A 144,179-nucleotide genomic window follows, 5' to 3' on the forward strand; every position below is an offset into this window, starting at 1 on the left:
AAGAGGAAAACAGCGGACCTCTACTCCTTCACCGACAGGTTTACTGATGCTGTACGGAAAAGGCGCCTTAATTTCTATGGCCATATCTACAGAATGAACAGCGACAGACTAACTAAAAGATTATTCAAAGTAATCAACTCAAAGAAGGTCAAAATAAAATGGCTAGAAGAAACTAAGGCGGACCTCCAAGAAATAAATATTACAGACGACATCATGGAAAATCGTGGAGCTTTTAGAACCAAAGTAGCTAATCATAAATTTAGGGAGAAACCAAAAAAGACAACTGGTAGGAAGTGGTCGACAGAACGCAAGATGCAACACAGTGCATTCATGAAGAGATTTTGGGAGGATAAGAAGGCACAAACCATCAAACCAACTATCAAGTTCAAACGCGCTCTATGAATGGGCATAACGAAGGAAGAAGAAGAAGAATAATCTATGTATAAGAGTATTATTCGTAACAGTCATTTGCTGTAGCAGTCTCTTACTCAATATTCAAGCATGCTCATCAAGTGTCCTTATTTCGTTCTGCGCTTTCGTCACTTTATTGTTACTGACCTACACCTAATCAATACTGCAAACAACTCCACTCAGCATTTCAACACTTGCATTCCCACCAACTCTAACACAAACAGAAAGACCTTGCCTTCATGTAATCCCATATCATTACCCAACTCCCCATACTCAACTAAGTACACAACTCCTATCTTCCCTAGCTCATTTGAATCTTATCATACTATCCCCTTCCCTTATATACACACTCTTCCCATATACATACAAAACTATTCCACCCCCCTACTGCCTTGTCCAACCTCTAACTCAGCCTCCTTCATTTTACTCTCGCAGGCCTTTTTTGCCGCGCATAAATACCTGTTCAATTCACCCCCTTTTTCCCACTGCTTAATAATCCATCTCAAGATTGCTTTCTCATCCCCCTTCCCAATATTTTCCGATGCTCTTCACTCAATAATCCATGTCTTATCTCCCTCGTTTCCTCGCAATCTCTTAGCAAATGAAATTCATCATTCACTGCTCCACAAAGTATACATCTTGTCTTATCCCTCCCCTGCATCCAACCTGTATTCCTTGTCAAACCTAACAACCACCACATCATTCCATATCGTTTTGACCTATCAACGTATCTAATATTCAACCCTGCTATCTCCTCTATTTTCGTCAAAACCTTTAACGAATTTCTCAGTCTGCTTTCCCCTAATAATTTCTGCTTATGGATATCTCTAATCCTCCTTTCCAGTATCTTAATCCCTCTAACTTCTGTCTTCGACCATACCTCCCCCCACAGGTGTCCTAATCCTATCCTCTCCACATATCCCTTTATTTTTTCTAGCCAGCCCCCCCTATACATGCTCTTACATTGCTGTTCATACGCTGCCTGCAATATCTTCCCACCTTCCTGTCTTTTTAAATTCATCCAGTATCTCACTATTCTTTTTACCCCCTCTGATTCCAAATCCTCCCCACACATTAGTTCCGCCCCTGCATTTGCTGTGCACCTCGGTAAGCCCATTACTAACTTAGCAAAACTACTAACAATCCTTCTTAGTTCCTCTCTTTTCTCATCCAGCCCCCAAACTTCTGCGCCGTACAATACCCTCCCAAAAATTACCGACCTTAACACTAGCCTCAGGGTTTTATAACTGATACCCGGATATTTGGTTAGCATGTTTCTGACTGAGGCTAGGGCTGCCAATTCCCTGTTTTTCGCCCTTCTGATCTGGTCATTCCACGTTCCTTTGTCATTAAAAATAACTCCTAGATATTCCAACTTCCTTACCTGTTCCAAACTTTCTCCCTGCATTACCCAATTACATTCTATCTTTCTTCTTTTGTCTACCTGGACTACTAATACTTTAGACTTATTTCCATTAATTCTCAATCCCCATTTACTCGCAAATAGCGTCACTGCATTTAACGCTCTATTCATCCCCCCTGAAGTTAGCGTCATCAATAATACATCATCCGCAAATATCAGTCCTGGTACCTCTAAACCATTAATTACCGGCACAGCCCAATTTTCTGCCCCAAACCCCTCTAAAATATCGTTGATAAATAAAATAAACAGTATTGGCGATAATTTACACCCTTGCTTTAAACCCACCCTGGACTCCAAGGGTCTACTCAGTCTCTCTTCTCCCAATTTTACACAAAACCTAACCACCCTATATATTCCTTCCACTGCCCTCAGCATCTTTTCCGAAATCCCTAACCTGCCTAATTTCTCTAATAGGGCCTCTCTATTCACCTTGTCAAAAGCTTTCTCAAAATCTATTGCTGCTACGTAAACCGTACTTCTAGCCATACTTTTATACTTTTCTAGAATAGTCTTTACTATTGTTGTCCACCGTTCTTTTCTTTTTCCTAAATCCTCCTTGATAATCTGTCAATATTTCATTTTCTTCCGCCCACCTACTTATCCTGTTCGCTAGCACTCCAGTGTATATTTTACTTAAGGAATCCAGCAGAGATATGCCCCTGTAATTGTCCACACTACTCCTACTACCCTTCCCTTTGTATATTGGGCATATAATTCCTGTTTCCCATTCCTTCGGGAACTTCCCTCCCTCAAATATCTTATTGAATAGTTTAACTATGCCCTCTATCATTATCTCATTTTTGCCAATTTCTTTCCAAAACTTGTTATTTATACCATTACATCCCCCGGCCGACTTGGCTCTAACTCTGCTTATCACTCCCAGGATTTACTCCCTTGAGATTTCTTTATCCAGATCATATATTGCCACTCTCCTATTCCTCCAAATTACCTCTTTCCCCGTCCCTCTCCACCCTTCTTCCCCCTTTCCCCCTAGTAATTCATCAAAGTGCCTCATCCATTGCTCTTCCTCAATACTCGTTTTCTCTTTATTCCTTCCACCCTTAATAATTTTATTAATCTTGTCCCAAACTCTCTCAAAATTATTTGTCTTGCAATCCTTATTTATGGCTTCAATTTGTTCCTCTAGCCACGCCTTTCTTGTCTCACAAATTTTCTTTTTAAACTCCTTCCTCAATTTACAGAAAATCTCCCTTTCTTGGTCCCCACCTTTCCTTCTATAATCTTCTAAGGCAATCATCACCTTCCTCCGCATTCCTTCACACTCTCTATTAAACCATTCTTCTCCCTCCTTCTTATTTCTCTTACTAGATCTCGTCTTCTGCGCTATTGGATGTAGCAGCAACTCTAAGGCTTTATCAGTATTATTCTCTTCTAAGGCCCCTTCCCACCCATATTTCAGGAATTGTAACTCCTCTTTTACTACTCTATTCCAATCTCGGCCCACTTTCTCTGACCATTTATACTTATTATATCCACTCCCCCGTTTATCACTCGTCCCATTCAACTTCCTTGTGCACTTCTCTTCCCCACTTTTCAACATAACCCCCACCGGGAAATGGTGTGATTCAATCCAGTCTCCTATTTCCATTCTTACAATATCCTCAATCATCCCCTCCGAGCTCAAAACCATATCTATCACACTACCACCCTTCTCAGTAACATATGTCAATTTCCCCATCCTGTCCCCCTCTATCCACCCATTCAGAATATACAAATTTCCCACCGCACACATCTCCAGGAGCTTCTCTCCATAACTATTTATAATTTTGTCCTCACTCCTTCTACTTTTCCGCATACACATTCCATCCTCCCTACTATATACTGGGCTCTGTTCCCCTATTCTTGCGTTCCAATCCCCGAATAACAACATGTCCTCTTCCCCTGGAAACATTCCTCTAATCCTACCAATATCTACCAGTAACTCTTCAAAAAAATATTTATTCGCATATGCTGAATTACTAGGATGGCAGTAAACAAACGCTAGATTTATTTTTCTCCTCCTTCCCTCAACCCCTCCCATATTCAATCTCATCCATATGGTTTCTTTCATATCGGTCTCTATATCCTCCACCATTTCACTAATTTCTTCCCTAATTAGAACTATCATCCCTCCTGGTGCGCGGCCTCTAGTCCTCTCTTTTCTTCTATATTTATATTTTATCACAAACCCCTTCCATGTAATCTCCTTCCCTGTTTCCAGCCACGTCTCCAGTAGTGCCACCAAATCGAAACTTTCAATTTCTTCCCGCACTTTCTTATTTTCTAATTTGTTCATTAATCCCTCTATATTTACACATCCTATTTTCCAATATAGTTACAACTTTCCCTCGCTCCCTTCTGTATCTCCCCCTCTGTTCTTGCTCCTAGTCATTATCGACCTTTCAGTCGTTATCGCCCTCACATCTCTTGTCTCCCTCCCATCTCTTTTAACCGGTCTATTCCCTTCCCCCTCCTCCCTATCCTCCTTGCCATTCCGACCTTTTCCCCATAGATCCTTCAGACTGATACTTCTTTTCTTACTCAAAATTGCTTTACCTTCCTGTTGATTCGTCTTCCCTTGTCCTTTCTCGCTCACTAAAACACTACACTATGCTCTCACGGTTTCTTGCTGTTCTCTCTCGCTGACCACTTCACTATCTTGATCTTCTGTATCCGGACTGCACTGCCCGTTCTCTTCTGAGATGATCTCCTCCCTTTCCACGTCTCTCCTCCTCCCCTTTTCTTCCTTCTTCTTCTTCTTCTCATCTTGCCTTGTCATCTCGCCACCCTCAGCGCTCTCGTTTGCGTCCATCTCCTTTAGCTTCGCCACTGAATGCACTCTAACCCATCGCCCGTTTGTCACCTCCAACCTCAGTCCTCTTATTCAGGCCTTTAGCCCCTGGTTCCTCGCTCTCCATAAGTGCCTATTCAAGATCCTCATATTTTCACTTCCTTCTCTTCCCATGTCTCCTTTCACCCCCATTTTCAGTCCCTGTAAATTTTTACTGTTACCTAACACAATTTCTGCCATTAAGGTTGAGAAAAATGTAACCCTAATTGGCCTCCGACCTTTGGTTTTACCAACTCTCTCTACATCGTCTATGTCTATCTGACTAAAGTTTATCTTCATTGTATCACGTATAACTTCCACCACCTTAGATATCAGTTCAATCTTGCTCTCCCTCGCCCCTTCCTCAACTCCATATATCAATATGGCTTTCTTCAATCTCTCCTGCCTGTACCCCTCCGCTTCTTTCTTCATCTTCATCACCTCCTCTTTCAGATGTTTCACTTCCACTCTCAATAACTCGATTTCTTTCTCATTATTGTCCACTCTCCTGCTCGATTCCTCCGTCTTCGTTTCAAGCCATTTCTTCATGTTCCCTATCTCCTTTCTCTGCTCCTCCATCATGTCCTTTATTTCCTGCACCTTATCCCATTGACACTTTTCCTGCATAACTTCACTTACAACCACCCTGAGTGCGGCCAAATCCTCCGTACTATATTTTCCACTGGTATTTGGGCCTGGGTTTACTTCCACCCCCCCAATAACCAGTAGCACCGCTATCACTGTCACTACCAGCACCGCTTCACTCATTTTTAATCCGTCCGTACTTATCACCAATCCATTCCTGGTCTTCTCCTTCTGCCTTGCCTGCCATTTCCCAATAGCGGCCCGGTACTGTTCAATGCCGACCATGTTTACAGCACGCACTTCACTACGCAACCTCTCTCCTCGACCGCTCGAGCTAGACTGAGAGTAAAGAATGGATTTTGTGCCCTTGCGCACCCCCTGTTCATTGAACACAGACATCGGGAACGGGGCCAACTCATACTTGAAGTCATCCTTTAAATCCTATGGACATGTCATTAACCACTACTGATAGAAAGCAAACTGTCAGTTTTGGGAAATGGGGAGTGGAGAGCAAACCACTTTTTGAGTTTTTCCACATCACTGTTATCGCGGACGATTCTAGAAGGTCTCATGTCTATGTACCTGCTGCTCTCCAGTAGAATATGATATGCTGCAAAACTTTCTAGTTCTTCACATATGTTCAACATAGACACCATTCCTGTTTTCCACCTTGCCAACACACTGTCGGAGATTCCACTTCCTTGGGTCAGCCCACCATAGCTCTTCATGGATCGCATCAGCTTCTGTTCAATTGTTAGTTCTGACCACAACCAGACCAAAACTTGTCAGACCGGCGAATGGTGAATGATCCTTTTGTGAACATGTCGTATTCACTTTTATCCATCAGATCGTGTAGAGCCATCATATCCTAAAGGTAGAGGTGTGCGCCCTTAGCATACAAAAATGTCCAGCTGAGTGGACAAAAGGGAGCATCTTGTGGACAGTTTACAAATGAAGGTTCCAATAAAAAATAAAACCCTAAAAAGACGTGAGAACAGTTTCTTTGCATACCCCCTCTCAAACCCACTTATGACTGTTTTTGGTTATCTGCCGTTTTTGAGAGAACCTCTGAGCCTATGCGTATCACTCTGTTCTCAAATGAAAGTTAATTAAATTTACTACAACTTCATTTCATATAATAGTTGATGTTTGATGCGTATTTTAGAAGACATTTCACAAAATAAGTGACCATTTCGAAAAAAATAACTTTTTTGGAAAAATGCCCACTTTCGAAGAACTGTATCTTGGGAACCAGTGGCTGTATAGAGCTTGCCCTGGTCTCAAATTGTAGCAAGTTTAGTCTGCTTTAAAAGTGTATAGAGTAATTATACCGGTCAGACCCTTCCTTCACTGAGATATTGAGCAAAACCTGAAAAAAGTCCGAAAATTTCATGGTTTTTTGGGTACACCGCCGCTCGCACAGCACTTCGGAAATTGCAAATCCGGTTTTTTAATATTGGTTTAGGTCTTAACAACATATACAAAATTCAGAACGACCCGACCCTTTGCAAGCACGACCCCATTTTCATGTTTAACTCGACTGGACTATAAGCAGTTATAGCAAAAATTCACTACACAATAAGCAAATTATTTTATATAGATTTAATACGGGAAGAATCGGGACTTCAAATTTATGACATGCTAAGTGGGAAAACATGTTAGTGAGGAACGCACTAACGAGGTTTCACTGTAACTGAAATCTCCATGAAGTACACTTTACTGTAAGGTAGGACTGGGCAGACCTGCTGTTCTGAAATATTACAAGCTTGAGGTGGAGTTTTGGTACACTGTGCTGGCACACGACACACGGAACTGTAACTGCGTAGGAGAGAGAAATTTGTGAGGCAACATGGCATGCTCCTCGTCAATGGGGATGAGCCTGTACCGGACATGCTGTGTGTAGTTACGGCCAGCGTAAACCTGCACGGAACTTGAAGGAACAGTCGGAACACTGAAATTCGTGCTCAATAATCATGTTTATTAAAGGTTGTTTTTAGGTTAAGATTTTATCAGTCAATATGAAATACATATATCACGGTTACAGCCACAGTATGGTGCCTAAAAGTAACTTTTCCAAGGACATTTTCATCAACTGAAATGAATCGGCCCGGATTGTGAGTAATAAAAAAAGGATAAAGCTTCACGGCACATAACAAAGCAATCGGAACTTTGAAATACATGCCCCAAAATTTTTCAAAATGTTATTTAAGAATGTTTTCATTCAATCTGAAATACTCCTATTACAATTATACCAAAAGTAGGTATGTTTACGAGGGCGGACCAAATATCAATGGGATTTTTTTTTATATTTATTGCATCAACAAAAAACCCACGCACATAGAGATCGCTTTTTTACATAGTGCCATGCCTCGAAACACATTTTCTCCATTGGATTGGTAAGTTTTGATGCCATCCTGATAGAAAGAAGAAGGATGCGTGCGGATGCGGAGCCAGTTGTGCACGAATCCATCATCTTTGAACCACTGTCCTCCTAGGCCTTGTTTGAGTGGTCCAAACAAACGGACGTTGCAAAGTGATAAATTTAGACTGTACGGGGGTGTTCCAGAGGCGTCCAGTGAATTTCCTCCAGTTTTTTCCGCATTAAAGCCAACCAGCACTATCAATAAACTCAGGTAACCCAAGCGAACGTACAAAAGATCGGGTACACTCACATAACAGTGGACCATTTATTGGAATGTTTTTACTCCACATTTCCACAAACCACGTATAAACGGCTTGGTCCACCTCCTTGTAGTCGGCCGTTCCTGATCTTTTTACGCTGTAGACCTAGGGTATCAGCATCAAGGTTTTCCTCTATCTTACTTTCCTGTTTTAAAAAAAGTCGAAAGTGTTGACGGGCTAATGCCATACTTCTTCGCTACTTCTCCTTTCTTTCCGCCTTACTCTACTTCCTACGTTTTTTACTAAACGAAAACTGCTGTCGCTTCTGCTTATCCATTTGCGATGATATGAACTTATTTAACAAAATACACACGAACTTCGCAGGTTTAATGATATAACCTGAACAGAAACAGGTTGCTTTGCAAATTAAGTATGAAGAAGAAACATGCAATGCATGATGCGACGGAACAGTAGCGTTCATTGGTGGATTACAAACATCGTGATCCTACTCAGCCAATAGTGTGACGTCTTACATTGGTTGATGGGCGAAGCCTACTGGTTACACAAAGCGTAGCGTTCATTGGTGAATTGCAAACTTGGCACTCCTACTCAGCTAATAGAGTGACGTCTTACATTGGATGACGGGTGAAGCATATTGGTTACACAAAAGCGACTGCCTTCTCGATCGCGTATGGTGCACATATGGAAATCGGCGATCATATCGTCTGAATAACGAAATAATGTAACAAGAAAAATTTTGGTCATAAAAAGGATGAATTTTAGTTTTAATTTGAGAAATATGGTCAAATTGGTAAATAAAAGAGCTCAATTTTATTCGTTAAACTGAAACTACCAAATTTACTAAGATGAAATAACACACAACAAATAGGGAAAAAGGAAGGGACCAAAAAAAATTCATTATTCATTATTCTGAAAATTTCGTTATACTGGCGTTCGTTACAGCGGAATTCTACTGTAGTGGTGTTGGTGGTAGATGATGGTAAAACAGATTGCAGATTCCATTACTGACACAGAAAGATAGGTTTCTCCAGTTTTTTTTAACAGATGTGGCAGGCACAGGACTTGAAGCTTCAGTTGCTGCCTTTTCATCTTCTGAGTCATGATGTACTGATATGAACCTACTTTGATAAAATGCCTGATGTGGGATGTTTAGATTTGAAATATCTCATCATTGTGCCGGTTGAAAATCCCTTTACTGACAAAACAGAAGAACATAAGTTGCTTTTAAATCTGACAGATTTTTTTCTAGTAAAAATCCCAAACAGGACACTGGTGTGACATTCTGCAAAGTTTACAATCTTTTGTGTGGTATATGTTACAAGGCTTCAATGAAACACTCTTACAGAACAGATGAGAACAAAACAGAACACACTGAGTTATTTGTATATACCGAAGGCCAAAGGTTGGTATAAAAGAACCACAAAACAAAGAGGATATGATAGAACACACAAGACTCCAGTACATGGTGGCACACTGTTGATATCGAGCGTTAGCTAGTGGGCAAAGAGCAGTGCATAGTGGTGCTTCTTATGGAATAGTGAGCCACTGTCTCGGTCTCGCTTGAGAATGTTTAAAAACAACTGAAACTTGGTGATCCGGAACATAACTGTGCATCAGTACAGTGTGCTGAAACAGGGACATCGTGCCCAATCCTTCTGCAAGGGAGTCAGGATGAAGTGTGTAAGAGCATATATCCCAAGTCCCAGGAGCATAAATAAAAATATGTGATGTTTGGAACATCACAGCATCTACTAAATTATTGAACTATGTAATTAATTGAAAAGATGTATATATTTAATCACTGGTAGGTCATTTTAAAATTATTATGTATGTATATATATACGGTTTTAATCATCCATTCCAGATCATAATTTCATTTCTTTGTATCGCGGCTGTAACATATTCTGAACGAATGACTTATTGAGTAAAGTATTTCAACACCATTCGTATTAATAACTTGCAGTAAATTTTCCAATAGCCGAAGTCAGGTGACCGGAGTCTGCAGGCTAATTTCAGCCCATTACCAGGAAATGTACGCCATCAAGCTTTACGAGAGACCTTACCCTCTCCACACTCTGAAGAGAGAGTTAAAGCCTTGGTAACGCCTACTTTTCGATGTTCGCTACCTGATTGCTTTGATTCCGCGGGAAACTTCAACCTATGTGAATGGACGTAATGAAGCAACATGATGGATTTACAGCAATACTTAGGAGAAGGAATAGTACATCAGATCTTACTGGTACACATGATATGGTTGATGGAGGGAGACTTTGGAACTTATATACTTCGACGACAAGCGCTGGAGAAGACACTCTTGGACACACTTACTCCTGCTTACGACTTGGAAGGACGATTCTAATCTATTATCGGAGGAGGGCTGTATATCTTGACATAGGAGAAGATCTTAACTTAGTTCACTTTGCATCTGAGTAGTGTACTACTCAAAATTTACCTGTTTATCTCAATGACGAGAGTTAAAGTCAACAGGAGACCGGTTTTAACTGGTATAGGGCAGGAGAGATATTATTATGTATTTAGTTACACTACATTTCTGTAATACGTAAGAATACAAGTGTATTTTCTCCATGAACGTAACCCATGGTGGTTTTGCTGCTAAAATTAGGACTCTTTACGACTTTATGTAAGGAGTACTGTAGGAAGTGTTAAATTCAGGAAAGTCGTAGTACAGGTAGTGTATTATGCACGAAGCAGGACTGAAACCCACGACTGATGACGAAGCCTGTACGAGAGGTCTATCAAACATCAGCGGCTACATAAATTGTATCCAGATAAGTCTACAAATGGTGAGCTAATGGCATAAATTACTGCAAGTCTCCGCGTAACAGTTCATTTTCTTAGAGTTTATTTCATTCAATTTTTATTTTGCTTCCGTAAGTTCAGATTTCGTTAAAACGCCGTTACGTCGTGTTTTTCATTGCAATAAATAGTTATTTTAATTTGTATTTTCGGAAATTCTTATTAATGATCCTTAACTTCCAAGTTAATGTACTTAATGTTTAGTGTTCCGTCACCCTACCCCTAAGAGATTTTAGAGTCTCATTACGTATTATTATTATTATTATTATTATTAATTATCATCTATCGTTTTCAAGCCAAAAGCTTGAAGGCTGGCGCCCATGGGATATTGTTTATGGAGAAACAATCAGATATTAGTTATTTATATTAAAATTAAGGTGCCCGCCACGTCTCATTTTGTCACACATCAGTGGGCAAGAGTGGGTACGTCACATATTGGCGCTGCAAGCGTGGAGCTCATAAACGATTAAGTACTTGTATAGAACAGATAGAATCAGTATTTTGGGGGTAACTGTTGTGTATCCACAATATATTTTTCTTGTGTGTTTGATTTTGGGGGTAGCATGGCTGAGCAAGAGGAGAAAGACATGACGCTGCGTAGTGGGCACGTGCTGAAGGGTAGTGCTTTAAGTAATTCTAAAGAAGAGGTAATAAGTGTGTAGAGGAAGAAACAGATAATAGGAGCGAAGATAGCGAAGGAAATAAGAGTAGGAACTACAAAGTTACGCTAGATTCAGACGATAGTACGATGGGGGCGAGGCGAAGGTTAGCCCTAACAATGAAAGTAATAATAATCATTTACTAAAATGATGCAGTTAATGTTAAGCAAAATGAGGATAGTAAATCTGAAATACAAAATGAAATGGAACAAAATAAATCTGAAATAAAAAAGGAAGTAGAACAAACTAAACAAGAATTAAGTAAGGCATTGAATGAACACAATATCGAAGCTAATAAAAGGATGGACGAACACAGCAAAGTTACAAAGATTATTTAAACAAATGAAAGATATAACAAGCAGATAGAGGAACAGAAAGAGACAACTAAGCAAAACAAGCAAGAGGTAGAAAAGAAATTATAGTGCAGAGGAGTTGTTGTGATTAATGAAAAAAGAAAGCAACAACACCAGAAAGGAGTTAGAGACACAGGTAACAGGTATTAACAATAAAGTTGAGACCCAAAAGGAAGAAATAAGAGAATTTAAGGAACAGGTACACACCAAGATCGATACGGTTAAGTGTATAATAGAAGTCAACACTAGGGAACAAAGAGAAAAGTTTGCGATGGTAGAGGGCAATACAGTGGAAATTAAGACGTTGAAAGAAAAACAGAACACTGTAGTGAATGAAATTGAAGAGATAAAAATGTAGTTAACTGCATAGCGATGGCAGAAACACGCATACAACGAGAAGAGAAAGACAAGGTAACACTGAGAGGCAAAGTCATGGAGGGACTTACAGTAAGGAAATAGAATTACCGAAGTTCAATGGGGAACAAACTAACATACCAGAATTTCTTAAGATAGTAGAAAAACGGGTTGGGAAACGGATTGACGAGGGATTTATGGACTGGAAAGAGGCGATCGACATTATTGATCATGCTTTTGTGTGAGAGACGCATTCCTGGTTTTCAGTCTATAAAAGCAACATGGAAAGTCTGAAGGAATTTAAGACGAGGTTCACAGACAAATGTTGGAACGAACACGTTCAAAGCCGTGAAAGAGAAAGGGTAGTATTTGGGAAGTTCAAACATAATGAAGGCGTCTCTATGACTATTTCCTGTCACATGTTATGATTTACCAGAATTTAGACGGAATCACGGCTGATTCAGATGTAGTCAGATTACTGTTACATTTTCCGGATAGGGTACGCGAAGCAACGTGCATTCAAAGTATTAAACCTATCCAGGGAATGGAGCAGTTATTAGGTTTTGACGCATTAGGAAGCATTGGGCATAGAACAGGAAACTCACATAATTTTGTTCCTCATAGTGAGCCAAGGGAAAATAAGAGACAGCAAAACTATGAGAATCGTAACCAGTTTCAACCAAGGAATAACGGTAGGATTGGAGCACCTGAAAATAGAACGGGAAATGCCCAACACGACAGAGGACATGTTACTAATGAACCAAGTGTACGTACGAGAGTGCAACCTCAAAAATAAATGCAGGCTGTAACGAACGGTCAGAATTCCAGCCTTACCGGGAAGTAGTTAGAAATTGTGTTATGAAACTTGCCATATGACCTAGATGTTAAGGAAGATCTTATGTGTGAACCAGATCATAATTATTTAGATTCGGGTGATGAAGTGGTTAATCCTGTGGTTCAATTAGAAGTATGGAGGCGTATGTTAATGCCTTAATTGATACAGGAAGTCAGAAATCATGTATTAGCTCAGAATGGTATGATTCTTTAGTTAAACAGGGTATTAAGATTGAAGAGATGCCTGTTAAGTCAACATTCATTATTACATCTGTTGGTAAAAAGTCGAAACATCTGCAAGAATGTCGCGGTGCCGAATAGTATAGAGGGTTTAATTTCAGTACAGGTATGTTTGGTTATTCTTCACCTGGTATTTGATCTCATCTTGGGATGTGACTGGCTGACTTTGAAATCGGCTCAGTTAGATTACAAAGAAGCAATGGTACATCTTAAGTGGGATAAGAAGTATGTCAAACTCGAACTGAAAAATGGAATTCAGGGGAAAACGAAAGTTTGTGCTATGTGAAGTGTTATTGAGGTTTCTAGAGATAAGGAGAAACCCAGTGAAGGGTTTAATTTATGCCAGTTGTGGTTGAAAGAGGATCAGAAGGATGCCTTATTTGAAGCTGCGAGTAACAGTAAATTAGAGGAAGTCCAGAGGGACGAATTGTTGGCAGTGTTATGTGTACACGCTGAGATTTTTCTGAGAAATCCGGTAGAACACATGTTTATGAATATTCTTTTTCAGTGCTGGATGACAGTCCTTTCAGCAGGCCACGGTATGCTATATCACACAAATATGCCAAGGCAGTTGACGATTGGATCCAAGCGATTAGCCGATGGGGTTATTAAAGTGTCAAAAAGCCAGTATTTAAATTCCTTAATCATTGTGCATAAGAGTGACGGAAGCGTGAGGCTTTGTATTGATGCGAGGGAGATGAATAAACGTATTTGTGCTGACCAGTTAAAATCGCAGGCAATTGAAGAGTTAATTCAGGGTTTTCATGTGTTGATTTAAGTAGTTTTTGGCAGATTCCTTTGAGAGTAGAGGACAGGCCTCTTAAAGCATTTAGTCATAAGTATAGCTTGTATCCGTTTCAGCGCGTTCCCTACGGGACAAAGACAACTTCGGCAGCTTTAATTAGAGCATTAAATATTGCATTAGGTGATGACACAGGGGATTTCGCACGGTTTATATTGACGATCTGGTCATTTCTTCTAGGACCTTTGAAGAGCACTTGTATCACTTAGAGAAGGTTTTTATTAAGTTAGAGCATGCTGGTTTCACTTTGAAGTTACACAAGTGTATTTTTGGTAGACAGGAGGTAACATTTTTGGGACACCGTGTATGTGTGATAGGGGTTACGCTTGAGAGTACAAGGATTGAGAAGATATTGAATACCAGTACACCTAGAAATATCAAGGAATTGAGGTTGTATATAGGGGTATGCAATTTCTTTAGACACTTTGTACTAAGATTTGCAAACTTACTTGAGCCGTTTAGAGACTTGTTAAAAGCCGGCAGTAAGTGGAGATGGACAGAATGTCACCACAAAGCTTTTAATGATTCGAAAGAAAGTTTCAGGCAAGCAGTTGTTCTTAAGTACCCTGTGACAAATAATAAGTATGTGTTACTCACTGACGCATCTCACTATGGGCTGGCTGGAGTTTTATATCAAGGACCTTATCGTATACATAAGAAACTAGGACCTTGTGCTTATAAATTAGCTGACGGCGATAGCATTTTACAGGAATCGTACAAGATTAGGAGTTCACTTAAATACATTACGAGTCCGGTGGATTTTCCGTAGAGATGGGATATAGGCCAGCAGGGCAGGCCACTCTTATCTTTTATATAATGTACCTGTCGAGGCGAGGAGTGACCATTCTTGGGAAGATCGAGTCTCCCAAGTTTTGTTTTGCTGTTCAGACAGTGTGTGTGTGTGTACGATAGACACAGGTTCATGACCAAGGTTACGTCTGTTCTCTTTATGTAATGCCATGTGGGGTAATCAAGTAATTGATTTACTCTAACGAGGATCATTAATATTGCAGATTAAGGTTTGTAGATTCCCTTAGACACTATGAAGTCACCTTAAAGACTTGCAATAATTTTACCCTAGGCTAAAACCACATGAATGTGTTAGCATGTGTGAAAAGATAGTCGTACAGCAAGAACGTATACATCACTTCAAAGAGTAATACGACATATTTTGTTTGTGCTAATTTTGTACAGATGTAAATTGAATTGCCAAGTGTTGCATACAATGGATTCATGAAATCAGCAAGATATGATGAACATTTGAAAAAGTGAGACATCAGAAGCTCGCAAAGTTATATATTGTGTTTTTTAAAGGAAATTTTGAAGGGTTAAATATTATCTGTTGCAATTAAGTTGTATGTGGAATCATCAAGATGACAAACAGTTGGTCGTATAAGAGACCAAGATGTAACTATGTAAAATATTGCTTCATGTGTTTTGTTGTACACGGAGTGAATGTGGAGCTGCTTTGAAAACAAGTGAAACGTAAGTGTGAGCCCTCAATGGAAATGCCACTTGTTTCGGGCTCAGAGGGGCGAATGTGATGTTTGGAACATCACAGCATGTACTAAATTATTGAACTATGTTATTAATTGAAAAGATGTATATATTTAATCACTGGTAGGTCATTTAAAAATTATTATGTATATATATGCGGTTGTAATCATCCATTTCACATCATCATTTCCTTTCTTTGTATCGTGGCTATAACGTACTCTGAACGAACGACTTACTAAGTAAAGTATTTCAACATCATTCGTATTAATAGCTTGCAGTGAATTTTCCAATAGCCGAAGTCAGGTGACCGGAGTCTGCAGGCTAATTTCAGCCCATTACCACGAAATGTACGTCATCAAGCTTTACGAGAGACCTTACCCTCTCCACACTCTGAAGAGACATTTAAAGCCTTGGTAACGCCTACTTTTCGAAGTTCGCTACCTGATGCTTTGATTCCGCGGGAAACTTCAACCTATGTGAATGGACGTAATGAAGCAACATGATGGATTCACAGCAATACATAGAAGGGATAGTGCATCAGATCTTACTGGACCATATGATAGGTTGATGGAGGGAGACTTCGGAACTTATATACTTCGACGACAAGAGCTGGAGAAGACACTCTTAATCTTGCTTAAGACTTGGAAGGACGATTCTAATCTATCATTGGAGGGCTGTACATCTTGACATAGGAGAAGAACTTAACTTAGTTCACTTCGCATATGATTAGTGTACTACTCAAAATTTACTCTCATTGAGACCTGTTTATCTCAATGACGAGAGTTAAAGTCAACGGGAGACTGGTTTTGACTGGTATATGGCAGGAGAGATATTATTATGTATTTAGTTACACTACATTTCTGTAATATCGATGAATATAAAGTGTATTTTTTCCATGAACGTAACCCATGGTGGTTTTGCTACTAAAATTAGGACTCTTTACGACTTTATGTAGGCGTACTGTAGGAAGTGTTAAATTCAGGAAAGTCGTAGTACAGCTAGTGTACTATGCATGAAGCAGAAGTAGGACTGGAACCCACAACAATTGATGACGACGCCTGTACGAGAGGTCTATCAAACATCAGCGGCTAAATAGATTGTATCCAGATAACAGGGTCTACAAATGGTGAGCTAATGGCATAAATTACTACAAGTCTCCATGTAACAGTTCATTTTCTTAGAGTTTATTTCATTCAATTTTTATTTTGCTTCCGTAAGTTCAGATTTCATTAATACACCGTTACGTCACATTTTTCATCATAATAAATAGTTGTTTTCATTTGTATTTTCAGAAATTCTTATTAATGATCCTAACTTCCAAGTTAGTGTACTTAATGGTTAGTGTTCCGTCACCCTACCCCTGGGAGTTTTTAGAGTCTCATTATGTATTATTATTATAATTATTAATTATCAACTATCATTTTCAGCACATAAAATAAGTACAAAATCTTGTTTTTATCCACCTTCTCAATACATATCAATCATGCAATGTTTACAATAACATTACAGTGTTATAAGGTACTAGTTTTGGTCCTATAAGGACCATCATCAGCCTAGCCAAGACAGGTCTGAACTATGTTCCTAAAACAAATTGGTCAGTGAGATGAAAGATGAAATGATGGCCTGAGAATGTGGTGAAATGATATACATATAAAATGGTAATATATGAACAGTTGTATGTGACAAAATTATGTTAAATAGTGACAATAAAATCTTTAAAATTGCATTATTAATCAACTATTGTCTCGGAATAGAATAAATCAGCTCTAGTTGACGAAGTTGCACATTTAAAATTGGTTAGGACGGATTATAAACAAAGTCCAGAGTTTCTGTTGAGTTCTAGAAGACATGAATTGACATTAGCGCAGAGGGAGTTGTTGTTAAAAAAATCCACAGTGAAGGTTAAGTGTTGTCAGAGCTGTAGAATATATCTTGAGGTAAATTGAATCTTGCTGTAATACAAGGGAGCAATCCCAATTCAACAGGAACCAAATTGAACCTTGCGAAATGTGAAACGATCTTGCCAATTTTAAATGTGCAACTTCGTCAACTAGAGCTGATTTATTCTATTCCGAGACAATAGTTGATTAATACTGCAATTTAAAGATTTTATTGTCACTATTTAACATAATTTTGTTACATACAACTGTTCATATATTACCATTTTATATGTATATCATTACACATTCTCAGGCCATCATTTCATCTTTCATCTCACCGCACCACTTTGTTTTAGGAATATAGTTCAGACCTGTCTTGGCTAGGCTGATGATGGTACTTATAGGACCGAAACGAGTACCTTATAACATTGTAATGTTATTGTAAACATTGCATGATTGATATGTATTGAGAAGGTGGATAAAAACAAGATTTTGTACTTATTTTACGTGTAATCTTAACTCAATACGGAACCAACTATGAAGTTTAAAAAAAAAATCTTTTCAAGCCGTAAGCTTGAAGACTGGCGCCCATGGGATATTGTTTATGGAGAAACAATGAGATATTATTTACTTTTTTTAAATTAAGGTGACCGGCCACGTCACATTTTGTCACACATCTGTGAGCAAGAGTGGGCACGTCACATTTAGTACAAAATCAGCAGATCCTTGGCCAAATCCTTTATGAGAATTCCATTGCAATATGCTGATACAGAAAGAAATGTTTATCAATGTTACAGTTCTTCTCTTCAATATAATTCCTAACACTGTTAAGATCCATTTCAATGTTATCAGATCTTTTATAACCAACAGTGTAAACCTCTCTTCGTAACACATGCTAGTTGCAGAAACCAGCTCAATAGAAATATCCAAGAGCAACTTCTGAGGACCAATACTATAAATGAAAAATATTATTCTAATTAGAAAATTATTCTACATATAAAATCAAATTGTATTAACTGGCTACATACATCATAAAGTCTCATCTTAGATTAAATAATGATGCAGTCTTTTCTTCAAATCAATTTTAAGGGTAGTATTTGTACATAATTCACCTGGGTGAATGTATAGGATTTAATAAATATAACTAAAGTGAAGAAGACAACAATATAGTTTTACTATAATATACAGTTCAACATTCACAGTAAATGGAAAAATCATAAGACTCGACTCTACAGCCTCAAAAAATTAAGGAATCACATGAAAATTATTTGAAAATAAATGTTTCAATAGTTAAGGCAGAATCTGAATATTATTTTAATCTTAAAAACAGAAACACCTCTGCAATGTATTCTGAAAGAAATGAATTATAAGTTACCAAGGAAGGGATGAAATGAACATTAAAAGACCCACTAGACAAGAGAATATAAATTTTGATGACAAATGTTGTCCAGCTACATAACATGTTTCAATCTCAAGTATACAAGTTAGGATTTTCTTTCTGACAGTGTATTCCAAATTTTCAATGTCTGGCTCCATGGCTAAATTGTTAGCATGCTGGCTTATGGTTCAAGGGGTCCTGGGTTCAATTCCTGGCCATGCGGGAGATTTTAACTTTCAATGATTAATTCCCCTGGCTGGGGGGGCTGGGTGTGAGTTGTCTTCAGAATTAGAATTCATCTTAGGTTAAAGCCCCATCCTCATAGATGCACAGGTCACCTATTAAGTGTCAACTAGAAAGACCTACCCCAGACCCCTCCAGGGCCACCCATTATTATTATTATTATTATTATTATTATCATTATTTATTCAAAATTCTCAGTGATGAACTTTAACAATACTTTGCCATATACCCAAAGAATTGCAGCAAAAAGAAAATCAAGTATTTTTTAAAACTTTTTATTAATTTTGTTCACCAAACATACACCTCACAAGTACTATTAATTTTTCTGTATTAACAAAGTCTAATGAAATGACTTTGTAACTGCAATGAAATATGGAATGACAATCCAGTAAACATTGAATAGATGTATCAGTTTTAATGCACTTTCTTGAAATTTACCATCCTAAACTGGTATATTTGGGCTAATATTTGTTCTTTCCTTCCCTTACATACATTTCAAAATACTGCAGAATGATGCTGAACACTTTCCTTATAAGATCTATTTCATTTTAAAAGCTACAGTTCATACAGACTGAAAAATCACTGAACATAAATGCCAAGTAACATAAAACAGTGAACCTGTTTAAAAATCATATTGTGCCACAATTATTGAAGATTAGGATATTTACACATATAAATTCAGTGAATGTAGGATAGGGATATTACATCACAACCAGAAAATGCATACAAAAATTATTTTTTGAACAAGATTGCATTTCTTAGTGCCTGTTCCTCTTTCCAATGGTCCCAGGATTTTTTCCTTTTTTAGAATACAAAAATCAGAGTACCTAGAGAGGACTTGAATAACAACGCGTAGCTTCAGAACATTTCACAATCTACTGCATATTTATCTGGAAGTATATGTTTGTGAAGTTTATAAAATAAGACAGTCCTGTTCATTTTGTAAATATTTAGGACATAAACAGAGATAAAATTCACATTTACATGATATACACATGTCTGGAAGCAAATACTAATTTTGACATCTTAGACTTTACATGAGATGAGAACCCTAAACATCCATGAATCAGAAGATACCACATACCATATGAAATAAGACAACAAAAATATATTTCATATAACTTCCCACATATATGAATTAACACTTTAAGAATCAAATTTTATTCATTTAAACTTAAATGAAAAAGCCAAGTAATAAAAATGTTTCAGTAATTATATAATATAAAGCTACAAGACTTCTAGGTAACAAAGCATCATACTGAAAAGCTACTTAATCAGGAATTCCACTTATGTAAGAAATCATATGATTTTGATATTAGTGCAGGAAAAGCATCAATGCTTTTACATTAGTTACTGAAGCACTAAACAAGACAAAATTATGGTGTTCGAAACATGTGCTTACAAAGCGACAAGGTTAACTATAATCTCAACTCAAACCACATACACACTGATCAAATAATGCAAGTACATTTTTACTGCAATTTATAAAAACGCAAAGTGTACGTTATGCGTAGAATATGAAGTAGAACCTCTGTTCTTAACGGTAAGCGCAGACAACACAAAAAAATATTATAATGTTCTGAATATATGAAGTATCAATGAAAGTGTAAATTAGGAAACAGATAACAAAGGAATTGCAACAAAATTGTCTGTATTAGTCCGTATATTCAGTTTCTGGCACTACAAGACGAAGTTCACCAGACACTGCAGCGGAACACATGAGGTATGCGACGAAGATTGGTTTAAGGAGAGCTACCCGTAGCTGAAGTATCTAAACGTGGCCTTTTCCTTGAACCAGACTCTTCAGGAGTTTCTAGATTGACATGATCCCTCTTCTTCTGCAAGTTCTGAAATGAAATGATAAAGAAATGAATATGCATCTTCAGTTAATAAAGCAAGTTATTGGAAGGTTAAGGATTTATTAACTGCAGAATTAAAACTTTAAAAATTCTTAAAAAGAATAATACATACAGAAAATGGAAAGTCTGCTCAGGCATTAACTCAGTGGCTTACCAAACTTATAGTGTTAAGGTTGTGCTTGCATAGTGATCATGTACTATCAATTTGAGTTTCTATCCTTTTAAAAAATCTTAATTACAGTGTAAATGTCAATACCTTAACAAGGCAAATAGAAAAACACTGGGATGGACAAAGATAAATTATTATCATCATGCGAGTTGGTTGCATTGTTTGGGCAGTGTAGCTTGCATTCAGGAGATAGTGGGTTTGAATTCCACTCTCAGCAGCCCTGAAGATGGTTTTCTGAGGTTTCACACCAGGCCAGTGGGAGTATATCTTAATTGAAATCACAGATGCTTCCTTTCCTAGCTCATCATTGCCAAAAGACCTATCTAAGATGAAGAGAAAAACTGCTAGCAAAAGAAAGGAGAGGATAGTCTTTTGCAGAACTGGATAGCTTTAAAGAACATGATTTTGCCTTCATTAAAGACTAACAGTCAGAAATTCTTCTTTTTCTTCTTCTGTTACCCTTGCCCAGGGAGCTCCTGGGTAAGGCAGTGGATCACTGATCTCAATCTCGCCCTCTGTCCTAAAGCGTCCTGAAGCGGCAGTAAATTCTTATACAATCCAGTTTATGTTTCTATCAAACCTATTTTACAGTATGTCAAAACTGAGCTTGTATGTTGAGAAAAGTTGACAGTTCTTGAAGTCGCACTATACTTGCAATTTTATTATGGTGTATATTATAAACTATTTGGGCAATTTCATCCCTTTTCGTAGTCACCTTCTGCGTAATGGAATCTCATGATCATCATTACTATCAACCCACTCTGCATCACTAACTCACTAACATATTTAGCAAACAACATATGAAAAATCTTTACCAGCTACCATTACATTGATAGGCATGCGTCTAAGTATATTGACAAAACATTTCTATAGGTACCACCCTCTAGCGGAGTTCAATAGACTATGTATATCCTACTTTGATTCCTATTGACATCTAATCTGTGCATGAATACATTATTTTTACAGTAGTGTGTCCATACATCAAGAAATAATATGGTTATTACTCATATTAGTAAATGTTAAGCTCCACAGACTTTGCTCACAGTAAAAGCATGTACTAAGGAACTTTATGCATAAAATTCTAGTATTTACTACACATTCTTTATAAAAGTAATTACTATGTTTTTATGCATACTACCAAATACCAGATTCTTGATGGCATAACTGCTAATGAATGCATGTAGCTGTAAGTACATTGTGTAATGATACAATATTCTGTATCTATCAATAATATCTAGGATTGTATTACCCATAATTTTTTATTTAATTTATGGTATATGTAGCATCTACATTTTAATACTGTCAATTGTAAGACAGTGAAGTTCAGTAGCCTGGTGTGCAGCAAAGGACAAGAGCAGTGTAATCCCTTTTGTTAACAGCTTGAATAATAAAATATAAATAATAGAAACAGAGATATTTGTGATTATTACATTTTTCATAAACTTAAAAAAATTTCTACGTAAATTATTGTTTCATCTAAGACCTAACAAAAGATAGAAATACATTTTCCAATCATTTACATTTCGTACATTTTTACTGCATGGGCTGTGATAACTGAGATATCCACAAATTTAGACTCTTAATGCAAAATCCATCAATGCCAAGCACTGCTTACATGGAAGTAACGTTCAACTGTCATGGTAACAAATTAAATGGCAATGACTGTTGTTGCTGCTGCTGTTTTGTTATTGTTGCAGTGATTGTTTTAATATGAAAAACTGTGAGATAATCAGCCCATATTGATTAGGAATGCAATTACGATAACTGTCGAAATGAGAAGGAAAAAATTAAAAAGAAAATATACAAGAAAGCTGAGTCATGAAGGAAAGTGAAAATGAAAGTCTGCCTCCCTTGACCTTGGATGACATAACACTGAACAAGAAGAAAAATAAATGTGTTGGCCTATAATGCCCCAAGCCCAAGAAACTGATCAACAGTAACATTATACTAACTGTTGTTAACTAATATGTGTTCTCTGTCATTGGATGCCATTCATCTCTGCTAGATGGCATTTGGTACATGCAGCTCACCTCCAATGGGGGTGTGCCTGAAAAGAGCTGCACCACCTCGGGATGAGGACACGAGTTTACTTTACTTTACTGCTACATGCATTGCCTGTAGGGAAACCTAGCCCGCGCACTTGTGCGTATCAACATTCAAAACCTCATGGTATCATGTACGATGTTATAAGTTCACAATTTACGTTCGCTAAACAATTTACACACTTCATTGATTATATTCTGATATTCAGTAGAGCTTGTAGATTAATATGAATGCAATAAATAAATACTTATTTTAGGCATTACTGCTTCCCGCCATCTTGCCGATGAACTGCATTTTTTAACTCTTCTTGCTGCTCCCTGGTGGTTAAGCGCTAAATAAAAACAACTGAAGTACATGCTACGTGTCCCACACAAGCACTGCAGTCCAATCTAGTGCCAAGAAAACGTCAAATAAGCTCAGGCATAAATAAAATACGAACCCGCACAATTGTGCGTACACGGTCTGAAAGGGGTAAGACCTATCTGTGTCGGTGCGGCGTAAAGCAAATTGTAGTACAGAAATATTTAAAATGGTTATATTTGAATCAACAGTAAAGCAAATTGTAAAAATTAAAGTTCTTCAATATGAAATTCTTCATTATGCCCTGACATATTCCAAGTTATGGCCCTTCATGTGCTCAGGCTGCTACGACTATCAATCTACTGAACCCATTAGAGATTTTACTGGGACATGTAAGTAGAGTAGCATCCTGCTTCACAGAATTTACCGAGCTCAGAACATATTAAACAAGCCTTGGACCTATGAGATTAATGGAATCCCACTTCCATTTGACAGGAGAGGGACTCCTTGAAAACAACTTGTTGAACAAAATGGAATTTGATGGGGAGCTATCAATATTAATGGGGCTTTAAGAAATTAGAACTGCCTGAGTCAGCAAAGGGGATGCTCTGAATGTGTTAGAAATTACTGATATATGGGTAAGGGGAGATAACACGGAAGAGAAAGGAGATTATAAAATATTCTTAACAGGTGTTAAAAAGAGAAGAGCAGGGCGCGAAATAGGTCTGTTCATCAGGAATACTATTGAATGCAACATACTTTCTGCTAGGCACATAAATGAGCAAATGATGTGGTATAGATTTAACTGTTCGAGGAGTTAGAATGAGAACTGTCTCAGTGTACTGACCATGTGACGGTGCAGATGGGGATGAAATTGACTAGTTTTAAGAAGCAGTAAGTGACAACATAGCCAGGGTCAACAGTGAGGATAAGATAGTGCTAATGGGAGATTTCAATATAAGAGTTGGAAACAGAGTTGAAGGATAATGAGAAGGCGATGACAAAATGTGGAAGCTAACAGGAATAGAAGGTGTTTACTGGACTTCTGTGCTAGTATGGGATTAGCAGTTACAAACACATTCTTAAAGCATAAGGATATTCACCGCTACACATGGGAAGGTAAGGGCACACATCCATAAAAGACTATATCCTAACTGACTTTGAATTCAGGAAATCTGTTAAGAATGTGTAGGCATTATGAGGAATTTTTGATGATATAGACCAATCACTGATTGATCTGTAGTGAAGTATGTATCTCTAGTCCTAGGATAGAGGAAGTGAAATCTGCAGACGAATAAGGATACAAAATCTCCAGGATGGGGAAATTAGAAGTTCATGGATACGATTCGTAAAAAGTTCCAAACAACAGACCATAAAATAGGTTCAAGATATAGAAAGAGAATGAGCAGCATACAGGGAACAACTGTGTGTAAAGATGGGAAAATCCAAACATCTTGGTGGAATGATGAAGTGAGGGCAGCTAGTAAACGTAAAAGGAAGATGTAACATAAATGGCTCCAATAAAGGACTGATGTAGACAGGGAATTGTAAGGATATGAAGTGAAATGGCGTATGGCTTTTAGTGCCGCGAGTGTCCGAGGACTAGTTTGGCTCGCCAGATGCACGACTTTTGATTTGACGCCCGTAGGCGACCTGCGCGTCATGATGAAGATGAAATGATGTTGAAGACGACACATACACCCAGCCCCCGTGCCAGAGAAATTAACCAATTAAAGTTAAAATTCCCAACCCTGCCGGGAATCGAACCCGGGACCCCTGTGGCCAAAGGCCAGCACGCTAACCATTTAGCCATGGAGCCGGACTGTAAGGAGATGAAACAGAGCAAAACAAGTAATTGTTAAATCCATGAATAAATCATGGGAGGATTTTGGTAATAACCTGGAAAGGCTAGGCCATGCAACAGGAAAACCTTTCTTGACAGTAAAGAAAAGAATCTTAAAAATGGAGGAAAAATGTAAATGAATAGAGTTTTGAGTAAATCAGCTGACCTTATAATAGATCTCAGGGAATCACTGGATAGGTGGAAGGAATATTTTTAAAATTATCTCAATGTAAAAAAAGGAAACCTTTCTGGTGACGTCGCGAACAATCTAGCTCATGGGGTGGAGAACACTGAAGTGATGAACTTACGCTTGAGGAAGTGGAAAGGATAGTAAATAAATTTCAATGTCATAAAGCAGCAGGGATAGATGAAATTAGACTTAAAATATAGTGGGAAGGCAGAGATGAAATGGCTTCACAAAGTAATAAGATTAGCATGGAATGTTAGCAAGGTACCTTTTGATTGGACGAAATCTAACTGCACCTATCTATAACCAAGGAAACAGCAAGGACTGTAACAACTATCGAGGTATTTCACTGATCATTATACCAGGCAAGGTGATCACTGTCATTTCGGAAAGGAAGGTATAATCAGTGGTTGAGTTCAGTTGGATGAAAACCAGTGTGGTTTCAGACCACAAAGGGGCTGTCAGAAACAACTTTTCAGTATGGCCAGGTAACTGAAAAATGCTATGAGAGGAATAGACAGTTATGTTTCGTAGATCTAGAAAAAGCAGAGTGCCGAGGGAAAAAATGTTCGTCATACTGGGGGGTACTATGGGAAAGAGAAGATTACTTGAAAAATAGGAAGAGAAGTAGAGAGATCAAATAATATCTTCTACAATTCTGCCTGACAATAGCTGAAGCTAGTCTTGCAACACCAGGCAAGAAGAGCCAGTCTGGATAAAATGAAAAATGTTGATACGCAAGAATCCACTCCTCTTCCAAAAGAAGTGCAAGATCTAGATTCCTTCACCAATACCTGGGTGTGACAAAGGATATGAATTCGATCACTGGCAGGAAATAGATAAGCTCGGTTCCCGAAGAATTTGTCGACTTGAAGGATGCAGAAGTAGAATGAAACTTGGTGTGCAAAGTGTGATATTTACCTTTGCCTCTACAAGGAAAAAAACTGTTTTAAAATGTTCCATACACGTGTGAAATGTTGAGAGAGAAACTGCTTGAAAGGTAGGCAATGGAACATCTGACAGGCCATTTTTTACACAAATGGTTTCAAATGAGATAAAAATATGAGCAGTATATATTTTCATGTCATAATCTGTAGTCATTAGAAACATTTAAATTTTAATATACTTTTGTGTCATCTAATGGGGAACTTGTTCAATAAACACCTAACCAGCATGAATGTGCGGATACCATTCCGGCAAAACTATGGCAGACAGAATTAAGTATTCTTTTTATCTCCTTTAGACTTTATTAGCAAATGTACCCGTGTTTGCTAAGGTATTCTATACGGTATATGGATTTCTACATAAATTACTGCACACACACAGTGACTAAGATTTTACTAAATTGCATTTCTCTTAGCGTTATCTGAGAAACACCATGGGAAGTCCCTATACGTTCTTTTCCAAGTAAGGTGCGAGTCACTGAGTTGTGATGATAATGACAGGCCCCTTTTCACACTGTCATTAACAATAGAGTTCAGAAGTTTCTACTATAACGGCAGGCTCACTTGCCTACTGCCATTCACAATTGAGTTGGGGCGTTTTCATTATAATAGCAGGCCCCCTTGCCCACTGCCATTCACAATAGATTTGTGGAGTTTTCATAACAATGGCAGGCCCCCTTTCCTACTGCCAGTCAAAATTGAGTTGTGGTGTTATTAGGACAGGCCCCTTTTGCTAACGTCAGTCACAATTGAGTTGCAGAGTCGTCATTATAATGGCAGGCCATTTTTCCTACTGCCAGTCACAGTTGAGTTGGGGAGTTTTGATTATATTAGCAAGCCACTTTGCCTACTGCCAGTCCTAATTCAGTTGGGGAAGTTTGCTTATAACGGCGGGCACCCTTGTCTACTGCCAGACACAATTGGATGGGAGAGTTTTGATTGAAACTGAACGCTCCCTTGCGTTCTGCCAGACATACAAATGTATGTGGACATGTGTAAGTGCAGACCTTCATTCCAAGATTAACTGCTCCTAAATGGTACGTTATATCGACAAATGGAGTGCGGCATCAGAGGCTAATTTTAGTAGTCTACAGGGTTTATCCTATGACATTTTCTGGTATCTCCTCTATTTGAGGTGCCTAATATCAAAACAAAGACATGCACCACCTATATCGAAATTGAGTTAAGGATCGATCCTTATAGCCTTTTTAATACTCTCTCTGAATTAGTGGCCTGTGTCTTTCATAGTCGGACACCTCCAAATATTTCTATCAAAACCGGACGTGACCATTCCAGCCAATCAGACTGCTACAAGTGACAAACTGTCATGGCAACCATTTGTTTACATTCTCTTGTCATTGCATGCTTGGAAGTTTAGTGTTCATGTTTTTCTCAGTGTTTTACTTATAAGTATTTGGGATAATGTTTTCATTTAATATGGAACACAATGTTTCAGAGTGTCCACCTGTACGTGCTAGGAAACTAAAATTAATCCTGAATATTGGAAATGAGCTAATAAGAAATGATTGGTGTAAGTACATTATTAAGTTGCCATTGCAACTTTATTAGAATCAATATTTAATTATTTAGTAACTAAATTATAATTATCTCAAAAACTTAATCCCATTAAGCATGAATATTTTGCTAGGGGCTTTACGTCGCACCGACACAGATAGGTCTCATGGCAACGATGGGATAGGAAAGGCCTAGGAGTTGGAAGGAAGCGGCCGTGGCCTTAATTAAGGTACAGCCCCAGCATTTGCCTGGTGTGAAAATGGGAAACCACAGAAAACCATCTTCAGGGTAAGAATGAATATATTGTTTTGAAATCAGTTAATACTGTACCGGGCGGTACATCTCCATGCCACTAATTCAAATATTGCGCCAGTTGAAACCTCTCTACAGGAGAAACTCTGAACTTTAAAATCTGTATTAAATCAAAGGTTTCACGGAAGATGTCTCTACTGTAAATTTTGAACTATGTCTATTTCGATTTGCATTTGTTTGCTCTGTAGCAAGAAGTGTGGACATTCTCTTCTAGATGGCACTACTTAAGAACTATAATTGTGCACCCTAGTGCAAAGTGAAGGAACTGTTTTTTTTTTTTTTTTAAATAAGAAATTAAGTATTCATAAGTTTGTTCTTTCTTAAATTTCTTTCATTCATTTTTTGGGTTGGCAGTATAACCCTTCTCTTTCCGCCAGTTTTGAATTTGACCAATCAGTAATTTCTGTAATTAATTTTCCACCAATCCTAGATGTCTCCTTCAGTTTTGACTCGTAATCTTTAGCCGACCAATAAAAGTTTATGAGCGGGTTGTTATCATTCATGAAAGGTCTCGAATGTTCCACGAGGGCATATAAACTGCTGATTTTCTTGTCTCGGAGCCACTTCAGTAACATCTTTCGCAGTGTGTGAACATATATAGCAGGGGGCGGGAAGCGCCTCTTTCTTCGGGCAGCAGTTCATCCACAAGGTAATGGCTGTTTTATAACTTTATTTCTTGCTAGCTCAGCAGTTTAACCCATGGGGCAGGTTCGAAACTTTTCTCATGTAACCTATCTTTAAAATGTAATAGACATTTGGTAAAATTTCGTCTCTTTAACTACAAATTGGGATAGAGAGTGCTTAACCCTCTCGAGCTCCCACTCATATTGTTTTGAGGTGACTACGTTTTCATAACCGTTTTTCTTCTCTTCGTAATGTAATAAAATTTTCTTATCGTGTCACCTCCATAGTATGGGATTAGCCCCTGTATAACTGGCCGAGTGCCACCTAGGTTTTAAGAAGTTTCGTGTAGGAGTGCAAGCTACGCCTCCAGTCAAGTTGGTTTGTTGGGCCAATTAATTAACCCAGTGTTTGTTTTCTTCATGTGAAGGCCCTGTAGGTTGGGTACAAGATACCCCCGTTTCACTGTATGTGTGCCTTAAGGACAGTTAGGAATGAAGGTTGTTGTAGCCTTTGATAGGCCTGTAAAATTGAGAGCGGGTCTGCTCTTTTCCTCTTAAGTTGGTAATTAGGAGCAAATGTTCCTCGTACTTAGGGGTTTTTCTGCCCTTTAGTTATTGTGGTGGTGAGCTGAGAGCTCAGAAATTAATCTTGGGGCTCTGGAAATTCTTAAATTGTTAACCTGCTACTTGGTACCTGTTACATCTTTGTTATTTGTTGTCATTTGTTGATTTTGAAAAGAAAATATAACCTTTGTTAAAGTTGTAAATTAACTTTAATTTCATAAGTTGAGACCTATTCCCGCCCGCACCTTCTTTCACCTGTAACTACCACAGATAACTCCGTAACAAGTGGTAGCAGAGCGTGGTTGATTGGGTCTCAATTTAGCCCCTTTTGATGACTAAACATTGTTTTCGTTTCGAACCCTAACAATTTTCTAAGTTGCTGGAATTTTTTTTTATTTTTCTAAAAATTTTCTGTCATCATGTCCGGCTCTCGCGACGTCCTCCATCCCGGCTATTTGCGCAAGGAGGAATTGATCTATGAATTAACGATTAGGAATGTTCAATCTGGAGGCACGGTTGCGATAGACACCAATAAGTTAAAAGATTCCCTTGATTTGCCTATTACCATCCCGACTTTGGGAGAAAAAGAGATAGATGACACTCTCTCCACGATCACTGATAATGCTACTGAGCTAGCATCTGTAGTCAGTTTTTTTGAAGTACGTGATCCATCTCCTAATCAACTCAAGAGTACAGGCCAGACTGTACCACTTTTATAATAGGGTATGTGATCTATTGTCCTTGAAGTTAAATGACCTTCAGGGTAAGGAAGCTAGTGCTGTTGCTGAAAACCTGTCTAAAATGTCTAGTAAAGTTAGCCAGTTGTTATCTGGATCAGCTATTCCAAAAAACCAACCAGCCTATGGTTGTAAACATCATAAGTGGGGAGGATTCCTCTAAAGAGGAAGGAGGTAGTACTGGGGAGGGTACCCAACAAACATCTCCCCCATTAGAAACTGTGTCCGATCGTCGCACGTCCATTCCACCCTTCGTGTTAAATAATGCTCCTTCTGAATCTGCTTCTCCGCCACTTAGGCCCCTTCCTACTACGTCCCCGGGTTTCAGCAGTTTGCCCCATCCGTTAGCAATGTTGCTCAGAGGTATTTCTAAGTTTTCTGTTAACTCTACCAGTGACGTAATTTCATTCTTAAGGTTTTTAGTTGAGTTTCAGGATCATGCCCTGGTTTTTTCTCTTTCTCCGTGTCAAATTTTGCAGATCATTTATCCCTATGCAATTGGTGTTCTCTCAGACAAGATAGTTAGGGCAATTGCTGAACAGTCATCCATAGAAGACTTCCACGCCGATCTGTTAGCTAATTTTATTCCAGCTCGAGCTAGGTCATCTCTAATTCAAAAGTACTATTATAGAGTGCAGCGAATTGATGAAAACCTGGCAGACTTCATACAAGACATCAAATTCTACACTAAGGTATTTGCTATATACTTCGCTGAAGATCAAATTGTACAGGCTATTGTGGAAGGAATTTCACCACCTTATAGATCATACTTATGTTTTGCATCGTGTCCGCAAACGTTTGCCGAGTTAGAGGCTATGGCTGTCTCAGCCGAAGGAGTTAGATACGCCGATATCTTGCGTGTCGTGAAAGAACCCCCTCCATATTCTAGTAGTTTTCGGCCTCCATCTCGCCGACCTGTCACACCCCGTAAATGTTACGCTTGCGTGTCGCCAGACCATCTTCGCAATAAATGTCCATTGATCAAATCTAGTAGGACAAATAATGGAGCAGGTTCATCCCAAGGCTGCTTTAAATGCGGTGCGTTTTTACATATTGCCAAGAACTGCCCAAATGCTAGCAGCACTCCCTCCTGCTCAACTTCGGGTGCAACTTCCAACAACAACCAAAAATGACTAGTGGCTCCGGCTGAGTCGGCTAACTCATCTTCCCGAGGCTCAGCCCCAAGTAAACATGTCGACATTTCAGGGAAAACTCAGTCTTCAAATTTATCTTTTGAAGGTCCCAAAGAATGTCTTAGGATTGTGGCGGATACCTCCGCACCTGTTCCATTTCTCAAAATTGAATTCTTGTTTTTCCTGGTTTCGTAAAGCTAAGTTCTTCACCATCTTAGACCTCAATCAGGCTTATAACCGGATTCCGCTAGCAGAGGAATCCAAACACCTGACAGCTTTTGCAACGGATTGGAACTTGTACGAATACAACCGCATGCCTTTTGGGCTCCCCACGGGAGCAGCTGTACTCACTAGACTGCTAGACACGGTCTTCTCCGACATCAAGTTTGAGTACTTGTACCACTATCTTGATGATGCCGTCGTATTTTCGGACACCTTTGAAGAACACCTAGATCATCTGAGAGAAGTTCTCAATCGCCTTCGTAAGGCTGGGTTAACTGTGAAGTTGTCCAAGGTCGCCTTCGCTAAGCCTTCCATGTCATTCCTAGGGCATATTGTGTCGCCCAATGGTGTTGCAGTCGATCACTCTAGAACACAGGCCATCCGTGATTTCAAGCCTCCCAAGGACATCAAAGGCTAGGTTCATTGGTATGGTGAATTTCTTCAGGAAATTTATTCCAAATTTCGCCAATAGAGAAGCGCCCTTGAACTTACTACGTATGAAAGGCGTCAAATTTGAGTGGGGACCTTCTCAACAAGCCGCTTTTGAAGATCTAAAATTAGCTCTGTGTAATGCCCCTGTTCTGGCTATGCCCGATTTCTCCAACAAATTCATCGTCCAAACCGACGCGTCATCGTCGGCGGTAGCTGCAGTCCTTCTTCAAGAGACTGAACTAGGGAGGCGACCCATCGCCTATGCCTCTAGGACTCTATCGACTCAAGAAGCCAACTATTCCATCTATGAGCTCGAAGGTTTGGAAGTCTTATTTGCTTTAGAAAAGTTCCGTCACCATCTGGAACATGTAAAATTCGACTTGGAGACCGATAACCAAGCCTTAAGTTGGGTCTTAGCTAGGCCGCGTCGTACTGGTCGTATAGCCCGGTGGGCCATCCGAATTTCTGCCTTCCAATTTGACGTTAGGCATATCAGAGGTACTGAAAATGTTGTGGCAGACGGACTAAGCCGTATGTTTTCCAATGATGTAGAGACCCATGAACTGGTCGATAGTTCTTCACCTCCCGAGTCCATACAACCCGAGGTTAATGCCATTTTAACTGATGCTCACATGTTGTTTAGGGATCTTGAGAAATATCAACGTGAAGATCCGACGCTGGCTCCGATAATGGAAACCCTTTCTTCTGGGGAACATGTTGTCCCTTATGTTCTGAGGAATGGTGTTTTATGTTGCCCGTCGAGGCATGATAATAAGATGAAGGTTGTGGTTTCAGCTGTTCTCGTGCCCATGATCTTCAAGTACTATCATGAAACCCCATTAGGGGGCATTTAGGTATCTTCAAAACCCGTGAAAAGATCCGGGAGATGTTTATTTGGAAAGGTATACACGGTGAAATTCGTGAACTAGTAAAAGCTTGTAAATCTTGCTTGCTTAGTAAACCCACCATGTCCACCAAGGTAGGCCTACTGTCTTCTCATCAAGCATCACGCCTAATGGAACGTCTGTATATCGACTACGTCGGACCCTTCCCCCAGTCAAAGGGGAATGCCAACAAGTTCATCCTTGTGTGTGTAGATGGCTTCACTAGATTTTCATGGTTATTTCCGACTAAGCTGGCTACCGCTCAGTCCACCATTTCCTGTTTAAAGTCTATCGTTGCTTCTTTTGGTCCTTGTCAATATATTGTGTCCGACAATGCTAAAGCTTTCACTTCCAATCTTTTTCGTAAATTTTGTTTCGATCTATCTATCTCTCATGTAACAACTTCTGCTTACTATCCTCCACCATCTCTGGCTGAATGGGTCAATCGTAATTTGAGGTCGGCGCTGATTGCGTATCATCATGAAGATCATTCTAGGTGGGACACGTCCCTGCGTTGGTTAGCTTTTGCTTTGAATTCGGCGGTTCATGGATCTTATAAGTTTACTCCAGCTTCCTTGATGTTCAAGTTTGTTCCCAACACGCCGCTCTCTAACCTTTGGTCTCTTAGTGATATTTAGAGACGGGAAAATGCCTATTTGCCTATTTTTTTTTCTGTGTTCAGAAACGTAGGCTTTTGAGATATAAATCCGTTTTAGGGCCTTTTAAGCTAGATTTCATTGGTTTTATTGTGCTTATAAATGCCTATTTCAAGGGTTTGTGCCTATTTGGAGTATAATTGCCTATTTGATACCTTTTTAATCTATTTTGAAGAAGCCGATTTTCTTCCAGTGCATTATACAGTATTGTAACTGATGTGCTCGACAGTATTATCTTCTCATTTCTTAAGACCTGTTTACCCCACGAACAAAAATGGGATCTCTTGGAAGTCATCAGAAATAGTTCTTGGGAAATTTCCGTCAGGAGAAACAAGGAACAATTTGACCTCGAAGCCTTCAACCCCTCCAACCTTCTAAGACATATGCGAGAACCAATTAACGTCGAACCCTTATACTTCCTCTTCGATGTGAACTGTTGTACGCGTACGCTTTATCTTCAGAACGTGTTGTGATTTATTGTGAAGAAGTGTCCCTGTGGCAATGCCCAAAGAAAAATCACCGGGCCAGTTGGCTGTGCGCTTAGGGGCGCGCAGCTGTGAGCTTGCATCCAGAAGATAGTGGGTTCGAACCCCACTGTCGGCAGCTCTGAAGATCGTTTTCCGTGGTTTCTCATTTTTACACCAGGCAAATACTGGGGCTGTACCTTAATTAAAACCACGTTCGCTTCCTTCCTACTCCTAGTCTTTTCCTATCCCATCGTCGCCATAACACCTGTCTGTGTCGGCGTGGCGTAAAAAAATTGTAATTGCAAAGAAAAATCGTGGAAGTCTTACTGGTTGCAGCGGTGGATCACAGGTGATCCCAATTTCACTACGGATGGGAAGGTAGTCTTCTGCCAACCTTGCTGTAAGGAGTTAAGTTCGTTTGTTCCTTTTATTTTTTTGTGGCTGAACTACGATCGCATTTCATTGTAGCATTTATAGGCCTATTAATTTACGTATTGTAGAAAGTTGTTTTGTTGCAATGATGCATTAACGTTAACTTTCAATAATTTATACTGCCAAAATGTAAATAATCATTTAATTAATGAATGAGGAGTAGAGAACGCCGGTGGTCTCTTGTCACAGAGTGGATGAAAATTAAAAATCGGTATTTTGAACTCTGATTCCATTCCCGTGAAAATAGAGATTTACAACTGAAATATTTTCTTTCTTTCTTTTTTTTTAAATCTGTTTACCCTTCAGGGTAGGTTTTCCCTTCGGACTCAGCGAAGGATCCCACATCTACTGTCTCAAGGGCAGTACCCTGCAGCGTGACACTTTGGGTCGAGGATACAACTGGAAGGAGGACTAGTACCTTGCCCAGGCAGCCTCACCTTATATGCTGAATAGGGGCCTTGTGAAGCCATGCGAATATTGGAAGGGACAGGCAAAGAAGAGGGAAGGAAGTGGCCGCGTCTTTAAGTTAGGTGGTAATCGAATCCACCTCTACTCAGTTGTTCTCCCAAGGCTGAGTGGACCCCGTTCCAGCCCTCGTGCCACTTTTCAAATTTCGTGTCAGAGCCGGGAATCGAACCTGGGCCTCCGTGGGATCACGCTAACTACTACATCACAGAAGCGGACTACAACTGATATGTAATATTTTTTTAAAAATCATGAGTAACTTTCAGCAGCGCTTGTGCAGGCTCTAGTGAACTCTACAAGATGGCGCGGCTTGGACGATGTCATAGCGTGTTTAACAAGGCTACAAAGACTATTTTTACAAGACCAGGCCAGTGAAAAGACCGTTGGTCTGGATTGGTGATAATAATTTCATGTGGATATTTCTAGCCGAGTGCAGCCGACCCTCCGATGAGGGTGGGCGGCATCTGCCATGTGTAGGTAACTGCGAGTTATTGTGGTGGAGGTTAGTATTATGTGTGGTGTGTGAGTTGCAGGGATGTTGGGGACAGCACAAACACCCAGCCCCCGAGCTACTGGAATTAACCAATGAAGGTTAAAATCCCCTCTGAACCGAAGGCCAGGACGCTGACCATTCAGCCAACGAGTCGGACGTCTGGATTGGTGAGGTCCTGTTATTAACCGTTATGGGGTGGGGGGCAAGCAGACAGAGTCTGGGGTGCGTAAGCTCCAGCATCCCATCTAGAGTCTTGCTAAATTGTGGCAGAAAGTAAGTTTATGGGAGCATGCCACGACAATTTCAAATCGCGCAGTTTTCTAATTTTCTACAAGGGTGGTGGTCTTGTGGGCACACATGATGCAGGATCTATTGCAGGCAACAGAAAATAGTCTTCATGACAGCTGACCCGGCTGACCAAAGGCGGCGAATAGCAACATATAAAATGTTCACAAATCTGAGATTTATAGTGCCTCCGTTTTAATTCTTTGTACGTCAGAATACTGCTAGGGGCAGCTTGGTGAGTTTCTGGCAAGCATACGGATCTTTCCTCCACGCTATTCAGGTATCGTTTCACGTCATTTTTATCATATTTTCACCCGGTGAACTCGACAGGAAACTGCCAGATTATAACTTAACATTTTTGAGGACATATTTCTGTGTAAATTACAAATTCTCTTGTTCCTATTTTAAAGTTTTGTACTTCTAGAAACATCACCTCTAATAGTATTTCTCTTTTTTATGAAACAAATGCACGTTTATACTGTCCGACTCGTTGGCTGAATGGTCAGCATACTGGCCTTCGGTTCACAAGTCGCGGGTTCGATTCCCGGCCGGGTCGGGGATTTTAACCATAATAGGTTCATTCCAATGGCTCTGAGGGTGGGTGTGTGTGGCGTTTTCTGCAGTAGAAATCATTCTAGGTAGGGCCCTCATTTTCACAGATATGTAGGTCGCCTAATAGGCCGTCTACGAGAAAAAGGCCCGCACCAGGCCTCTCCGTAGGTCAAACGCGTTTATTATGTTTATACTAAGCATTACTGCCAATTAGCCCAGCTGTAGAAATATAAGAACATTGAAATTTAAGTCAATTTTATTATTTTTCAGATCAAATGTGGAAAGATACCATATAGATCAACATAGAAATACTGCGATACATTTGACAAGAGTACAGAAAGAGTTGTCATCGCAACTTTTCTACCAGTCCACTGTGAACAGCAACCAACAACAATTTTCTATAAACCTGTGCACTGCAATATCGCCATACATAAACTGGAGCATCAACTTCAACAAGCTGCCGGGAGCAATCACCGAGTTGGAGACGAGTGGTTTTCCCCTGGTGGAGGCATTTAGGGTTGTGAGAGAAGTCAGGAGCAGTTTTGACCAATTCTCCGGGAAGGTAGCTGCTGTCAGCAAAAATATCCATAAGGGTCCTGGAGCAGACTTCATGATGGAAAGTGACAGTAAAAGTAGTCAGGGTGCTACGAGGTGAGGTGGATAAAGCAGTTGAACTAAAACCAGATGAAGTGGCTTCATTGAAGTTTTGTCCAATCACTTCCTGTGATGTTGAGAGATTTCTCTCAGTACAAAACATTCTGCCCGACAGGAGAATGAGATTGTTACCGGAAAACATTGAAACGTTGCTTGTTGTAAATTCCTTTGATAGTAATTGAGCGTGTTATTAAATTATAAGAATTTTTCATGCCTATTTTGTTGCCTATTTTACACGTTAGTGCCTATTTACATGCCTAATTTGGCTAATTTAAGAGCCTATATGCCTGCCTATTTCAACTGTTTTTAGTGCCTATAATTCTCATCTCTAGTGATATTCTACCCGAGACAATAGACCCTGATAACATTAAAGATCTTTGGAAGAAGGCTAAGGCCAATCTTCAAGTGTCTCATGAAAAGGTTAGGGAAAGATATGATCGTGGACGGAGACCCACCAATTTGAAGGTAGGCGACCAAGTAATGGTCAAGAATTTTGTTCCCGCGGGCAGGCTTGCCCCCAGATTTCATGGGCCGTGTACTATTCTCGATTTCCTTACACCCGTTACCTTATTGCTAAGCAATCCAGCCACCGAGAGGATATTTAGGGTTCACCTGTCACAGGTGAAACCGGTGTAATTTCTGTGCTAACTTGCTTCATATAATTTTGAAAGAAATATGAAGGTTATATTTTTGTTTGAGGGGTTTCACTTTTAAGGCCTTCTGCCCTTGGAATCTGTTTCCCTTGTCTGACAAGGCAATGAATTGAAGGTACGTGAAACAATCTGTGACTGCTATCCAAGCGTATTCCAACCGGCCATGTTGCTCGAGGACAAGCAGCATACATCCGACGGTGTTCATTGTTGAATACGCAAGGATAGCTTGGGTGAAGTATCATCTGTCGCAAATTTGCAGCATACGACAGAAGGAGCTGCTGGTCCCTCAGGTGTAAATGTGGAACAACAGATTCAGCCAGCAGGCTAGCTATGGGGCTTGTTTGAAAAGCTCCTGTCACCAAACTAACCCCGCTGTAGTGGATACTGGTCTTGCTGAGCCACATGCTGCACTGCCGTAGTCTAACCTGGATAAAATATGTGCCCTATAGAAGAGTAGGAGCACCGTGCGGTCAGCTCCCCAATTAGTGCTGCTAAGAAACTTCAAGAGATTAAGCCTCTTGGTGCATTGCACTTTTAGCTGCCGCACGTATGGCTCCCATGATACTGTACTATCGAAAACGAGCCCAAGAAATCCGTGTCACCTACAGGAATAGCAACATTCCCTAAATAAAGCTCCGGATGTGGGTGAACAGTACGTTGCCGAAAAAAGTGGACAACAAAGGTCTTTGTGGTGAAAAACCAAAAAGCCATGTTCGAAGGTCCACTGTTCCACTCTTCTAAAAGCTTGCTGTAATTGATGCTCAGCGACTGCGATATTACGCGAGCTATAGTGCAGAACAAAATCGTTTACATATAGCAATGGTATTACTGCTGAACCAGCAGCAGCAACAATTCCGTTTATGGCAATCGTGAACAGAGTGACACTAAGAACCGATCCCTGTGGGACTCCATTTTCCTGAACATTGTTTTGCGAATATCGTTACTTGGACACAGAATAGTCGGAGGGACAAAAAATTCACAATAAATACTGGCAAGTTAACTCGGAATCTCCACTGATGCAGGACTGAAAGGATACCATATCGCCATGTGGTGTCATAGGCCTTTTCTAAGTCAAAGAAAACAGCTACCAAATGCTGCTTGCGGAGAAACGCATCCTGGATAGAGCTCTCCAGGCGTACCAAATGGTCAGTGGTCGAGCAAGTGGCTCGAAAACCACACTGGTACTTGGACAATAGTCCTAGTTTCTCCAGACATCACACAAGTCGGCGATTTACCATCCTCTCAAAGAGCTTACACAGGCAATTTGTGAGACAAATCGGTCTGTAACTTCCTGCACACTTTAGGATCTTTGTCAGGCTTGAGGACAGGAATTACTATGCCCTCTCGGCATTGAGACGGAAACTCACCCTCTATCCAGATTCAATTGAACACGCGAAGGTGATATAATAGACTATCCTCACTAAGGTGTTTCAACATCTGGTTATGGACATTGTCTGGCCCAGGAGAAGTGTCATTGCAAAGCGCCAAGGCGCTGCGGAGTTTCCACTCCGTAAAGGGCACATTATAGTCCTCTGAAGCGTGAGTGGCAAAACTAAGGTGATGATGTTCTGCCTCCCACTTCAGAGCGAGGAAATCATGATGGTAATTCCCGGAGCCAGACACATCCGCGAAATGACTTGCGAAATGGTTAGCAATCGCGAGAGGTTCAGCGACGACACTGCCTGCAATGGAAATTCCTGGTACAGAAGAGGGTCCTTGGATACCCGAAATACGTTGAAGTTTAGTTCACACTTGAGATGATGGAATATCTCTCCCACAAAACTTTCTACTTTGGCGAATAAGAACTTGTGCCTTAGCACGGAGTTTCTTAAATGTTATCAAGTTGGCCACAGTAGGCTGCCTATGATAACGTTTATGGGCTCGACGGCGTTCTTTGATAGCTGCTGCAATTTCTTCGTTCCACCAAGGAACGAGTTTTCGGTGAGGAGGCCCTGAGAAAGAGGGAATGGACTCCTCAGCAGCAGCAAGGATATCTTGTATTACGTAAGTTATTTTGCCGTTAACGGTCCGCATGGTATCGGCGTTAAAGACAGCTAGGGATGTGAACTTTGGCCAACCAGCATGTTTAAGAATCCATCGAGGAGGAGCCTGGACGGATTTTTGTTGTAACAAAGTAAGAATAATGGGAAAAGGGTCACAGTCACAAAGATCGTGTGTATTCCACCGAAACAGTGGAACCAACGTTCAGCTGCATAGACTTAACACTAGCATTACCGCAGCGGTCAAAATGACCGTTTTCAGTTTTGTTTTCTCTATCACTCTCGTTATACGGTTAGAACATACAAACCCTTTGGTAGCTTTTATTGATATTAAGTGTACTTTTCGGCATATAGCTTCAAAAACCAGTAACTCCTTTCTAGTTAGCGCTATGAGGTCATATACCTACTTTTACGGGACGGTCATTTTGACCGGTATTGCAGTAGCTACCCTGTCACACTTTTGTGGCATTCATTTGGAGAGGGGTATCATTCTAACAAGCTGTTACAGTGTACTTTATTACCGTAGTGTCGAATAGAACTTATTGTTGTGCTGCAATGGGAGAACTGTTGACTCTTTTCAAACAATGATACAAGTACACTGACAGGAAAATATAGTCAGTATTTGTTCAGTAATGAAAGGTGTGCAATCGTTTCGAGCAGTCAACCGCCGTGTTCACTCGTTACAAAATTCAAACTCGATTTCCCGATTGTTTGTAAATACCCCGAAGAAACATGTTCTCGCGTAGTCTGCAAATGGATGCCAAAATTCTGAAGCATAAGCATATAATTTCCCCCATCACAATCAAGCGATGAAGCTGGGACTGATTTTCTTTCTTTTTGCTATTTGTTTTACGTCGCACCGACACAGTTAGGTCTTTTGGCGACGATGGGATAGGAAAGGCCTAGGAAGTGGAAGGAAGCAGCCACGGCCTTAATAAGGTACAGCCCCGGCATTTGCCTGGTGTAAAAATGGGAAACCACAGAAAACCATCTTCAGGACTGCCTACAGTGGGGCTCGAACCCACTATCTGCCGATTACTGGATACTGGCCGCACTTAAGCGACTGCAGCTATCGAGCTCGGTGGGACTGATTTAGACCCCAATATTTTCGAAGAGGTATATAACTTAACAAACAGAAATAGTTCGGATAGTGATTCTAGTTGCGTCGAGCCTGCAGAATTTCTACGTGAACATGAAATCACACAGCAGCCTTCGACCTCAAAGGTTAGGGAACTACCCGCCAAATGGCGACGCACGCACACTGGCAAAGAAGCTGATAACAAAAGAAAGCCTATTTGAAGTTAGTAATTTTGTATTTACGTAATTCTGTGTACAGTGTAAGTAAGTTAGGTATTATACTTTGCAGGTGAAGGAAACACTAAGATAAAGAAATTACTAGCAAGGAGCACGATATTAACTACAGAAGGCCGAGTATACGCTGTGGTAACTCAACATATGGGCGTGGTCAGTACATGACGGTCGGCGAGGAAGAAGTCGCTTTGGACGGAACAGTGTGGACTCTTGTTGATCTAATAATAATGTTATTTGCTTTACGTCTTACTAACTACTTTTACGGTTTTCGGAGACGCCAAGGTGCCGGAATTTAGTCCCGCAGGAGTTCTTTTATCTGCCAGTAAATCTACCGACACAAGGCTGACGTATTTGAGCACCTTCAAATACCACCGGACTGAGCCACGATCGAACCTGCCAAGTTGGGATCAAAAGGCCAGCGCCTCAACCATCTGAGCCACTCAGCCCGGCTCTTGTTGATCTACAAAGCCTGCCAGGCCGTCGAGGACAGTAAAATATACTGAGAGAAGTCCGAGGTTCCACAGGACATGCAAAACGCCACATTGAAGGAACTTGTGCCGCTACAGCTTGTCATCTTTTTATTGACGAATCCAAGCTGTGCCACATCGAATGATATACTGAGGTTGGAGCCCACAAAGTTCTGAACAATCCTGAACGGACACTTTGTCTGGAAGAATTGGACGCTGTCATAGGTATTTTATACGCACGCGGAACTTATGAAGCTGATACGGACGTTCTCGATCTGTGGTCGCAGAAGTGCGGTCCTGGACGTTTCTCCCAAACTATGGCACCAAACTGTTTCCCGGATTTCATGATGTTTATTCGATTCGATGAAAAAGCTACCAGCAGCGATCACCTGAAAACATAGATTGGCGCTTGTATCTGTTGTGCTGGACAAGTTTATACCTAATTTCACTATTTGCTTCAGACCAAGTGAGAACATTACCGTGGATGAACAGCTCTTTCCAACGAAAGCTACCCATTTATGCAGTATATCGCCAAGAAACCAGAAAAGTTAGGTATGAGATTTTGGTTGGCTGTCGATGTGGAAGCCAAGTATGTTGTAAACAGTTTTCCCTATCTTGGAAAAGATAAAACGCGACCCACCTATCAGACCCTAAGTGAACACATAGTATTGCGTCTTGCTGAGTTTTTCATCAATCAGGGAAGAAGTGTGCAAAGGGAACAAGACTATTGAAAGGTGTGCAATCTGTAGAAAACTGGTCTGTGATTAAGTTCACTTCAAAGGCGACCAAGCAAAGTGTGTGTGTACAGTGCAACAAATAAGTTGAAAAGCAGAAAGTGACATTCATGCAGATATGTATCTAATGTAAGCTAAAGTGTGTAAGAAGAACATTCTGCCTTACTAGTGTACTTATTTGTTTATTTATTTATTCATAATAGTGTTCACAAGTCATGTATGATAAAAATTAAATTATGGTCTATGATGTTTTTATGCTCAATTCGAACCTTTTCCTGGCACCAATATCCTCAAGAAACGAATACGTACCGCTATCGGTCAAAATAACCGCTTCGGTAAAAGTAGGTAGAAAGAATGTTTGGTAATCCTAGTGTTAAGTCTATGCAAGAGTATGTGCCGTAACGTGTTCAAAATACATAAATCCAGCTCTGTTACTAATGCTTCCAACTCCCCCTGGGGCAAGGCGCATCAGAGCCCCATAAGGGGTGATGGGTGTTAAAATCACCCAATAAGAGGAAGGGACAAGGAAGCTGATCTATAAGATCAATGACATCATTTATGCTAAGAGGCTGGCCTGGTGGAAAATAAACATTACAAACTGTTGCTATGACAGGCAGCGGAACACAAACTGCTACAGCCTCCAGTGGCGTTCTTAGTGCGATCTCTTCGCTGTAGGTATCAGAACGGACAAAAATGCCAACACCACCGAAAGCCCGGTGAGCATAATGTCGTTCTGTTGAGTATAGTCAAAAAATTCTCAAGACCGTATGATGACCTAGTCAGAAATTTATTTCCTGAATACAGACTATACTCGCTGAATACTCGCTAATGAGCTGGCACAGCTCAGCAAGATGCCTATCATAACCGTTACAGTTCCATTGTAACAGTGCCATAGTGTGGGTGTGGACTTCTGGGGATTAGGTTAGGAGCGTGTAATGCTACCTAACCTATACTCACATCCCCATCCGAAGATGGAGATAAATGCTCCATGCCTTGAATTCCTTCGACGTACTCCGGGGGCAGAGTTTCTTCCTGCGAGGGGAGTGCGCAGGTTTTCCAGGAGGAAAACCCGCTGGTGCAGAATCAGACCTTTCGCCGACCTTGTGAGGGAAGGAGACGTTGTATTCTTCCCCTTCTGTGCTGGCGTAGGTTTCTTAGCCGGCACAGGCTTATGGGTGGTCGAAGGCAGGGATGGACCCGCCTTTGAGCTCATTCTCTTTGCAGTGTTGCTCACAGGAGCAACTACCGCCTTGGGCACAGCGATCTTCTCGAAAGGTGTTCCAGATGAAAATGAGGAACCTGGGAGAGACTGTGCTATCATGCTGAAGTCTAGTGTCTTGGCCGGTGCATTCAGAGAATTAAACTTACGGTGCGCTTCCTGGTAGGAAAGACCATCCAGGGTCTTTATCTCCTGGATCTTCCTCTGACTCACATAGGTCGGACAGTTCCAGTCTCGAGGAGAACGAAGACCAGGGCAGTTAGTGCACTTGTGTGGAGGTGTGCACTCCTCTGCACCGTGAGCTACTTTTCCACATGTACCACACACAGACTGATTCGAACAATGAGATACCATGTGTATGAGGCAGGATGTACAACCTCACATCGCAACGACAGGTTGTTACCTTGACTTCCTCTGGCAACACTGACAATTTGAAGGAGACTATGAACGCACCCGTGGCAACGTCTTCACCGTTGACTTTACGCGTAATGCACCGGATGTGTGTCATGCCACAGTGCTTCACGTCTTCCATCAATTCATCGTCAGTGTTCAGAACGAGATCACGCTGGAAAATAACTCCACGAACCAGATTCAAGGTTTTGTGCTCTTCCACTTTGACAGTGATGTCGCCAAAGTGGTCGAACTTAAGCAACCAATCTGCTTGGAGCGCAGTGCTCATCTTCAGAAGCAAACCACCATTGTGCATTTTCTTCAGATCCTCAAGTTCACCGTATACGCCTTTGATGTGTCGACTGAAAAGAATAGATTTAACCAGCTTGAAATCGTGCCCATCGGTTCTGGTAACAACCAGGAACCTAGGGAAGCTGGGACCCAGACTAATACGCTGCGCTTGTTCCCAAGGGGTTGCCCCCCTTAGGGAAAAGTTAAAGGAGGCAGGCGGAAGTTGTTTCGACGCTATGTCCAAAATCATCCTCCCCGAATACCACCTACTCCGATCAGGGGTCTCTGTAGCCAAACCAAGCAGCCAAGGCAGTACCCACCTGGTCATAGCCGGTACTGCCCGGGGTCCGATGTTGGACAATGCCTAATATGGGAGGACTGAGGCAATGAGCACTAGGACTCCCTTCCTCCAGTCACCTGCAATAGCATGTAACCGGCGTGTACAGAGCACTAAATATAGTTAAAAATAAATAAAAATAATTAATAAGAATATGTCCTGGCCTTCGGCTGTGCGGGGACCTGTGTTGTCAGGTGGATACTACTGCAAGGGTACATGACACTCCCACCCGCCGCTTTCTGGGTGGTTACTGACACGGGCTTTCGAGCGTAGTTGCACACATAGGAAGTCCATTTCTGAGCACCACGCACATCAAAAATTTGGAGTAGGTCTAAAATTAACCATCAAAAAAAAAATAAAAAAATAAAGAGGGGACTATGGCCACATGACCCTTTTAGTCGCCTTCTACGACAGGCAGGGATTACCAGTGAATGTATTCAGCCCCTCCCATCCACAGGAGGTCCAACACATGATATCCAACTGCAATCCATGTCCGCGCCTAGGTCGCCCCTTTTAGTCATCTCTTACGAAGGCAGGGGATACCACGGGTGTATTCTACATGTGCGTCCCCCACTCTCAGAGGGTTAGAAACAAGGTGAAGACCAAGAAAAGATCATGGAAAAGAAATTAGAAGCTATGCTAAACTTCATTAAAAAAAAAAACGTTCAGGCTGTCGAATCCCATTACAGTCGCAACAAAACTGCACATAAATATTTACCATCTGAGCTACGTATCAGCAAACTATGACATATGTATAGTGAAGGTAGAGAAGTGAAATTGCAAGTGAAGGAAGCTTACTTTCGGCACATTTTTAATACCAGGTTTAATTTAGGGTTTTCTTTTCCAGGCACAGAGTACAGTACATGCTTGGAACTAAAGCAACCAATTAAGTTTGAAAAAATGAATGGGAATATCAACCTTAATTTTGAAGAGAAACATCCACAAAAAACAAGCATAGAATTTTTATCGACTTTTTGAAATGTCGTTTCAAGCTTAGGATCAACAATCTCATTTATTGGAATTATTTTCCTCATTTTCATTATTTGAGAAAATTCTTGTTTTTGTGTCCTACGATTGCCAAAAGAACCTCATTTTGCCAAAATTATGTGATCAGTCAACTTATTCCAGACAACTCTAGCGTTACAATCTGTCCACTGTAAGAGACATATGTCAAAGCAAACTGCACCCTGACAATGTGTCTGTTTATACGTGGCTGGAGTATGAGGCAAAAGAAATCATCAAAGGAAATAGCATCAGCGGTTTTCAATGAGTTACGATCCAAAGATTTACAAGGATTCACTTAAGTCAAGTTGATTGCTGATGGCTGCGCCAGCCAAAATAAATACATTTATATGTTGGCAATGTGTGCAAAGTGGCTTACAATGTATGCACCATCCTCTTTTTTGACAAATCTGAACTGGTATTTCCAGTTACTGGACACTCATATTTGCCCTCAGTTAGGATTTTTGGACTCACTGAGAAAGACCTCAAGAAGATGATGACCACAATAAGTTCTGCTTATATCATCAGGTGTTCAAAAGATACAGCACAGTGAAAGTAATTGGACAAACCTGCGAAACACTGAATTGAAAAGAACATGCACTGATTTATCTGAAATCTGCTAGTCAACTTCATTTCAAGACTTCACAGTGTAAATGAATTTTACTTAGGTGCACAAAAAGAGGCAATGCAATTAAAGGTAATGTAGGCTACTATTTGGACACAGGTATTGAGCACAGGATCATAAAGGCAGGACAGGCAAGTCTAATGTTAATGAATCCTTTACCTATTGACATTGGCGTGAATGTAAACCCACAGAAACTGCCAGCGGCAGTTGTATAGGAGACCTTGTGAGCAGTGGCTGTGCATGTGACAAGTGTAACATGGAACGTCGTAGTGAGCTGACACCATTCGAACGGGGTATGGTGGTCAGTGCCCGACGAATGGGAAGTGTGATTTCGGAAGTGGTGCGGGAATTCGGCTTCACACGATCAACCTTGTCCCGGGTGTATCGTGAATGATTGAATGCGGGTGTCACCATCCACAACAATCAGATCAAAAATTAGATGTATGGCTTTTCAGGCGTTTGCTCTATTAACCAGCATTTCGTCTTAGGCCTGACACTAGACTCGTCAGAGTGGGATGTGTCAGACCCTACCCACTTATGCTGGGGTGTATGCAGGTGAACTTATCAGAAGCCTCTTATGTGGCACAGTCTGATAACTGCATACGGGAGATAAAACTCCACAATGGAATTAATGCCCGCCTAGCATTTCCAAATGGTAATTCTAAATTCTAAAATTCTAAATTTGGTGGGAAAAATATCTAATTCCCTCCATGGGAATTTAGAATTACCACCATCCACAACAGACAAACGACCGGCTGTCCAGCCACCCTCGATGACTGTGACTGGTGACATCTGAGACGGACTGTCAATAGTGACAGACGAGCAACCCTGCAACAAATCACGGCTTAATTCAACACAGGCCGTGCTAGACACGTCTCCCAGTGGACAATCTGTAGGAACATGGGTTGTATGGGGTATGGGAGCCAGCGCCGCACACGGGTGCCACTGTTAACCCAACATCATAGGGCAGAACGACGCGCATTTGTCTCCAGTCGTCAGGGATGGACAATGGAACAATGGCGTAACGTGATATTGTCGGACGAATCACAATTTCAACTGCACCATGCTGATGGGTGGCACCGTGTATGGCGCAGACTACATGAAGCGATGGATCCCGCCTGCCTTGAAGGTGTGGTCCAGGGCGTTGGTGTCTCTGTTATGGTCTGGGGTGCATTTTCCTGGTATGGAATGGGCCCCCTAGTTGTTCTGGAAGTGACTTTGAATGGTACGCAGTATGTTGAGCTGCTCGGAGACCATCTCCACCCACTTTCGGCCTTCCAGCGCCCAGATGGTTCTGCGGTGTTTCAAGATGATAACGTGCCGCCACATCGCTCCCGCGTCGCCCGATGCAGTGGAGGTCCAACAACTGCCATGGCCACCCAGGAACCCCGATGTGAACCTTATCGAGCATATATGGGATGTCCTTGAACGCAGGCTTCATGCCATGGATCCTGCACCCACGAACAGACCAGCACTGGCGGCCGCTCTGCAAACGATTTGGTGTCAGCTGCGTCCAGAGGACTACCAGGGACTTGTCGACTCACTTCCACGGCGTCTCACTGCAGTTCGCAGGGCCAGAGGAGGCCCCACACGCTATTAGGTGACTATCCCATGACATTTGCTTAGTCAGTGTACAACATGCCGTCAAAGTAAAAGGAAAAATAGTACCAAAACATTAATTTTGCTCCGAAGTGCACTAGTTAACCTTAAACCTTTCTTACACAGAAAGTTTGTGTTAAATATGCTTATTTCGATTCAAGTTTACATGTCCAGGTAAGCAAATGTACAACTCTGACTTGAGATATTATATTTTGTTAAAGAAACACTATTGATGAATAAAGCTAAATATTATCTAATCTTAGAGCTATGTTAACACAGACTACAATGTAGGCTACGCCAAGATCATGATTCTGTCACTGTATCTCTATTCTTCGTATAGGAAAAATAATATTAAGTAATAATATACCGTTCTCACCTTTTTATCCCACTGCTGATGCAAATACCTGAGGAGGATATTAGTTTTCTCTGTCACTATAACTGTAAGAAGAAAAGAAATAGTTAATTATTTTCATATGTCAATCCTATCTAAATCACTATTGTACAGCATTATGAAATGGGGCACAAAACTGCTATACTTTCTTTAGCTTGCACCAGGCATTTCAGTAGTTGTTGGAGCCACCCAGGTTCATTTTGGTCTTGGCTGGGGTTTAAGGCTGGATGTTCTTCGTAATACCACATATGGATTTTTGAGATGAAAATCTCAACCCAGAATTGACTGGGATTCACACGTCAGCCTTCTAGGTGGGAAGTCAGCAGCTAAGCCACCGAGCTAATCATTTCCACCAAACACAAAACCACTGCACCTTTATAAATAGTTAAAGAAAGTTAATATTTTATTATAGTCAAATCTGGACTGATCTCTAACAACAGTTGCTAACCTTTGTCAGCTTTTGTTACACTCAGCTAATTTATATTTCACCTGTACAAGTTATGTATTCCCTAAGCCAACATCCTCCTTGGTATCCTGTTCATCAAGTCATCCAGATGCTCTCAATCCAATCCACCCCTTTCCTGAGTGGTGAACCTGTGATGTTCTGAGGGACTGGGCAGAGTTTCTGCAATGTTGTATAGCCTGTTTTATCCTGTCCTAGGCACGTTCAATCAGATGACATAAAAGTAAATTATGGCAGTTCTATGCAAGTAATCCTAACCTCCTGCAAGTACTACTGATGATGCACACAGGGTGGACTATTACGCTGTTGTTATCCAATAAAAGATAAAATCATCCCTATCATGTTGGTGGAAAGGACTAACAAATAATTTCAAGATGGTATTCTGATACTCAGGGGCATGATTAGGTCAGTGGCTTAACTGCTGGCTTCCCATCTTGTAAGGCTACAATTCGAATTCCAGTTGATCAAGGGATGAGATTTTCATTTCAAAAAATCACGTGGCATCATGGAGGGCATCTAGCCTTGAACCCAGGCCAAAGTCAAAATGATCCTTGGTGGCTCCAGTGACCCTAGAAATACCTGTTTAGGTTTATTCCAATACTCCTCAGTCAATAATGGACAGAGATTAGTAGTGTTCAGAAGTTTATGAGCTGCAGAAGTATGCAAGCAAATATGCCCTAAAAACTAGCTAAATATGACTAAAAAAGTAAAATATGATTTATGGAACTTAGTGACAGGTAGCAAATATGAGAGTATCACTAACATTAAATGGCTTAAGTAGCAAAAAGTGTAGTGATAATGCAGCAAACAGATTAAATCATGCAAGCTGACAGAGCTACAGTATATTAAAACTTTTAACATGCATTCACATTAAATCGTTTTCTGCCGCTACCTTCACTTCGGATGCTTTACCAAAGAGAATTGTTTTGTGAGTAGACCTACTGACAATCTTTTCTCTGAAATATTTCACATGTTTTCTTCATTTTACATCTTCAATGCATTTCTCTTTAGGTATGATAGGACTCACTGTAGTACTAGAGGTGTGACCAATCTGTTGAAATTCGTTGGCGGTGAAAGGGAAAGAGGGTTGAAACTGGACCGGTCAAGGATGAACTGGGCAAGAAAGAACATGGAATTTCCTTGTTTGCTAATTGCTTCCCAGCTAAATATATCTACTGAAGTGACATCTTCCTCAATGAGACATCCTCAGTATCAGATCTTCTGAACCTGCTTCTTGGCTATTCCAGGAAAAGAAAAATATTTCTACTACAGTATTTGGAAATCCTAGGTTCAAAACTCGATGTAAATAACATGTACCTCAATTTAAGCAAGAATGCTCAAAATGTAAGCAAATATGACCATATATGCAGTCGAATCTCCCTTCTGCGGACACCGTCAGTTCCAAGGAAAAATGTCCGTTACGAGAGGTGCCCCCTGAAACAAGTCTGTAAAAATAATCAAACATTTTAACGGCAAAGAACATCCACCTTAAAAACTCTAATCATCCATTGCAAGCTACAAAATTCTCAACTTTCAGATTATTTGCAGTTTCTAGAGCTTTTTCTTGTAACATTGGTCCAGTCACACACAGTTTCTTCACTCGAGCGCACTTGAACCACTCATATACTGTATCGCAACGTTCACTTCTGAAAAAACTGACTCCCGCTTTCTTTTCACTCCTTGATTCCTATTTTCCTCCCACTCCTTTAAAATTTCAGTTCTATTCTTCACAATAGTGTTTACTTGAGTTTTCCCGCAGTTGAATTTTTCGGCAAGCTTTCTAACTGAAAGTCCTTTGTCACTTTCAATAATCACATTTCTTCTTGCCTCAAGATCTAAACAAGATCGTCTCTTGTTACTCATGTGTCGTCTTCATCATCATTTCATCCTCATCACAACATGCAGGTCGCCTATGGGTGTCAAATCAAAGGACCTGCACCTGGCGAGCCGAACATGTCCTCGGACACTCCCGGCACTAAAAGCCATATGCCATTTCATTTCATGTTTAACAGACAACTGAAATGCTACGGTTTTTCTGTCTCGCTAATTAGCGCCTGTACTGTCTTTTCCTTCTCAAGTTGACTACCCAAGCTCGAACTTATCAGCGACAATCCGAGTTATGAATAGAATGATGCAAGAAGGGAAGAAAATCCCCAGGTAATTTGTGAGTCAACAGTCTCTGGCAACATTTCTGGGCAATTAGAATTCTCGGAATAGGCCTATACACAACTAGGTAGAACTGCATTCCGATGTACTTTCTCTCACCTTGCAATCGAAATAGTACAAATATTCAAAAGGTATTTCCTTATGTCTGAAGAATGGTTTTAAAAGAAAGAATGACATGCGGTCCGGCATAATAAATTGTCCTGCAACGTGTAAAGTGTCCATTTAAGTCATGTGGACGGGACAAATGGCGATGTCCGCTGTCCGGAGTTCAAGGTGTCCGCTTAAATGAGGCCAATTTAACACCTGTCCTATGTAAAATAAAATCGGTTCCGATGAAAATTGTTATAGGGAGGTGTCCGTTGAATAAGGGTGTCCGTTAGGGCAGGTTCGACTGTAATTAAAATAAGCAAGATATGACAGAAATAATGAAAATGGCCAATACGCATTTATAAGCAACATAAAATTGCTTTAAACGCGGTCAGAGACTCATTGTTCACATTTATTTTTCAGATTTCCGGTAAAATAGGCTCAGAAAAGAAATATGACTTTTCCTTAACATCTGAACCTTAGTGATTAGCAACCTACTACTTCTCTCTCATGCACAGTTGCCAGACTGTCCCATTACACAGCATCCAAAGAATGTTGGATACAAGACAGATTCCATATTTATCCATGAAACCTGCGTTAATGTTTCATACTCTCTCACCCACTACTACCACTCTGTGGTACAGTACATTCAAAGAACGTTCAGCATAAAACTTCACGCTAAGATCCAGAAGGGCTGATGCTATCACAACTACATTGAGGATTTTGCATATAAGTGTTTGTTTTTAATGAAGAGTCACATTTAGAAAACATGAATATATCTTTGAATTTCAAAATAAATTTAATCAAATTTATTTTGCATATGTTGTAAGTTTTGGAGAAAAATGCACATATTCATTTTATTTTTGCATATAATTGCCTATTTTACCAGTTTTCACAGATTTCATACAATTTAGAAAATTCACTTTTTCATTTCAAGTTCCTGTGGAACTTCTGTGATTGTGCCCTTAATTAATCAACAATATGTGATGCAAGGATATAATTTGAAAAAAATATAAACGAACCCATGGGTAAATAATGCAAGAACGACCTCGAATTATTATTTTTATTATTATTATTCCGGGGTATTTGTGGACCGCAGAGGTGAAAGAAGGTGCCGGGATGAATGGGTCTAACTACAATGTCCAGAAAAGAATTTAAAACTTAAACTGAAGGTTATATTTTCTTAAATTCAACCTTAACAAATTTTCATAACAATTAAACGTCAGGTACAATGACAAATCTTAAACAAGACAAGAAAATCCAAAATTTAGTGACTTTTAAAATATGGGCTTCAAGCCCCTCGCTTTACAATTCTCGAGCTCCTAGCTCAAATTTACAAAAGAACACAAATTTACAAAAGGGCAGAAATCCCCTAATACCTGGAGCACTTGCTCCCAAAATTGCAATATTAAGCCTCCCAGGGGCACTTTTACCACACATGAAAAAGAGCTAGCGTGCTCTCAGTTTTCCAAGCCTACTCAAGGCAACATAGCAAGAAACTCAAATCATCTCTGGCCTTACAAGGCACTATTTACAAATAGGAATCAATTACACAGAGGTATCTAGTACCCAACCTACAGGGCCTTAGTGAAAAAGAACAAGTTAAATAAACGGCCCGAGTACAATTTGAATGGAGTCGAAGCTGAGCTCCAAAAAAGTTTAAAAACCTATAGGGCACTAGGCCGACGAAACAGAGGCTATTCCCAAACTACTGAGGTAGCACGCATGGAAATAACTTTAACACATTGGAGAAACAAAACATGGCACCTCAAACCAAGATGAAGGGGACACCAGAGGGTATATAACTCTCTATCCCCGATTTACAGTTAAAGATTTTATGAAATTATTACATTAGCCGGCAGAAGTTACATTTTTAGAATGAAGGTTACATGGTTAATGATTTCGGGCCTTTCCCTCGGGTTAAACTGCGGAGCTAGCAGGAAAGAAAGATGTGATGTGGCCATTACCTTGTCGAAGAACAGCTGCCTGATGAAAGAGGCCTCCCGCCTCCTGCTTTGACACACACACTTAGTAAGCTGACGATATATTTTTCATCTAAACAGTGTTATGTGGCTGAAGATGTTGATAATATATGAAACATGTACCATTTTTAACCATTAAATTGCCTTAAGCAATCACTGTATTGACTAAGTGGAAAATAAATAAATACTTAATTGTGAATATAATGCAGCAGATATTGGACATCAGGTCAAAACTGGGACAGGTTGACCAGATATATAGCAGAGTAAGCCAGCTGGAAGGGGATATCTTGGCCCTCAAGGAGGGGCTGGAAATACAGGTTTCCGGCATAAAACAACAGGTTGAGGGGAGGATTTCTAACACCCAAAGAAATTTTGAAAGCCGTATATCTGCCGTCAAAGGAAATCTTGGGAGCCATATTTCTGCTGTTGAAGGAAGGATAGAAAACCGGATTTCGAGCATCAAGGGAGATGTGCAGAATATAAGGGAAAGCATCCTTCACGCAGTAGGGAATAGATTGACTCAAACAGGACATACCACACACTTCTAACCCTCTCAAACCTAACGGGTAATACAGGCCACCTAGATCCGGAATTTCATGGGCGACTGGCGGAGAACCCGACTAATTTCGTCGAGGGATCGGTCAACGTATTGGGAAGGACTAATGTACCAGAGGACATATTCATGCAACTCATCACACCGCGATTAAAGGGGCAAGCCGTTACTTGGCGGAACAACTTGAAGGGTTTAAATCTAAACTGGATGGACTTCACAAGGGAATTCCACGCTAGGTTTAATTCCAAAGGGGTGAAGAGATCTATGAAAAGGAAGCTACTGACTGAAACACAATCCACTGGCATGAGACCTAGTGCCTTCATCCTACAGAAGTACCAACTCTTCAAGCGTCTGCACCCGGAAGGAAGCGAAAAAGAGATCTTACCAGATATCACAGAGCTACTCCACGATAAGATTCGACCCCTAGTGAAAGTATCACAACCCAGATTCTTTGATGATCTATGCAGAATCATCGCCCAGCTGAAGGAGGAACACAAGAGCAAAGCCCCTGAAGAGCCCAGCACAGTTAGGAAGTGCTACCAGTGTGGAAGAGCGGGACACCTGAAGAATAAGCGCCCAACCCTGACGTCGGAGAAAGTAGGTCTGGCCCACTTTGGATTGGGGGGGGGGGGGGGGGGGTTGGACCGAGAACAGGAAGGTGCCTCAAGACCTGACAGATGAGTAATCCTGGTCAAATGGGAGAGGGATTGGTGAGATAGTGAGTAGAATAGGCCAATCCCGCCCAGCTATCATCTTAAGGATTGGAAACAAGAATTTTTCAGCCATACTCGACAGCCAAGCAAGCCATTCATTTGTCAATGGGACTGTTACCAGATTACTACCACCCATGAAGTCTCACCATCCAAGGACAGACTAACCTAACTGCTAAATGCATGAACATGCCCATTGTAATTGATTTTGCAGTGATTCATAACCTGACACCTGACATCATATTAGGTCATGACTTTCTGGTGGAATAAAAGGTGATCCTAGACTATGCAGCTCATGAAGTCATTTCGGGAAAAGACAGATGTCTGAGGATTGTTTGGCATGATGGAAATCTCCGGACTCACAAGGATACGGAAGTTGACGTAAACCTAGGAGATATCAAGTTAATAGATCTTTGACCAAGGGAAGAAGAGGAGCTGAGATACACCTTAAAGGACTTTCCAAAAGTCGTCACCAATAAAATATAATGGACTACCACGGTAACGCACACCATTGAATGCAGCGCTTCCTCACCCATCAAACAACGTCGATATCCAATCAACCCAGATAAGCGCAACTTCGTCATCCAGAAAATTCAAGAAATGGAAGGGCAAGGTCTCATCGAACTGTCTACATCCTATTGGGCTTCACATATCGCCCTACCGAAGAAGAATGGGGAACATCGATTACGTGTGGACTTCCGCAGGTTGAACGAGAAGACCATTAGTGATACCTACCCCATGCCTGACGTGAAAGACTCTCTGAAACAAGTAAGTGGGTCTAGGATTTTCAGCACACTGGATCTCAACTCTCGATACTGGGAAGTGGAGGTCGAAGAAAGTTCATGACACTGAGAGGATTGTACCAGTTTGCAGTAATGCCCTTTGGATTGAAGAATGCTCCTGCCACCTTCATGCGACTGATGGATAAGGTATTATCAGGATATGATGAAGATTTCTGCCAAGTGCATCTCAATGACATTTTAATTCACAGCAAAAATTTTCAAGAACACCTTGTACATCTGAGGGATGTGCTAGAACGACTGAAGATTCATGAACTGACTTGCCAACTAGAGAAGTGCCACTTTGTCCAGTCCCGCGTAGAATATCTTGGCCTGTCCTAACATTTGAAGGCTTAGAAAGGCAACTGGAGAAGAATCAAGCTATCAAAGAAGCTGAATGCCCGCGGACCAAGTACGTCAGTTCCTTGGCTTGTGTGGATGGTATAGCAGCTTCGTGCGACACTTTGAACAAAAGGCAATACCACTCACCTAATCCATAACAACCGCCCATTCCAATGGACCAGCAAGAAAGAGGCAGCATTCCAAGGCTTTAAGGCTGCAATATGCAACGCTCCCGGTCTAGCCCATCCCGACCCTCAATGGAAGATGTGCCTGCAGATGGACGCCAGCGACTCCGGCTTAAGAGCAGTATTATTCCAGGAGAGGAGTGACGGTGGAAGGGTCATCGAGCATGCCAGCAGGAAACTATCTCCCACAGAACAACGCTACTGCACTGCCGAGAAGGAAGCCTTATGATGTAGATGTTGATTCCCATAGGGAATGGCCAAGCAGGCATCAATTTTTGATAATGAGACAATGTGTCTCATAGTGCATTGGCACTGCCGGTGGCTACAATTAGCCTATGCAGTGGCCTCCACAGTATGCACTATCCAGCGTCTTGGTAGGTGTGCTAGGTACCAACTGATGAGCCCAGCCTAGCACAAGGGGGCGAAACGCTGGCAACCAGGAATGAGTTAGCTGGAAAATTTATAATGTCCAATAACAGACCATTTATATTGGTATTAAGGAAGCCTTAGCCGTGGTGTGCGCCATGGGCAAATTCAGAGGCTACTTGGAGGGAAGGAAGTTCCAACTCTACACCGATAACTCCGCTCTCAAATGGTTGAACTCGGTCTCTGGCTCAAAATCTATATTGATGCAATGGGCCCTGTTAATCACAGAATTTGATTTTGCTGTGTGTCACGTCCCAGGACCCACAAACATAGGAGCAGACAGCTTATCTAGGCACCCGGCGATGGAACCTGAAGCTAGGAGCACCACTGTCGAGAGGGAGTTCCTACAAAAGCACCAGAGTGAGCCTAAGGAGCCTGCCCTTATAAGGAACTAAATCTGGGAGTGATCAAACAGTGGCAGGAACGAGACAAGCCCTGTAGGAGCATGACGCAGTGGATAGGAGACAGCACACCGATAGTCGACTTGCCCCGAGGGAATTCAAGATGTGCTACAAGAATTTCCGGGTTGACGGAGGACCCTTCATGTACAGGTCGCACCTCTCCAACACGCCTGCAATAGTGGTAATCCCCAGACAGCACACCACGGACATCCGCAAGAATTCCACGACCGCACCGAAGCCGGACATCCAAGAGGAGAAGAGACATATCAGTCTATCCGATGAAGATTCTTCTGGGTCAACATGTGGAAATACATCCTGGACTACACGAAGGGGTGCTACATCTGTGCCTGCATCAAGGCGAGCAGCAGGAAGGCAGATTCCAGTCAACGAGGAAGACTGCCACAACGCCCGTGGGAGGTCATAGCCCTGGACTTGATGGGTCCTTACCCTAGAACACCACGGAAAAGAACAGGACTCCTAGTAATGACTGACCTCTTCACAAGACGGATTCAGGCCTTGCCGATACCTGAAGCCACGACGGGATGCGTCACCAGCCTGCTACAAGACAAGGTATTCAGCCGCTACGGTTATCCACGGTGCAATCTATGTGACAACGGGAGTCAGTTCACGTCAAAGTGGCAGCAAATGATGACGGAATAGGGTGTGGAGCACTGGACCACCCCTATCTAAAACTCAAAGACAAATCAAAAGGAACGGCGGAACCAGGAGTGGAAAAGGATGCAACGAGTCCACCTGATAGACAAAGAATGTCGACTGTGGGACCGTCAGATACCACAGTCACGCTTTGTCCTGCGACGACGCATCAACCGTGTCACTGGCCATTCCCCAGCACAGCTGTTTCTTGGTCGACAGCTGTACGGCACCGGGATTGGGAGATATGTCCCATCACCCACTTCGGGTCAAGACGATACAGCTGTTCCCCTAGCAGAGTGGCAGCAGCAGCAGAACATCAAGGAGAAGTAAGCTTTGGCCGAGAAGAGATCCCTTAACAAGGTCAAGGCTCAAGAAATTGAAGAGACCCAGATCTTCCAACCAGGCCAACAAGTACTGCGAAGTAAATACCCAGTCAGTAAGAAGATTGGAGGGTTTCACGCAGGTCTCGCACCTAAGTAGGTTGGTCTCATCGAGGTGGATAAACAGTTGGGCCATGGGGTCTACATACTGAAGACCAACCCTCCTGTCAAGGTCCATGCATCAGAGTTGCAGCGAGTCACCCAACTGCTGCTCACATAGAGTAAGCGTGGAGGAGAGGCTACTAATGACACAGCACCATCGGGTCATTGTGAGGAGAACACATCGACTATCATCGAGGAAGAGGCTGGCAGCAAGGCAACCCCGACCCCCGACACGGCACATGCTGGTCAAGAGGAGGAGAGCACATCCAGCGACATTGAGGAAGAAAGAAGATACAATTTATGTCCAAAGCAAATTCAACGAGTATGACAAAGTGTGGAAATTGTTTCAAGTTATAGGGGGGCTATTGACGCAAGTGCGATAAACGTACATAACTTGAAAACAAAATTCACTTACCCATGGGTAAATAATTGAAGAATGATCTCGAATTATTATTAATATTATTATTATTATTATTATTATTGTTCCGAGGTATCTGTGGAACAGCAGAGGTGAAAGAAGGTGCGGGCTGGAATAGATCTCAATTACCAAATTAAAGTTAATTTAAAACTTTAACAAAGGTTATATTTTCGTTTCAAAATCAACAAATGACAACAAATAACAAAAGTGTAACAGGTACCAAGTAGCAAATCATCAAATTAAGAAATTATAGATTACAGTCGTTACAAGTTTTGAGGCTTCGAGCCCTGTTTTACATTCCTTGAGCCCTCAGCTCACAACCAAAGGGCAGAAAACCCCTTCATACCAAGGAGCAATTGCCCCTAATTAGAATGTCAAGCCTCCTAGAGGCACACAGAGATCAAATTTGGAAAGAGCAGTCCCGCTCTCAAGTTTACTAGCCTATCAAAGGCCACAACAAACTTCACTCCTAACTGCCCTCAAGGCACACATACAGTGAAACAGGGGTATCTTGTACCCAACCTACAGGGCCTTCACATGAAGAAAACAAAACTTTGGGTTAATTAAATGGCCCAAAAAACCAAACTGACTGGAGGCGTAGCTTGCACTCCTACATGAAACTTCTTAAAACCTAAGTGGCACTCGGCCAGTTATACAGGGGCTAATCCCATACTAGGGAGGTGACTCGTAGAAGAATAATTTATTACATTAAGAAGAGAAGAAAATCGATTATGAAAACGTAGTTACCTCAAAACAACATGAGTGGGAGCTCGAGAGGGTTAAGCATTCTCTATCCCGAATTGCGGTTAATTTACATGAATATAGTAAGGTTTACATTGAAAAGGATTCAAACCTTCCCCCGCGGGTTGAAACTGCTGAGCTATCAAGAAATAAAGCTCTTAAACAGCCATTACCTCGTTGATGAACTGCTGCCCGATGAAAGAGGCGTTTCCCGCCCCCTGCTACATAATCACACACTAAGCAAGTTGTCAAACTGGCGATGAGCCATGAACCTCAGCAGTTTTATATGCTCGGGGAAAGTTCGAGACCTTTCGTGAATAAAACAGTCCGACCCACTACCTTTTATTGGTCGGCTAAAGATTACATGTCAAAACTGAAGAAGAAATCTAGGATTGGTGGAAAATTAATTTAGAAAATTTAGGATTGACTGAATTTAAAACTGGCAGAAACAGAGATCAATATTTCCAACCCAAAAAATGAACGAAAGAAATTTAACAAAGAACAAACTTATGGATACAAAATTTCTTCAAAAACAGTTTGTTCACTTCGCACCAGGGTGCACAGTTATAGTTTTTATGTAGTGACATCTAGAAGAGAATGTCCACACTTCTTGCTACAGAGCAAACAAACACAAATCGAAATAGACACAGTTCAGAACACTTCAAAATTTACAGTAGTGACATCTTCCAAGAAACCTTTGATTTAATACAGATTTTAAAGTTCAGAGTTTCTCCTGTAGGGGATACTTTTTAGGTGCACAATTTAAATTTGCGGGGTCGGGGTGTACCAACCGGTACATGTATTATTATTATTATTATTATATTATTATTATTTCTTGTATGTATGGCTAGGAAGTGTTGCATCCAGTCAGTATTTGTATTATTATTATTATGATACAATCGCATTGATTGTGAGGTTATGTCATGAAACATGCACTGTATGTCGACATTTATATATTTGTATAAGGAGGTGGTCTTGATGGTTATGACGGGTTATTGTTTAGGAGTTTCACCGGTGAACACGTGTTGTGGTTAACTGACATGCCGATTTAGGCAGTCGGTAGTCAACTGTTTCAACTGTTTCATGTGCGTCTCTGTGGATATATTATGTTTTTAATCCAAACAACTGAACAAATTCTGAAGAAGACTAGGGCCAACACCTTGTACTTTGATGCAAATAACACATTTGTATTCAGTTCTCAGTGTACCAGGAGGTACACCTCAACTCCGCACATTCAAAATAAGCGCCTAAATGAACTCCTCTACCGACCCAAATGTGAAATTGCTACTACATAAAGCTGAGACTTTAATCAGAAGATGTGACTACTGAAGTATTAAGTAATTGTGTTATTCTGAAGTTGCCTAAACTGACTGGTTTTATTTGCTGTGTGGTTGTTTACATCAAGAAGTTTGGACTTTTTCCAAAGATGTCACTACCAAAAAACTATAATCATGCACTCTGGTGTAAGGTAAAGGAAGTGTTATTGAAAGAAATTTTGTGTCTATAGGTTTTCTCAACTTTCATTTGCTTTTTATGTAATTCTAGATTTGCAACACTTCTCATTCTGCCAGTTTTGAATCTGGCCAATGAAAATTTTCTCTAATTAATTTTCAGCCTATCACAGGCTTCTTGTTCGGTTTTGAGTGTAACAACCAATAAAAATGAGAGGGTGTGTACGGATTAAACCAGAATCCTCTTGAACCTTCCCTGAGGGTATATAAGTTACGGCTTTTCTAGTTTCCATGCCAATTGTCCGGCAAAACATCCGCCAGGTAATGGCCACATAAATTCAATCTTTCTTATCTGAGGGGGAGGTGCGAATTTCTAACTATGTAACTATTTTAATGTAAACTTCTTATTTTTCCATGTAAAATTTCATAAAGTCTGTAATTGTAAATCGGGGATAGAAAGTGAGTTACCCTCTTGAGCTCCCCTTCATATCGGTTCGAAGTGACTACGATTTTGCAATTTTCCTTTCCTGTAATATATTAAAGTTATTTCCATGCGAGCCACCTCAGTAGTTTGGGACTAGCCCCAGTTTCATTGGCCAAGAGCCCTGTAGGTTTATAATATTTCATTATCTGGGAGCGCAGTGTATGCCTCCATTCTGGTTGTGTTCGGGCCATTTATTTAACCTGTTCTCTTTCCGCAAAGGCCCAGTAGGTTGGGTACTAGATACCCCTGTGTATAACTATTTCCATTTGTAATTCATGCCTTATAAGATCAGAGGGGGTAAAATTGTGATGTGATGTTGCCTTGAGTAGGCTGTAAGAAATCGAGAGCATGTACGCGCTTTTCAAAGTTTTGTAATAGTGAAGGGTGCCTCTGGAAGGCTAGATATTGTAATTTTGGGAGCAAATGCTCTTGTATTAGGGGATTTCTGCCCTTGACTAAATTATTCCTCATTTTGTAAACTTAAGCTTGTAACTCAGAAATTATAAATCGAGGGCTTGAAGCCCAAAATTGTTAAATGCCCTATACTGGGATTCTCTATTTTAATCCACAAATTTGTTATTGTTCACTCAGTGAAGAAAATTGTTAAGTTGGAAATTCTAAAAGAAATATCACCTTTAGTTAAACTTTTAATTCAATTTTGATATTGTAGTTAGACCCATTCAAGCCCACACCTTCTTTCACCTCTCTGCGTTCCAAAGATACCCCGGAACACTCAGTATTACAACAAATATGAAAATTGAAATTTTAAAATTCAACGTAACCTACATTTGAATCTACAAAGAATGAATATCTGGAAAATTGTTTTTTTAAATTGTAAGTTCAATATTAGCAAATTAATACATCCGCAGACTAGAAGATTTTCTTACAGATGATAGGCCTAATATTTATTTCCTAGGTTGTAATGTCCTTCTGTCCAGAATATGCACTTTGTATAAGAAGGAATCAAGAAATGCTCCATAAGCCTAGTCTGGAGGAGAGTTTGGTACTGTACTAATGGCAGTATATTACTCTTTCTAGCCTCATGACATTCAGAGACTAAAAACTACAGGCCTCTCTCTCTCCAGGATTCCACAGCAGTGGTCAAACACATGTGGAAGCCAAGCTAAATACAGCACCCACTGAAAGATTTTGTGTAAAGTTCAAAACACTGTGCCATAAAAATTCAGTGCTGATGTATATGCAGGAAGTGGCATCTGTACTGAAGGGGCAGCAGGACTGAGGTTGAGATCTAGATATTCAGGAACCTTCAAGAATTCTTCTGTTTAAGTTTGCCCCAATTACAAGCATATTACTGAAAAATGGCATTCCTTCACAACTGAAAAACAAGAAGAAGAAGAAGAAGAAGAAGAAGAAGAAGAAGAAGAAGAAGAAATACTTTTGGTTTAATGTCATTTGAATTATGGCTAAACTTTTTAAAAATATTATTGCAAATTTATTCTTTTTCATAGTAAAAGTATGGTTGGAATTATTTGAACATCTCATTCTCCAACTACAGGACCATACTACAATAAAGTTCATTGTTATTGTTTGCAACTACGTTAAGGAGCTTCACAAACAGGTTGCTTAAAATTTTTCACTTAAAGATGTATTAAAAATTAACAGGATTTTAGTACACAGCCAAGGTCATATGATAGCTATTTTATTTATTTATTTATTTATTTATCATATGGCAAGTATACAAAAGAAAGATTTATACTATATAAAAGGACAAGAATGTTGGTAGCGTTCACATTTACAAATCAATGTCCAGTTTCTGTAGCCATTCTAAGAAGGGGGGGTGTAGCACTGATGGTGCGACATGTAGATAACCTCCTTGCGGTGTACCCTGGGCAATGGACTGCTTATGCAGGATGGCTGATAGTCTACACAAATAGACGACCAAACTAGATCCTGGATCTCTCACGGTCAATCAAAGTTACATCAGAAGATTAAACCAAAGATACCATAGCTGCTTGTATATCTTCGATATTTTGACTACATCTAGTCACTGTACATATTGTTACCATTTCAGAATAACTTCAAACTCTGTACAGAGCTATACGTGAGATTTGGATGCAATGGTAGAAAAACATTGGTACTAGTGATAACTTTGTTGAATATAGGTTGGTTTCTACGTTTTAGCAACCATGCTCCAGCATAGCCATGCAATGGTGCCAGGCTCTGACATTCTTACCAAAGGTTGCTGACCTGCGTCCCCTCCTTCAGAGCACATGACCTCACCCTTCCCCTCCATATCCATTCAGAGTGGCCACGTGAAGATGAGCCATTGTGAGCAAACACTCATGAAAGACAATCCCCATGTTTTCCAAGAATGAACAGAGAAGCTGCTTAAAAATCCAGTGTGCTAGATTTGCAAGGCATAATAGTGTCACCAAGGAATGTGAGTGGCATGCAGTGCAGCTGCGCTACCTTACAGAATGGTAGTAATGTGGGTTACAGCCTTTTGACAAGGACACGAACATATGTTGGACATGCATGGATCTGGTCACCCATCAGTAAGTGATAAAACATGTATGGACTATGCCCGCTTTAGTGGAGACGGATCAGAAGGTAACGATTCATGAATTAGCGCAAGATACAGGACTGGCACATTCGACTGTGCTTCACATCCTGAAGGACAGCCTGAATATATAGAAAATTGCATCAAATGGGTTCCGCATGAGTTAACGGACATACAGAAATGGCTGCAATATGATGCACGAAGGAGACTACTTCTTACGGCGTATCACTGACACTGATGAGACGTGGACCACAGCTAAAATGCCAATCGGAGTGGCATCATCGCGGGTCACCACAAAAACAAAAAATCAGCAGACCCCCACCAATGTGAAGGCACTGTTGATTCTTGCCTATGACTGGGATGGTGTGATCTTAATGCATACCGTACCCCCATGGCAGCCTGTTAAGGCGGCATACTACTGTTCATTTTTGCAAAACAATCTGAGCAGCTCTGAGAAGAAAATGGCGACACTTCATGGATAACTCATCCAGTGTTCTGCATGACAATGCTAGGGCACAACACAGCATAAGGTGTGTCTGAAATGTTCAATCGCTGGGGCTGGGAAGTGCTCTATCACCCCCATACTCTCTGGATTTAAGTCCCTCCGACTTCGATCTTATCCCTAAGATGAAGGAGCCACTACGCGGGAAGCGATTCTGTACAATTGAAGACGTTTTACAGGTCATCAATCGTTCTCTCTTTGCACCATCGACAGACTGGGCAATGCCAATGGGATCCAGTGACTTCCGCATTGCTGGGAACATGTTTTACGCAATGGTGGTGGCTATACTGAAGGCCTATGAAACTTAGAATCATGTATTGAACCAGGAAAGCCTAGGTCCTGGCCCGTATCAATCGAAAGAAACGTTATTCCAGCATAAAATATCCGTCCGACGTATGAACAACTGAGTAAAGGAATGTTCTGGCATGTGCCAGACTCCATGAGTGCACTAGGCGAAGTCAAGTGACGTCACTTGTCGCTCGAAGCTCACCTCCCCTAGAGATATTTCTCGAAAAGAATTTTTCTTTTCGCAAGCTTTTCAACGCCTTAACCAATTTCAACGGGACAAGCGCTGAATTGTAGTGGACGTCATAAAAGTTAATCCCTGTGAATTTCGAATTAATCTATCCCATGGTTGTTGAGTTATAATAATTTAAAGTCTAAGAAGATTATGCACTCACGGTCACATGACCAAGAGAACCACCCCTCCCAGCGCTGGTATATATGTCAAGGCTAACAAGCAGAGCAGAGCAGTACAAGGACGAGTACACAGATGTGTGTGTGAGTGAGACAGAGGGGAGACCGACCCTCGTACAGTATGTCCGCGCAGTCACGGTGAAAGTACTTGCCGTCGCGTTTCCGGAATGCGAAGTTATATCGCCGACAAAATTATAAAAAACGTCGCACTGTATTTACTATATCGCGTCGCGACTACGGTCTAATTCTAAAGACATTTGAGAATATAATACGAGTGAACTTATTGAAGTGCAAATACCAAATATTTAACGTTCACAGAGTATATCATTACGTGTGGACTTAGTTTAAGGGTTATAAATTTCATGTTGTTGGTCCGTATTGAACTGAGAATAACATATGAGTAACAAAACAGTAAAGGTTTCCACCTATTCAATACAAAATATATTCACAATATTTTAAAATTACATGGAACTAGTTTCGACCCATCTAGAGGTCATCATCAGCCATATCAAAGCAAAGATCACTCTTGACGAAATCCTAAGAACATGTTAATTTTAACAGTAAGATTATTATGGAATAACAAGTGAATGTGGTAAATGAAAAGAGATGTTAGTATGGGACAGGTGAGTAATAGCTAATAAATATACAAGGAATATACATAAGAGGTTTGGAACAAAGTATAAAAGGGGGCTTAGTGTTGTAAAAATTATATAATCATGGAAAACAGTAAGTCATGTCCCATACTAACATCTCTTTTCATGTGTTGGACTTAGTTTACCTCACATAACATTGAACTTCTACAATGAACAGAAATTAATGTGTAGAATTACCAGGAGTCATTTCTTTTCGAGCATTGAACTGTGTTTCTTTATTCACGTAGTGTTCATGCCATATTAGTACACGACTTACAGTAGTAAACTGGGTGAATACTAAGAACTTTTTCTGAGGTAATATGATGTTATAATAACCAGATAATCAGAAAATAATCCTTAGTGACTTAATGACCGTGTTCAAAGACTGTGATTTGCCTTTTTCAAGTGTGAACTGTGTAATTATGGATATTCTCAGTAAAGACTTTAAATAGTATTTCATACAGAAAGGAGTGTGATTATTCATTTAACGTCTTAAGTTCAATTATGCCATAAACTGTGTTTGACAGTAAATGACAGTGTCAGTGATAACTACTCGCACTAAGTGAATTTTCCGTGTGCGAAAAATCACCTTAATGAGCTGCAATTCTACACGATCCAGTTCCAACAATCATCACCTCATCGAGGGACGTCAACATGGTGTGTTAATGGAACATTGCCGATCCTGATTCTCCACGGAACATTCCAGACGTCCGTCCTTCAACATTTGTAGCAACATTTCTTTCGTTAAGTGAGTAGTAACAAACTGACTAAAATTTTTTCATTAATTTTGAACAGTGGAAACTTCAGTGCCGCATGTGAACAAATATTTCAGAGTTCTCATAATTTCTCAGAAGTTCATCTTTTGTGATTAATTTAATTTTCAAATTTAATTTTCATATCCCATAGAAGAACTTTAGACTTTTCAAGTGTGCTGTACATCAAGGTTTACAAACTGAAAAACTGAACAACTTTCAACAGACATTTAAATTCCTATGTCAATTTGCAATTACAAGTGTGTGATCATATTTAGAAAGACTTTAGGTGGAAATCTAATACCTCGTATTCTCACATATGAAAGACTTTTGAATCAGTGATATTCATTTAATTTTCATGAACAAAAATCAAGAAGATTACGTTTAAACTTTTAATTACAATGCCAGATTTGAGTCCAATAATCATATTGCAGGGTGAAGAATCAATAAATTGTTTTTAAAAATTTTTTATAACCATCTATTATTTGCTCTGCGAGTCTATCCTACTCTGTATCGGCTCCAGAAACCAAGTTCCACTCCCTGAGGTCCTACTCATGCCCTTTACACAAGAACTTTTCCTGGTACAGTATGTAAGCTATGTAGCAAGACATAAAATAGTTGCCAAAACTTAACCCTTGTATTTTGTACCTCGTGACCTGTGACGACTTCACACCAGAGCAATTTTGAGTTTACAGTGATGGATCTATGTTGATATATTAAGGTTAAATTATTAATAACTGGATACAACATTAAAATACTATAATACCGTATTTTTAACATTAAACTGCACTGAGAATGTAAATGTCAATCTTGGCATAACATCCAACTAAGACACAGATGAAAATATGTGTGACAGTGCTAAAGTGCAATGCTGACTTTTACAAGTCATGTCCATGCCTTTTATAGCTGTAAAAGTCGAAAAATACATATACAAAATAAATACATCTTTCAATGAATAAACACAAGTTCTGGGTAATTCCAAGTTTATCAAAAGCACACTTCCTCATTGAACAAATCTTTCTTCACAACACAGTCAAATTTCTTCAAGAGAAAATGTCAGTTTTGGTTTGTGGATGGGTTTAATCAGTATGTCTGCTAGCTGACAGTCTGTAGAGACTGCAAGCATATCAACGATTTCTTTATGGACAATCTCCCTTACAGAAAAAAAGTATAATTCTTATGTGCTTAGTACGTCAATAAACCCAGGATTTTGGGTAGTTTGATGGCAGCTTCATTATCCACAAACAAAGGTTAAGAATGCAGAATATACCTGAGCCACACCATTTCACACGCAGCCTCACTTGCAGAAACTAGCTCATCCTCAGCATTGGAAATCAATATCATGAGACATGATTCTTCTTTGAGGATTCCATATCCTATAACCAAGATCACATCCTACTAAATTCCTTTAATGACTTCCTTATCCATCTTTCTTCTCTTCTGTTCAAGAACATGGACAAAACAATACTTTTTTTTGCCTAGTGTTTTGTGTTGCACCGACACAGATAGGTCTTATGGCAACGATGGGATAGGAAAGGTTTAGGAATTGGAAGGAAGCGGCGATGGCCTTAATAAAGGCACAGCCCCAGCGTTTGCCTGGTGTGAAAATGGGAAACCACAGAAAACCATTTTCAGGGCTGCCGACAGTGGGATTCGAACCCACTATCTCCCGGATGCAAGCTCACAGCCACGTGCCCCTGACCGCACGGCCAACTCGCCCGGTAAGATACACCTATTATTCTTAGATGTTTTATTCTAGACTTATCGTTACAAATATGATTTGTAGCATTATTATCAACAGACCTCCAAACCGGAGATGACCATATTTGAACGTCCTATCCTCCAGAAATCACAGGCTTTATAATGTTTTTTGATAATTTTTTAAGATCAGGGAAAGCAAAGACTGTAAAAACTCTTAGAATATTAAAAAGGATCACACTTACCCCTTCACAAACACAAGTTTTAATTATAACTGTACCGAGAGGTACACCCCAACGCCGCGCATTTCTATCTAGCGCCTAAAAGAACTCCTCTACTGATGAAACAGTGAAATTGAAACTATACCTACTTAGAACTTTACTCAGAAGATGTCACACGAAAATCCGATGTAATTTTGTTATTGTGAAGTTTCCTGAACTGTGTCAATTTCTACTTGTTTTATTTGCCATTCATCAAGAAGTTTGGACATTCATCCACAGATGTCACTACTAAAAACTATGATCATGCACCCTGGTGCGAAGTGAAAGAACTTTTCATTTAAAGAAGTTTTTTATTCATAAGTTTTTTTACTGACTGATGTTCATTTATTTTTGGGTTGGCAATATTCCCTCTTTATTTACGCCAGTTTTGAACCTAGCCAATCCCAAATTTCTGTAATAAATTTTCAACCTCCGATTCTGAGTGTCACTTTTGAACTCAACCAATAAAATTCTGTGGGTGTGTCTTATTCATGAAAGATCTCGAACCTTCCCAGAGGGTTTATAAACTGCGGATTTTCACGTCTCTTGGCCATTTGATTGTCATCTTACTAAGTGTGTGTGTCAAAACAGGAGGCGGGAAGCCTTCTTCATCAGGCAGCAGAACTTCGACAAGGTAATGGCCACATAACATCTTTCTTGCTTGCTATCTCTGAAAATCGTTAAAAGTATGTGGGGACATAAATTTATTATTATTATTGTTACCGTATTTTTGTGGTAGGTACAGGTGAAAGAAGCTGCGGGTGTGAACGGGTCTCAAACTACGAAATTAAAGTTAATGTAAAATTTAACAAGGTTATATTCTCTTTTCAAAATCAAGAAATAACAAGCATGGAAGGTACAGAGTAGCAAGGCAACAAAAGAGCAACAACAGTATTTACAGGCTTTGGGCTTCGAGCCCCGGACTCACCATTCTTGAGCAGTTAGCCCAAAATTACATGTACATAAGGTTTCACAAAGGGGCAGAACACCCCAATCACACCCAGGAGCACTTGCTCCAAATTACACAGTAAGACCTCCTAGAGGCACGCAGAAACAAATTCCAAAAGAGCGATCCGCTCTCAAAATTTTAAGCCTATCAAAAGGCCACACCTAACACGACCTTCAAGCTGTCCTCTAAGGACGTAAACACAGGGGTAAAATACCCAACCTACTGAGGTCTATTAAGCGAGAAAAGGATAATTACATGGCCTCTAAAATACCAAAGTGAGAGGAGGCGAACTGCACTCCTAATACATTTTGTTTTAAAACCTAATCTGGCTCTAGGCCACTAATGCAAGGGCTAATCCCATACTATAGAGGTGACTTTAGAAAAGAACAATTTACATTACATTAAGGAAGAATTGGTTGTGAGAAATAAGTTCACCTCAAAACAATATGAGTGGGAGCTCGAGAGGGTTAAGCACTCTCTATCCCAATATGTAGCTTTAAAAGAGAATAGATGTTAAGAGTAGTTACATTTTAGGAAAAGGTTACATGGTGGAAACGCTTCGGACAGGCCCCGAGAGTTAAACTGCTGACCTAGCAAGAAAAGAAGTTATTAAATGGCCATTACCTGGTTGTTGAACTGCTGCCCGAAGAAAGAGGCGCTTCCCGCCCCCTGCTATGTACTATTCACACTGAAAGATGGTAGAGAAGTGGCACAGAGACCCTAAAATCAGCAGTTTATATACTCTCGCGGAAAGTTCGAGGCGTTTCAGGAAAGAAAACACCCGCCCACAATTATTTATTGGTTAGGGTTAAGCAGCATATCCAATTTGAAGAAGAAACACCTTATTGGTCGTAAATTAATTAAATAAATTCGGGATTGGCTAAATTCAAAACAAGGGGAAAGAAAGGGGAATACAGCCAACTTAAACAATACCAGAAAGAAATTTAACAAGAAACAAACTTTTGAAATAAAAATTTCTCCAAAAAACAGTTCTTTCACCTTGCACTAGGGTGCACTGTTGTAGTTCTTCAGTAGTGTCCTCTAGAAGAGAAAGTTCACACTTCTTACTACAAGCAAAACAAAAATACGTCGAAAACGACCCAGTTCAGAAACTTCAAAATTTCCAAGTGGTGACATCTTCTGAGAAACTTGAAAATTAATACATTAGATAAAGTTCAGACTTCCTCCGCCAGAGGAGTTTCAACTGGCGCAAATTTTAAATTAGCGGCGTGGAGGTGTACCGCCCGGTACAGACCTCCCCCCCAAAAAGTTCCTCCAAGGGGTAACACAGAAGACATAAACTTTTGTTTGAAAACAAGGTCCAAGTTATGATGATATGGAGGTTAATTGCAGAAGCATTTATCTAAATTGTTGAAATTTGATTTGATCCAGTTTCAAAAATTCTCGTAGTAACTGCTGAAGTAATGTCTTTATGTTTGTAGAAGTTAAATTCAGAAGGAAATCTTTAGTTTTTAAAGTTGAGGAAAAATTTTCTAAGTCCACCAGGTATTGCAGTAAAATCCAAGAAAAGGTAGTAATGTTGAACTGGAATGTCCATATAGCTGATTAAATATTTTCAAGGTTGATTAAGTTGGATGGCCAGAGCGGCCGCTGCAGCTTGTGTCCAGAGGAGGCCGCTCGGACCCCTCAAGTACCCTGAGATACCGCTCGCCCGCACCATGAGAGGAGTAGTGGTGTTGAAGCACGCCGCGCCCGCGGCGAACATATACAGGCTGCGGGCAAGTAGCAGGTCGTGCGCCGCACATCAGCCTTGGCCGGGAGGAGGGCTCCGGCTCGCCGTACACTGGTCGACATCGCTGGAGGAGAGGGGGCCCTTCCTCTATTCCAGAAGCGGTACGGCGCCGCGCTGCTGCGGGGGCACTGAAACATTAAAGCTCGGCGGCAGAATTTGTTGGACCATCATCATTTTTTTGAGGGCACACGCTTTGTGGAGAGGTTGAGGGGCCAGCGGCGTGCAGATATTTACGGCATTAATAAGCCACTGTGTGTTGTGGAGCAGGAGACGGGAGCGTGGTAATGGCCGTGGCAACGACAGGATGGCAGTTTAACGGTTCGGGGAAGGTTTTACAAAATGCTTACATATAAAACAAAATATTATAGAAGGGGCAGAATGCCTTAAAAGTGAAAACTCAAAAAAAAATATAACCTTCATATTCCTTTCAAGATTATACGAGGCAAGTTAGCACAGAAATTATACAGGTTTCACCTGCGACAGGTGAACCCTAAATATCCTCTCGGTGGCTGGATTGCTTAATAACAACGTAACCGGCGTAAGGAAATTGAGAATGACACATGGCCCATGAAATCTGGGGGCAAGCTTGCCCGCGGGAACAAAATTCTTGACCATCACTTGGTCGCCTACCTTCAAATTGGTCGGTCTCCGTCCACGATCATATCTTTCCCTAACCTTTTCATGAGACACTTTAAGATTGGCTTTAGCTTTCTTCCAAAGATCTTTAATATTGTCCGGGTCTATTGTCTCGGGTAGAATGTCACCCAGAGACCAGAGGATAGAGAGCGGCGTGTTGGGAACAAACGTGAACATCAAAGACGCGGGAGTAAATTTATGTGATTAATAAACCGCCGAATTCAAAGCAAAAGCTAACCAATGCAGGGACGTGTCCCACCTGGAATGATCTTCATGATGATAGGCAATAAGCGCGGACCTGAGATTACGATTAACCCGTTCAGCCAGAGATGGTTGAGGGTAATAAGCAGAAGTAGTCACATGAGAGATGGACAGGTCAAAGCAGAATTTACGAAATAGATTAGATGTAAAAGCCTTAGCATTATCAGATACAATATATTGACACGGACCAAAAGAAGCAAAGATAGAATTTAGACAAGTAATGGTGGACTGAGCGGTAGCCAGCTTAGTCGGAAATAACCAGGAAAATCTTGTAAAACCATCTACACATACAAAGATGAACTTGTTGGCATTTCCCTTAGACTGGGGGAAGGGTCCTACATAATCAATATACAGGCGTTCCATGGGGCGCGAAGCCTGATGAGAAGACAACATGCCTACCTTGGTGGACATGGTGGGTTTACAAAGCAAGCAGGATTTACAAGCTTTTACTAGTTCACGGATTTCACTGTCCATACCTTTCCAGATGAACCTTTCACGAATCTTTTCACGCGTTTTAAAGATTCCAAGATGTCCCCCTAATGGGGTCTCATGATAGTACTTAAAGATCATAGGTACAAGAACCGCTGGAATGACAACCTTCATGATCTTATCATGCCTCGAAGGGCAACACAGAACACCATTCCTCAGTACATAAGGGACAACATGTTCCCCAGAAGAACGGGTTTCCATTATCGGAGCCAGCGTCGGATCTTCACGTTGGTATGTCTCGATATCCCTAAAGAGCATGGGAGCATCTGTTAAGATGGCATTAACATCAGATAGTATGGACTCGGGAGGTGATGAACTGTCGACCGGTTCATGGTTCTCAACGTCGTTTGAAAACAAACGGCTGAGTCCATCAGCGACAACATTTTCGGTCAATGTGATATGCCTGACAACGAATTGGAAGGCAGAAATTCGGATGGTCCAACGGGCTATACGACCAGTACGACGCGGCCTACCTAAGACCCAGCTTAAGGCTTGATTATCTGTCTCCAGGTCGAATTTGACATGTTCCAGATAGAGACGGAACTTTTCTAAGGCAAATAAGACTGCCAAACCTTCGAGCTCATAGATGGAATACTTGGCTTCTTGAGCCGACAGAGTCCTAGAGGCATAGGCGATGGGTCGCCTCCCTAATTCAGTCTCTTGAAGAAGGACTGCAGCTACTGCTGACGACGACGCGTCAGTTTGGACGATGAATTTCTTTGAGAAATCAGGCATAGCAAGGACAGGGGCATTACAGAGAGCTAATTTAAAATCTTCAAAAGCGGCTTGTTGAGAAGGTCCCCACTCGAATTTGATGCCTTTCCTACGAAGAAGGTTCAAGGGCGCCGCTCTATTAGCGAAGTTAGGAATAAACTTCCTGAAGAAATTCACCATACCAATGAACCTGGCGATACCTTTAATGTCCTTGGGAGGTTTAAAATCACGGATGGCCTGTGTTCTAGAATGATCGACGGCAACACCATCAGGTGACACAATATGCCCTAGGAATGACATAGAGGTCTTAGCAAAGGCAACCTTGGACAACTTGACAGTTAACCCAGCCTTACGAAGGCGATTGAGAACTTCTCGCACATGATCTAGATGTTCTTCAAAGGTCTCCGAAAATACGACGACATCATCCAAGTAGTGATACAAGTACTCAAATTTGATGTCGGAGAAGACCCTATCTAGCAGCCTAGTGAGTACAGCTGCTCCCGTGGGGAGCCCGAAAGGCACGCGGTTGTATTCATACAAATTCCAATCCGTGGCAAACGCTGTAAGATGTTTAGACTCTTCGGCAAGGGGAATTTGATTATAGGCCTGATTCAAGTCCAAAATAGTAAAGAACTTGGCCTTACGAAACCATGAAAAACAAGAATGAAGTTCAGGAAGGGGCACAGATTGTAACACCACCTTCCGATTGAGAGCCCTATAATCGATGACAGGCCTGAAGCCCCCTTGGGGTTTCGGGACTAGAAAAATAGGTGGATAATACGCCGACTTAGAGGGCCTAATAATACCATCCTTCAACATCTGATCGATAATTTCTTTCAGAGCCTTCATTTTTGGTGGAGATAGCCTATAAGGTGGAAAACGGACAGGAATCGAATCCGTGACCTCAATTTTGTATTCAATAAGGTCAGTAACACCAAGAGTATCAGAGAACACCTCTGGAAACGACTGACACAACTTACGAATACTATCAGCCTGCTCCTCAGGTAGATGTCCAAGGTCTAACAACATCTCATCCTGGGTAGGCGAAATAGATGAACATGATGCAGAATTACATTTTAACAAGGGGATTTTACAATTGGAAGCAAATTTGAATGTGCACGACTTACTCTGATGATCGAGCACAAGACCAGTGTGAGAAATGAAGTCCGCTCCCAATATGATGGGGCAAGACAAGTGCTTTTTTTTTTTTTTTTTTTTTTTTTTTTTGCTAGGGGCTTTACGTCGCACCGACACAGATAGGTCTTATGGCGACGATGGGATGGGAAAGGCCTAGGAGTTGGAAGGAAGCGGCCGTGGCCTTAATTAAGGTACAGCCCCAGCATTTGCCTGGTGTGAAAATGGGAAACCACGGAAAACCATCTTCAGGGCTGCCGATAGTGGGATTCGAACCTACTATCTCCCGGATGCAAGCTCACAGCCGCGCGCCTCTACACGCACGGCCAACTCACCCGGTAAGACAAGTGCTTAGCCACAAACAGTTTGATTTTCCATGTAAATTTAAAAATACGAATTTTGACCTGTAATGAACCTAGAATTTCTAAGGGAGATGAATTAGCCGAAACATATTGGATCGAAGAGGAACAATAGTCAGGAAGTTTACAAACAGATTTCAATTTTGAATACCATTCAGCCGAAATAATAGAACAAACACTGCCTGAATCTAATAGGGCTGTTATAGGCTCATTATTTAACTCAATTTTGAGAAAGGGGACCGGTGCGGGGGTATCCGCCGCAATCCTAAGACACTCTTTGGGGCATTCAAAAGATGGATTTGCAGATTGAACGTTCCCTGAATTTTCGATCTGTTTACCAGGGGCTGAGCCTCGGAAAGATGGATTAGTCGACTCAGCCGAAGCCACTTTTTATTATTGGCATTGGTGGAATTTGCATCAGAAGTTGAGCAGGAGGGGGTGCTATTTGAATTTGGGCAATTCTTGGCGATATGTGAGAAAGCCCCACATTTAAAACAGCCTTGTGATGAACCAGCTCCATTATTTGCCCTACTAGTTTTGACCAATGGACATTTATTGCGAAGATGGTCAGGCGACCCGCAAGCATAACATTTACGGGGTGTAACAGGTCGGCGAGGTGGAGGCCGATGATTACTAACAGAAGGCGGGGGTTCTTTCGCTACACGCAGGGAATCGGCGTATCTAACTCCTTCCGCTGAGACGGCCAATGCTTCAAGTTCAGAGAAGGTTTGCGGGCACGCCGCGAAACACAAATATGACCTATAAGATGGTGAAATGCCTTCCACAATAGCCTGTACAATCTGATCCTCAGGGAAGTGAAGAGCAAACACCCTAGTATAGAACTTAATGTCTTGTATGAAATCAGCCAGATTTTCATCCAATCTCTGTACTCGATAATAGTACTTCTGAATCAGAGATGACCTCGCGCGAGCAGGAATAAAATTTGCAAGCAGATGTGCATGAAAATCTTTAATAGATGACTGTTCGGCAATGGCTCTTACTATTTTATCTGAGAGAATACCAATTGCATAAGGATAAATTATCTGTAAAATTTGACACGGAGAAAGAGAAAAAACAAGGGCATGATCTTGAAATTCAACTAAAAACCTTAAGAATGAAATAACTTCACTGGTGGTATTAACAGAAAACTTAGAGATACCTCTGAGCAACATTGCTAATGGATGAGGCAAGCTGCTGAACCCAGGTGACATAGTAGGGAAAGGTTTCAGTGGCAAAGAAGTTAGTTCAGAACGTACATTATTCAACGATGCACGGCGTTCAGACTCGTTGTCCAATGGGGCAGAGATAGTTTGAGCTCCAACGGTTTTCCTATTGACTTCTCCCTTAGGAGGCTCTTCCTCGCTACCTACATTCACCGTAGCGGGTAGATCAGTTTTGGGAGGAACTTCCCCAGTTAACAATTGAGTGACCTTATTAGATAATTCAGAAATATTTTCAAGCACCGTACTAGCTTCCTTCCTCTGAACATCATTCAACTTTAGAGACAACAGATCGTTAACTCTATTTGAAAAATGAAATAGCCTGGCTTGCACACGCTTAATTTGATTAGGAGAAGGATCATTTTCGACAAAAAAACTAACTACAGATGCTAGCCCAGTAATGTTCTCGATGATCGTGGAAAGAGAGTCGTCAATTTCTTTCTCTCCCAAAGTGGGCATGGAAATGGGCAAATCAAGGGACTCTCTAAGCTTGTTTGTGTCTACTGCAACCGTGCCTCCAGATTGCACATTTCTGATAGTTAACTCATAAATCAACTCCTCCTTGCGCAAATAGTTAAGATGGAGAACATCGCGAGGGCCGGGCATGATGACAGAACAATTTTGAAACAGGACAAATCAAAAATTCCAGCAAATGAGAAAATTGTTAGAGTTCAGATCAAAGCAATGTTTAGCCGTCAAAAGGGGCTAAATTGAGACCCATTCAACCACGCTCTGCTACCACTTGTTACCGTATTTTTGTGGTAGGTAGAGGTGAAAGAAGGTGCGGGTGTGAACGGGTCTCAAACTACGAAATTAAAGTTAATGTAAAATTTAACAAGGTTATATTCTTTTTTCAAAATCAAGAAATAACAAGCATGGAAGGTACAGAGTAGCAAGGCAACAAAAGAGCAAGAACAGTATTTACAGGCTTTGGGCTTCGAGCCCCGGACTCACAATTCTTGAGCAGTTAGCCCAAGCTTACATGTACATAAGGTTTCACAAAGGGGCAGAAAACCCCAATCATGCCCAGGAGCACTTGCTCCAAATTACACAATAAAACCTCCTAGAGGCACGCAGAAACAAATTCCAAAAGAGCGATCCGCTCTCAAAATTTTAAGCCTATCAAAAGGCCACACCTAACACGACCTTCAAGCTGTCCTCTAAGGACGTAAACACAGGGGTAAAATACCCAACCTACTGAGGCCTATTAAGCGAGAAAAGGATAATTACATGGCCTCTAAAATACCAAAGTGAGAGGAGGCGAACTGCACTCCTAATACATTTTGTTTTAAAACCTAATCTGGCTCTAGGCCACTAATGCAAGGGCTAATCCCATACTACAGAGGTGACTTTAGAAAAGAACAATTTACATTACATTAAGGAAGAATCGGTTGTGAGAAATAAGTTCACCTCAAAACAATATGAGTGGGAGCTCGAGAGGGTTAAGCACTCTCTATCCCAATATGTAGCTTTAAAAGAGAATAGATGTTAAGAGTAGTTACATTTTAGGAAAAGGTTAAATGGTGGAAACGCTTCGGACAGGCCCCGAGAGTTAAACTGCTGACCTAGCAAGAAAAGAAGTTATTAAATGGCCATTACCTGGTTGTTGAACTGCTGCCCGAAGAAAGAGGCGCTTCCCGCCCCCTGCTATGTACTATTCACACTGAAAGATGGTAGAGAAGTGGCACAGAGACCCTAAAATCAGCAGTTTATATACTCTCGCGGAAAGTTCGAGGCGTTTCAGGAAAGAAAACACCCGCCCACAATTATTTATTGGTTAGGGTTAAGCAGCATATCCAATTTGAAGAAGAAACACCTTATTGGTCGTAAATTAATTAAATAAATTCGGGATTGGCTAAATTCAAAACAAGGGGAAAGAAAGGGGAATACAGCCAACTTAAACAATACCAGAAAGAAATTTAACAAGAAACAAACTTTAGAAATAAAAATTTCTCCAAAAAACAGTTCTTTCACCTTGCACTAGGGTGCACTGTTGTAGTTCTTCAGTAGTGTCCTCTGGAAGAGAAAGTTCACACTTCTTACTACAAGCAAAACAAAAATACGTCGAAAACGACCCAGTTCAGTAACTTCAAAATTTCCAAGTGGTGACATCTTCTGAGAAACTTGAAAATTAATACATTAGATAAAGTTCAGACTTCCTCCGCCAGAGGAGTTTCAACTGGCGCAAATTTTAAATTAGCGGCGTGGAGGTGTACCGCCCGGTACAATTATTATTATTTGTTAGGTACGTTGGCGAGTAAAACAATTGTTTTAATTGGATAGCTTTTATCACGTTTTAAACTTGCTTCTCTCCAAATATATACCTATCTTGGTCCGAGTCACGAGATATTAAACGACTACTTTGTTAATGATCTCGCCTGCTGTATAAATAGCAATAACCGCGAATGCGCGAATATTTCTCAACTAAAGTAAACTCGTTTCCTCATCCCAAGGTGGTACAGCTCTTTTTAGACATACCCCCAGTGGAGGGGAGTTACATGTACTGCTTTTACCGCATATCAACCTTCCTGCCATTCGTCAATCTCTGGCGGTACATTACTGGGAATCTAAGTCAGACTCCCGAGACCAGTAACTAATTGTGCTAACCATTACTCTGGCGGACATTATTAACTAAAAGACAGAGACATATAGCATGACTGATGCATGCTTGCAATGCGCGGGTCGGACACGAAGCTAGGCCTATTCACCTATTTGTGCGACGTCATCAGAGCTGCAGTAGACCTACGCTATGGAGGCGGACATTTCTTAACTACGAAACACAGATGTATCACACGGATTCAACGCGTTTTTATTGCATAGGTCGAACGGATGAAACTATTCACAAATTTGTGTGATGTCATCAGAGCTGCAATAAGACTTGTAAACGCTTCGAAGTGGAATCGCTGTTCCTCTCTGACAAATTACGTTGGGGGGGGGGTCTTATATGCGAGATTTATTTTTTCATTTTCTTCGTCTCGAAAAGCCAGGGGGTTCTAATATGCGAGGGGGTCTAATACACAAGTAAATACGGTAATTTTAAGAGAACAAGCATTTAGATTTCTAACCACAAAAACATAATATTGGAATTAGACAGACCTGTAATTGGGCTGATACATATGGCACCATTTTGGCTGCATTTAGCAAGCCAGCAAACTCCGACTTAGTGCCTCCTAATGATAGCAGGTATTCTTCACTTAAATACACACTTCAAAAAATTTAGTGGAACATGTTTTTGAACATATGCCACAAAAGAATATCTCACACCCAGGTATAATACCAACTAAACCTTCATTCTTTACTGTTGAAGTATACAAAAGAACATCGATGGATTCACGTTCAATTTCAGAACACAAACAGAAATGTCCAAATAGGGGCGAAAACAAGGTGATAACAGTCCTCCAGGGTGGATTTTTATCACAGCTGGAGACCTTCAGTATGGTGTATGTCCTCCAAGAGCATTTATCACAGCTTGGCACCTACGTGGCATGCTCCGTATAAGTCGACAGAGGTCACGTTGCGGTATCAGGTCCCATTCTTCAATGACAGCCTGTTCCGAGGCCTTGGAGAGTGTGTGGTGGAACAGTACGCCCATGAACACTTCTGTCAAGCCTCTCCCACACATGCTCGATGGGATTAAGGTCGGGACTAGTTGATGGCCAATCCATCTCTTGAATGTCCAGTTCTCACACGACAGCTCTGGTGATGCACACTACATGAGCCCTGACATTGTCGTTCATGAGTACGAATTCGATGCTGATGATGATGCTTGTTGTTTTAAAGAGCCTAACATCGAAGGTCATCGGCCCAAGTACGAATTCAGTGCCAACACCGTATGCAGCAACCAACACGTTGTAGCAGTATCTGCTTGATGTATCCCACAGCAGTAAGATTACCACGAACGACAACAAGATCCGTATGGCCATCAATACTGATGCCACCCCACACCACCACAGAACCTTGTCTGAATCGGTCGCCTTCCTGGACAACATTTGGCATGTACTGCTCACCATGGCGTCTCCATACACGTTGACATTCATCACGTTGTGTCAGGGGAAATCTCGACTCGTCTGTGAACAACACAGGTCTCCATTGGCGAAGTTGCCAGTTGACGTGGGTACGGGCAAACAAAAGGCGAGCTGCGATATTGCTGCGTTAAACGGGGCACTCGAACAGGACGTCTGGGTCGTAAGGACACTTCTCTTAACCTGTTCCTTACTGTCTGGTCAGACACCATGACTCCAGTGATCCTCCTGAGGTCTTGTTGCAGTTCTCTGGCAGTTGCTGAACGACGCCGCAATGCACAGATGGTCAGATATCGGTCATCTTGTGGAGTTGTCATGCATTGATGACCTTGTCCAACCCTCTTTATGAACTGGCCTATCTCATTGTAGCAATTCCACAAGCGGTGAATTACTGACGGAGAGACACTGAGATCCACTGCAACACGACGAAAAGTCCATCCTTCCTCGACCAAAATGGCGGCCCTTGTGACTTAAACTTCATTAAGATGTCTCATGGGATGTGCTGGTTGACATACAACATATTCAAATGACCGCAGCAGTCTGTGTACCTCACAACACATGGACGCACCACTATTCACTTTGTTTTGAGGGATCACCTGACAGTTTAATGCATGACTATGCCTGGAGATGGAGTATAACTTTGATTTGACATACCCAGAGTAACCAAGGTCTCAAGGTATGATGTATGACCATTGATCTACCAAATTAACATTCACATACCAGACGTTACAAAACAGGTTCCCCTAATTTTATTGAACTGTATACTAACCTTTCAATTACACTGACTCTGCACTTCTTGATGCAACACAAATTAATTTTTCTTCTGATAATTTATAATCTGAAACAATAACACTTTAAAACATACAGAAGTAAAAGATATAACCTCGTGACTGCTTGGACCGCCCGAAGCTACTAACGTCTAACGGCCATGTGTTCATTCCTGTGTGTCCGTGGGAAAAGATAATGCTCGTCTCGCCTTCTCACTTGCAAGCCAAATGTTTCCCCTGGGGCCAGGTAACCAAAGATCATGTTAACAGACTAGACAGACAGACTTTAATCTCCTTTACAGAAGTTCAGTAAAACCTTCACAATCACCAATCATGGTGTCACAACGTTCCCTTCGCACTACGATGACTGCAGCATTGCTGTTAAAACTTAATTTGAAGTTTACCAACACTTGCCTTTCCTACCTCTCTCAAGCCAATACGGCTCTCGAGATCCCAAGTCTATCACCTAGTTCATGAATTTCTGTAAGTTCTCTTCTTGATGTCGACTGTCACAGGTTCGCACTCTCGGACTGATGAATGCCGAGTGCTTCTCTCGTGGTCAGAGGGGATATTTATATGAAATCTAGGGACCCGTGTGTCACGCATCCCCTGCTGTTGTGCAATCATCCCATTGTCTATACCGCTTGACTGATTTTTCTAAAACTCACACCAGAGATTCCGCCTATTTTCCGATCATAATGGTGTTGTTCATTGATTTCTCCTGCTTCTTTCATAGGCGTAATTAAGTAATTCCGTGGGCGACTTTCTCGCGTATTCTGCCTGGGTGACCTCACCTCATGCCATTCCCCCACACTCAATAGACAGGCGAACTTATCTCTGGGCATAATTAATTATATTTCTCCCTGTGAAGTGAGCTTCATCAAATGATCCCAAAAAATCTTATTAATTACTTTCTCTCTAATGACATTGCCGAAATCTTTCCCAATAAGGATGTTAGCCACATTGGTATTATTAATTTCGCGGGGTATTCCGAAATGTTCCGTCTTTGCTCGAGGCTTTGGTCACCTTCTACTGTGAGTAACAAGCAAGGAATATCAGGCTAGACATTTACAAAGATGGATGCATCTTTTCTCCTCTCACACCTTACCCTACATAGTTAAGCAGCGGTTCTTCTGCAATGTAGAATTATGGGCTCAATATGTTAGTTTCAGTGCTGCTATTCTAACCTAGAAATGATTCTGGAGGAGGGAGGTGTCAATTACGCCTGCCAGGGTCCAACCCTCCCGCCCCTAGAAGTATATTTACTTTTATAACCTAAAGTAATGATCCAGGTGCCATTATCCATTGCTTCTGCGAAGGCATAAGCATTGGCCGAGATATCAAAGATTATGACATCATTTCCACCAATGAAGAGAGAGATTTCGTACTAACTACTGAAGAAGAAAAAGACTAAAGAGGCCCGCGAAGTTTGAAAGTGTCATGGTGTCGGACGATAACCTTAGACTTTCTCCATTCCTCCTTTAATCTCGAGGCTTACGGCAAGATAAGAAAAGGTCATTTAATAGCTGTAACGTATTTTTGCATATACAGGCCAATCTCTGTCATGAGGACAGTGGCTCCTTAGAGGCCACACTCCCTTCGAGAGGCTCTTTTCTATCACCGCGGCGCATACAGTCCACGCAGCAAGAAAAGAAAAAGACAGCCATATCAAACCAACAACCAACAGTTGGCACCAGTGCTTTTCCATTTACCTCAACTTACCTAAGCGCTACTAATGGAAACCCAAATATTAAACGAAGGACAGTCACTTCGCATGCGCCATGAAGTGGTGCCTTGTGCCACTAACATTGCAGGGCAGACTCTATAGTTATGCCAACAATTTGAACAAAAGTGTACTAGGAATTTGGTTTCTTTTTAAATACAACTCAATTATTGAACATAACCTACAAAATTTAGTTATGTATAAATATTCCTTACCTGTAGAATTGGAATGTGATTGAAGTGATTGTGATGCAAGCTGCTAATGAGTGGATTACCACTGAACTTCGGTTTGGGTTTCATTTTCATATTCCATTTCCATGACCACACAGTATCATCCTCGAATTGTGTGGGCAGGCTTATGTTCCCATAACAGCATTTTGTCCCAATATGTTATTTCATTCTACCAACTAACCCAACCATGTCTTCCCTGCACAACATACATTTTGACCTAATTGTTTTGCCATTACAACTTTTGTAGGTATTCTATAAAATGTTACCATAGTGGATCTGTTCTGCCAGTTGAACTCATAAATGCAATAAGCTGATCATAATGCTATGTTGTAACCACATTCTACACAGCAATTAACAGAACACACCACTATACAAACATAACCTAACATGAGCACTGTGATTCCTGAAGCAGCTAACCGTAAGTTCCCGAGAAAAATAATCCCAGGTGGTAATCAAATTTCCCCTGCTGGCTGAGTTTCAGTTTCATAGGCACACCTCCCTTCATGGGTCTCAAGTTGTTATACTTAGTGAAGTTAAAACAGTATTGGTCTACTTATCCAAAACAATATCTTGATGCATCTAACAGAAATAACTGAATACAAGTGTGACCAGAAAACAATGTTTAACAACCCACTGTTCCAAAATATAAGGCTTCAGCTGACGTTTGTTTTAGAAAGAGTGTGATCTCTGATAATGCACTGATACTTGTATGGACCCCAGTGCAAATGTTTTTTTAATATTTTGTTGTCTGGTGTTTTACATACCTTTAAATTAGTTGGCAAGTTTAAAACAATGTTTTAGTCCAACTCCTTGGCTGAATGGTCAGCATACTGGACTTCGGTTCAGAGGGTTCCGGGTTCGATTCCCGGCCGGGTCGGGGATTTTAACTTTCATTGGTTAATTCCAATGGCCCGGGGCCTGGGTGTTCGTGCTGTCCCCAACATCCCTGCAACTCACACACCACACATAACACTATCCTCCACCACAATAACACGCAGTTGCCTACACATGGCAGATGCTGCCCACCCTCATTGGAGGGTCTGCCTTACAAGGGCTGCACTCGGCTGGAAACAGCCACACGAAATTAAAAATCAATGTTTTTGTACCGGGTGGTACACCTCCACGCTGCTAATTCAAACTTTGCGCCAGTTAAAACTCCTCTACTGGAGGAAGCCTGAACTTTAACTTCCATACTAATTCAACGATTTCTCAGAAGATGTCATTACTATAAAGTTTGAAGTGTTCTGAACTATGTCAGTTTCGATTCGTTTTTGTTTTATCTGTAGTAAGAAGTGTGGACATTCTCTTCTAGATGGCACTACTGAAGGACTACAATTATGCACCCTAGTGCGAAGTGAAAGAACTGTGTTTTTGGAGAAATTTTGGGTTCATAAGTTTGTTCTTTGTTAAATTTCTTTCAGTCATTGTTTAAGTTGGCAATATCAACCCTTTCTTTCTGCCAGTTTTGAATTTGACCAATAAGGAATTTCTGTAATTAATTTTCCACCAATAAGGTGTTTCTTCTTCGTCTAGTGTAGTAGTTTTTGCCATTATCCAATAAAAGGCTTGTGGGCGGGTGTTATCATTCCTGAAACGCCTCGTGTGTAAAGTACGTAGCAGGGGGTGGGAAGCGCCTCTTTCTTCGGGCAGCAGTTCAACCACCAGGTAGTGGCCTTTTAATAACTTCTTTTCTTGCTAGCTCAGCAGTTTAACTCTTGGGGCAGGTCCGAACCCTTTTACCATGTAACTTTCCCCTAAAATGTAAAGACACTTGGTATCAATTCTATCTTTTTAAAGTACATATTGGGATAGAGAGTGCTTAACCCTCTCGAGTTCCCACTCATATTGCGTTGAGGTGAACTTATTTTCACAACCGTTTCTTCCTTAACGTAATGTAAATTGTCTCCTTCTATAAGTCACCTCTTTAGTATGGGATTAGCCCTTGCATTAGAGGCCTAGTGCCAAGTAGGTTTTAATAAGGCGTATTTGGAGTGCAGTTTCGCCTCCTCTCAAGTTGGTATTGTGGAGGCCATGTAATATTTCTGTTTCTTCACTGAATAGGCCTCAGTAGGTTGGGTATTTTTACCCCTGTGTATATGTCCTTGGAGGACAGCTTGAACGTGGAGTTTGGTGTGGCCTTTGATAGGCTTGAACTTAAGAGCGGGTTGCTCTTTCTTAAAATCTGTTTCTGCGTGCCTCGATGAAGCTTTACTGTGTAATTGGGAGCAAGTGCTCCTGGGCATGATTGGGGTCTTCTGCCCCTTTGTTGAATCCTGTATATCGTAAGGTTGGGCTTATAGCTCAAGAATTGTGTGTCTGGCTCTCGGAGCCCAAATCCTGTAACTCTGTAATTGTACATTCTCGATTTGTGTTTCGGCTACTGAGTACCTGTTATATTTGTTATTTCTTAATCTTGAAAAGAAAATATAACCTTGTTAAATTTTAAATTAACTTTAATTTCGTAGATTGAGACCTGTTCATCCCAGCACCTTCTTTCACCTCTGCACATCCACAATACTCCGTAACAGTTTTAAACAGCGAATTTTACATTGTTTAAAACAATGTACAGTGATTAAAATTAGTTTTAAACTCAATGTTTCGAACAACTGTTTAAAACATGTTTTTTTAGAAGATATGTTTTGGAGATTTTTTCGGTTCTCATATTTTTAATTCATAACTGTTAGGCTCATCAGTCTGCCGAAACTAACTTGGAGTAAATAAATGTGTACCGGTTGGTACACCTCTATGCCACACTTTTGAATTTTCCGCCTTAAAGTACTCCCCTACAGCAGAATCTCTGAACTTTAAAAAACTGAATTATCTCAACAGTTTCTCAGAAGATGTCATTGTGTTAATTTCGAACTGCTTTTGTTTACTAATTATCAAGAAGTGTGGACATTTTCTGATAGATGTCTCTACAAAAACCATGACCATGCACCCTGGTGCGAAGTGGTAGAACTTTATTTGAAGAAATTTTGTATTCATAAGTTTGTTCTTTACTAAATTTCGTTCTTTCATTTGTGGGTTGGCAATATAAATCTTTTCTTTCCGTCAGTTTTGAAGTTAGCCAATCAATAATTTATGTCATTAATTTTCAGCCAATTGCGTCTTTCTTCTCCAATTTTGATGTGTAACTGTAAGCTACCCAATAAACGACTGTGGGTGTGTCTTAATTATTCATGAAAGGTCTCGATGATTTTCCTGGCTCTCGGCCACTTCAACAACATCTAGCTTAGTGTATGGAAGTATAGCAGGGGGCGGATAGCGCCTCTTCCTTCGGGCAGCAGCTCTTCAACACAGGTAATGGCCTTTTTAACATCTTTATTTCTTGCTAGCTCAGCAGTTTAACCCTCGGGGAAGGTCCGAAACCTTTTCAATGTAACCACCTATCTAAAAATGTAACTTAGTGCCGGCTTATGTAAAATTTTCTTATTACTTTAACTGTAAAGCAGGGATGGAGGGTGCTTTACCCTCTCGAGCTCCCCTTCATTTTTGATTTGAGGTGACTACGATTTCATAACCGATTTTCTACTCTTAATGTATTAAAATTTTCTTATTCGAGTCACCTCCCTAGCTTGGGAATAGCCCCTGTATCATCGGCCTAGTACCCCTTAGGTTTTATAAGGTTTTATGTAGGAGCGCAAGCAACGCCTCCATTCATCTTGGTATTTTGGGCCATTTAATTAACCTATTATTTTTCTTTTAAGGTCCTGTAGGCTGGGTACGAGATACCCTGTTTAATTCTTGTAAGTTGTGCCTCGATGGCAAGTGATTGTAAAGCATAGTATTGCCTTTAATAGGCTTGAAAGATTGAGAGCGGGTCAGCTCTTTATGGTGTTTTGAAAGGTGCCTCTAGGAGGCTTGACATTACTAAGTGGGAGCAAGTTCTCCATGTAATTAGGGGTTTTCTGCCCTTTTGTAACTTGTGGTTGTGAGCTGAGAGCTCAGGAATTATAAACTTGGGGCTCGAAGCCCAGATCTTGTAATGATCTCCTAAAACTTCTGATTTCGTTGTACCTGATTCTGGCTTGTTGTTGATTTGTTACTTGTTGAATTTTGAAAGTCTATATGAAAATTGTTAAGTTCTGAAAATATAACCTTTATGAAAATTTTAATTCATTTTTCGGACTTGCAGTTAGACCCATCCCCAGCCGCACCTTCTTTCACCTCTGCATTCCACGGATAACTCTGTAACAAAATGTATAACCTGCCTGAAAGAGAAAACATATGGTAACACTATTAGACCTGAATTAAGTTGTTTCTTTTTCATTCACATTCACTTCAAACCAAATTAAACAATAGATCACTACATGTGATGTAAAGGAATACTTATTCAAGTTATGAATGTTCCCCTTCAAGCTACATACAAACCATTACCCATATTACTATTGAACAAAACAATTTAAAAAACAAGTGGCTTGTCTATACATATGGGGAATGCCAACTCTCAGATCAACTCAGGAACATTGGGTTGCTGTAGGAGCGATGACATAGTTCGGCAACAACCGCAGCAGTTTTGATGTGTTATTTGGTTTCAATTTTGGATGTGTTGTCGGACTTCATCAATGTTTTAAATTTGGATTCTAAATTGAGACATACCATACTGTTTTCTTTATTACTGAATCGTGGTTGAAGATTACCCAATATAGGTGGGGTCGAAACTAGTCCCAGTTATATAGTACACTATACAAGCTAATGGTATTGAATAGGTGGGCCCATCTGTACCCTTTGATAATTGTATTGACAAGGTTCACATATTAATAACAAATGCACACATGTTGAAAAAACATATGAAGTGTTTAGGCCTACATATCCCTGTTGAAAAGTTTTTATTTGTGTATTCAATAGTATGTTTTCTTGCTTCACACATTCTCTTTCCTTGTTCCCTGCAAAAATTTCTGAATAAACTAACCTTCGAAATCAGCCATCGAATCTGCACAGTATTTTGAGGTGTATCACATTTTTACTTAATTAGTACATAGCATTAAAATTAAGCAATCACTTACTTCAGCCTTTATTTCTACCTAGTTAACTACTCCTGTCACCTATGTTAATTATGCGTTTATTATGATAACATGTTCTCTTTCACTTCAAATTGTGTTTACAGAACACCCATCGACGAATATTACTAGTCGACTCCGACATTGCCTTCGAGTTTGAATATCGATGAGGGTCCTTGTTAGTGCACATAGCGAGAAAACTATACTGAAGAGGATCGATCACAATCAAAATAATCGCTGGAGTACATAAACATAGATAACAGAAAAAATAATGCACACTTAACTGCTCGTAATAACGGGATGCATCTCACTGTAACCGAAGGATAATATACAATTTAATATAGGAATTTTCAAGGGACAGAAAAAACAGTGTTGTTACAACGGAGTTTCACTTTACAAAGGAAAATATTTAAAGTATCCTATTCAATACATAACATATCTTGTAACAATGGAGTTCTCGCTGGAGGTCGTACTCACTATAGGGCACCTCTACTGTATTAAAAAATAAAGGTTGCATACTCTCCTTTCAGCTGTCTTGTCAAGTTAATTTCAAGGCCCAGAATCTTCTTGGATTTCTTTTGACAAAAATTTGTCTGAGTGGTGGTCATCCGAAAATTTACGCAACAAAACAGTGTCATGTAACGAAATGTATGACGCATATTATGCAGCAACAGTACCTTGAGAGCTGCACAGGCAGTGCATCTGTGTCACGGCCATCCATCAATACTTATTATCTGAACCTGCATGGTTGTTAGGTAACATCAGGTCACACATTTTATTTAACCCCTCAGCGCCGACCTCTATACGTGGTATAGACCCCCTTTTCTTCCGTAGCCGCCGACCTCTATACGTGGTATAGACCCATACATGGTTTCGCATTTACGGCTATAGCGCGAAGAGTTTTGGTGTTATGGATATGCAAATTGCTTTGTTTCCAAGAATACATTTTCGGGTTTATCAGTGTTCTAAATAAGTATTGAAAATCGTTAAAGTGAAGCTGCTTTTGCAAGGATAAATATATGTCAATTATGTCTGAGCACCAATCCCTGCTTTTCTAATAGTCCATTTGCTTCATTCTTTCCCACAGAAGAAAATAAAGAAATGCTGATCTGAGAAGTTTGTCTTTTCGTGTGATGTTCTTTGCTCTAATTTTGTATTAAGAGTGCGGTTTATTTATTATATTTGTCTTTATTTCTCAGCTTGTAGTCTTTTCGTAACTCTCTACGAGTACTCTGTATAGGCATCAGTTAGTGCTGCTTTCTGTCATACGACACGAGAAGCAGTTGTGCATGGTATATATCTCGTTTGAAAGACGATGTGTCGACCTTTTAATCTGAAATATGTATTGAGTTGGTTTGATTCGTCATAAATGTTATTCCCCTCATTCAGTTTCGTCCTGCCGCTTTCGGTCCCGCTGCAGCTTCATCAGCTTGTGTGACGCACCGCGCTCACTGGCTAGCTCCTGCTGAGTGTAGCGTGCTTGAAATATTGTATAATTCAAATGAAAGTTTAGTCGGAAGTAGTAGTGGCAGTATTAGCAGTAGTGATAATGAAATAGATGATGTAGCAGTGGTAAATGATGAGAGTGACGATGAGGAAGAACCAGTACTTGGAAATTTCGTGTAGGAGGCTATAGATACGCATACAGGTCAAAGGGAAGCTTTCAACAGTGAATTATGATTCCTAGATTCTCCAATAATATTTAGACAAGTCACAGGGACAAACATTGAGCAGTTATCTTATCAGTTTCAGCTGATGGAAGGTTTGTTTACGTAGTACAAAATACGCTTCTCGGGCGGGAAACGAAATATTCAAGGCCGGCGCGCATCAGATAATACAGTTCCAAGGTTGCAGGAAATACGTTTTATCAGGAAATTAGCACCCAAGAGTGAGAAATCCAAACCTCAGAGACGTTGTATCGCGTGTTCAAAACATGGTGAAAAGAAGACATCGGTGTACTGCTGCCAGGAGTGTGCATTGGGTCTCTGTCTCGAAGAGTGCTTCGAACTCTATCACACGGAACTAAATTACTAAGGAAATGTGAAACAATTAAGTAATTATCTTCATGTACATAGTTCTACCATAAGGAATTCCAAATTTTGTGAATATCGGGCCACTCTTATACTAGTAGTAACGCTTTAAGTGAATCAATGTATTTCAGTCGCGCGTAGTTGAAATCTCATCCGGCCGCGGGATAGGAAGCTCTTTAAACGGCTGCGACGCTGAGGGGTTAAAGACATCTGCGTGCTTTGTTTCCCATGCAGAGTCTGGTTTGATTTGATTCTGCCAGATGCGAGAGGCAGAGTGGAAATTTCAAACTGTTCTGTTCAATTCAATTAAGTGGGAGTGGTTCTTACGAGTTCTTGAGACAATCAGACCGTAGTGAAGTCCATCTCCCTCATGGACATGAAAATAGGCCACCCTTAACATAGAGAAACAATGCATTTGGTAGCTGCTTCTGTGCAAGAAAAGAGATGCTCGATGGATATCAGATGCAATTCCTACAATGAGGATCTACTGTCTTAAAAGTTCTGCATTTACTGCATAGTTGGTTAATAATCCAATAAAGATCCAGAAACTATAATAGCTATCCCTATTTCCATCCACAATTTACTTTTAATGAATACTCACTCTGCTCTGAAGGATAATCTTTGGTAGGGAGGTAGACTGAAGGACGTTTAACGCATGTCCGGCTTCCACTATCGGTGTGAAAGCGAGCGAAGTTGTTTTCATTGTAGGAAGGAAGACCTTTAAGAAACTCTGCTACAGACTGAAAGAAAACAAACAATATGACCATATTAGACGAAGTATGCACTGAAAATACTCCTTTAAATCAACAGTTATCCACTCATCCCACGCATTTCACTGTACAGTAATAAACAAATCATATAACTTCAATAACTGCATCGAAAGATCTGTTCAAATATAATAAGAATGTTACTGGTTTTACATCTCACTAACTAGGCTTACATGTTTATGGTTTCTGAGATACTGAGGTGCCAGAATTTTGTCCTGCAGGAGTTTTTTTGTGTACCAGTAAATCTAAAGACATGAGGCTGAAGTATTTGAGCACCTTCAAATACAACCTGACTGAGTCAGGATTGAAACTGCCAAGTTGGGCTCAGAAGGCAAGTTGTTGTTGAAATATAAACAATTGATAAAAAATTAAGCAAACAACCTAGCAACTGCTGCTTCGGGGTACTAATTCTACCATAGCTTAGCACACAAACCTACAGAAAATTTAAATACTCAGATTAAAATGTCCAGGAAAGATGCAAAAGCTTGAAAATCAGATAAATTTGAGTCTGGGATTGTCAAAATGAATAAATTCTTGACAGCATAAATTCAATGTCTCGCTATTTTTCAAGAAAATAAAAATAAACTCACCATTTTAATATGTTATTCTATTTCACCAAAATGATAGAGAAAAGCAGTGAAATATTACACACTCCTATAAATTACTACAGTATATGCTGATGATTTTAAAATATTGAAGCCCATTCACTTGAATGCAGATTGTTCTACTATACTCCAACATGATCCAGAATAGACAAAGTAATGCAATGGTCACATAAGCTTTAGTTTAACGTGCATTTCAATGTCCTATACTAGCAACAAAGATCCTCTCAGATATTCGTACAAACATGGAGTGAAAATACTATCAGCAGGAACAGAAAAACAACTTTGGAGTAAGGTTTGTCCATGAGCTTTGTTTCATCCTTCATAATCAAGTTAATTAGCAGAGGTTCCTGAAGATGTAGAAGTTGATTCCCTTATGGCACGTGAAATATTTGTCCCGAATGCAACCTAAGATTTGTGATGACAAATGTTCTTTCCCTAAAATTACAACCTGTATTTATTTATACAATGGGATTGTATGGCCAAAACTTGAACATGTAAACAAATTTGGAATACAAGCAAAAAAAAAAAAAAAAAATGTATACCGTATTACAAGCATAGAATAAGTTCAGGGCCCCGTTTCATAAAACTAACTAATAATATTACCAAATAATATTAGAACTCATAAAAATAATTATTAGTTAACCAAATTCTGTTTCATAAAGATTTACACATGACTAATAAAATATCTTCACTAATAATATTAGTTCATTAGTCAGCTGATACAAATGGAGGTTAGAATCGGTTTCTTGCATATGTTCTTGGTTTGGGTTTGTTCCTAGCAGTAGGCTAATGCTTGACTACAACCGACTATTAATCCACATGTTCAAAAGGCTCACTTGATATTTTCATTGTTGTGACTTCGATACATATGAAAATGGATAAAAGTGAAAATGTGAGAGAAGAAAATTTATTTAGGAAGTGATTGAGTTTAAACGTCAACTATTCGCAGCCTTTTGCACACTACAACTCTCCTTGTTCCTTTTTCATTTCATGTGCTCTTGAAAATCTCTGTTGAGATGGACTAACAAAATCTTTATTTACTACCTCCTGTTGGTGGGGGCAGTAGAATAACAGCCACGGTATCCCCTGCCTGTCGTAAGAGGTGACTAAAAGGGGTCCCAGGGCTCTCAACTTGGGAGCGTGTGTTGGCGAACATGGGGCACTGAGATGAGTCCTGCCATTGCTTCAACTTACTTGTGCCAGGCTCATTTTCATCTACCCTTCCGACCTCCCTTGTTCAACTCTTGTTCTTTTCTGACCCTGACCGTATTAGGTTGCGAGGCCGAGAGAGTCTTTCATTTTCACACCCTTCGTGGCCCTTCTCTTTCTTTGGCCAATACCTTCATTTTTCAAAATGTCAGATCCTTTCCATTTTCTATCTGATTAGTGTAATTATAGATGATGGTTGCCTAGTTGTAGCCTACTTCCTCTTAAAACAATAATCATCACCAGCATCATCTTGGTTTACTGTTGATTTAAAAGATACTTGAAGTGTCCGAGCAGAACTGCACTAGAGAAACAATGATACTGTGTATCACTACCAACCGGTAGAGTGCAATGCGAAGCTGCCATTTTAAGGTTATGCTTCATTCCTTGCAGTGGAATGTTCTATTACCTACCAATCTTATCAAGCAAATACTCAAAAGTTATGTAATCTAGCCTAAATCTCCCATTGTACCAGAATTCATATGTTTGTTACTTGTCAGTACAGGCTGTTTTTGACATAACATTTATTGAACGGTGAATTCCTACACTCGTTCCTTATCACTATTTGAATCAGGATCAACCATTTCAGTCATCTTCATGATTTTATGCCAATATATTAAAATACCGCTCACTTTGGTTCCACTAATAATATGAATTTTGAGTCAAAATACACTCATGGAAATAATCCTAATAATATGAGTAACTTTTATTAGTCATGTTGTCTATGAAACAATTTACTAATATTATTAGGAACATCTACTAATAATTTTGACTCATAAACTAATAACTAATATTATTAGCTAATAATTTTATGAAACATAATACTAATATTATTAGTTTCTTACTAATAATATTAGTAAAAGATGTTTTATGAAACAGGGCCCAGAAATGCTTTTCCAAACACCTGTATATCAAACCAATAGGTATTTACCACTTCATGGAACCTTATGATTAACTACTCAACTATGACATGAAGAAATTGCACCATGAAAAAGAGAGAGGTGATATAATTTTTTATACGAAAATGTAAATGTAACAATAGATTATCTAATCTTCCTATTGTAGCTCAATTTAATTGCCCATCATATTACACCGAAGCAAAAACTGCTTCACATAACAAATTTTAGGCTATGTAGTGTGCACAACAGTGCTGTTGTCCAACTATTTGGCTGAATGGTCAGCGTACTGGCCTTCGGTTCAGAGGGTCCCGGGTTCAATTCCTGGCCAGGTCAGGGATTTCAACCTTCATTGGTTAATTCCAATGGCTCCGGGGCTGGGTGTTTGTGCTGTCCTCAACATCCCTGCAACTCACACACCACACGTAACACTGTCCTTCACCACAATAACATGCAGTTACCTACACATGACAGATGCCACCCACCCTCATTGCAGAGTCTGCCTTACAACGGCTGCTCTCAGCTAGAAATAGCCACACGAAATTAATTAACAGTGCTGTTAGTAACTGTACCGGGAGGTACACCTCAACTCCGCACATTCAAAAGAAGCCCCTTAAAGAACGCTATCTATTAAACAATTGCAAGCTGTCCACTTCATGGCCGTATCGATGAGTATAATCAACAAATTAATCTAAAAAGCCACCTAATCGATACTTTATTTCTTTTGCCTTTGGCAAACTTAAAAATACATTAACAAACACAGTACATGTTTCGACCACTTAGTGGTCATCTTCAGCTGTATATAAAAAAATCTTAGATGATAACATTTAAAAGCAAGCACATTGGATCTTAAAACTATATCCCATGGGAATCTAAAAACTATTGTTCTAGATGCTTTAAATGAAATGGAAGAAGGGGGGGAGGGGGGTTTGGGGGTAAGGAGATTTATGTGAATGATACTTAAATTACAGTATCGTTTACAATTGTGTTTAAAAACTTAAATGTTGAAAAACATATTTAAAATATTTAAAAGCGTCCATAGTAAAATTCTTTTTGATAACATTAAGTGGCGTGAATAAAAAGTTGTGTTTGTAATAATCTTCAGGCATTTGTGAGAAAATAATAACTTAATTAAAATTTGCGCCTGTGGTGATGTTAAACACTTCGTTTTTAATAAACATACTTTAAAATATTCTAAAGTGTGTATGGTAAGGCGCACTTATTCAAAAACACTTGTGCTTGAATGAAAGTTTATGTCATATGCACCAGTCTTCAGGTATTTGTTGTTTATATTTAATAACTTCCTTGAGTGATATTCTTGTGGTTCAAAGGCCGTGTTGACTGTTTAACTTCCGAGAATTGCTCTTCGGAATGTGATAAAAGAAATTGTGTTGGTCGTTTAACTTGCTAAAACCCTGTGGTGGCTTCTGTTATATAAAATGGCGATCTGTAACCAGCAGGAGATCGTAATATATTAAAATATGACATATGATAAAAGTGAAAAGCTCCGAATTCTAAATAGATAGCGGGAAGATATTTGTTTTCGAGATTGCGTGGCCTTGACTTACCTTATCTGGCAAATGTTTAATCCGCGTTGCAGTTCTCAAAGGCAACGCGGATTAAACATTTGCCAGATAAGGTAAGTCAAGGCCACGCAATCTCGAAAACAAATATCTTCCCGCTATCTATTTAGAATTCGGAGCTTTTCACTTTTATCATATGTCATATTTTAATATATTACGATCTCCTGCTGGTTACAGATCGCCATTTTATATAACAGAAGCCACCACAGGGTTTTAGCAAGTTAAACGACCAACACAATTTCTTTTATCACATTCCGAAGAGCAATTCTCGGAAGTTAAACAGTCAACACGGCCTTTGAACCACAAGAATATCACTCAAGGAAGTTATTAAATATAAACAACAAATACCTGAAGACTGGTGCATATGACATAAACTTTCATTCAAGCACAAGTGTTTTTGAATAAGTGCGCCTTACCATACACACTTTAGAATATTTTAAAGTATGTTTATTAAAAACGAAGTGTTTAACATCACCACAGGCGCAAATTTTAATTAAGTTATTATTTTCTCACAAATGCCTGAAGATTATTACAAACACAACTTTTTATTCACGCCACTTAATGTTATCAAAAAGAATTTTACTATGGACGCTTTTAAATATTTTAAATATGTTTTTCAACATTTAAGTTTTTAAACACAATTGTAAACGATACTGTAATTTAAGTATCATTCACATAAATCTCCTTACCCCCAAACCCCCCTCCCCCCCTTCTTCCATTTCATTTAAAGCATCTAGAACAATAGTTTTTAGATTCCCATGGGATATAGTTTTAAGATCCAATGTGCTTGCTTTTAAATGTTATCATCTAAGATTTTTTTATATACAGCTGAAGATGACCACTAAGTGGTCGAAACATGTACTGTGTTTGTTAATGTATTTTTAAGTTTGCCAAAGGCAAAAGAAATAAAGTATCGATTAGGTGGCTTTTTAGATTAATTTGTTGATCTATTAAACAAAACGTGAAATTTCTACTGCATGAAGTTTGCACATTAATCAGAGTCATATTTCCCAACTAAATTAATATTAATTTATTTTGTTATTTCAAGGCTTGCAACACTTCTTTCTCATTCTGCTAGTTTTTGAATCCGGCCAATAAGGAATTTTCTGTAATTATTTTTCAGCCTATCACAGGCTTCTTGTTGGTTTTTGGGTGTAACTTTTGATTCTGCCAATAAAATTGAGAGGGTGTGTCCGGACTAGAAGAGAACCCTCTAGAACCGTCCCCTCGTGTATATAAGCTGCGGCTTTTCTGGCTACCTTGTCTTTGGATCGCCGTATTTCTGAGTGTGTGTGTTTAGCCAGGAAGCCGGGCGCCTCATTCTTCACCAGACAGTCCATCAGCCAAGGTAATGACCACCAGTCTTGTTTTTCTGTAGCTACCTCTGCAGACTTACACTAGGGGAAGTTTCAAATTTCTAATTATGTAACCTCCTGTTTTCTAAAATGTAAACCTTCTTTTGGCTAATGTAAAATTTCATAAATTCTTTAAACTGCAAATCGGGGATAGAGAGTGCGTTACCCTCGAGTTCCCCTTCAATTTAATTTGAGGTGACTATGATTTTGTAACCATTTTCTTTTCCATAAAATGTTAGATTAATCTCCATTCTAGTCACCTCAGTAGCTTGGGATTAGACTCTACATCATCGGGCCGAGAGCCCAATTAGGATTTTTAATTTTCTAGGAGTGCAAGTGTACGTCTCCATTCATTAGTGTCCGGGCCAGTAATTTAACCTGTTCTTCTTTCCACGAAGGCCCAGTAGTTTGGGTAACTGATACCCCTGTATAAAAATTTTAAATTGTAAATTGTGCTTAGAGAGGCCAGAGATTGTAAGGTTTTGTGTAATGTTGCCTTAAGCGGGCTATAAGAAATTAGTTGAAGTGGGAGAGCATGTAAGCTCTTTTCTGTGATTTCTAAATTCAACTGTAATATTGAGAGGTGCCTCTGGAAGGCTGTAAATTTGTTGGAGCAAAGTACTCTTGTTTTGGGAGATTTCTCCTTGTCTATGTACACACTAATTGGCGATATTGTAAAGTGGAAATTAGGGGCTTGAAGCCCAAACCTGTTAAATTCTCTAATCTTGGCTTTTCCAATTCTTGTTTCAAGACTGCTATTTGTACCTGTCACTTTATTATTTCACCAAGTGAAAAGTTGTTAAGTTTCTAAAATGTAAACCTTCTTTTGGCTAATGTAAAATTTCATAAATTCTTTAATTTTTGGTATCATAGATAGACCCATTCCACCCAGCACCTTCTTTCACCTCTTTCTGCAATCCACAAAAACACGGTAACAGTAATAACCAGGCTCTAGATTTCAGCACTCCTCATACGACCTGTTCGACCCTCCGAACTAACTTGGTTATAATTCTTATTTTGGAGGAACATTAAAAGATAAAAAAGGACAGTATTATACCGGGAATACATGTACATCAAGTATTTCTCACTATAATTGCAAGTTAGACACAAAGGAAATTAACACCTCACTTCGGCTCACCCCAGCACCTGTTTCTAAGTCTGACAGGGGTTGGTTAATGGTTAGCCTACCCACCACAGCAACAGAGGCTACAAGCTGGATCGTGGCCAAGGCTAAATTGTGTCATACACTCTAAAACCTTCCATAGCGGAAAAATTGAAAACTTGATGACATGTGGCTTCGACAGGTATAAAAGGCCTCACTTTGGCCAGATAGTTAGTAATACCAACTGGTGATCCGTGCCAGTTGGACCCGTCATGAGATATGCTGAAATTCTGCTCAAAGAACTTAAACTCTGCACGAGTGACTCTACGGGAATATGAGTGCGATTGAACTAAAAATCACAAGTATGAAAGCGAACTTAGAAATATTCCGAGTGTCTGAATTTCTATGGTCCATAGCAGGCCTTGTGATATAAACCATCGAGTGTTTCAAATATAATAGAAAATTCTTTGATGCAAACTTTGCAACATTTCACGTGCCTTACGGCATAATTAACTTTGTGAATATTTACTTCAAGTGTCGTAAGTGTAATAGACATTTGTCGAATGAAACTTTAAGTATTTTTCATACTTATTTATTTAGCGTATGATGAATACAATGTTATATACAATATGTACAACTACCATCTCAAGTTCATAACTGAAGTTTCATGTCAAAAATTGAGAACCAGAAAAGAGCTTCACTTCTATAGAGCCACTATAAACACGCAAAGGACACTCAAATGCAATGTGATCCACTGTCTGCTCCTCTTCTCCTCAGTCACAATGCAGTAATGTCTTCCATCCCCATTTGAAAAGAGTGGCTGCACATCTACCTTGGCTGGTCCTAATTCGGTTTAGCGTCTCCCACTGCCGCCTGGGAAGGGAAAATCCATCTGGGCACTTGCAGGGGTTCTCAATGATGTGATGATGTGGTAACGAGGATTGCTGTTGCCATTGTTCTTTTCAGGCGTCCAATATATTAAAGGAGGTGTCCTGTAGATTCATTGCAGTACGCCAAGAAGGGTGCCTGAATTTCAGTCGTTTAGCTGGAGAAGCTATGTCAGAATGAATAGAGAGGTGAGGACTGTTTTCTATTTTCTTCCATAAGTTAAGCAGCGACTGTGATCTTCTTAGGGATGAAGGTAGTATGTGGCTTAGGGTGGAAGCCAGTGCGTGTTACTTGGTCGGATGCATTCTGTAATGATACGCATTGCTTGGTTCAACTGGGTGCCTACTAGTCCAGTGTGATGGTGGTGGTGATTTTTGTTTTAAGAGGAAGTACAACGAGGTAATCATCCTCTCTGAACAAATAAGTGGAAAAGAAATTTAAAATATAAAACAAAATTATTTATTCAACAAAGAATTTTGGAAACGCAGTACAAAATAAAACAAAAAATAATTATAAAACTAGGCCGAAAGGATTACTAACGTATCAAAAGGGAACGTACGTTCCCTGAGTAACAGTACACTTGTAATTTACATACCCTTGATAAGTCCACTGTCGCACATAAAGCGGATGACGAGATCAGCAGTAGTCGTGTCATCGGCTCGTATGCGTTCAAGTGTTTCCTGCAGGCCGAGGCTCCGTCTTAGGCCAGAGAGATCGGCGCACTCTGTGAGGATGTGAGCCACGGTGAATTTGGCACCACAAGAACACACTGGGGGGTCTTCCCTCTTTAGGAGATAAGAGTGCGTGAAACGTAAATGACCTATCCTCAGCCTGCACAATACTATGGCCTCTCTCCGTGAAGGTCGGAAAGAGGACCGCCACACGGTAGTTGTCTTCTTAATTGCTCTCAGCTTGTTGGGAGTTCGGATATCTAGCCACTCCGATTCCCAGAACGCCAAGATGGTTCAACGTAGCTGAGAACAAATATCCTTAGCAGGTACATTGACGGGTCTTGGAGGTAAAAGTGCAGCTTCCTTTGCTGCTTCATCCGCAAGTTCATTTCCCGCAATCCCAACGTGGCTTGGAAGCCACGCGAAAGTAATTCTGGTGCTAGCATCGCTTAACCTGGCTAGAAGGTCATGTATCTGCTGCACCAGTGGGTGTTGCGAGAAACAGGTTTCAATAGACTGCAGAGAGCTTAATGAATCGGTACACAACAGAAAGTGGCTTCTTTCGTCACGCAGTGCAAACTGCAGAGCCTCTAAGATGGCGTAAAGCTCTGCAGTATACACGCTACATACTTTAGGGAGCAAGATCTTCGTACTCATATCATCAATGACAAAAGAGCAACCAACATTATCTCCGATTTTAGAACCATACGTGAAGATAAGTCTCGCAGCCGGATATTGGTGAACAAAGTCCTGGAAATACCTCCGATGAACGGAGGAATCCGTGTTCACCTTGGGTCCACGGAGCAGATCTAGACGTATATCCGGTCGCGGAACCAACCACGGAGGTACCTCGCTCAGAGTTCGTTCAAGACAACCACCGATATCAATATTCAAATCATGACACAAGCTATCAATCCGAAACCCAACCGGCCGTGTGGCATTCGGTCGGTCTTGGCACCGCTGGTGGTATTGGGTGCGATAGATGCATTGATAGCTTGGATGTAGCGGCAATTCACGAATTTTGGCAGCGTACGTTAGGAGTAACTGCTGCCTCCTTATCCGTAAAGGTGGAACTCCCGCTTCAGCGAGCAGGCTGGGAATAGGGGTAGTACGGAAAGCACCCGTTGCCAGCCTTACTCCACTATGGTGAATACTGTCTAAAAGGCTCAGCGTAGATTTTGATGCTGAGCCATAAGCCGCACTTCCATAGTCAATTCAGGAGAGGACCGTCGCCGTGTAAAATCGTAGCAGTACCGCACGGTCAGCCCCCCACGAAGTGCCGCTGAGAAACTTAAGCATGTTAAGTCTCTTCATGCAGGCAACCTTTAACTGACGGATATGGGGCTGCCACGTAAGTCTCTTATCAAAATGGAGACCCAGGAATTTGCAGGTGTCAACCACTGGTAAAGACACTGTTTCGCAAGCGGAGCTCTGGTTCTGGATGCACAGGCCGACGTTGACAGAAGTGTACAACTGAGATTTTCGCTGCTGAAAATCGAAAACCATGTTGCAGGGCCCATCTGTCGACTCTGTTAATAGCTTGCTGTAGCTGTCTCTCTGCAAACGCCACCCTTCCGGAGCTGTAATGTAGAGCTAAGTCGTCTACATACAGCGATGGAACGACTGCGGGCCCAGCAGCGGCAACTATGCCGTTGATGGTGATTGCGAACAGCATGACACTCAGTACCGATCCCTGAGGTACTCCATTTTCCTGAACGTAATATTGAGAAAATGCATTCCCTACTCGGACTCGAAAGAGGCGGAGGGACATGAAGTTCTCAATAAACGTTGGCAAATTCCCCCGAAATCCCCACTGGTGTAGAGTGGAGAGAATCCCATATCGCCAGGTAGTATCGTAAGCTTTTTCCAGGTCAAAAAACACGGCGACTAGGTGTTCCTTCCGGAGAAAGGCCTCCTGAATGGCGCTCTCCAGTCTGACCAGATGATCAGTGGCAGACCGATGAGAGCGAAAACCACACTGGTAGTTAGACAAGAGGCCCTCCCTTTCCATGGCCCACACAAGACGCCGGTTAACCATCCTTTCAAATAGCTTACAGAGGCCATTTGTAAGGCATATTGGCCTATAACTATCCAGAAGTTTTGGATCTTTACCTGACTTGGGAATTGGTATTACAATTCCCTCATGCCATTGAGATGGAAACACTCCCTCACTCCATATTCTGTTGAATAGGGTGAGGATATCCTTGAGACATCTATCACTCAAATGCTAAGCATTTGATTATAGATTTTGTCCGGTCCAGGAGCCGTATCTCTGCATAGCGCAAGTGCACTTCGCAACTCCCACTCTGTGAAGGGCACGTTGTAGGGATGCGAAGTACTAGAGGCAAAAGAGAGATGGTGGGCCTCTGCTTCGGGCTTAATTGGAAGAAATGCAGGGTCGTATCTCCTAGAGCTGGACGTATCTACGAAATGTGACGCGATGTGGTCTGCAATGACTGAAGGAATCATAACTATATCTCCATTAATGGAGATTCCGGGTACTGAGGGCACATTTTGTACTCCGACAATACGACGGAGTTTTGTCCACACTTGTGATGACGGAGTATGTGCCGTGATGGATGAGACATACTTTTCCCACGTAGCTTTCTTACTTTCTCAAATAAAAAAACGGGCCTTTGCGCGCAGACGCTTAAATGGGATATGATTGGCCATCGTAGGATTCCAACGATAATGCTTAAAAGCCCGTCGGCGATCACGTATGGCTGCTGCAATTTCGTCCATCCACCATGGGACCTGTTTCCGGCGACGAATACCGGACGAGGAAGGAATTGTTTCCTCTGCAGCAGCCAAAATTCCAGTAGTAATGGAAGAGACGTGGTCGTCAACAGACTCCAGCATATCATCAGCCATCACTGCGCGTTTTGTAAATTCTGGCCAATTTGCCCGCCGAAGTAACCAGCGCTTGGGTACTTCGAACTGTCTTTGATTCAAGAGAGATAGAATTATCGGGAAGTGGTCACTATCACAGAGGTCGTCGTGAACTTAACACCGTAGCAGGGGAACTAGCGCACGGCTACACAAAGTGACATCCAGGTGTGAGAATGTGCCATGCGCGCTACTGAAATGTGTCGGTTCCCCTGTATTGAGCACACAAAGATCAAATAGGTTGATCATTCGCTCGAGCTTCCTCCCCCTAGAACAGGAAGACGGAGAACCCCATAGTGTGTTACGGGCGTTCACATCCCCCAGCATGAGGAAAGGAGGAGGCAACTGAGCGATCAAATCTTGTAGTGCATGCATATCAAGGTTATAATCCGGTGGAAAGTACACATTGCAAACCGTTGTCATTACTGGCAACGAAGTGCGAACTGCAACTGCATCTAGCTGAGTACGGAGCGGTACTTCTTCGCTGAAGATGTCGGAGCGAACTAGGGTACAAACGCCCCCAGTTGCCGCGCCATCCACAGCTTTGGAATAAAGACTGTATCCTCTCATAGTCGTGTCGTGTCCAGGTCTCAAACGAGATTCCTGTAGACAGACTATGGAGGCCGCATAGACAGATATCAGTTGACGTAACTCAGCTAGACGACAGTGGTAACTACTGCAGTTCCACTGCAATAGTGCCATTGTGTGGATTGGTAGTGTTGCAAAATTAGGACAATTGTTTGCCCTTCTTTTTGTCAACTACCTGCCATTTTCCGCCGTTGTTGTCGGTATTGTCGTCACCATCCACGACAATGAGTGGTTCAGTCTCCATTGTCTCCTCAGAAGAAGGAGGCGCGGTGACTGGACCCTCCGCGGACGGTGATCTCATTGGTCTGGAACAGTGGGCCTTCTTCCTGGGAGAACTAGGTTCTCCAGAAAGTGATCGAACAAGAGGGCGTCGGGGCCTCTCGCTCTTGCCCACCGTTTCTCTCTTTTTGGGAGGAGAGCCGGCAGATGGCTTGCCGGATTTCTTCGGTGATCCTGTGGACCCCGACTGAGTTGGAGAAGGCTTCTTCTCCAATTTTTTTGAGGGAGCCCTGTGGCTTCACCTTCTCCTCCTTTATGATCTGGGCATTGGAAGGAGGGCTGGACTTTCAAGCCCTATTTGGGGAAGTCTTTCCCCCCGCCCTGTTGGGGGAGGACTTCCCAGCCGAACGTTCCTGGGAAGGGCCCTTCCCAGGCAACGTCGACAGTAACGCTCTTTTCGGTGCTTCACATGCTGAATCTCCAGTTTCTTTAGTTACTGAATTTTGTTGCTGGCTTTGACTTTTCAATGCATTTTCAGTACCGGTGTTCTGTACAAAACTCTGTGGAGTGATCCGTACGTTTGCGACCTTTTCTGCGAATGAGATGGAGAACTCCGGAGCAGCCATGGACTTGAACTTCCTCCGGGCGTCTGGATAAGATAGCTTATCCAGCGTTTTTATCTCCTGGATCTTCTTCTCCCGCTTGAATGTGGGGCACTCCTTGGAGATTGGAGCATGCGTACCCGGGCAGTTGACGCACACAGGTGGTGGTGTGCATTCAACCCCAGCATGCTCGCACTTCCCACACATTCTGCAGGTCGTCGAACCTGTACATCGCAATGAGGTGTGGCCAAACTTTTGACAGTTATAACACCTCATTGGTGCCGGAATGTACGGACGAACAGTCAGGCGATACATTGCTACCTTTATTCGTTCAGGTATGGTCTCAGCGTCGAAGGTAAGGATGAAAGCACCCTATCGAGTAGCTTATCACCCACACGCCTCTTCAACCTCTTCACGTCGGTTACACCCCGACGTGCTAGGTACCGGATCATCGTATCATCGGAAGACTTAACCAAATCCCTGTGGAATATAACTCCCTTGCAGGAGTTAAGGGTTTGGTGCTTCTTGATTTTCACCTCTACCTTACCGAATAACTTGGCTTTAAGTAGCCGTCTGGACTGTTCAGCCGTAGATGTCTTGATAAGTACGGATCCATCTCGGAGCTTGCGCATCTCGTCGACTTCACCAGCAACAATTTCTTCAATTGAATTGCTTATCATAAAAGGACATTCGTCAAGGAAACTTTTACCATCGACCCTGGAAGCAACCAGGAATCGAGGAAGACGTTCGTCACTCATGTAGTCTACAGGAACTGGAGTATACCGCTTACGTTTTTTACCAATATTTGACGCTGTTTTTTGAAGGGTGCCACCCTTTGTAAAAGAAGGAAGAGAAAGAGGTTCCGTCTTTTGTCCCATGAGTACTCACGGAAATATGAGGTCGACCTCTGGCAGAGCGAAGGAGATTTACCGGAGGCAAGGCTATATACTCCAGAGGGCGCCCGGTATCTGGAGGGGGTCGCTTGGAACTACTCTCCCAGTAGCCATGCATCACCTCGCCACGACCCGAAACTTGTGATTGGGGGAGGATAAAACCTCCGTACTAACCTGTTTTTTTTATTTTTTTATTTATATTTTTTTTAAACCTAATCAACCTGAGGCAGAGAGGGTGGCCAGACAGGAAGAGGAATGAAATTTAAGATGGTGAAATTAGAAGGGTAGAAATAGTGTTGAAGAATAAAGAGCACAGACACCTCTCAAGCAACTCGGGGGACATCTTGTTAGTCTGGCCCTACACCGAGGCCTATCCAGCATGGGTAACCCTGAACTGGCACAGCCCTCGGGATCAACAAGCACACAAGCCCCCACACCGACGTCAAGGTCATGGTGTCCCTAGAAGGGGGGTCCAGTGTGAGCACTGTTAAGCCAGGTTGAGCAGCAATATTCAGCGACAAAATAAGAAAGTGCAAGAACAGTGGATCTCAGGATTTAAGCATTAGCACCCCAGTATGCACCCGCCAGCTTTTGAAGGATGTTATTCCTGGTCTTGATCTTGGCTGACACATTACAAAGGTGATTCTTGTAGGTCAAGAACCTGTCCAGAGTGACTCCCAAGTATTTTGGGTTACTACAATACTGTAGATTCTCTCCTCTGAATGGTACAGTTGGTTTGTACCCACCACTTCTATTCCACAAGTAGAAGGTGGACACAACAGTTTTCTGAGGGTTTGGTGTAAGGTTGTTCTGACGAAAGTAACTGTCTGGAATCTAAGTCTGATGTAAGCATTGACTCAGACTCAAGTTCGTAACATTGGCCCTTCAATGAAAATTTGCCAGCTTAACATCGAGGGCATAAGCAGAACAAAGTGTGAACACCTAGAAAAGATTCTCAAAGAACACCGGACTCAAATCATCCTGCTTCAAGAAACCCACACAGAAAATGATCTCCAACTGCAAACCAGAGGGAGAATTCCAGAATTTCAATTAGTGTCCGCAGTTAATCATGCAATGTATGGGATTGCCACCTATGTGAGGAGCATTATCACCCACTATCAAGTATTGCCATCCTCCTCAGATAATGAAATATTTACTACCTCAATCAAAGTCTGTGATTTGACAGTAGTTAACGTATATAAACCTCCTGGAACTCCCTGGCCATCTCCGCCAATTCCAGCTCTGCAAAATCCAAGTATAATTGCAGGGGACTTCAACAGCCATCACACACTATGGGGATACAAAGAGAACAACAGTAATGGGGAAAAGCTCACTGACCGGATGGAAACTGAAAATCTTAAACTTATCTATGATGCCAAGAATAAGGCTTCCTTCTCTTCTGCACGATGGAACAAAGAATACACCCCGGATCTCTGTTTTGTAACGTAGTCTCAATACCCACTAAGCAACATGCAACGCACAGTGCTCAACAAAGTTCCTCACAGTCAGCACAGACCAATAATTCTCAAGTCTGGATTGCTTGTGCCTATCGTACACTCCTTCCTGAAACAAAGGTGGAATTTTACAAAAGCCAATTGGGATGAATTTCTAAACAGACTGACTCCAACCTGCAATGGATAAGAGTTATTTATAGTAACTACAGCAGATTCATCGGTGTAGTTGAAAGTGCAGCAAAACGTTTTATCCCAAGAGGATATTATAAACAATACATCCCTTGCTGGAACGAGGAGAGTGAAAGGCTCTTTAAAGAATTTGAAACCAATGGTGATCCAGATACAGCTTCTGAATTGTTACAATCTCTAGATGAAACCAGGAAGAGAATCTGGCAAGAAACTTGAGAATCCCTAGACTTCACTCACTCCAGCAGGGAAGCTTGGAGCCTGATCAGGAAATTGAACACACCAAACCGCAAAATTAGACCGAAAACAAGCATCAGTCTAGATGACATCTCTACCTTAAAGCTTTCAGTAGACAAGCATCATAAAAGGCACGTAAAGCACCCCTTGAAGGAAAAGAAACGTTCGGCTCAACGATCCTCTGAATTCTCTGCCCCATTTCAACCACAAGAAACTAGGCAGGCCATAGAAAGACTAAACATGGGAACGCAGCAGGTGCTGATGGTATATATCCAAGAGATGCTTCTTCATCTTGGACCAGCTGCTGCTAAATGGCTTACTAATTTCTTCGCACACATACTAGAGACGGTAACCTACCTTCACTCTTCAAAAAAACAAAAATAATAGCTGTATTGAAAACATCTAAGGGCCCAACAAAAGTTGAAAGTTACCAGCCAATAGCACTCCTCAGTGTTACAATGAAGCTTCTGGAAAGGTTGATACATAACAGGATCTCTGCGACAATAAATCAGCATATGCCAGTTGAGCAAACTGGATTTAGATCTGGACAAGGATGTGAAGAACAGGTTTTAGCACTAGTAGCCCATACTGAAAATAGATTTGAGAACAAAATGGTACAGACGGGTGTCTTCTCAGATCTGACAGCTGCATACGACATCGTGTGGCAAGATAAGCTCCTTCTCAAATTTATCAGCATCATCCCTTGCCTGAAACTCTCCACATTACTCAGTAACATGCTGAGTAATAGCAAATACAGTAGAGACAATACGTGACACTCAGCGATATATCGAGGGACAGCTATTAGAGCTCTCTCTAGCAGATTGACGTGAGAACTACAGATTCCGTCATAAGAGCATGTGTATTTGTGTGTGATTTGGTGTTATTTATGCATTTTCAGTGAGTTGACATAATTAAATAGTAGCGTGTGTCATTCCTTGATATCTCCTCTCAACATGAGGGGAAAGGTATGTGCTGTGTTTGGCTGCAGTAACTATGAAGTAGAGAAGAACGTGCGATCTTTCTTCCATTCCCCTCGTGACACGAAAATGTAAGTAATATTGTGTTTGCATATATATTCTTCCAGTGACAAAGAGATGTTTATAGTACTTCATAATCTTCTGACCTGCTCGACCCATATTTTAACTGGCTTAAAATATAATGTGTATATTTTATTCTACAGTGCAGCAGTTAACCTTCAATACCGATGTGTTGTTGTAGGTGTGATCTGTGGGTTTGATTTAATTCAGGAAAATACATATGCATATGAGTGTGGCTGGTTGTGTTCCAAGTCACCCCATTTGGAATGCCGTAATGCGTTGTCAAGCACTGAACAAAATACGGGTGACTTCAGAAATGTACACATTTTGTTGAAGCAATATGATGATGCAAATTTGCTTTACCCTAATATAATAGCAAGTATTGCTTATAGGGAAGTTTTGAATGTTTTTGAAGCTAATTTTATAGATTTTCTTTCTGTTAGTAGGCTTCATGTTAAGAGGAAAATTGTCCAGCTTTTAAATGCTAATTCATTGCATCATGTGTGTAAGGAATGTGCCGATATTATTGTTGACAAGTGTCTTAATGTGATGATAAAAAGTTTTTTAAATGAGAAAAAAATCTAACCATAAATAAAGTAATGCATAAATGAAAGATCAAGCCATTTCACATCTTGTTTACATGTCTAATTTCAGTCTTTGAATAATAACCTTTTAAATAATTCTTCATTCATTTATCCAGAACTGCTTTAGCAACTTCGAAGTTAATATCTCAATAATACTTTCTTTCTAGATGTAATTTATGTATCCATTTTCGTATATGCATTTCCATTGATATTTGAATTTAGCGCTACTTTTCAGGTCAAGTCACTAGGAGCGCCACCGTTGAATTGTCTCCCATTTTGACAAGGCTAAATCTGTAAGTGTCGCATATTGTCTTCCATGGCTGAATGGTTAGCGTGCTGGCCTTCGGTCACAGGGGTCCCGGGTTCGATTCCCAGCAAGGTCGAGAATTTTAACCATAATTGGTCAATTTCTCTGGCACGGGGCTGGGTGTATATGTCGTCTTCATCATCATTTCATCCTCATCACGATGCGCAAGTTGCAAGACCTGCACCTGGCAAGCCGAACATGTCCTCGAACACTCCCGGCACTAAAAGCCATACGCCATTTCATTTACTGTATTTGGTAATAGGTACTTTCAGATTTTTTCAGAAGACTCCAGAAGTAAAGTACATAAGATAAATGGTGGGCTCCCTCAGGGCTCTGTATTGGCCACTCTACTATTCAATGATGAAGAAAGTTGCAGATTCATAATTTTTGGATCTATTGACAAGCAGTGCTAATTCCTAAAATTATACAGTGCCTCATGGACTGCAGCTAAACTCTTCAAAAATTTACTCCATGCTACATTTAGATATGTATTTGATTCTGGACTTCTTCACACACAGTGCTCTCTAACACATCTAACTTAAGAGACTTTTAGAAGCACAGTGCTGATCTACTCTTTGGGAACTTGCTCCGTAGTACATTTGCGTATTTGATCGGTGACTTCTTCATAATTTTTGAATCTATCGATGGGCAGTGCCATTCTCTAAAATTATACAGTGTCTCACAAACTGCAATTGAACTCTTAAAGAATTTGCTCAGTACCGTACTATATTTGGATATGTATTTGATTATGGACTTCTTCCCGTACAGTGCTATCTAACACTTATGTCTTACTAACGTTCATGATTGACACGCAGTATCCTTAAAATCGTACAGTGCCTTATAAACTGCAGCTGATAAATATATGTGTTATAGTTCTTCATAAACGGCATCTGAGAGTATCATCTAAACTTCATATTTTTACCTGTACATCTTGTGTGTTATAGTGTTTCATAAACTGCATCTGACAGTATCATCCAAACTTCATATTTTTACCTGTGCACCTTTCAACGCACATTACTCCCTAAAGATTTTAGTCCTACACTATCAGCAACCTACAGAATTCTTTATACTTCGCAATTTATTTATCTGTGCACTGTTTTACACGTATTTGTGATTGGCTGATGATAACCAAAAATACTGGTCGAAACCGGTACCAAATTTAATTAAATAGGAATGTAAACTTACATTTCTTATTTTAATAGTATTGAAAGGCTGAACCATTTTATGCTTTCTTTTAACTTATTAGTGAACTCACTTCAATATGGAATAATATGAAATTCTTCTCTCTTAATGACTATCAATATGATTTGAACAACTGCCGTAGAGTTAGAACTGTGATCAAACAATTCTACAAACTTCATTTACATTAAAACTGAGTAGTAATACCCACAATCAAACAAGACTAACTGAGCAGTGTCAAATAAACTCATATACCTCAGATAAGCAGTATTCATGTGGAAAGGTAAACTCTTATGTACTATAGTACTTTGCTATGGCAAACGATATCTGTTTCCAGAACTTTTCAAACTTTATTCTTTACTTAAAGGTGATAAGCAAACACCAACAATTTATTTCATTTAAATTAGCCCCTCCACTCCAATCAAGTGTGCATTCAATTCAGCCATTAGACTGATCTATAACAAAGTGTTAATGAGTGCTGATAGGGCTTAAAAATACCAAGGGTACATGTTAATACTGATTTGGAGGACTCTATAATGTGGACACTCGTAAAAATCAAATCACGAGTGAAGTGACCCCACTGCTAGAATGTCCAAAAAGTGTGAAAATGAAAGACTTCCTAGGTCTTGCAAACCAAATACCAATGGGGTCAGAAGAAAACAAGAGCTGAACAAAGGAGACTCGATAAGAAAGATAAAAGTGAGGTGTCTGATAGAAGTAAGTAGATGTAATGCCATACTCAGGTAGGATCCTGTGGCTGTCAACCCACACCCTCAAGGTCTCTTTCCAGTCACCTCTTACAACAAGAAGGGGTTACTGTAGGTGTATCCTGCCCCAACCACAGGGGGGCCTTGGGCAAAATACAATGGCTCATTTTCTGGGGAAAAATGTAGGCTACTCATGTGTTTTTTCACACTCATGCTCATTAAAATACTTCCCTCTCTGGTTTTGGGATGCTCAGATTCCTTTATCTTAATTATCTGTACTAATATCATAAAGTGTTCTGAGCTCGGTAAATTCATGAAGCAGGATGCTACCCTACTTACACATAGTCCAAGTGAGGATCTCTCCTCTAACGGGTTATTGACCACCGGTGGATTGTATAGCCCTAGCCGCCTGAGCACAAGGAGGGCCATGACTCAGAATATGTCCGAGATGCACACTCCCATTCCATAGCAACTGGTATCCCGACTCTCAGGACCACTTACTAGGCCACTCAGCCGTTGCCCATGGTTCACGAACTAGGACGTGACTACAGTATTCCACAAACATGAACCTCAGGCGAGGGACTCCTTGGAAACAACTTGGCGAACGAAATGGAATTCGATGGGGAGCTATCAATATTAATGGGGCTTATGGAAGAAAGAAGGTAGAACTGGCTGAGTCAGCAAAGAGGATGCATTTGGATGTGCTAGGAGTAAGTGATATTCGGATAAGGGGAGATAACGAGGAAGAGATAGGAGATTATAAAGTGTACTTGACGGGTGTTAGAAAGGGAAGGGCAGAGTCTGGGGTAGGGCTCTTTATCAGGAATACCATTGCACGCAACATAGTTTCTGTTAGGCACGTAAATGAGCGAATGATGTGGGTAGATTTGTCAGTTGCAGGAATTAGGACTACAATTGTGTCCGTGTATTCACCATGTGAGGGTGCAGATGAGGATGAAGTTGACAAGTTTTATGAAGCATTGAGTGACATCGTGGTCAGGGTCAACAGCAAGGGTAGAATAGTGCTAATGGGCGATTTCAATGCGAAAGTTGGGAATAGAACTGAAGGATACGAAAGGGTGATTGGTAATGTGGGGAAAATATGGAAGCTAATGGGAATGGAAAGCGTTTGCTGGACTTCTGTGCTAGTATGGGTTTAGCTGTTACAAATACATTCTTCAAGCATAAGGCTATTCACCACTACACATGGGAGGCTAGGGGTACCAGATCCATAATAGACTATATCTTAACAGACTTCGAATTTAGGAAATCTGTTAGGAATGTACGAGTTTTTCGCGGATTCTTCGATGATACAGACCACTATCTGATCTGTAGTGAACTAAGTATCTCTAGGCCTAGGGTAGAGAAAGTGAAATCTGTCTGCAAACGAATAAGGGTAGAAAATCTCCAGGACGAGGAAATTAGACAGAAGTACATGGATATGATTAGTAGAAGTTTCAAACAGTAGACAGTAAGGAGATTCAGGATATAGAAAGTGAATGGGTGGCATACAGGGATGCTGTAGTAGAAACAGCAAGGGATTGCCTGGGAACAACTGTGTGTAAAGATGGGAAAAGGCGAACATCTTGGTGGAATGATGAAGTGAGAGCAGCTTGTAAACGTAAAAAGAAGGCTTATCAGAAATGGCTCCAAACAAGGGCCGAGGCAGAAAGGGATTTGTACGTAGATGAAAGAAACAGAGCAAAACAAATAGTTGTTGAATCCAAAAAGAAGTCATGGGAAGATTTTGGTAACAACCTGGAAAGGCTAGGTCAAGCAGCAGGGAAACCTTTCTGGACAGTAATAAAAAATCTTAGGAAGGGAGGTAAAAAGGAAATGAACAGTGTTTTGAGTAATTCAGGTGAACTCATAATAGATCCCAGGGAAACACTGGAGAGGTGGAAGGAATATTTTGAACATCTCCTCAATGTAAAAGGAAATCATTCTTGTGGTGTTGCGAACAGCCAAGCTCATGAGGAGGAGGAAAATGATGTTGGTGAAATTATGCTAGAGGAAGTGGAAAGGATGGTCAATAAACTCCACTGTCATAAGGCAGCAGGAATAGATGAAATTAGACCTGAAATGGTGAAGGCAGGGATGAAATGGCTTCATAGAGTAGTAAAATTAGCATGGAGTGTTGGTAAGGTACCTTCAGATTGGACAAAAGCAGTAATTGCACCTATCTATAAGCAAGGGAACAGGAAGGACTGCAACAACTATCGAGGTAACTCATTGATTAGTATACCAGGCAAAGTATTCACTGGCATCTTGGAAGGGAGGGTGCGATCAGTCGTTGAGAGGAAGTTGGATGAAACCCAGTGTGGTTTCAGACCACAGAGAGGCTGTCAGGATCAGATTTTCAGTATGCGCCAGGTAATTGAAAAATGCTCCGAGAGGAATAGGCAGTTGTGTTTATGTTTCGTAGATCTAGAGAAAGCATACGACAGGGTACCGAGGGAGAAGATGTTCGCTATACTGGGGGACTATGGAATTAAAGGTAGATTATTAAAGTCAATCAAAGGTATTTATGTTGACAATTGGACTTCAGTGAGAATTGATGGTAGAATGAGTTCATGGTTCAGGGTACTTACAGGGGTTAGACAAGGCTGTAATCTTTCACCTTTGCTGTTCGTAGTTTACATGGATCATCTGCTGAAAGGTATAAAATGGCAGGGAGGGATTCAGTTAGGTGGAAATGTAATAAGCAGTCTGGCCTATGCTGACGACTTGGTCTTAATGGCAGATTGTGCCGAAAGCCTGCAGTCTAATATCTTGGAACTTGAAAATAGGTGCAATGAGTATGGTATGAAAATTAGCCTCTTAAAGACTAAATTGATGTCCGTAGGTAAGAAATTCAACAGAATTGAATGTCAGATTGGTGATACAAAGCTAGAACAGGTCGATAATTTCAAGTATTTAGGTTGTGTATTCTCCCAGGATGGTAATATAGTAAGTGAAATTGAATCAAGGTGTCGTAAAGCTAATGCAGTGAGCTCGCAGTTGCGATCAACAGTATTCTGTAAGAAGGAAGCCAGCTCCCAGACGAAACTATCGTTACATCGGTCTGTTTTTAGACCAACTTTGCTTTACGGGAGCGAAAGCTGGGTGGACTTAGGAGATCTTATTCATAAGTTAGAAATAACAGACATGAAAGTAGCAAGAATGATTGCTGGTACAAACAGGTGGGAACATGGCAGGATGGTACTCGGAATGAGGAGATAAAGGCTAATTTAGGAATGAACTCGATGGATGAAGCTGTAAGCATAAACTGGCTTCGGTTGTGGGGTCATGTGAGGCGAATGGAGGAGGATAGGTTACCTAGGAGAATAATGGACTCTGTTATGGAGGGTAAGAGAAGTAGAGGTAGACCAAGACGATGATGGTTAGACTCGGTTTCTAACGATCTGAAGATAAGAGGTATAGAACTAAATGAGGCCACAACACTAGTTGAAAATCGAGGATTGTGGCGACGTTTAGTAAATTCACAGAGGCTTGCAGACTGAACGCTGAAAGGCATAACAGTCTATAATGATGATGAATGAATGAATAATATCATAAAGAAATTTTGCGAGTTTGTTTGTACATTGCAGGTAGAACAGATGGAAAATTAGGAACAGGGAACTGTTGCTGAGAAGTGTGGAAGTAGGAGGAAAGGAAAAGGTAGGAAAGGGAAATGTAGAACAGAAGATAGGAAAAGACAGGTGAAACAGGGCCTTGGGAGGGAGAAAAGGGAGGAGGAAGTAGCTTCTGCAGCAGTGAGGAAAGAGAAGGCTGATCAGGAAGGGAGGGGATCAAATGAGGTGGGTAGGGTTGAGCTTCTGGTCATGGGTGATTCCATTGTTAGACATATGGGGAAAGTGTGTGGAGGAAAGAGAACCAGGGTAGAGTGTTACCTAGGAATTAGGTTAAGGCATATCTTGAGGAAAGTATAAGAGAAAGAGGAGGGAAAGGAGAAGGTGGTAGTGTTTCACGTTGGTACCAACAACGTAAGGCAAGCAGGTATAAGCACCAACATAGCTGGGGATGTGTGGGACCTGGTAAATGCAGCACGGGTGAAATATAAGGATGCTGAGATTATCAGTGGAATACTGTGTAGGAGGGATACTGGAAGGTGATTGGGGATTTAAATGAGACTATGGATTGGGTATGTGGGGAAAATGGGAGTGAGATTTCTAGATCTTAATGGATAGGAGATAGGGATATGCGCTCAGATGGCATTCACTTAAACCACAGTGGTACATACTGATGCAAGTGTGATGAACTGATGTAAGATATACAATGGCAGGGAAGGATTCAGTTAGGTGGAAATGTAGTAAGCAGTCTCGCCTATGCTGATGACTTGGTCTTAATGGCAGATTGTGCCAAAAGCCTGCAGTCTAACATCTTGGAACTTGAAAATAGGTGCAATGAGCACGATATGAAAATTAGCCTTTCGAAGACTAAATTGATGTCAGTAGGTAAGAAATTCAACAGAACTGAATGTCAGATTGGCGATACAAAGCTAGAACAGGTCGATAATTTCAAGTATTTAGGTTGTGTGTTCTGCCAGGATGGTAATATAGTACCGTAAGTGAGATTGAATCAAGGTGTAGTAAAGCTAATGCAGTGAGCTCGCAGTTGCGATCAACAGTATTCTGTAAGAAGGAAGTCAGCTCCCAGACGAAACTATCTTTACATCGGTCTGTTTTCAGACCAACTTTGCTTTACGGGAGCAAAAGCTGGGTGGACTTGGGATATCTTATTCATAAGTTAGAAGTGACAGACATGAAAGTAGTGAGAATGATTGCTGGTACAAACAGGTGGGGACAATGGCAGAAGAGTACTCGGAATGAGGAGATAAAGGCTAAGATAGGAATTAACTCAGTGGATGAAGCTGTATGCATAAACCAGCTTCGGTGGTGGGGTCATGTGAGACAAATGGAGGATAGGTTACCTAGGAGAATAATGGACTTTGTTATGGAGAGTAAGAGGAGTAGAGGGAGACCAAAACGACGATGGTTAGACTCGGTTTCTAACGATTTAAGGATAACAGGTATACAACAAAATGAGGCCACAGCACTAGTTGCAAACAGAGGATTGTGGCGACGTTTAGTAAATTCACAGAGGCTTGCAGACTGAATGCTGAAAGGCACAATGGTCTACAATGATGATGCACGTGTGTGTATGTATGTAATGTTTTAAATTATGCTTTGATCTTTTCTCTGTCCACCCATTCACCCGGGCACCTCCTATGTATGTAATGTTTTAAATTATGCTTTGATCTTTTCTCTGTCCACTCATTCACCCGGGCACCTTCTTACGCCTCTGCATTCCACAGAATTTCCGGAACAATACTAATAAGATAAATTTTCAATTCAGATAAAATAGAGAATAAATGTAGGCCATATTTAATCAGTCAGGAATTTACAAATTTACATGCCAAACATGTAGGCAACGATACATAGGACAGTCTGGAAGAAGTTTGGCTATATTGTACAAAGAACATGTTAATGCAGTCAAACATAAAAGAGAGCATATGGTTGAAAAGAATCATAAATTTACAGACATTTCTAATGACATGGAGTTAATACATTTGGCCAAAAAGGGTAAATTAGTGAATGTTTTAGAATGTTTAAATATTTATCTTGCTCAAAAAAAGGACTTTGAATCAAGTTCAAATGAAAGAAGTACAGAAGAGAACCCATTGTATAAATTAGCATTTGATCATTTAAGGAAAAAGAAGAAAACTTGAAGATCTTAAATTTGTTTACTATTCTCATTCAATACATCGAAATATTAAAATTTCATGTAATGATAATTTTCATAATATTTCACTAGTTTGTTTATTCATTGAGATGGTTAATTAGGATACAATAGGCCTACTTCTTTAAATTGTGGGATAAACAAAATACAGTGTTATAATGTTTTTTTATTCCTTGAATTCACTTCACTGATAAAGGGAATGCATATTGTTCCAGAAACATGTATGATAGAATAAATTTCAATCATTAAAAGTGTACTGACAAGGTGGACCCAACATAACCTTTGATTCCAGTATTCTTTCCCCATTAGAATTTTATTTCTTCTAAGACTATAATAATTATGCTAGCTTATCAGGGGGGATGCAATTCCCAAATTACTTTTTGTTCAGGAACTGAGAATTTGTGAAGCGAGATATTCATTATGGACTCTGCTACTCACAAAATTACAAAGGCGGATCAAAAATAAACTGGAATTTGAACGTACCGCTGCTGTTAGTAATAATTCTGAGGCGGGGCTTTGCCAGGATGTTGGTGGGCAGTGTCTGGAGAAGGGGTCTGCACGTGCAAATGACGGTGGAGAGCTGGACTGCTTCAGTATGCCATGAGTGAGCAAGAGGTGCACACGTCTGTTGCGCAATGCATCATTATCAAATTTCTTCCAAAAGAGGGGACCAAACCTTCCCAAATTTTGAGCCGGCTCTGCACACAGTTTGGGGAAGAAACACTTTTGCAGACTCGAGTGCATGAGTGGGCTAAACAATTTGTGGCAGGAAGAAAAGCTGTGGAAAATGAATCTCATGAAAGGAGAACGCAGACAAGCATCACTGCAGATAACAATGTTGCTATTCGTGACATTATTGGTGAAGATCGGCGAATAAAAATTTTGAAAATTGTTTTAGCTGTAGGAATAAGTTGCATAAGTGCTCAAACCATCATCCGAGATGAACTACATTTCAGAAAATTGTCTGCCAGGTGCCAGGTGGGTTCCTTGTCTCCTAAACTAGGAACAAAAAACTTTACGCCAGGAAGTTTGTCAGAGACATCTGCGTCGCTATGAGGAGGAAGGAGAGGATTTCTTGCATTGTATTGTGACGTGTGATGAAACTTGGGTGCATCATTACACCCTAGAGTCAAAACAAGCAAGCAAGTATGGAGTGGCGGCGAAGAGACGAAGCAGGTCCGGTCAAGACCAAAACATGCTTGTTTCTGGGACTCCGCGGGCATTTTGCTTCTAACAAAATTGAGAAAAACTATTTTAATCCTCCTAGTCAATACTATATATTTTACGTCCAATTAAGACTAAACTTCACACATAAATAGACATGTTTCGACCTGGCATTGAATCATCCTCAGTAAGACATGTATAATGAATTAAAAACATAGGAACACACAAAATGAAATGTTAGTTAAAAAGGTTTTTAAAAAGCATTATGAAAGTTAAAAAACTCTAAAATGTTGATCGTTAAAACAGTCTTGAACTGGAGGTCTTTCTGTTTCAATGTTTTTGTTTTTGTTGTCCTTGAGTGTCGTTTAACTTGTATCTGTAGACTGTTGGCTTAGTTGTTGTGTTCTGACATGGGCTGATATACATAAGCATTATTGAAGTTGAACCGCCTGATTTTTAGTGTTACGTGGCCCGCTTGTATCACCTGTGTTCTCTGACTATGGAGTCCAGCTCTCTGCATTTTGCTGGTGGATTTTCTTCACGAACAAAGTACAATTAATGCAGCCTATTACTGTCACTGGTTACGTAGCGCATTCCTATCTACGAAATCTCACTGTAATATTTGTTCCAAATGGAACATAATAATTGCTTTTACACAAATAAAGTCGAAAATCTGCGGTAAATTAAGAAATAGTACGAAATATTTTACTTGCAGGGAATGATATGGATATTATACATAGTTTACTACCTTACAACTATTTTTTTCTGCTACGTCGCAGCGCTTCTGTATGTGCTTTGTTTCTTTAACACTTTCGTGTGTGATGACTTTGCTCACTGAAGTTGTTTGCATTAATTAGGTGTCGTTTTCTTCATGTTGCTCATTCGTTTTTTGCCCTAACTAATTCATTAAATGGTATATTTATTGGTCCAGGGAACATGCTATTTTCCTTTCAACAAAAAAGTACCGGTAATATATTTATTGGTCCAGGGATCATGCTATTTTGCTGTTTGAACTGCCCACGCTAGTCATATGGACAAAGATAATGAGAATTCACAGACATAGCACTCCTATTCATCAGTGCTAGCCCTGGAACTCAAGAAAGAAATAAAAGACGGCACGAGCAGCGGAATACAACATAAGGGAGTCCTGTCTACAACTCGTAAGTACATATACATATTTCTCTAGATAGTTCTCTAGTAACAACGGTATTTCTTAATTTACCGCAGATTTTTCACTTAATTGGTGTAAAAGGAATTATTATGTTCCATTTGAGACAAATATTACAGTGATGTTTCGTAGATAGGTATGCGCCACATAACCACTGTCACCTTTTGGATGAAGCAAAAGCTGTGTATCGCAACAAGCGACACTGGCAACTGACTATCCTCATTTTTCCATATTGAAAGTCTATTAAAGAAAAAAACAATACAACTTTTGTATCCACCTTACAAAAGTTTTTTTTTTTTTTAATCGCCGACTGATCCGAAACGTCATTCTTGTCCATGACAATGCAAGGTCGCATACTGCCACTTTATATGGGAAAAACTGCAGGAAATTCATTGGACACCTCTGGAACACCCTCCATACAGTCCAGATTTATCGCACTGCTACTACCATTTGTTTGGAGCACTCAAACAAAACCTAAGAGGACAGCGATTCGATGATGATGATGATGCAAGTGTAAAAGAGTTTGTGCGCAACTGCCTCTGCACACGTCCCTCTTCTGTCAGGACGGCATCAAAAACTTACCAATCCAATGGAAAAAATATGTATCGAAGGCGGGACACTATGTAGAAAAGTGATCTCTATGTATGTATTTTTTTGTTGATGCAATAAAATTTAAAAATGTAATTCCTATCTATATTTGATCTGCCCTCATATTTCATTCATTTAGGTCCTGTATGAATGCATGGGTCGTCAATGACCCACTGAACACTTTTGGAAATGGGATGGTGAGATGAGGTGAAATAATTTTACTGCTAAGTATTAAACAGAAACAAATATTCTAAATACCTGAGTATGTTTTGATGGAATCTGATGATGTTTCTTTCAAGAAAGAAACATGTCATTCTAGAATATTACATTTTCACGACCGCATTGTAATCGAAACAGACTTTCAACGTATTAGGTCGTCTTACGTACATGTAGTACGTGTTGAAGAGATGTTAAGTACAGCCATTTTTGTTTTTACATTGAAAGTCTGTATCGATGTCATTCTTGGTTTAATAGTGCGTATTTTTATTACCTGTTTAATTTTTTTTTTTTTTTTTTTTTAATCGGTCCAGCTCCATGGCTAACTGGTTAGCATGCTGGCCTTTGGTCACAGGGGTCCCGGATTTGATTTCCGGCAAGGTCGGGCAGTAAGTTTACCAATGAAAATATTCTTTTCATGATATAGTCCCCTTCAAAATGATTATCAGTTAACAATAAGACAGCTGATATGACAGTCATCAAAAAGAAATTTGCAATATATTTCATGACGGAACTAAATAATTTATACTTCTAAAAGTATTATCTGAATGAAAAATACTGATCAACAGGACACAGTTACAGTAACATAGAGTAGTGAGAAACCTTCTGTGCATTATAAGTTAAAATCATGTACTCAGTAAAGAATTAACTATCTAGCCTACCACAACAGCAAGGAAAAACATGAAATAAAAGTGAAAAGAAAGAGCCCACAGGTAAGGTCTACAAAACAATGGTTGGAGATGACAATATGAAGTAACAAGAGGATAGTTTAAATAGAAAGATGCCGAATAAGACGTACAGACTATGTAGTTGTCTTCTTCGTCTTCAACTTAGTGTTCGTCTGCAGGAGCAAGAAACACCATCAAAAGAAGTATTTGCTTTTGTCTTTATGAAGTCTAGTTTTCAGGGCTATGAAAGCGAACTCATATGACAGAAGAAAAAGGAGAGTTCTTGTGTACTACCGACAGAAATCAGAATTGGAAATTGCTAACAATACAAAGTATGCAAACAATAGGATAAAATGGAAAAAAAAAAAAAAGAAAGAAAGAAAGAAAGAAAGAAAGAAAGAAAGAAAGAAAGAATGTCGATCCTGGTAGGTGCTACACACTGACTGTCAAGTTTTGCAGAGTAATATTTTCTTACTACAAGACACACAAAAACATCTTGCAGATTTATACACATATATAACAATGCTCAAATTAAAATTTCCAAGGAAATAATTGCTCAATCATTAGCACAATAAGAGAAATATATCCGGAAACCTCTATTACACCTTAATAATGGTGCAAGTACGGAAGATATGCCGTAACATGAAATAAGAATGATAATAGTTAACAAACCTAACCCACACTGCTACCCTACTACATATAAACTCATTAAATGAGGTTAACACTACAAAAATATAACTATACCGCTATTTTTAAAACACAAATCCCTTTAATATTAACCTATAGGATTTAACCAATACGTGAAAGAACTGTAAGATATAAGGTGAAGTGTCTAAGGCTAGTTCTGTAGGTTGTCGTACATTGCTTACCATCGTTTTTGGTTAATTCAATCCGTTACACACTGTGCAAATGTTCTTCACTTACTTACACAACTAAAGGAAGAGTGAACATTAAATGCATAAATTTACAACATAACTAATCTTGCCATTGCAAAGAAAGTAACAAAACGTCACACTCCGCACGCACATCCACACGCAAAACGGGCAACTATCAAATAGGGAGCAGCACGTGCCAAGAGATCATGGTAGCTTAAGCACCATAAATTGGTGGTCGAAGCAATTAAATATAACCCCTCTGGGCGAAAATCACAAGGAGCTCAAAACGACATTTCATCCAGTAGAAGGAGAAGAAGAAAAGCAGAAGAAGAAGATATAGATTCCCTTCTGCTGCTTTCGCACTGCCTTGTCTTGTCTTGTCGTCATGATGATCGGCTTCGCGTAATAGTGGTATACCCAGTCACAGACCCTACAAGAAACCTCTAAGTATGGAGGAGGCTAAAACTCAAGAGATGAAGTTAAAAGGGAGGTTACGAATTCAACTACTAATCTACAACACACAAGAGTAACACAAGGACACAAGGTCCAAAGTTTCACGCCCAAACGAACTATTTTGGCGACGTTCTACCACACGAACATGACCGGGGTCAACACAAAAGAAAGGGACAAAGGGACATAAATTAAAGGAAAGTATAGGTGTCAGAAAGGAAATTCGATAAAGCTTCGACCGTAGTGGGCGTGGGATTAAGTATTCAACATGACAATTCAGTGGGTAACGCGAATTGCTTCCGAGAACACGGCTGTAACCATTTCAGTCTACTAAATTCGAGCAACGGACACTGAAACAAGATTTGGTTAATTGAACCAACCGAAGTATGACATTTACAGAGGTTAGACTCAACTAACTTCATACGAAATAATTGATCAGGCATGCACATATGATTTAGCCGCAAACGGATAATATTAGTAATGTGACGTTTAGCATACCGTAATAATGTTTAGTAAACCGCGGAGAGCGCGGAATGTTCGGAAGGATCGTAAAGAAACTCCGTCCTGAACGACACGAGGGGTGACTCCACTCAATCTGCCATAATTGTCTCATCTCGACAGCCGCTCCAATAATCAGCGAAGGGTAACGCCAAATGGTACTCAACTCCCTGACCTTGAGCTGCCGCCTGAGCCAAGGCATCAGCCTGTTCATTACCTGTGATATTTGAATGGGCCGAAATCCAAAGTAAGGTAATCATTTTACCTAATTGGTGTAAATCGAAACAAATTTTACTAAGATTTTGAATATACCAATTTGACCGGAAACTACGATTATTTAGCCGGGACCAAACCTTCCCAAATTTTGAGCCGGCTCCGCACACAGTTTGGGGAAGGAACACTTTTGCAGACTCGAGTGCATGAGTGGGCTAAACAACTTGTGGCAGGAAGAAAATGAACCTCATGAAAGGAGAACGCCGATAAGCATCATTGCAGACAACAATGTGCTTTTCGTGACATTATTGGTGAAGATCGGCAAATCAAAATTTTGCAAATTGTTTTAGCTGTAGGAATAAGTGGCATGAGTGCTCAAACGCCAGGAAGTTTGTCAGGGACTTCTGCGTCTCTATGAGGAGGAAGGAGAGGATTTCTTGCGTTATATTGTGACGTGTGATGAAACGTGGGTGCATCATTACACCCTAGAGTCAAAACAAGCAAGCAAGCAAGCATGGAGTGGCGGCGAAGAGACGAAGCAGAGTAGATGTCCGCCTGCACGGCTGAATTTATTTCCACGTGGTCCCGATGAATATCGTCAGCAGCAACAGAATAGCACAGTACATTAACGTAGAGTAGAGGCAGAGTAGAGAGTGATCTAATGTGAACATGAGGTTTTATAGTTTTCGCTTGGGGGTGTGCCTTTTCTAGAGACGATCATTGGTTCACATGGTCTCTTGTAATTGGTCGTAATTGTTCTGGAAGCTCCACGTAAGTCAAAAAAGATAGCCAGCAAGGGTTCTGTCCGACTGCGTGCTAGATTGATATCAGAAAAAGGTTAATGGCATCAGTGGCAGGACGACCCGGTAGGAAGGCAAATTGATGTTTGGGCAGTAAATTGTAAAAGTCTAAAGACCATTTTAGACGTTCAAGAATATTTTTTTTGGAAATTTTTTCGAAGGCGTTGTCCAAGGTTATGCCCCTATAACTGTCGGGAAGTACAGGGGTTTTCCCTGGTTTCAAGAGGGGAACCAAATAAATTTCGTTCCAGGTGGAAGGAATTTGAGCAGACTCGAGGCAGCGATTGAATATCTGCAGTAAGTTCTGGCGCGCTAAGGGGGGAAGTTGCTTTAATACTGAATACAAGATATCAACCCGCCCAGGGGTCGAAGTATGGGATGTGTTGATGGCCAGATTTAATTCGTTGATATCAACTGGACTAATGAGCGAAGAAAATTTATTGGAGCTAGGAGGAATATGTAAACTATAACGTGGGACTACAAAATCCGTAGTAAGTTGCTGAAAGAAACGTAAAAGAGCCTCCATATTGAAGTGTACAGTAGATAGAGTACTAACAAGACGGTTAAACAGGCCGGCAATTGCTCGCCATATATGTTTGGACGACGATTGTCTATTAAGAGATGAAATGAAGGCTTTCCAAGCCAGGCGGCGTTTGTCGTTAAATACCTTTCTAGTTTGGGCGACCAATACTTTATAACGTAAGTAAGCTTGGTAAGTTCCAAAACGTCGAAAGGAGCGAAGTGCTGCCTTCCGTTGAGATATTAAAGCAGCACACTCAGCATCCCACCAGCGTGCATAATGAATAGTTTTGGGTCGGAAATGTGGCTGTTTTGGATGATGTAGATCTAAATATTCAGTGAGAATTGATGTAAAGGTATTATAGGACATCGGTTGACCGTCAAAATCAGATAACTTTTGAGCCAACAACTGTTGAAACTGGGGTGTATTGAAGGGGAACATGCGCCTACTCACTTTAAGCGGGGGCATAGCGTCTGGTTGACTGTCAGTAAACCCAATACATTTGGGGGAAATGATCACCCGAATGAGTGTCTTTGACTACCTCCCATTCGATTCTGTGAGCCAGATCGCTAGTACATATGGTTAAATCGACAGCACTCCGCTTTACAAGAGGTGACGTCACTCGAGTAGGTGAGCCGTAATTCAAAATGCGTAAGTGATATAAGGCCGCTATTTTAGCTACTTTATTCCCTTTAGGACAAGAGAGCTCGCATCCCCAGCTCTGATGGTGCCCGTTTAGATCTCCCCGAGGATAAAGGGGTGCGGAAGTTGCAAGAAAATATTCGTCCAATTAGAATAAGTGCCTTGGATTTTCGGTGGACAATAGATAGAAATAAAATGTATGTTTGCGACCGCAATGGCGATCACCTGTGTACCAGGTATTCTATAATGCAAAGGTGTCGAAGATAATTGTAGTTAGTTAGATACCAAAATACAAGCCCCATCATAACCATAGTTGTCATGGTGAATACAGGTATAGTTTGGTATTTGAAATTGTTTGGCCGGAGCCAACCAAGTTTCACTAATCAAAATTATATGAGGGTGATATGAATCAATCACTAAAAATAGTTAGTGTCTCTTATGTACGACACTACGTGCATTCCACTGTAGAATTATCATGAGGGGAGACAGATAATGCTAATGAACTGAGAAGTGCAAGGAATTCCTCCTACATGGTTAGGAGCATTTTTGGCCATTCAGAATCGTTTTCCGCTTCCCGGGCATAAGCAGATATTTTATCTGAAATAGCTGTAATTTGGGGCAGTTACCGGGGTCGTGTCCCGAAACCGTTCTTGGGACGAGGTATCAGTGGATTCAACCCGTCTGGGAGGAACCGGTATGCTTTTCCCACATACAGAAGACATGGGAGGAAGTGCACTCGTGGAGGAGGAAGGCATTCGTAGAATTGCACGAGGTCCCCGTACGAAGTAACCCGGGGAACGATCATGTTTAGGAGGAAGCGATGTACCAACCACTATGAATTTTCTTTTCCTGGACGGCGGAGGCTGAAGAACTTGAGAAGATCGCGGGAGAGGAGGAAAATGTTGGAGGGACAAGAGTGGGCCGAATCGATTTTCTACAGGAGCGAAAAAAGACTCAGAGTTTAAAGTAGTAACTTCCATAGCCAGCCTTTTCTTCAATTCTTGTTGGCGTTTTATGTTAGGGGCAGTGAAGGAATCCCACTGAATGTTCTCCAGAACAGTTGATACATTGTCTACGAGAATCAGTACACTCTTGGGTCTCGTGATTTTGGGCGCAATTGGCACATCTAGGGCTTTGAGCTCTACAATTTTTCCTAGTTTGTCCATAACGTTGACATTTACGGAAAATAGTAGGTTGAAACACAAAAGGTTTAACCGGGGTTCGAACCATATGAATAGATGTGAAGGAAGGTAGCTTCTGGCTATGAAAAGTTATCTTAATGGTTCCTGTGAGAATATATGTGACCTTTTCGTCCTGCATGGAGCGTCTGTTCATCTGCTGAGCTCCGACTATAGGTGTGGATGTTTCAGGGAATTTGAAATTTTCCTCTTCGGTCAAATCCCTATCTACCCCTCTGATCACTCCAACCTTATAGAGAGACGCTGAAGGAATAAAAGCTTTAAGAAGCTTTTCCTTTAAAATAGGATTTATTAGGAATAGATTGGCCTTGGTTTGGGTCTGAAATTTAATTTGGTTCCGATGTCTACCTCTACGAGAGATTTGGGTAACACCCTCAAATTTCCGGCCATAACATTTTTTCCAAGATCCATTGGTGTATACTACCCATTTTTTTACTTTCGTCAAAGGCTCCCACAAATACTATATATGGGCCAGTATGACGAGCATTGTATGCCTGAGCTTCAGATTTTAGAACAGAGCAACCGAGATTAGTAGGGACAGCAGAATTACGTTCAGGTAGGGTTTTGTCATTAAGCACAATAGTTTCCTCCATAGGTATTTCTCGACTTTCAACTACAACAGACTCCTCCTCCATACTATTTCCCCCACTCGACTTCGCCATGAGTGAGGTAGAAAATCAACACATATAACAATTACGAAACTCTCTCACCACTCCCAATTAAGAGAGAGAAGGAATTAAACACAACACCAAATCCGAAAACGACTTGCACACCACGCAAAGTAAACCCCTAGCGCCTAGGAACACACGTCCAATCACCACCGGTAACCAGCGCGAACTGGTTCGCACGGCCTTCACTCAATCTTTTCAAAACATTGATACCTATGAGAGCAATGAACGTTTCATTCTCTTCTTCGTTTTTACTTGGACTGCGTAGCGCACTACGTCCAGTCACTGGGTTGATTTAGACATCACCAATCAAAGGAACTATTCAAAAGCATAGATTAGAGGGTAGTGAGAAACGGAAGTACACACTAGTGTATTGGGAGAGGTTGTGTATGAAAGATACATTAGGAATATTCTCCGAGTCTAACATACAGTTATGAACAAGTATACATTGGTTAGAGTACAGGTATTTAGCACAGGGACACATCTTCACGCCAGTGTGATCTACCACGGCGATTTACTACCATAGACAAACATGACCAGGTCACAAATAAGGGAGGCAGGATCTTCCATATCAAATCGTGATATTACAGTCGTGAAAAAAGTGTCAGTAACTCAGCTAAGTGAACTGTCGGATGGTATACTAAACAAGAAATAGTGAAAGGAAGCTGAAATCCGAGATATATTAAGGGGGCTCATACATCGCGAGATGTCAAATTTTCCGTTTTCCACTTTTTTGCATTTATATGAAAGACCACACCTTTCTTAATACATCCGTTAAGCTCTATAGCTAAATTCGGTATTCTGACAGAGATATAGCGTGTTATGAGGGACAATGAGCACATTTGCAGATACAAAGTGTTGAACGTTCAAAGCTATTTTCCCAAAAGTTTGTATTCTTGGAGGGAAAACTCAATATCTATGAAACTATTTGAGAAAACTGCATGAAACTTAGCATAAATATCCATATTAATTATCCCTATAGGATGAAGCAAGTTAATGAAGTTATATTTTAAAATAACTAATATATACTTGGAAAATTAAACAAAAATTGTTAACTTTTGAGGGACAATTTAAAGTTTAAATTTAGAAAAAATAATTTCCATTATAACATCCATAGTGCTCCATCCTTTAGATTTAAGCGTCCTCTTTACAAGAAAAATGAATAAATCAGTGCAGATCAGTATTTTTATTACATCGTGTTTTTTGTGATTTATAAAGATCAAAAAAGTTAAGAACACGTTTTAATAACTCATGCAATACTTGATATGCTGTTCCTATTAAAATATGAAATGGAAGCTCTATGTGTCTACTACGAGTAAATCACTTGTCTTAATTCTATGTTGCATATTACTGAAGATATTGTCCCCGTCAAATTTGGTCATCATTGGATTATTTACGACAGGTCGACATTGAAAGTTTTATTGTTCGCCAAGAGTTGGGCTTTGTCATTTGGAAGGCTATGTGAGCGCATCAAACTGGTTTCTTTTTCAATTCAGTGGGAGCACGTATTGATCCGTCTTCGATTGAGTACAAGGGTTGATCACGTGGCAGGCTAGTGTCCCAAGCGAGGAGCACGCGCATGCCGACCAGCGAACGAGCAGACGGCAAGCTTCCAGAACAGTCACGACCAACTACAAGAGACCCAGTGAACTGGCCATCAATACATCCCATACTTCGACACCTGGGCGGGATGATATCTCGCATATATTCAGTATTAAAGCAACTTCCCCCCTTAGCGCGCCAGAACTTACTGCAGATATACAATCGTTGCCTCGAGTCTGCTCAAATTCCTTCCACCTGGAATGTAATTTATTTGGTCCCCCTCTTGAAACCAGGGGAAAACCCTGTACTTCCCGACAGTTAGACGAGCGTACACCTTGGACAACGCCTTCGAAAAATTTTCCAAAAAATATTCTTGAACGCCTAAAATGGTCTCTAGACTTTTACAATTTACTGCCCAAATATCAATTTGCCTTTCTACCGGGTCGTCCTGCCACTGATGCCATTAACGTTTTGGTAACTGATATCAATCTAGCACGCTGTTGGCATGAACCCTTGCTGGCTATCTTTTTTGACTTACGTGGAGCTTCGAGAACAGTCACGACCAATTACAAGAGACCATGTGAACCAATGATCGTCTCTAGAAAAGGCACACCCCCCAAGCGAAAACTATAAAACCTCATGTTCACATTAGATCACTCTCTACTCTGCCTCTACTCTACGCTAATCTACTCTGCTACTCTGCTGCTGCAGCTGACGATATTCATCGGGACCACGTGGAAATAAATTCAGCCGTGCAGGCGGACATCTACTTTGCCAATTTATTGCAGTTATTTAGGATAAAGTCTCACAGAGTGTACTTCGAAATTAGTGATCCAAGTTAAGTTCATTTCTCCACGAGAACATTAAATATTCCGACGAGTGTGTGCAAATTCTAATATTTGTTGCATTAGTTACAGCTTACATCACTGGCACGTGGCGAAACTCATCCCAACGAATCTACGTGAACTTCAAGATGGATTCTTCCTCTACAAGATTCAGCGGAATTTCATCGTGGGACGTCTACTGCTGTGTCTCCATGACCTACTAGGCATGTAAGGCATTTCTGGCTGGAGAAGGTGACTGACGGGAAAATGCCGGAATGACGGACCTCAACCTGGAATCGAACTTCAGCTAAACTCGAGTACCATTAATTGTCTAGTATCTTCCTCATCAATGCAAAACTAGATAATTTTTCTTCCCTAGATCGTAGTTCTATTAGTTTTTGCAGTAAACTGAGTTACTTTCATTTTCATTTTCATTTTCATTTTCAAGGTGTCACGGTAGTTGAGTTACATGTGTGTGACTGAAATTTGAAATCTATTAGACTAGTTGTTGTGGTCTGTCTTTGAATGAATTCTCAAATGTAGGATTTAGATATGTTCAAAATCACTGACCACGCCATAAACTCCATTTGCTTACGTGTCATATTGGAAATATCGTGATTTGGAGTTGTACTTAATGTTCGTGAAATAGCGTCGAATTGAGTGTCATCTAAGTTCACTTGCAATTCTTTAGGATCGTGTCATCTAATTTCACGACATTTCAGGAGGAATGAATCACTAAAAATAATAATAAATTTAAGTAGAAGACCGGGATAAAAATGTAATTAAACAGTCGTGGGTTATAAATTGACTTGGAATTTTATCATATATGATATTTGATGTGCTCAGTCCATGAATGCGCCTGGAATATTGGTGATCCTGCGGGATATAAATTGAATAATTTGTTGCTTGTGTCTTTGGGAACACAGTGTGAATTATAATAAAGTGGAGTACATGTTGAATACATTCCATGAGTAGGAATAATAATAATAATAATAATAATAATAATAATAATAATAATAATAATAATAATAATTGTACCGGGCGGTACACCTCCACGCCACTAATTTAAAATGTGCGCCAGTTGAAACTCCTCTGCTGGAGGAAGTCTGAACTTTAATGACGGTATTAATTTTCAAGTTTCTCAGAAGATGTCACTACCTGGAAATTTTGGAGTTTTTGAACTGTGTCATTTTCGACGTATTTTTGTTTTGCTTGTAGTACGAAGTGTGAACTTTCTCTTCTAGAGGACACTACTGAAGATCAACAATAGTGCACCCTAGTGCGGAATGAAAGAACTGGTTTTTTTGGAGAAATTTGTATTTCAAAAGTTTGTTTCTTGTTAAAATTCTTTCTGTTATTGTTTAAGTTGGCTGTATACCCCTCTCTTTCCCCTTGTTTTGTATTTAGCCAATCCCGAATTTCTTTTATTAATTTCCGACCAATCTGATCTATCTTCCCCCAACTTGAATATGTTGCTGTATCCTACCCAATAAAGTGCTTGTGGGAGGGTGTTTTCATTCCCCTAACGCCTCGAACCTTCCGCGAGAGGATATAAACTGCTGATTTTTGGGTCTCCGGGCCACTTCTGTTCCATCTTTCAGTGTGTAAAGTACATAGCAGGGGGCGGGAAGCGCCTCTTCCTTCGGCGGCGGTCAACAACAAGGTAATGGCCACTTAGTAACTTCTTTCTTTGCTAGCTCAGCAGTTTAACTCTCGGGGCGGGTCCGAAGTTTTTCCATTATGTAACCTTCCGTAAAATGTAAAGGAACTTGTATCTATCCCATCTTTTAAACTGCATATCGGGATAGAGAGTGCTTAACCCTCTCGAGCTCCCAATCATATTGTTTTGAGGTGAACTTATTTTTCTCAACCCATTCTTCGTTAACGTAAAACAAATTATTCTTTCCTAAAGTCACCTCTGTAGTATGGGATTAGCCCTTGCATTAGTGGCCTAGAGCCAGATTAGGTTTTAAAAAACAAGTGTATTAGGAGTGCAGATCGCCTCCTCTCAAATTGTTATTTTAGAGGTCATGTAATTACCCCTTTTCATTTAATAGACCTCAGTAGGTTGGGTATTTTACCCCTGTGTCTATGTCCAGTGAGGACACTTGAAGGTGGAGTTTGGTGTGGCCTTTGAGAGGCTTAAAGTTGAGAGCGAGTGGCTCTTTTTCGAAAATTGAGTGTTGTATGCCTCGTGGAGGATTTTCAGTGTAATTTGGAGCAAGGGCTCCTAGGCATGAATGGGGTTTTCTGCCCCTCTGTTGAAACTTGTGTTTGGGGTAAAACTGAGCTGATTGCTCAAGGATTTTGATCGCGGGCTCGAAGCCCAGATCCTGTAAATATTGTAATTGTACTTTTGTTGCCTTGCTACTCTGTACCTGCCATGTTTGTTATTTCGTTATTTTGAAAAGAAAATATAACCTTGTTAAATTTTTAATTAATTTTACTTTCGTAGCTTGAGACCCGTTCGCACCCGCACCTTCTTTCACCTCTACCTACCGCTAAAACACGGTAACAATAATAATAATAATAATATTAATAATAATAACAATAATAATAATAATAATAATAATTGTTACCGTGGTTTGGTGAACAGCAGAGGTGAAAGAAGGTGCTGGGGTGAGCGGGCCTCAAAATACGAAACTAAAGTTAATTTAAAATTTAACAAGGTTATATTTTCTTAGCAAAATCAAGAAATAACAATAATGGCAGGCACAGGGTAGCAAGGTAACAAATTACAATTACAGTATTTACAGGATTTGGGCTTCGAGCCCCAAACTCACAATTCTTGAGCACTTGGCCCAACTTTACCCCAAAACAAGTTTTAACAGAGGGGCAGAAAACCCATTCATGCCCAGGAGCACTTGCTCCAAATTACACAGAAAAGCCTCCTCGAGGCATGCAACACTCAATTTTCAAGAAAGAGCCACTCGCTCTCAAAATTCAAGCCTATGAAAGGCCACACCAAACTCCACCTTCAAGTTGTCCTCTAAGGACATAAACACAGGGGTAAAATACCCAACCTACTGAGGCCTATTAAGTGAGAAAAGGTTAATTACATGGCCTCTAAAATGCCAATTTGAGAGGAGGCGATCTGCACTCCTAATACATCTTGTTTAAAATCTAATCTGGCTCTAGGCCGCTAATGCAAGGGCTAATCCCATACTAAAGAGGTGACTTTAGAAAACAACAATTTACATTACGTTAAGGAAGAATCGGTTGTGAAAAATAAGTTCACCTCAAAACGATATGAGTGGGAGCTCGAGAGGGTTAAGCACTCTCTATCCCAATATGTAGCTTTAAAAGAGAATAGATGCTAAGAGTCTTTACATTTTAGGGAAAAGTTACATGGTGGAATCGCTTCGACCCGCCCCGAGAGTTAAACTGCTGAGCTAGCAAGAAAAGAAGTTATTAAACGGCCATTACCTGGTTGTGGAGCTGCTGCCCGAAGAAAGAGGCGCTTCCCGCCCCCTGCTATGTACTTTACACACTGAAAAATGGTACTGAAGTGGCGCAGAGACCCGAAAATCAGCAGTTTATATACTCTCGCGGAAAATTGAGGCGTTTCAGGAATAAGAACACCCTCGCACAAAAACTTTATTGGCTAGGGTTAAGCAGCATATTCAAGTTGGAGAAGATACACCTGATTGGTTATAAAATAATTAAAGAAATTCGGGATTGGCTAAATTCAAAACAAGGGGAAGGAAAGCGTTATACAGCCAACTTAAACAATAACTGAAAGAAATTTAACAAGAAACAAACTTTTGAAATCAAAATTTCTCAGAAAAAACAGTTCTTTCACTTCGCACTAGGGTGCACTATTGTAGTTCTTCAGTAGTGTCCTCTAGAAGAGAAAGTTCACACTTCTTACTACAGGTAAAACAAAAATACATCGAAAACGACCCAGTTCAGAAACTCCAAAATTTCCAAGTAGTGACATCTTCTGAGAAACTTGAAAATTAACACCTTAGATAAAGTTCAGACTTCCTCCAGTTGGGAGTTTCAACTGGCGCAAAGTTTGAATTAGCGACGTGGAGGTGTACCGCCCGGTACAGACCTCCCACCCCCAAAGTCCTTCCAGGGGTGACACATGAAATTTGTTTGAAAACAAGGTCCAAGTTATGATATTGATATGGAGATTAATTGCAGAAGCATGTACCAAAATTTACTAAATTTGGTTTGATCCAGTTTCAAAATTCTTGTAGTAACTGTTGAAGTAATGTCTTTACGTTTGTAGAAGTTGAATTCAGTAGGAAACTTTTAGTTTTTAAAGTTGAGGAAAAATTTGCTAAGTCCACCAGATATTGCAGTAAAAACCAAAAAAAGGTAGTAATGTTGAACTGGAATGTCCATACAGCTGAATATGTACTTTAAACGTTGATAAGTTTGACGGCCAGACCAGCCGCCGTTGCTTGAGTTCAGAGGAGGCCGCTCGGACCCCTCAAGTACCCTGAGATACCGCTCGCCCGCACTATGAGAGGAGTAGTGGAGTTGAAGCACGCCGCGCCCTCGGCGAACATGCAGGTCGCGGGCCAGTTAGAGGTTGTGCGCCGCACATCAGCCTTGGCCGGGTGGAGGACTCCGGCTCGCCGTACACAGGTTGGCCTCACTGGGGAAGGGCGGGCCCGTACCCTGCCTCAGGAGCGGTACGGCGCCGCGCTGCTGCGGGGTCACTGAAACATTAAAGCTAGGCGGCAGAATTTTGTTGGACCATCATCTTTTTTGAGGGCACAGGCTTTGTGAAGAGGTTGAGGGGCCAGCGGCGTGCAGATATTCATGGCATTTATAAGCCACTGTGTGTTCTGGAGCAGGAGACGGGAGCGTGGTAATGGCCGTGGCAAGGACAGGATGGCAGTTTAACAGTGCGGGGAAGGTTTAAAATAAATAATTACACACAAAGGAAACAGATTCCAAGAGCAGAAGGCCTTAAAAGTGAAACCCCTCAGAAAAAAATATAACCTTCCTATTTCTTTCAAAATTATATGAAGCAAGTTAACACATAAATTATACAGGTTTCACCTGCGACAGGTGAACATTAAATATCCTCTCGGTGGCCGGATTACTTAATAACAACGTAACCGGCGTGAGGAAATCGAGAATGATACACGCCCCATGAAATCTGGGGGCAAGCTTGCCCGCGGGAACAAAATTCTTGACCATCACCTGGTCACCTACCTTCAAATGGGTGGGTCTCCGTCCACGATCATATCTTTCCCTAACCTTTTCATGAGACACCTTAAGGTTGGCTTTATATTCTTCCAAAGATCTTTAATGTAGTCTGGATCTATTGTCTCGGGTAGAATGTCACTCAGAGACCAGAGGTTAGAGAGCGGCGAGTTGGGAACAAACTTGAACATCAAAGAAGCTGGAGTAAACTTGTGAGATTCATGAACCGCCGAATTCAAAGCAAAAGCTAACCAATGCAGGGACGTGTCCCACCTAGAATGATCTTCATGATGATAGGCAATAAGCGCGGACCTGAGATTACGATTAACCCGTTCAGCCAGAGATGGTTGAGGGCAATAAGCAGAAGTAGTCACATGAGAGATGGACAGGTCAAAGCAGAATTTACGAAATAGATTAGATGTAAAAGCCTTAGCATTATCAGATACAATATATTGACACGGACCAAAAGAAGCAAAGATAGAATTTAGACAAGTAATGGTGGACTGAGCGGTAGCCAGCTTAGTCGAAAATAACCAGGAAAATCTTGTAAAACCGTCTACACATACAAAGATGAACTTGTTGGCATTTCCCTTTGACTGGGGGAAGGGTCCTACATAATCAATATACAGGCGTTCCATGGGGCGCGACGCTTGATGAGAAGACAACAGGCCTACCTTTGCGGACATGGTTGGTTTACTAAGCAAACAGGATTTACAAGCCTTAACTAGTTCACGGATTTCACCGTCCATACCCTTCCAGATGAACCTTTCACGAATCTTTTCACGAGTTTTAAAGATTCCAAGATGACCCCCTAATGGGGTCTCATGATAGTACTCGAAGATCATAGGTACAAGAACAGCTGAAACAACTTTCATCATCTTATCACGCCTCGATGGGCAACATAAAACACCATTCCTCAGTACATAAGGGACGATATGTTCCCCAGAAGAAAGGGTTTCCATTAACGGAGCCAGCGTCGGATCTTCACGTTGGTATTTCTCAATGTCCCTAAAGAGCATGGGAGCATCTGTTAAGATAGGCATTAACCTCAGATAGTATGGACTCGGGAGGTGAAGAACTATCGACAAGTTCATGGGTCTCGACGTCGTTGGAAAACATACGGCTGAGTCCATCAGCAACAACATTTTCGGTACCTCTGATATGCCTGAAATCGAATTGGAAGGCAGAAATAAGGATGGCCCAACGGGCTATACGACCAGTACGACGCGGCCTGCCTAAGACCCAGCTTAAGGCTTGATTATCTGTCTCCAGGTCGAATTTGACATGTTCCAGATAGAGACGGAACTTTTCTAAGGCAAATAAGACTGCCAAACCTTCGAGCTCATAGATGGAATATTTGGCTTCTTGAGCCGACAAAGTCCTAGATGCATAGGCGATGGGGCGCCTCCCTAGTTCAGTCTCTTGAAGAAGGACTGCAGCTACCGCCGACGACGACGCGTCGGTTTGGACGATGAATTTCTTTGAGAAATCAGGCATAGCATGGACAGGGGCATTACAGAGAGCTAATTTAAGATCTTCAAAAGCGGCTTGTTGAGAAGGTCCCCACTCAAATTTGATGCCTTTCCTACGAAGAAGTTTCAAGGGCACCGCTCTATTAGCGAAGTTAGGAATAAACTTCCTGAAGAAATTCATCATTCCAATGACCCTGGCGATACCTTTGATGTCCTTAGGAGGTTTAAAATCGCGGATGGCCTGTGTTCTAGAATGATCGACTGCAACACCATCAGGTGAGACAATATGCCCTAGGAATGACATGGAGGGCTTAGCAAAGGCAACCTTGGACAACTTAACAGTTAACCCATCCTTACGAAGGCGATTGAGAACTTCTCGCAGATGATCTAGATGTTCTTCGAAAGTCTCCGAAAATACGACGACATCATCCAGGTATTGATACAAGTACTCAAATTTGATGTCGGAGAAGACCCTATCTAGCAGTCTAGTGAGTACAGCTGCTCCCGTGGGGAGCCCGAAAGGCACGCGGTTGTATTCGTACAAATTCCAATCCGTGGCAAACGCTGTAAGGTGTTTAGACTCTTCCGCTAGGGGAATTTGATTATAGGCCTGATTCAGGTCCAAGATAGTAAAGAACTTGGCCTTTCGAAACCATGAAAAACAAGAATGAAGGTCAGGAAGGGGCACAGATTGCAACACCACCCTCCGATTGAGAGCCCTATAATCAATGACAGGCCTGAAGCCACCTTGGGGTTTCGGAACTAGAAAAATAGGCGAAGAATACGCCAACTTAGAGGGCCTAATAATACCATCCTTCAACATCTGATCGATGATTTCTTTCAGAGCCTTCAGTTTAGGTGGAGATAGCCTATATGGTGGAAAACGGACAGGAATCGAATCCGTGACCTCAATTTTGTATTCAATAAGGTCAGTAACACCAAGAGTATCCGAGAATACCTCTGGAAACGACTGACACAGCTTACGAATACTATCAGCCTGCTCCTCAGGTAGATGTCTAAGGTCTAACAACATCTCATCCTGGGTAGGCGAAATAGATGAACATGATGCAGAATTACATTTCAATAATGGGATTTTACAATTAGACGCAAATTTGAATGTGCACGACCTACTCTGAAGATCGAGCACAAGACCAGTGTGAGAAATGTAGTCAGCTCCCAATATAATGGGGCAAGACAAGTGCTTGGCCACAAACAATTTAATTTTCCATGTAAATTTAAAAATACGGATTTTGACATGTAAAGAACCTAGAATTTCTAATGGAGATGAATTAGCCGAAACATATTGGATCGCACACAAACCATAGTCAGAAAGCTTATAAACAGATTTCAATTTTGAATACCATTCCTCCGAAATAATAGAACAAACGCTGCCTGAATCTAATAGAGCAGTTACAGGTTCATTATTTAGCTCAATTTTAAGAAAAGGAACAGGTGCGGGGATATCCGCCGCAATCCTCATACATTCTTTGGGGCATTCAAAAGATGAATTTGAGAACTGAATTTTCCCTGAATTTACGACCTGTTTACCAGGGGCTGAGCCTCGGGAAGAGGGATTAATCGACTCAGCCGAAGCCACTAGTCATTTTTTATTACTGGCATTGGTGGAATTTGCGCCAGAAGTTGAGCAGCAGGGGGTGCTATTCGAATTTGGCCAATTCATGGCGATATGTGAGAAAGCCCCACATTTAAAACAGCCTGGTGATGAGCCAGCTCCATTATTTGCCCTACTAGATTTAATCAATGGACACTTATTGCGAAGATGGTCAGGTGACCCGCAAACATAGCATTTACGAGGTGTGACAGGTCGGCGAGGTGGAGGCCGAGGATTACCAAAAGAAGGAGAAGGTTCTTTCGCGACACGCAAAGAGTCGGCGTATCTAACTCCTTCCGTTGAGACAGCCAATGCTTCAAGTTCAGAGAAAGTTTGCGGGCACGCCGCGAAACACAAATATGACCTATAGGATGGTGAGATACCTTCCACAATAGCTTGTACGATCTGATCCTCCGGGAAGTGAAGAGCAAACACCCTAGTATAGAACTTAATATCTTGGATGAAATCTGCCAAGTTTTCATCCAACCGTTGTACACGATAATAGTACTTCTGAATAAGGGAGGACCTTGCCCTAGCCGGGATGAAGTTAGCTAACAAGTGGGCGTGGAAATCCTCAATAGATGATTGCTCGGCAATGGCTCTTACTATTTTGTCTGAGAGAATACCAATTGCATAGGGATAGATGATTTGCAAAATCTGACATGGAGAAAGAGAAAAAACAAGAACATGATCCTGGAACTCAACTAAAAACCTTAAGAATGGAATAACTTCACTGGTAGTGTTAACAGAAAATTTAGAGATACCTCTAAGCAACATTGCTAATGGGTGAGGCAAGCTGCTGAACCCAGGTGACATAGTAGGTACAGGTTTAAGTGGCAAGGATGTCATTCAGAACGTACATTATTCAACGAGGTTCGGCGTTCAGACTCGTTGTCCAATGGGGCAGAGGTTGTTTGAGCTGCAACGGTTTTCCTATTGACATCTCCCTTAGGAGGCTCTTCCTCGCTACCTACATTCACCGTGATGGGTTGATCAGTTTTGGGAGGAACTTCCCCAGTTAACAATTGGGTAACTTTACTGGACAATTCAGAAAGATTTTCGAGAACCATACTAGCTTCCTTCCTCTGAACGTCATTCAACTTCAGAGACAACAGATCGTTAACTCTATTTGAAAAATGAAATAGCCTGGCTTGCACACGCTTAATTTGATTAGGAGAAAGATCATTTTCTTCAAAAAAACTAACTACAGATGCTAGCTCAGTAGTATTATCAGTGATCGTGGAAAGAGAGTCGTCAGTTTCTTTCTCTCCCAAAGTGGGGATGGAAATGGGCAAATCAAGGGACTCTCTAAGCTTATTTGTATCTACCGCAACCGTGCCTCCAGATTGCACGTTTCTTATAGTTAATTCATAGATCAACTCCTCCTTGCGCAAATAGTTAAGATGGAGAACATCGCGAGGGCCGGGCATGATGACAGAACTATTTTGAAAAAGGAAAAATTAAAAATTCCAGCAACTGAGAAAATTGTTAGAGTTTTAATCAAAGCAATGTTTAGCCGTCAAAAGGGGCTAAATTGAGACCCATTCAACCACGCTCTGCTACCACTTGTTACCGTGGTTTTGTGGAACAGCAGAGGTGAAAGAAGGTGCGGGGGTGAACGGGCCTCAAAATACGAAACTAAAATTAATTTAAAATTTAACAAGGTTATATTTTCTTAGCAAAATCAAGAAATAACAATAATGGCAGGTACAGGGTAGCAAGGTAACAAATTACAATTAGAGTATTTACAGGATTTGGGCTTCGAGCCCCGAACTCACAATTCTTGAGCACTTGGCCCAACTTTACTCCAAAACAAGTTTTAACAGAGGGGCAGAAAACCCTTTCATGCCCAGGATCACTTGCTCCAAATTACATAGAAAAGCCTCCTCGAGGCATACAACACTCAATTTTTCAAGAAAGAGCCACTCGCTCTATAAATTCAAGCCGATAAAAGGGCACACCAAACTCCACCTTCAAGTTGTCCTCTAAGGACATAAACACAGGGGTAAAATACCCAACCTACTGAGGCCTATTAAGTGAGAAAAGGTTAATTACATGGCCTCTAAAATACCAATTTGAGAGGAGGCGATCTGCACTCCTAATACATCTTGTTTAAAACCTAATCTGGCTCTAGGCCGCTAATGCAAGGGCTAATCCCATACTAAAGAGGTGACTTTAGAAAACAACAATTTACATTACGTTAAGGAAGAATCGGTTGTGAAAAATAAGTTCACCACAAAACGATATGAGTGGGAGCTCGAGAGGGTTAAGCACTCTCTATCCCAATATGTAGCTTTAAAAGAGAATAGATGCTAAGAGTCTTTACATTTTAGGGAAAAGTTACATGGTGGAAACGCTTCGGACCCGCCCCGAGAGTTAAACTGCTGAGCTAGCAAGAAAAGAAGTTATTAAACGGCCATTACCTTGTGGTTGAACTGCTGCCCGAAGAACGAGGCGCTTCCCGCCCCCTGCTATGTACTTTACACACTGAAAGATGGAACTGAAGTGGCGCAGAGACCCGAAAATCAGCTGTTTATATACTCTCGCGGAAAGTTCGAGGCGTTTGAGGAATGAAAACACCCTCCCACAAAAACTTTATTGGCTAGGGTTAAGCAATATATCCCCTTTGGGAAAGATACACCTGATTGGTTAAAAATTAATTAAAGAAATTCGGGATTGGCTAAATTCAAAACAAGGGGAAGGAAAGGGTTATACAGCCAACTTAAACAATAACAGAAAGAAATTTAATAAGAAACAAACTTTTGAAATCAAAATTTCTCAGAAAAAACAGTTCTTTCACTTCGCACTAGGGTGCACTATTGTAGTTCTTCAGTAGTGTCCTCTAGAAGAGAAAGTTTACACTTCTTACTACAGGTAAAACAAAAATACATCGAAAACGACCCAGTTCAGAAACTCCAAATTTTCCAAGTAGTGACATCTTCTGAGAAACTTGAAAATTAACACCTTAGATAAAGTTCAGACTTCCTCCAGTAGGGGAGTTTCAACTATCGCAAAGTTTGAATTAGCGGCGTGGAGGTGTACCGCCCGGTACAACAACAATAATAATAATAATAATAATAATAATAATAATAATAATAATAATAATAATAATTGTATCGGTTGGTTCCCCTATACGCAGCACATTTTAATTTTCCGCCATAAATTACTTTCTATCGGAGAAACTGTGAACTTTTAGAACTCTATTAATTCATGAGTTTTCTCAGAAGAGGTCTATACTATAATTTTGGGATTACAAAGTTGTATATACTGTGTGGTTTTCAACGTGTTTTGTTTTCTATGGATCAAGAAGTGTGGACATTCGCTAACAGATGTCTCTACCCAAAAAACTATGATCATGCACCCTGGTGCGAAGTGAAGGAGCTTTTGTTGAAGAAATTTTGTATTTATAAGTTTTGGTCTTTACTAAATTTAGTTCTTTCATTTTTGGGTTGGCAATATTAAGCTTTCTTTCCGCCTGTTTTGAACTTAGCCAATCAGTAATTTCTGTAATTAATTTTCCACCTATCAGATGTTTCTTCTGCGAATTTCCATGTGTAACTCTTAGCTACCCAATAAAGTTGAGCGGACGTGTCTTCATTATTCATGAAAGGTCTCGACTCTTCCACGAGGGTAAAAAACTGCTGATTTTCTCGGCTCTTCGCCACTTCAACAACATCTAGCTTAGTGTATGGAAGTATAGCAAGGGCGGGTTGCGCCTCTTCCTTCGAGCAGCAGCTCTTCAGCAAAGGTAATGGCCTCTTAATATCTTTATTTCTTTCTTGGTCAGCAGTTTAACCCCCGGGGAAGGTTCGAAACCTTTTCAAGTATCCTACCTGTTTAAAATGTAACTTAGTGCCGGCTTATGTAAACATTTTCTTATTACTTTAAATGTAAATCGGGGATAGAGAGTGCTTTACCCTCTCGAGCTCCCCTTAGACTATGTTTTCGTAACTGTTTTTCTAATCTTTCCTAATGTGTTAACATTTTCTTATTCAAGTCACCTATTCAGTGTGGGAATAGACCCTGTGTATCGGCCTAGCACCGCTTAGGTTTTAAATGGGTATTTAGGAGTGCTAATTCACGCCTCCATTCCTTTTGCGTTTTGGACCGGTTTAATGAACCTAGCATTTGTCCACTAAGGCCCGATAGAATGGGTACAAGATACCTCTGTTTCTTTGTAAGTGTGCCTTGAGGTCAGTTTGTAGTAAAGTCCGTTTATGGCCTTTTGATAGGCTTGAAAGATTGAGAGCGGTCAGCTCTTTTTGGTATTTTGGAAGGTGCCTCTAGGAGGCTTGACATTACGAGGTGGGAGCCAATGCTCCATGTAATTAGGGGTTTTCTGCCCTTTGGTAATTTTGTGGTTGTGAGCTGAGGGCTCAGGAATTGTAACTTGGGCACGAAGCCCATATTTTGTAAAGATCTCTTAACTTGTGCTTTATTTGTAGAACTACTATCGTACCTGAATATTCATTGTTATTTCACCTAGTGAAAAGTTGTTAAATTTGGTTGTCTGTTGAAAATATAACCTTTATTTAAATTTTTTAAATTCATCTTTCGGACTTGTAGTTAGACCTATTCCAGCCCGCACCTTCTTTCACCTCTGCTGATCCACCAAAACACGGTAACAATAATAATAATAATAATAATAATAATAATAATAATAATAATAATAATAATAATAATAATAATAATAATAATAATATGATTAAGGCTCACGAACGCTAGACTTGCGACACGTAATCCATGTGATGGTGATGATTATTGAATTCTATTAGAATCTTCAAGTTAATCTCTGAAATTTAGATGGATCTCCGTTGTTATTTAAAGAGTATTTCATTTCAAAGTGACAACAGTAGTTCGATCACTAGCCACTAATTGAATTGAGAACGTTACCAGATATAAGTTCATCTACCGAATCTTACTGACGCGACATTGTTAAAAATAATTAATTCATAATGGCAGGATTCGTTGTAAGTATTGTGTACATAAAACATGTATTTCCCTTGTGTGGATGTGATGTGTGTGTGTGGATGTAGTTAGGAATATTTTCATGTTTTTAGTTATTCAGTGTGCTTTAATCTGGTCGTGCTTTCATCGCGACTGCACGGATTATTTCAACGTTGATTTGCCACAATGATAATTTGTTTCATGTACTTTAAGGAACAAATTGCTGAGAATAACGTCAAGTCAATCAAGAATACTATAGAGGGATTTTAAATTACAGCCCCATCATACAATACATTCGTTTGATGTTACTAACATGTTTCCAAGCATAAATATCAGTCAACTACTACCGATCATTAATAAGAATTTAAACACTCATAGTCACCTAAGCGAATTGGAAATACAAGATTTTATGAACATATTAAAGTTGCTAATTAACAATAATTACTGTGTCTTTGTCAGTGTAATTTATAAACAAAATGGGCTAACAAAGGGGTCTCCAGCCTCTGGGATTCTAGTAGAAATTTGTTTGGATTTTTTGGAGGATTCCGTAATAGATAACAGAAACATGTTTAGTAATATTCATTATTGGTCTAGATACGTGGACGATGTCTTCGTAGTTCTAAATGAGCGGATAACAGATGCGATTGCCACCTTGGGAAAACTTAATATCATAGACCCACACATTAAGTTCACATTGGAATCGGAAATTAATGGATCAATTAATTTTTTGGATTTAACTATTTATAGACAACCTTCAGCTTTCGCGTTTAACATTTATAGAAAGCCCACACAGACTAATGTTACTATAAGACATGATTCAGCACACCCACCAGCCCAAAAAAGAGCTACATACATTAGTCTAGTAGATCGTGCTTTTAGGAACCCAATGTCTAAAACTGACTTAAACAAGGAGTTGAATACCATCCGGTCTATAGCTTATGCTAACGGCTATAAAGATTCTTTCATCGAACGTATAATCAGTAAGATTAGACATCCTCCGCAAACCACGCTTAGCAGAGATAAACCCAGTCACAATTCCTATTCAAACTTCACATTTAATGCCAACATTTATAAAGTCACTAATATATTTAAAAAGAATAAAGATATATTTTCGTACTGATAACAGGAGTACTGACGTCCTACATAAAGCAGCCACTATAAACAAATCCGATCCTTATCTCAGATCAGGAGTATATAGATTTCAGTGCAATGACTGTGCCAGCGCCTATCTTGGACAAACTGGGCGCAACTTCAAGATAAGATATGCTGAACATGTTAATGCCATGAGATACAATAGATTATCGGCGGTAGGCCAACTTGTCCATGAATTAAAACATAATTTCACTAGCTTGGAGCAAGACATTCAAATACTAGAGACTTTAAGTAAAGGACCGTTGCTGGATGCTACTGAATTATGTTACATCCATCTAGACCAGTATTTCAATGCAAATCTCAATCTAAATGATATATCCGAGATACCGAAATTTCTCTTTGATTTCCTTATAGCATTTTTCAAAAGTGTTAAAATTCCAAACAAGAATTTAATTTTACATATTATACGCAACAAGTTTTCCCAACATTCGTTTCGGAGTCCACGCCCACCTAATATCCTCCACACGCCCGCCCCCGCACGTCCTCCTTCGGCCTACCCCTATGGCCCCTCACTTGTTCCGTCCAGATATGCACACTTGACGCGAGCTGTTCATTGTTTACTGCACGTTACATGCATTACGATCAGTCTAAGACCGCATGAGGTGAGTCTTGCATACATTTATATTATTGAATAAAGCCTCAACACTTTCCGCTTCGAATCGTTAATAGAGGTTTTTATTTATTTTTCACAGGTTCCACATTCGAACTGAGAAACGTAAATCTTATATACACCTTAAGGAGCTATTCATATGTTTCCACCTCATAGGCCTTTGATACATAAAAATTCTTTTACGCCTAGTTTTATCCAGTAATATTCACGATTTAAAAAAAATGACTCTGCAGTTTATGAACCACAGTTGAATGGACACCAAAAGTTTTATTACTGTAAACAGCTCACCAAATTTAATGAACTTAGTACTGTATGGCCACAGGGACTGTTCAGTATATGTTTGACTCGCAAGTCTTCTACTTGTTCAACAAGTTTATACTAGGTGTCATTGTTTTTATTGTAGATATCATAGGGTTTTATATTAAGCAATTTAAGGTATATCATGAGTTTTATACAATTTACCTATTTTCCGTTTCTTTGTACAGCTGAAGATCACGCAAAAATGTGTCGAAACTAGTACTGTATATAATTAGTATGTTGTAATTACATCTATATAACAACATTATTATTGTATTGATGCCAACCGCCGTAGCCGTATTGAAACACCGGATCCCGGGAGATCTCCGAAGTTAAGCAACATTGGGCGTGGTCAAGATTTGGATGAGTTGCCACGCGATGTTGGTGGGGGTTAAGGGAAAAGAGGAGCGGAAAGGTGCCGTTTTAACCACTGTAATATTGATAGCCGCATTAAGGTCCGATATACTATAGTTGATCTTGGTCTTGCTCATTGATCCTGCTAATAGTTTGACATCACTTATCTTGACTTACGGTTTGGAATTAATTTGGGATCGTCTCAAACTCAGAGAAAGTAAAAGCACGCTTTCTTAAATGTACTTTACCAGATGGAAAATCGGCTCCATCACGTCTAGTATATGAATTGGAGAACGGAATTGGCCAAAGAAGCATTTTACTTTCAGGGCTTCAGATTGCGACACCATTTGCCATCTACTGGAGCTTATAATGAACTTCTAAGCAGAAGGGAAGAAAGGAAAAAGGACTTCTACCCCGATCATTATTAAGGCCGGTCTCCACTGATTAACATTTAACACCAACATGTTAAATTTAACATGTTACAATTGACATATATATTGTGATAGTGTCTTCCAACTGACTTTGCATGTTAACTCAGAATGTTGAAGTTAACACTTTTAACATGTTGGCGTGTTTTCCGCTCCAAGTGGAAAACATTTCAAGTCAATTGGTTGTTCGTGAGATGTTGGCACAGCTTCGACAACTTCCGTGCTGTTTTCATAGCAACAGATAGCCTAAACGACGCAAACGATGTGCTTCTCGTGAAATAGGATTATAGTTACAACCAGGGGCGGTGCGTGGTATTGTTGCAGAGTTGCACAACTCCCAATAATTTTGCACTTCATTTGTCGCCCTTTCTTCTAATGTTTTACTTTAATAAACCTACCATGTATTCAAAAACATGTTAAAATTAACCAACTTCGGTCGTTCGATGTACTAATGCTTCGTAACGGTTCAACAAACGCTGCTGGATTCGAATCAAACTCAGGGGGTTTGCTTTCCTACGGCAACTGTCTAGAGGACAGCGCGGCTCAATGTACCTCAGCAGTTACGAGCCTAAGCCTGCATAGCATCAGGTAGTATACTCGCCAGTATCGGTCTCAGGGAGTTGCACGAGACTAGCAAGACTCTGGCGAGAAACAGTTCCAAATGTCCCCCTTAGATTGCGCCACTCTGCGTAAATTACTTCATTCCTACTTTCTCTCCCCTCGCAAAGGTAATTCATTTCCATGTTTTAAGTTTACAAATTTCATGTACGTTGCACCTACGCAGATAGGTCTTACGGTGACGATGGGATAGAAAAGGGCTAGTAGTTGGAAGGAAGCAACCGTGGCTTTAATTCAGGCGCAGCCACAGCATTTGCCTGATATGAAAATGGGTAAACGCGGAAAACCATCTTCCGAGCTTCCGACTGTGATGTTCGAACAACCTATATCCCGAATGCAAGCTTACAGCTACGCGACCCTAACCGCACGGCCAACTTGCTGTGTAATTTCTTTTGAACACCATACCGGACCACCCACACTATTGCCAACATCTTGCTTCTATGAAAAACAGGACGGTAAATTTTCAATTCATATGAGACAAAAGTAACTGTGCCAAGCTGAGTGGCTCAGACGGTTGAGGCGCTGGCCTTCTGACCCCAACGTGGCAAGTTCGATCCTGGCTCAATCGGGTGGTATTTGGAGGTGCTAAAATACGTCAGCCTCGTGTCAGAAGATTTACTTTCATGTAAAATAACTCCGGTATCTCGGCGTCTCCGAAAACCGTAAAAAGTAGTTAGTGGGACGTAAAAGCCAATAACATTATTATTAAAAGTAACTGTAGTTACAGTATATAATTAGCCTCTTATTTTCTGGGTTGTTTTAGCTGGGAATGTAGTTCATTACTTAACGACAATAGAGTTTTTGTTATTTCTGTAAGCTATAAAAATGTGACACTGAAAATGTTGGTGCAACACCCAGCTTCAGATACCACCAGCCGCCACTGGTTACAACACTTCGCAATACTCATTCTCTGTGTTATAAGCTACAAATACAGTACACGCACGAATGCCATTCTCCCTGCACTACACCGTTACTAAAATTTATAGTCAGAAATGGAGTGGAGCAATGAGAATACTCTGGACTTCATTAATAATAGAAGGGTCTTGTTTGTGGGATGTCTCATCAGAGGAATAAAGAAATAAAGCCGACAGTTTCCAGGAACTCGAAATGATCTATAATTGTTCCCGCGAGTGCATCGAAAAAGAAAACTAACGTCCTCCGCTCCCAGTACATTTGGGAATTGCAAAAATTTCAGAAGTCGGAAGTCGGTGGCGCGAGTGGACGAAGTTTATACTTCAAAATGGTTTGCTTTTGAAGCAATGGACAGAATGAGGGGAGGAAATATGCCTAATAAAACTGCATTTCTAATTCGTAACAAGAAGCAACAGTGACAATAACAAAGGCCTAATCCTCTTCATTTTTTATTTTTGCTATTGACCTTAA

At 40.6% G+C, this 144,179-nt stretch overlaps 1 protein-coding gene across 1 annotated transcript; it reads right to left on the minus strand.

Annotated features, from left to right (window-relative positions):
- Window positions 1-18,478: 18,478 nt before the first annotated feature.
- On the minus strand, window positions 18,479-118,959 carry LOC136873875 (DET1- and DDB1-associated protein 1). The gene is made up of 4 exons (XM_067147178.2): window positions 118,779-118,959; window positions 89,013-89,151; window positions 47,725-47,786; window positions 18,479-20,796 (listed from the first exon to the last, which is right to left on the minus strand). Exons 1-4 carry the CDS (start codon window positions 118,779-118,781, stop codon window positions 20,692-20,694), a joined length of 309 nt encoding a protein of 102 aa, XP_067003279.1. The 5' UTR covers window positions 118,782-118,959; the 3' UTR covers window positions 18,479-20,691.
- Between the last annotated feature and the right edge of the window lie 25,220 nt (window positions 118,960-144,179).

Source organism: Anabrus simplex, chromosome 5, assembly GCF_040414725.1.
Source record: "Anabrus simplex isolate iqAnaSimp1 chromosome 5, ASM4041472v1, whole genome shotgun sequence".
In the NCBI taxonomy this organism is placed as follows: domain Eukaryota; kingdom Metazoa; phylum Arthropoda; class Insecta; order Orthoptera; family Tettigoniidae; genus Anabrus; species Anabrus simplex.

Excerpts from the sequence above, each read along its gene's own strand:
- LOC136873875 (XM_067147178.2), bottom strand. Across the intron at positions 47,787-89,012 it reads AGATTATCCTTCAGAGCAGA|TTATAGTGACAGAGAAAACT; the intron begins GTGAGTATTCAT and ends TTCTTCTTACAG. Across the intron at positions 20,797-47,724 it reads ATCAGCAGTGGGATAAAAAG|AACTTGCAGAAGAAGAGGGA; the intron begins GTGAGAACGGTA and ends ATTTCATTTCAG.